The sequence below is a fragment of the Enoplosus armatus genome, chromosome 9 (assembly GCF_043641665.1).
Source record: "Enoplosus armatus isolate fEnoArm2 chromosome 9, fEnoArm2.hap1, whole genome shotgun sequence".
Classification (NCBI taxonomy): Eukaryota; Metazoa; Chordata; class Actinopteri; order Centrarchiformes; family Enoplosidae; genus Enoplosus; species Enoplosus armatus.
Window position 1 is genome coordinate 15,098,213 of NC_092188.1, and position 121,896 is coordinate 15,220,108.

The 121,896-nt window shown below is 41.7% G+C and overlaps 8 protein-coding genes and 2 non-coding genes across 10 annotated transcripts in view; 5 read left to right on the plus strand and 5 right to left on the minus strand.

Annotated features, from left to right (window-relative positions):
- ubxn11 (UBX domain protein 11) overlaps window positions 1–3,406 on the minus strand; it is a 3,624-nt gene extending 218 nt beyond the window's left edge. The window contains exons 1-13 of the mRNA XM_070911888.1: window positions 3,336–3,406; window positions 3,200–3,240; window positions 2,665–2,781; window positions 2,383–2,483; window positions 2,253–2,295; window positions 2,078–2,160; window positions 1,887–1,992; window positions 1,561–1,778; window positions 1,393–1,470; window positions 1,196–1,319; window positions 993–1,096; window positions 807–880; window positions 31–180 (exon numbers count right to left, since the gene is read on the minus strand). Coding sequence (XP_070767989.1) covers window positions 31–180; window positions 807–880; window positions 993–1,096; window positions 1,196–1,319; window positions 1,393–1,470; window positions 1,561–1,778; window positions 1,887–1,992; window positions 2,078–2,160; window positions 2,253–2,295; window positions 2,383–2,483; window positions 2,665–2,781; window positions 3,200–3,240; window positions 3,336–3,406 — 1,310 coding nt within the window. The remainder of the gene's footprint in view (window positions 1–30; window positions 181–806; window positions 881–992; window positions 1,097–1,195; window positions 1,320–1,392; window positions 1,471–1,560; window positions 1,779–1,886; window positions 1,993–2,077; window positions 2,161–2,252; window positions 2,296–2,382; window positions 2,484–2,664; window positions 2,782–3,199; window positions 3,241–3,335) is intronic.
- A 581-nt stretch (window positions 3,407–3,987) lies between these two features.
- fez2a (fasciculation and elongation protein zeta 2a) lies at window positions 3,988–8,617 on the plus strand. Its single transcript, XM_070911889.1, has 9 exons — window positions 3,988–4,334; window positions 5,194–5,302; window positions 5,483–5,599; window positions 5,765–5,897; window positions 6,782–7,047; window positions 7,283–7,363; window positions 7,600–7,675; window positions 7,759–7,824; window positions 8,607–8,617. The coding sequence occupies exons 1-9, from the start codon at window positions 3,991–3,993 to the stop codon at window positions 8,615–8,617; spliced, it is 1,203 nt and encodes a 400-aa protein (XP_070767990.1). The 5' UTR covers window positions 3,988–3,990.
- Window positions 8,618–11,849: 3,232 nt separating this feature from the next.
- Window positions 11,850–13,248, plus strand: clec3ba (C-type lectin domain family 3, member Ba). The gene is made up of 3 exons (XM_070912495.1): window positions 11,850–11,946; window positions 12,120–12,221; window positions 12,416–13,248. The coding sequence occupies exons 1-3, from the start codon at window positions 11,850–11,852 to the stop codon at window positions 12,814–12,816; spliced, it is 600 nt and encodes a 199-aa protein (XP_070768596.1). The 3' UTR covers window positions 12,817–13,248.
- Window positions 13,249–14,075: 827 nt separating this feature from the next.
- On the minus strand, window positions 14,076–21,846 carry LOC139290154 (CUB domain-containing protein 1-like). Its single transcript, XM_070911847.1, has 9 exons — window positions 21,679–21,846; window positions 20,708–20,917; window positions 20,212–20,574; window positions 19,734–20,102; window positions 18,154–18,345; window positions 17,234–17,590; window positions 16,790–17,146; window positions 16,172–16,259; window positions 14,076–15,917 (listed from the first exon to the last, which is right to left on the minus strand). The coding sequence occupies exons 1-9, from the start codon at window positions 21,740–21,742 to the stop codon at window positions 15,473–15,475; spliced, it is 2,445 nt and encodes an 814-aa protein (XP_070767948.1). The 5' UTR covers window positions 21,743–21,846; the 3' UTR covers window positions 14,076–15,472.
- A 1,807-nt stretch (window positions 21,847–23,653) lies between these two features.
- LOC139290155 (transmembrane protein 158) lies at window positions 23,654–24,409 on the minus strand. Its single transcript, XM_070911848.1, has one exon. The coding sequence runs from the start codon at window positions 24,407–24,409 to the stop codon at window positions 23,708–23,710; it is 702 nt and encodes a 233-aa protein (XP_070767949.1). The 3' UTR covers window positions 23,654–23,707.
- A 9,776-nt stretch (window positions 24,410–34,185) lies between these two features.
- On the plus strand, window positions 34,186–62,189 carry lars2 (leucyl-tRNA synthetase 2, mitochondrial). Its single transcript, XM_070912243.1, has 21 exons — window positions 34,186–34,254; window positions 37,909–38,150; window positions 39,597–39,728; window positions 44,459–44,550; window positions 44,634–44,694; window positions 44,785–44,874; window positions 45,179–45,322; window positions 48,205–48,312; window positions 49,339–49,498; window positions 49,936–50,040; window positions 50,564–50,679; window positions 50,791–51,074; window positions 53,912–54,010; window positions 56,078–56,215; window positions 56,296–56,399; window positions 56,932–57,111; window positions 57,306–57,475; window positions 58,450–58,527; window positions 58,623–58,734; window positions 59,931–60,058; window positions 61,821–62,189. Exons 2-21 carry the CDS (start codon window positions 37,920–37,922, stop codon window positions 61,998–62,000), a joined length of 2,712 nt encoding a protein of 903 aa, XP_070768344.1. The 5' UTR covers window positions 34,186–34,254; window positions 37,909–37,919; the 3' UTR covers window positions 62,001–62,189.
- Window positions 62,190–67,473: 5,284 nt separating this feature from the next.
- On the plus strand, window positions 67,474–86,363 carry limd1a (LIM domains containing 1a). The gene is made up of 8 exons (XM_070912272.1): window positions 67,474–68,713; window positions 74,510–74,611; window positions 78,976–79,043; window positions 80,090–80,152; window positions 80,973–81,103; window positions 82,103–82,154; window positions 83,882–83,950; window positions 84,954–86,363. Exons 1-8 carry the CDS (start codon window positions 67,474–67,476, stop codon window positions 85,089–85,091), a joined length of 1,863 nt encoding a protein of 620 aa, XP_070768373.1. The 3' UTR covers window positions 85,092–86,363.
- A 647-nt stretch (window positions 86,364–87,010) lies between these two features.
- On the minus strand, window positions 87,011–87,083 carry trnar-acg (transfer RNA arginine (anticodon ACG)). The gene has a single exon. It is a non-coding gene; the product is annotated as a tRNA-Arg (tRNA).
- Window positions 87,084–87,606: 523 nt separating this feature from the next.
- On the minus strand, window positions 87,607–87,679 carry trnar-acg (transfer RNA arginine (anticodon ACG)). The gene has a single exon. It is a non-coding gene; the product is annotated as a tRNA-Arg (tRNA).
- A 4,342-nt stretch (window positions 87,680–92,021) lies between these two features.
- Window positions 92,022–119,573, plus strand: deptor (DEP domain containing MTOR-interacting protein). Its single transcript, XM_070912309.1, has 10 exons — window positions 92,022–92,239; window positions 92,482–92,574; window positions 95,223–95,401; window positions 96,403–96,526; window positions 104,540–104,718; window positions 110,748–110,930; window positions 111,816–111,953; window positions 113,899–113,969; window positions 114,194–114,298; window positions 119,451–119,573. Exons 1-10 carry the CDS (start codon window positions 92,226–92,228, stop codon window positions 119,571–119,573), a joined length of 1,209 nt encoding a protein of 402 aa, XP_070768410.1. The 5' UTR covers window positions 92,022–92,225.
- Window positions 119,574–121,896: the final 2,323 nt, after the last annotated feature.

Here is a 121,896-nt window from a genome sequence, read left to right on the forward strand (position 1 = left end):
GATTGTCAGTGCAGGAGGATGTGGTCTCACCTGTGTTTGTCCAGATGCTGTCGCAGGCAGCCGATGGTCTCTGAGAAGCACATTTTCAATACGTAAGTATGATTCCCATCTTCTGACTTCACCTTGAGTGTGATAACATCACGGGTAGACGAGGGCCGGCCAGCGCTGGATGTCTGCAGTCTGTACGGCAACAATTCAAACACACATGACTTAATAATAAAGGCTCAGACTGGTCTGAGACTCCTTTAGGAGGTCACAGATCTAAATCCTAGACCCCGTCACAAGCTAACGAGTGCTGGCTGTCAGTGATGACCTGCCCTATTTTTCAGACCACTGCATAAAGTAATCTCCACAATCTTGACAATCCTAACCCACATCAGCATTTTAATCGGCCTTTACATCATGTACAGTGGTGTGTTCTTGGATCTAGTAATTCCTTTAACCCCATAAACCCTGTTTTTCCTTGTAGCTTCTACATAGTTGTAAAGCTACATAATGATGTGACAACATCATATATACAGTACATCTTGTATCTTACACTGACTGATTTATTAAACCCAAGATGCAACATTTTTTGAGGCCATACCTTTTCGTAGATATTGTAGATCTGTGCATCATTTTATAGTTTACCCAAAATTCATCCTGACATATTTAGTATCTTTAGAAATGTTGGAATATCCTCTACAAACACATTTCTATGGATTTGAACAAATGCTTGTCTGGGTGACAGTTTGTAATGGTAAACTGGTAAATCAGTTGATTGTGTATCAGTGTGCTCACATAATGGATGCCAACATTTTGAATACCTCTCTTTCATGGCTTGCAGTGCCGGTGTGTCGATGAGGATCACAGAGCTGCTGCTCTGGGCATCAGATGAACCCTAATGAAAGTACTTGTTAGATAATGAGCAAACTGTGGTGAGTGTACGTTCAGCATAAGCACAGACAGGCACTAATAGTGGAATAAAGTGGATCTTCTTTGCTTCTGCTCACCTGCAGGGTAGACCTCAGCGAGTCCCTGATATCAATCACACGACCAGCCTTTACTACCACCTTTGGTAACCTGTTCAGGAACTGGTCCATGCTCAGCTTCTTACCTGTGGACAGGAGAAAACATGACAACGACAGTGAACACTGAGGATTTCCGCCTCAGGTGCAGCCTTTGAGAGTGTCAGTGTGATGTTTGTGGGACAGACCAGGAAACAGAGAGCCAACAGCCTTTGATGATTCATCTTTCCCCCCACGTACGGCTTGTCCTTCGCCAGGAAATTTATCCCACGGTAGCCTGAAGATAAATTCCTCATCTCGCCTGTCATGAACCTGCACGAAAAAATTATGAAAAGTAGCAAAGTTGCACATTTACACATTCGCTCACAGACAAGCAGAAACAAACCTCAAAAGGAACACCATCTGGAAATCTGTCTTGAATCTCTGATGGAAAGTACCCTTCCATCAGATCTCGCATGCACTCCTGCAAAGACCCAAAAAAAGAGGATTTGAACCACCAAAGAATCCAGTTTAAAGTAGTAAATCATTTCCTGTGCATATTTACTAAGCTAACCTGGGTGCTGTGCTCCTCATAAGAGCGGAAAGGACCATCAAACATGACAATCCCGTTGCTGTAGAGACTCAGTTGAATGGGATCCTTTTTTGCCAACTGTGCCCCTGTGGCTGTGGATTGTACAAAACACTCTCCCTCGCCTGCGAGAACGTTCAGTTCCTTGATCCTCTGCAGCACGAGGTCAAAGTTCATGTGGAAGGTCCTGACCACCGAGGCGTCTGCACAGGAAAGATACCCAGCGTGTTGGGAATCACTTTAGGTGGAAGATACGGTTTTTAGGGAAAGCTTGAAGGCTGTAAAGAAGACAGATGGAAGATGGAAACTACCTGGCTGCCAGAGGCCTCTCTCGAAGTTACGTGGCTGCTCTCTTTCAGCTGAGTCGCCGCCCTCCCCGTCTCCCACCCAAATCAAACCATAGTCATTTAGAAAGATCTGCAAGATAGGGATCAGCAGCATTCAGCATGGTGTAAATCACAATATAAACACATGAATCTCAAGCATTATTAAATCAACTTACCTCCATTTCACACACTTGATTCTGCAGCTGTTGGCACCTTCTTTCAAGATTGTCTCTGCCTCTCAGATCATGGGTGCTCAGATCTAAATCCACACACAGGTAAGACATAGCCACAATCAAACCCCTTTATCTAGAAGTATATGGGGAATATCAAACTCAGGTCTGTAGATGTTACCTGATTCTTTCAGTTTTTCCTCCAAGACTGAAATCCTTTTATCCTATGGAATTTAAAGTGAGAGTTTGACATGTTTTGGTGTCTGTCACCACAATTTCTCTGTTCATTCGGAGGAGGTGTGTGTGTTCACCTTGTGCTCGATCTCCTGTGCTTGGCTCCTCACTGTTTTCTCCAGCAGGGTCACCCGCTGCATCATTGCAGACATTAGCTCAAAGTCGCTCGGTGCAGCACCTGAATATCAGAGTGTTTAAGAACGTAAAAACATCCTTGAAAAATCTAAGTAAAAAACAATCAATGCCTACAGTGTGATTACATTTAGGCTTAGATGTTCAGTGTGATAAACTATAGATAAACAACAGATAAAAGAAGACATAGTTGGCTTTGGAATAAAAAACTTTGTAGTAACTTATACCTTTCTTTAATGGGGCTTTTGACTTGGAAGTGGAGGCAGGATTGGCTGCAGTGTGAGAGGTCATGGAAGGATGTGGATCAGAGGATTCATCCTCATCAGCCAATGCTGCCTTAAATTCTGAAAACAAAAAAAAGACAAAACACAAAACTATGAAACACTATCAAAAACAGGGATTTAAAAAGAGAACATATTCACCTGATACGGGGAGCAAAAAATCATTAGTTGTAGCTTTACATGTTGTTAAAAATTACCTCCACCTCAACCAACAACTGTAAAATGCTGTTTACACTTAAAGCGTGAATAATAATAATCTAATGATATAATATATAACACAGGGGCCATTTTTCTACATTGAGTACTTTTACTTGTAATACTTCAAGTACATTTTCCTGATATACTTTCAATGCAGGACTTTTACTTGTAATGCAGTATTTTTACACTGTGGTATTAGTACTTTGACTTAAGTTAAGGATCTGAATACCTCAGTTCAGTGTCACACCTTTATGTTTAGTATAAGATTTGACAAGCAACATACCTTTCAACATATTCCTCCTGAAAGGCACTTTCTGTCTGCCCCTGCAGGTCAAACACAATTGAATGTGCAAGTTATGTTTCCTGCACAGTAAAGTTAGCACATATATTGGGATATTTCCCAGGGAGTGTGAACCTACCATCGCTCGCTCAGAGGGCCCTGCAGAGGAGCGCGCCTCGTTTTCTTCAGCATCGACAAAGGTGAGCTCATTTTACCTGAGCCAAAGATAAAGATAAATATCCCGTACCGGTGCGACTATAGGTCAGTTCAGAGGGACCTCCCGAGTTTCTTTCAGTTTGTTTGGAGTCTGTTGCCATTAGCAACGCAGGAGTGTTATGATACCTGGATGGTCCCTGTTTCATCCGCAGGAGGTCGCTGTTTCCGTCACTGTCTGTCTGTCACTTGGCATGTGTGTGTGTAAACTTCCCATTCTGCTTTTTCATGACTAACCTGTGACAAAAAATGGGACCAACTGATGAACTTAATATGGCTGTATGTTTTTATTGCTTTTGAAAAATTATATTGATATTCAAACCAACTAAGTCTAAATAGTTGTCACCATGCTGTTATGATCTAAGCTACTGGTTTCGTTACTTTGGAGCCTAATGTAATGCTACCGCATCCACTCAGTTGCAGCCACTAGTGGGCCCGGAGCGGGGCAGCCATACTGTCCGGCTCAGCCTGGCTCTCTGTGGGAAGTGAGCGGGCATTCAGAGAGGATGCTGAGGCCTGCCAGCCACACGACACATCCATCATTAACCCGGGGCTACTAGGCTGGTCCGGGACTCCGGGCTATGGCTGCACCTATCGCACATTTCGACGACGACTGGCCGATTCTGGGTGATTTGAGCATGGTTTCAGACCAGAGGCTGCTCCCGCAGAAAGGCCGCGCCGCCGCCGCGGAGGAAGCAGCAGCAGCGGCAGCAGCACCGCAGCTCCTCCCGGATGATGGTGATATCCTCGATCTGCACGACATCAGCTTCTCCCCGGGGGAAACCGGTGCTTTCAGGTCCATGGAGGACCTGGTGAACGATTTTGACGAGAAGTTATCCGTGTGCTTCCGACATTTTAACGCCAAGACGGAGAGCATCGCTCCTGTGAATGTGATCGCCGAGGACTCGCTGCTGGAGAAAGACGAGTGAGTGTTGTTGTTGTTGTTGTTGTTTGTGGCCTGTCCGCAGGCTGCTAGTGTTCAATAATATGTCAACTCACTGCTGCAGTGAGACATTTCATTTCCCAGATCAGGAAGCCAACATGTCTCAGTGTAAAGGGTTACACTGTGTTTAAGGATGTGGTGAGGCATTAGTGACAGCTACACACACACACACACACACACACACACACACACAGCCACCATCTTTTGTCATCAAAACTCAGAACAGAGGTCTGCTCTGCCACTGTGATAACAGACTCCGGAAATGTAAGCTAAATTATTTACGCATCCAACCAAGCAGGTGCTCTGATATCGGCATGCTATCGGTAACTGCCCTTAAATGGCTTTTAAAAACAGATATTAAACCGATATCATATTGTTATTTGTACAGCTGATACTTATTTGACATTGGCACTTGTGATTTCTTTCTAGGATCACTTTTAGTGTAGGCCCATATTTCAGTTCAGTTGTTTTATATTGTATCTTATCTTCATGAATATTATTATTGCACAAACACCCTGTATGATGAGTATTTCGTAGACTAAATGACTAATCGACGGTATATTTCCTGTTGCTATCGAATAATGGTGAATAATGGATGAGACTCAGATATCCTGACTGTTAGTAGGGGTCAAACTTCCAAAACACTGGATCCTACATTTCCCAAAATGCAATTCAACAGCACTTTTTGTTAGACTTCCTCTGGCTGGTAAATGCCCAACTTCTTGTCTCCTAACCCAAACTTAGATGACCACAACGACATCATCGGGGCTCTCTCTTAAATTTAAAGTCTGAGGGTTATTTTAGACTTTAGATTAAAGACTTTTATTTATTTTCTCCACAGAATCTGGAACACTTTGACCAGTAACTATGGGCGCGTGATGCCGGTGGATTGGAGACAATCTCGAACATGCTCCCTCCACATCCCCACATTCAACCTGGAGGAGAAACCCGTGAGTGATTTTGCCCCTCCCATCCCTTCTCTGTCCCACTTTCCCTTCAACCCCAGCCCCCCTCCCCTCCCTCCCTCACCAAATCTCTCTTTTCCGCTCATCTCACAAATCTCAAATGTTCATTGTGCCAGGGTTTAGCGCTTTGATTAAATTCCCTCCCCCTGTTGTGCTCCTGGCCAGAGGAAGACTGATGTCACGGCGGAGCTGTCGGACGATGAGGAGCTGAGGGAGCAGCTGGACATGCACTCCATCATCGTCTCCTGCCTCGCCGAGGAGCCGCTTTTCACAGCAGAGCAGGTAAGTCACATGATAACCTCCAGCAGAGTTTATCCTGGATGCTTCCGCTCTGTGTCGAGCCTGTAAATGCAGAGGTGTGTTTCCCACAGAGATTTAATAGCTGATGTTCACTGGCTTATTTTGAGTGCTGCCTCTCTGATGTGTGTGTGTTGGTGATCTGTGCAGGTTATTGAGGAGATAGAGGAGATGATGCAGGACTCTCCTGACAGGGAGGCAGAGCACAATCCCTCTCAGTCGGACCTCTCCATGCTCTCCCTGGACGTCCAGCGGTCCACCAGCAGCCCCAGCTACGAGAGGCGTGAGTGTCCGCTGACCAGGACTTGGGGTGGGACAAATAATCAGTAATATATGACATGTTCTCTTGTGACATGTTCTTGATAAATTATTTTAATGACTTTGAGAATGCATAAAAAGGGAGGTGCAGACCAGTGTGAGCTTCATTACAGGTTTGTCAAAATTAAAGGATAACTACTTATTCCTCTGTGGCATGACAACATTGAGCTCCCATTGTTGACCAAGAACCAAAAACACATTGTGAGCCGCACTGTTTCAGCGGGTGACATGTTCCTTCCTTATGATGAACATGGGCACTGTAATTTATTTGACAATCCCATGTACACCTTCCTGCTCACTAGAGCACCAACTGTGTATAAATCTGCTGCTGAAAATAGTCCCCATAAAATACACTATTTACTTCTGTTAAAGTAATGATTGCTAAAAACTACAGTGCCCAGCTGTTTTAGGACATTACTGAGCCTTTAAAAAAAAAATCATGTAAATATTCGTGGCCAGTGTCTTCAGTAAGAATGAACGGACTTAGGACTGAGAACCAAGTTATTCTTGAAAGAAATACTAACGCATTGTTGGTTTTGGTCTTTTCAAGGGATTTGTTGACAATTCTTGCATTTTGAATCATTTTACAGAGTAGCTGATTTTCTCAGTTAATGTGATTGTGTATTACCTATGTGACAAATCATATCTAATTTAAGCTCAAAGGTCCATATACTACCTGCATCTCACGGTCCTTATTCATGATGTCATCGTGATTATGGGCAATGGATTCATGAGGGTGTCATAAATTACCTTGTGACCCGTGATTGGTTCATGTGTAATAATAACTGATGAATGAAGGATCAAAAAGCATCAACAGCTGTGTTTTGTGTGTGTGTGTGTGTGGTTCAGGGGTGAGGACCCTGAGTGTCGCAGAGCTGAATGAACATCTGGAGCAGACGGAGACGAACATCAGGAGGTTCTCAGAGGAGCTGGTGCAGCAGCTGGCTCTCAGGGACGAGCTGGACTTTGAGAAAGAGGTGAAGAACAGCTTCATCTCGGCGCTCATCGACGTTCAAAACCGGCAGAAGGAGCACCGGGAGCTGCTGAAGAAGAAGAAGAAGCTTAAAGGTGGAGCTGGGACGTCGCAGGTCCATGCAGAGAAGACAGTTGGATCGGTGAGTACGTCATTCTTTGAGTTCTGTTTGAAGGACACATTTCCAGCCTGGTTACGAGATGTTGATTTACTTATCTTCTTGTTGATCTCTTGAAACGTCTGGATAGTGGATAGGATATCTTAAGATCTTTCTTTTCCACTGTTTGCTGCATTTCTTGCCGTATTTCTTGTTTAATTTTCCCATCTTTGGTCACCCCTCGTGGTATGTTTCTCTGCTTTACTTCCTTCCTCTTCAGCGCTTCAGCTTGGAGGGAATCTCCTCTGTCATTCAGCACAGCTTCCGGCAAACTTTTGGGAGCGGGTGCAGTGAAAGACAGGTTACTTTGAACTTCTCTCTCAGCTGCTGAACGGAATCCTTCTGGTTTCTGCACTGAAAATACACACTTTGATAGGGATGTCACCTTCATCTCAGCTATCTTCCTTTTCATAATATTTAACCAGATCTGCAATTAAAGTAAAGGACAAGTCTTTTTTCCTTTTTCCCAAACGTTCTTGCATTCTGCCTTTTTCATTTCTCTTCCTGTCTTCACCTCTGTTTTATGATGGTTTACAGTATTTGACCACAGTCATCCCTTATGAGAAAAAAGGACACCCTCCTTCGCTTGAGGACCTCCAGATCCTGACTAAGAGTAAGTTTGTTCATCTGTGACAAAGGTGCTTGAATGTTAGTGGCCATGATCGATCCATTCACTCTGTGTCTGCTGCCTCGCAGTTCTACAAGCTATGAGAGACGACAGCGACAAGGTGCCCAGCCTCTTAACAGACTATATTCTCAAAGGTGAGCTTTTCTCTTTTTTTGTGTTTACACATTGTTGACACGATGTGTTGGCAGTGTGTCTGGACTGTGAATCATGTTTCACAGAAACCAAAGGATCAATGACCACAACAGTGGTTTTGCATGTTACAACCCATTTACTATAAATCTTCTACAGTTAACATTACCTTTGGCCATTTTATCACACATTGTAGCTGTTTCCTACATCTCAGTTTTTGGTTTGAGGTCATTATAAAATCATCTTGAAACATGCTTGATATAGGCAATCTATCACTGTGAACATGTCATTGCCTTTAGTTTTTTAGTCAACTTACATTGCTGTTGCTTGTTATTCAAAACAAATCATTTCACAACAAGATGTGAAAATCGACAGTTGGCTCCTATGAAATATTGCTTTTATATGTTGTATTGTTGGAAAATCATTTGTAGATTGAAAAACAATAAGCAAATAGTCGTAGTGTAAAACACGTAATGTAAATCTGGTAGTTTAAAGGTTTGGTAGCTGACTAAATTAAGACTTAGTCAAAAAATGTTCATGTCAAGCAAGTTTCAACTGCAAACTGACCTTCACACAGTACTGAAATCAGCCTGAAGGCAAAAAAAATAAGCCTGTGCTGTAGAAAATGATAATGCAAAATATTGTACACATGATACAAACAACCAGTGTAGTCCTTCAGTGCCTCCTGTTTCATGTTCTTCCTGTCACACGTGTTCTCTTTTCATTCTTTCACGTTTTCTTTCTCTGCTTCTTACAATCTAATTTCTTGCTGCCTTGCGCTCGCTAGCTCTGGTGTGAGCGCTGGATGGAGAGGTTTGTGACACATTGACATGTGATGTGCACTGTTGTGGTGTTGCCGCTCACACTGGGAGAGCGCCCCCTCTCTGCCACCGAACTGTAGTGCAATCTGACCCTGATGTTCTCCTCACTTCTCCCCTCTCCCACGCGGTGACCGGCTGCAGCGTGGCTGATCCCTCTTAGTGTCAAGACTCACTGCCACACACACACATTAAAGCTCTGTTTACCCTCCGGTTTACATTGAAGGCTCAGTTTTATGATTAGTTATCTAGCACTGCATTTGGTCTCTAGCTGCATGCAAGTATTCATGCTCACCCACCCTCTTCAGAAATAGGTTCATGTTCTCATCTTCAGATATTGTAGCACTAACCGGCGTGATGAAATTATTTTCCGTTTGTTTTTCCTCTTCTTTGTCTCCCACTTTGTAATTTATACTGATCCCTTCATGCTGAAGCTTCATCCCTGGCCACTCGTAGCTCAGCTAATATTCTTTCTCTACTGTTTTTACAGTGCTTTGCCCAACGTAGACCAGAGGGACGGTGCTGAGCATTCTGCGGGGGCTCCAGATAGTTCACCATGGCAACAGGATGAAGAGGACACACTGTGTTTTTTGCAGACATGAAGCACACTTAATTTATTCCTGCATGTTTTTACCTCAAGATGTGTCTTTTTTGAGTTCTTTTCTTCATTTTGTTGTATTTATTTTGTGTTGAGCAATGTGATACCGGAAACCTCGTCTGTTCCTGTGCATTTTGACTTCTTTTCAGTGTTTTTGAATGTTCTTGCACTGTGAAAGAGTATCCTAAAAAATATAAATTATATAAGAAACATACCCAGATAGATATACCAGCATATGAGCTGCATTGTATGGAAACTGAGCTTAGCTGGTTGGTTGTACAAGCAGAGCTGCAGTACAAAGGGCTTTTTTATTTATGTGAAGTGCTCAACTATCCACTGAGCAATGACCAAATGCACAAACGTTGCAGTAAAAGAGAATTAAAGAGAGTTTTTGAAGCATCAAAACTGTAAAGCATAAACAGTAACGTATGATTAAAGAAGACGTTATTGATCCCCAGGAGGAAAAGTATTACAGCAGCACACGAGACAGATCAGAAACATATGTAAGAATAATAAATAAAGTGGTTAGTTACCTTAAACCAGTGTGCATAAACATAATGTAAGTGCAAAACCATCATATAATTCAACACAGCCTTCCATGTAGCAGAAGAAGTGCTTTCATCTCAGCAGAACACTACGTACATTATTATTATTAATCTATGGAAGACAAAGTGCTGATTGTCAAGGTGATGAAGTCTGGACTGAAATTAACTAAATAACTAACTATGCATTTGAGTGAATAGTGACCCATGTCTGTACCTTTGTGACGCTGACTGGAGCTCTGAATCAGAGCCGCAAGCGTCGGCGTGCCTGCCGTGCACAGGGCAGCGTATGCCATGACTGGGCATTGTTATTCTGTGTGTATTCATGTATATGAACAAGCTGCCTTTGCCTTTGCCTGAACTTTTTTGTACATTATAAATTACTTATTTTCAACGAATGTCAAATTGCTGGACTACTTGCAGAACCTGCTTCATTGTTAATTTATTTTGTAAATATTTTGTTTCAAATATATTGACAAAATCACACCCTCTTTGTCTCTATATATTTTATTAATTCATAGTAGACATGCAAACAATAAACACACAATAACAACAACAAAAACACGCCCAATCAGTGCCTTGTAACAGAAATGTTATCACATGCAAGACAAAACATAATAAAGTCACATGAAGTGCAAAATAAGGAGTGAGTAAAGAAATAAAGCCCCATTCTATAAATAAACAAAATAATTATGAAAATAATAATAATAACAATAATCCCTCCATATCATTTCATTTTCTATCACCCCTCCGACCTTCTTCCTGCATATGATTAAGAATCCGATAAACATAAATGAGAATTTGAGTAATTGGTCATTCGCACAAACAAGGTGTTGCTTGTCTTGTGCGATGTGATTTATATATAGAAATGATCCTAAATATGTTATTATATTACATGTAGAAATATACATTACATATACAGCAAAGCTTTCATGAAAGGTATAAATTCAGATGTATTAAGGTCCAATGACCCTTCATAAATATACAATACAATGTCTACAGGAGACAGTGTGTACACTGGAAAGACCTGGGAATTGGATTTGCTTAATATTGAAGACGTAATATGGAGTCTATGAAAAATACATTACTCCCTCTTTATAATCAAGCTGTTTGTCTTTGAATATAATAATGTGAAACGTGTTGTTATCCAGTTTTTATACAGTAAGTACAAGTACAAGCAATAGCCAAGCTACTCTGACTGTATTTACTCATGTTTGGAAGTGGAGCTTTTCATTGCATCACTTTAATGTTTCATTTGACTGTGAGATGTGTGTGTGTGCAGATTTCAGAGATGTGGGATCACTGACAGTCAGCTTCTTCGTTGTTGGCAGAGGTCACCGAAACTCAGAAAAGAGATGAGATGTAAACAAATATGAAATTTTATGAAAAAATGAGAGTGTTTCTTCATTATATAAGTTTCTGCCACGTGTTAACTGCACCCCGTCCAGCTCACTGAAGAGATCCAGATGTGGTGCTGTGGGACGAACCCCAAAACATCCAACCTCTGGCCTGTTGGAGCCCTCAGCAGAAACACAGTTCAGTTAGCAAGCAGCATGAAAAGGCACTTTGTGGCTTAATGTTTGCTGCTCCTAAGTGGCTCAGACAGTTGCAGAAAGATGCTACAGATGAATTATTCAAATTCTGTTTATGTAACAAACTCACGCACACACGCACACACACACACACAGGCACGCACACGCACACACACACGTACACACACACACACACACACACACACACACACACACACACACACACAGATAAGACTGTGATTTATTGGTAACCTACAAACATGTGGAACACTTCATGTCACACTTCTGCTCACAATCCTGCTCACCATCCGTCTCCCTTCAGCGTTTCAAAAAGCAACACAAACAGCTGTTAAACATCTGCAAAACATTTGTTCTGTATGATTTCCTCATTCAACTCTGTGCCGCCACTGTGGGTGTGTAAAACACAACAGTCTGTGTCTGGCCAGAGCTCAGAGCTGAGAGGAGCTTTTTCTGTGGTGCTGCTGCCTGTACCAAAACAGTTTCTTTACAGTGGATTTAAAGTATTTTTCCCAAAGTATTATGGATGCTAGAGTGGTTCTCTGGATGTTTTGCCTTCTCCTGCTGGCACACTGCACGCTCCAGCAGACCTCCTCGAAGAGAAGAAATGGCAAGAAAGGTAGGACTTGATTTTAACTTGACATTGGAAATGAAAACAAAGTCCTCACTTATTAAATCTATGAATAACTTTTACAGAATAACAATACTGAACTACTGTGTGAGAGTTCATCAGTAACACTGACTGAATGCATTATGCTTTAGAACACATTTTGCATTTGTTTGCCTCCACAGACTCTGCTGCAAATAACGCTGCAATTGAGGAGATGAAGAAACAGATTGATGACATTGTTCAAGAGCTGAATTTGCTGAAGGAGCAGCAAGCTTTACAGACAGGTATTTTATATCACAACAGCACCAACATGCTGTATGTAAAACAGAAAAGAGTGGCTGTATTGTATCTCATATTTCAAACACCAATTCAACAGCTTTCCAGTGATTGAGAGATTGAAAGATTGAGAAAACAGACAACAATAACACCTGAGCCACACTCACTTTCTCCTAATCCCCCCCCCCCCCCCCCCCCTCAGTTTGTCTGCGAGGCGCCAAGATCCTCGGCAAGTGTTTCCTGGCTGACCCAGTGAAGAAGACCTTCCACGCAGCCAGTGATGACTGCATCGCCAAAGGAGGCAGCCTGGGCACTCCTCTGACAGGAGACGAGAACGACCAGCTCTACAGTTATGTGCGCCAGAGCATCGGCCCAGAGGAGCACATCTGGCTGGGCATCAACGACCTGGTGACCGACGGCCACTGGGTGGACCAATCGGGCTCCAGCGTGCGCTTCAAGAACTGGGAGACGGAGATCACCCTGCAGCCGGACGGAGGGCGCGGCCAGAACTGCGCCATCCTCTCCACCACTGCCAACGGAAAGTGGTTTGATGAGAGCTGCCGGGCTGAAAAGGCTTCTGTGTGCGAGTTCAACATCGTCTGACTCTTTCTGTCCCACATCAGCATCACTCTGTGCAGATAAACACTCATATGAACATTACAAAAGAATGAAACATGTAGAGTATCAGGTATATTTATGCAATGCATTGAACGAATAACGTGCTGCATATTTCTAAAGCTCACATTTTCTTCACCAAGCCATTCAGTGTGACCTCACACAGTAGTCTGGGATGTCATTGTGTAAGCTAAACTCACAGAGGCGTGACATTTTACAGACATCCAATAAGCTTGTGCTCTCCAACACTCTATACACATATTTTATAGCATAATCATTAAGGTAAACACCACTGGATGGCTTGTCTTTGTTATGTGTACTTTTATGTCACCTGCTGATAAACGCAATAAAGTTCCTTTCTGGTTCTGAATGTCAAGTTATGCTGCTTATATATAATGATAATAAACATGTGTCTCCTCAGTTGAAATCTTCTCATTGTCTTCTTGCTAAAATCAAATATTCAGCAGATATAATGGGAATCTTTTGCTCATCAGAGGGAAAGAAAATGCTTATGTAACAACTCATAAACAAACTCTCTAGGTTTTCGGTTGCTGTCTTTTCACAGATTTTGCAAGACAAGCGAGGTCAAAAGTTTTCACAAGTTTTTCTTTCAAAATCAAATTTCATATCATATGTGTTTTCTCTGGGCTCTGACATAACAATCTCAATAAAGGCTCTGAGGAGAAAGTAAAAGTAAAAGTAAACATCAACAAAAAAGCCAGGAGTAAGATGAGCAGTACAATGAGGATGGTGTTTTTTTATTTCTCACGTGTCACCACTTCACATATTCCACGACCAAAGTCATGAAAATTTATATTAAAGGCAGAGAGGGGGATGTACAGGGGGAACGCTGTGCAGGAATTTAAAACCTTTTCAGATTTCCGAAGAATTTACTATCTAACCCCCTGGAGGTTTCCCTGTCCTACTTTCCTCTTGATGTCCACTTGAAGTACAATGACTTATCGTGTCTCCACCCACCCACACTTTATTCATCATGAAAACCTTAAGTTTCTGTATTGGCACTCTTTACTCACCCAAAGGAGGATTACATCAGATCAACATGTTTGGATGTCTCCATGGATATCCACTGATGTCAGCAGCAGAGGCAGCTTGTATGTAGAGAGCATGTCCTCATCTCAGTCCCTTTAACACTCAATGTCAGTTAATCAGACTATAAAGTGTTTATGGTCATATTTTATATGGCTCTTCATCAAATTAAATTAAAATTCAGAGAGTTCTTACACTGATTCATAGCGAGCAAAAGGACACTTTATTTCCTCAGGAACGCTGTCTCCCTCTGCAGTTCATTCCCTGAAGTGCAGGAGGCAACACGAGCTTTACAGCACAAACAACACACAATATATTCAGTCTTTTTCACAAGTCTGATTGTAAAACCTGAACCCCATTTATTCTGGCATCTTTTTGGTTAGATAAACGTTCAACATCAATACCCTAAGCAAAGATTATCATTTTTTATCCCAGTTAATGTACAAACTTCAATTTTACAAAACAAAAACTCTAACTTAGCTTCTTTGTCCTTTTGTTTTGTTTTGTTTGGTACAAAACAAGATCAGTTTATTGTTCAACTGAGTCTGTCTTCACAACAGCACATGACTGGTCTTGAACACTCATCACTCTGCTGTTAAATTATATGCCTCACAGCGTCACTCTTTTAAAAGCTACGTGTAATTAATAACAAAATGCCAACAAAGACACTGGCATTTCTTTGTGAGATCTAACTTTTTGCTCACAAGACTGCAATTAAGTGTGTATAAGGGTTTTAGTTTCACGTCATTACAGTCCAGCAGAAGGGGTCCATGGTCCTCAAAACAAACAGTATAATATTCATCAGGATGCACAAGTAGAAAACAAAAAAAGTCTCTGTATGACCAGAAAAACAGATCAGCAGCTAGCAGCAGATCAGTCTTTAGATTCCCAAGTGTATGAGTCCAAAAAAGAACAAAAGCACTCCTTTTTTATTCATCCCTGGACCCAAAAATGGCTGCAAACAACACTTGGATAAAAACTGCATTAGCAGGAGTGTATTGACCTCTCTGTAAGGCACAGTTATGGTGTAATGATGCTGTATGTAGAAGTCTCCACAGCAGGTGCAATAGCAGTGATAAATAATAGAAAGATAGTTCTCCGTGCACATACGCTGCTGCTGCAATCTCCTGCAATACAGGGCATCATGTTTTGATGATGCTATAAAAGTGTAGTGTATTGCAACAGCAGTGGAGCCTCTTTTCACCGGTTTCATGATAAAAATGAAAAACTAGTATGTAAACAGCATGTTTGCTCCTGTGTAAACAGCCTTAATATGTACAAAATATCTCAAAATCACACATTTGTTGTGTAAAAGCAACACAAGATCTCTTTATAGTGGCAAAAACTGGCAAAAAGGCTATGATTTTGTACTGCTTTCAAAACAAAACGCCTTCATCTGAGATAAAAGAAGGTAATAGCGACAGGCAGGTTTGAACAGGGTTATTTTGTGTGCCTGGCTCCTGTGCAAAACTACACTCAAGGAAAAAAACAAGGGCTTCTTGCATGGCTGAACATCAGGTAATCACACCAGAGAATGGATATCTCAAAAGTTCAAGTAGGTCAAGTGAAAAGCAGAAAGCAGAATCCAATCTCCTCCTCAGTTCCCTCCCTCTGGCTCCAGCCGCGGCCCCAGATTGGGAGAATGTTCCTCTACACTTTGGTCCTCTCCACTTTGGTAAATCTCATTGTCCACCATGGGTTGGACGTGGCTCGGAGGCCTGACGGGAAGCGGAGGCGCCTCTTGATATGAGACCCGAAACTGCTGGTTAACCTCGCCGTCGGCACCCGTGTCTTTAGAGACAAGTGGCTTTTGCGAGTCTGTGTGCCCTGTGAACGGCCGGTATGTGTCAAACTCTCCGTAGACGCCGATCTCTACCCCCTTCCTCAGCAGGTGTGTGTAGACCAGCGTGTCCTCGATGGAGGCGTACACATGGGACTCGTTGTCCTCACGTGTTTTTGGGAAGCCGTTGTGTCCTGGCAGGAAGATGGTGCCGCTTGGATTGTAGATGGACACTTGATGGTTCAGCTTCTTCTTCTTCTTCCTGTTTGGCAGGAGAGACAACACGATGAGAGTTTTATACACAGTTTCTCTTGCAACAATCTGACCAGTTATGTAAGAACGTTTTAAATGAAAATCTCTTGCAGACTGAGGCAGACATGAAGTTTAGCAAGATAGCGCCTTCTTTACTAAAATAATAACTCTTTCCACAAGGGAGCAATTTGAAAAGACAAAAATACTTATTTATAAAGTACAAAAAGTAAAATTAAGGATAAAACACAAAGCAGATGCACTCACCTAATCACCACACAGACCACTACCAGCACGATGGTGAAAATGACCAACAGAGCAGCCACCACACTCAGGATGATAGTCAGCAGAAGGTCTAAAAGAGAGGAAGCAACAACAAATACAATCTTTCATTAATACTTTATGTCATAAATGAAGTATACAATCCTTTTAATGACATTCTAAAAGAAACATCTGAATCCTGGAGACAAACTAATATATACATTAGTTATTATATATATTATATAGGTTCTGTTTCTTGGGAAAGTGTCTGCAGCCATGCAGTTGAGGCTCACAATGACAATGCTAACATGTTGATGTTTACCATGGTCATCATGTTAGCATTTGTTAATTAGCATTAAACACAGAGTACAACTGAGGCTGATGGGAATGCCGTTAGTTTCGTAGGTGTTTGTTCATAAACCAAGTGACAAATTGAAATGTTGACCTATTTCATGTCAATTCAACTATGGAGTCACGCTGACAGTGTGGCAAAAAAATACCATACCACCCTACTCTTAGAGATGATGCCTGTGTGATCCATTAAAACATCCAGTCCTAAATGGTTTTTAAAAAGTCTTATAAACTCTGATGTAGACCAAGTGACCCTGCTAAATGTCCTCTTACTCTTGCTCTTCTGCAGGGTGATCTTGGTGATGACGCTGAAGTCTCCACTTTCAGGCATGCAGTTGGACATGTTGAGGTAGAAGCTCTCGGAGACGGTGATCTCGCTCTTGGCCATCTCATCCTCCCTGCGGCTGTAGTCCTCCTCCGGGCGGCCGACTCTCTGCACCCTGATGTTGGTGTGGCGGTTGCTGCACTTGGGCTGGCTGAGGTTGGCAAACATCAGGTGAGCGTCCATCCTCGCGGGAACACTGACGATCCAGGAGACGGTGGAGTAGGACTTCATTCCTACTGGCCAACCAGGAGTGGCCAGAAGGACAGGAGTGTCTCTCTTTGGAGACACTGTGAATATGTATCTTTCTGAATAGGATTTAGAAAGAAAAATGATTAAATATCTCTGATAAACAATCTCTTTCATTCATTCAGTCAATCGAAGCTTATTGTTACCTGATATCTCCTCTTTCAGCGTGGCATTCAGCACATCCAGTGCTTTACCCCCCATGCCGGACACAGTGACAGACACATTGGTGTGGATTTGAACCTTTTGTATGGATCCCTGAGGGCAGAAGAGGCCAACCGGGGTGCCATCGTCTTCGGCCACTTTGATAATGAAGCTGTCATTGCATGGCTGCCCAGGTAGGGAATGCTTGAGGGGCCGAGCGGGAGAGGTCAGCTCCACAGTGCCGTGCTGAGGAGGACGAAGAGTCCAGGTCACGCTGCTCAGATGGACGGGCAGGCAGGTCGGCAGCCGAGGCACCGACAGCCTGGCCAGAGTCTTCGGACAGTCTTTGAGTCGACTACACTCTGACGTGAAAGCACAGGTGATTTAAATCAAGAGTGGTTCAGAAATGAGACTGAATTTCTACCTTCAGAAGTTACGGCAATGAAAGGGAATTATAAATAGTTTATACACACAAAATCTACACTATGAGGTTAACTACTTGGTGAAAGTCAGGGTTCCAATATTCACTTGGACAACAGATCCAAAGACTTTTCAATAACCTTCAAGGTTTGTCTGAGTTAAGGACACAAAATGTATGGAGTAAGACAAGATATTATTCAGCCAATGGGAGGTTGTTTTCAGTGCAGAAATCAAGTTAAATAATGTCATAGTTCATTCAAGGTTGCAATGAAATGGTATTTTAAAATCCTGCATGCATGACACACCACATTCTTTCCAAGGAGAAAACAGCTTTGAGATGAATATATGTATGTTTCAAGTGATTACTGATGTTATATCAATGGAAATCTGCACCACAAAATGCTCCTTTGTTAGGATGTGATATATTAATCCAAGTGAATTAGTTTCAAGGCTTATTTTCCAGGCCCAGGGAAGCCTCCGCTGAACAACTCAAATCTGGATTTACCGATGACTCTCGCGGCAGTGACTTGTATGTCCTCAGGAAGGCAGTCCTGGAAAGTCAGGTCACTGTTTGACGTAACAGTGATCTTCTCCTTCGACACAGAGTTCATCTTCATCTCGCAGTCGGAGGCCGGCCTCAACTTCTGGATGTGAAGAGATAGGCCCTCCATTTTGCTCACGTCCACTTTACACGACACTGCAGAGAGACAGTACAATAAGATATGAGCATGTCTTCTGTTTCCTTTTTCCTCTCTCGGTCTCACACACAAATGCAAACGAGTGAGCTGGTGCATTTCAGCTGAAACCCTCATTCATCACAACCTCGCCCAACAGGAATTTGAATTTTGATTTGACTGATGGAGCAGAATGTGATAACGTGATTCTCCTGATTGCCCCGGGCGCCGAAGGAAGTGTTTCCTGGTGAGTGCCTCCGCTGTCATTCATGACTCAGCGATGAGGCAATCCGAGAGCCCCCCTAAACTCAGACGCGAGGCCCACTCTCCACATCATGGTTTCATTACTCATCCACGCCAATGCTGCCTCAAAAAACAGGGAAAATTGTGTCACACCTGACTGATGAAACTGAACCCTTGTTGTAACATGATATCAAAATGAGTTATTTATATTTAGCAATCACACGCCTGCCGCAACATGCAGAGGAGACATCATTCATCCTCTAAACCACCAACTCTTAGCAAGTCTCCATGTTGCTCCTGTGCTCAAAGGCAAAACTGCTTTCATTTATAAACTGAGAAATCAAATAGTTGATCGACACAAGTATTATCTAATATACTTCTGAGGTGTGATTTTTTCTTAGTCCACAGGTAAAATTTTTTACATTTGCCAAATAAAAGTGCCATAATTTGGCACTTTATGTCTGCTGATCAGGCTTAGTCAGACATTTCAAGATCTCAAGCACCAGTAACTTATCAGTATTTCTAAAAGACTAAACCATTTCGGAAATTGAATTGTAGCTGGTACCTAATACTTATTTGAAGTAAAACTTTAAAGCATTTGATTTTTTGACCACTTGGTGACGGCAGGACAAGCTGTAAACCCTGACATTAACACCTTATATAGTTGATATGGCATGTTAGCAAACAGTTGCCTGTTTACATACATCCAGCTGACACAAAGCAATCCATTTCTAGTTGTGCTTGTGGCCACTTGATGAATGTAAGTCCAATATTCACTCTCTTTTAACTCTCTTTTTTAACACTGATGAGAGCTGTGAGAGTGAACCAAAACAGCAAAGTTGTGGGCTGGAAAACCAAAACAACGAGCTGAAAGATGTTAAAACGCTCTCTAGAGATAAGAAGTTCACAGAATCATCCCTAGAAATAAGCCTACATCTCAGTTTGTGTCATTGGTATAGTATGGATAAAAACAACCCCCTATGAGATCAAGATCAACCGCAAAATCTAAACTTTGGCTCAAGGTCTATCTGACCACTTTATTTCATAAATATTTGAGGTGTTTATAACATCCCATCTTCAGAGGGCCAAATACATAACCATCTTGGCAGAAGTGAAAAGTTAAAACTTAAAGCTAATCGGCAGCATCAAGTGCATATGATGTACAAACCTGGTGAACTTTTACTTGAAGAAGACACCTTGAGATTTAGGGACAGCCCAGGAGAACCAGCACGTCTTCTGTCCATCTCGCAGTTCCTCAGCGTGAGGGAGAAGTTCCCCTGACTCTGGTCCGGCTGGGGGTCCGTCAGCCCCAGCACCAACGCCCCTCTCCCTTTGCTGTGGTACTCCACTGCTGTGTCCTTCTTCAGACATATCGGCTGTGTGACCTTTAAGAGCTGAACAGCTGTCTTGTGTTTGTCCGGGACCTGAAAGTACCACTCCATCACGTCGTCATCAGGAAAACTGTCCGGGTAGTTTGGAGACAGCAACTCTGAGGACGAGGCCCCTTTTGGTAGCATCAGTGTAATTTTGGCAAGGGCTTTGAGAGAAAAAAAGACACATACGACCGTCAAATAATGTGATGTCTGACACACGAGACGTGAGACAGAGAAGAAGTTATTCAGGCACAAAAATTAAAACTAACTCACATTTAATTTCCTCCCCAACAGACACATCAAACTGGCCATTTTGCAGCTTCTGCCCTGCTGGGACTTCCACAGAAAAGCTGCCTTGAGTCAGTATCTGAGCACTCCGGATAGTTCCCATCCTGCAATATTTCCCTATGGCCACGCTCCCTGTAGTCTGGAGGGCCTCGAGGGTGTAGCTGTGTCTGTCTGGACAACTCTCAGACGGATTAATCTGTCTTAGACCCGTGTTGCTGAAGTCTATTTTGAACGCTTTCGGCGCAGAGGCCCTCAGGTTCCAGGTGAACTTGCGTTTAAAACCCAGCAAAGGAAGCGAGCCGGAGTCGGCCTGGATGATGTGGCTATTGCACGACTTTGTGGTACACTCTGAGAAGAGATATTAACAGAAGACCTTTACAACAAATGAATCCACCGTACTGTGTTAGTTCAGCAAGATAATTAGATTTCTTTATAAGACAACACTTTTTGTTTTCTCTCACAGAGGCTGCAGTGTTCTTACCTATATTTCGCACAATTTCCACGCTGAACACATCCTGAGGCCTGGAGCAGTCAAACTCCACCATGGCAGGCGTGTTGTCTTTCAACAGAGCGTTTGTTTTACATTGTTGTGAGCGTCCTGCCCTGGTGCACACTGTGCAACCTTTGGCCTGACCACTACTGATGGTGAGGGTGGTGCCTCTGTCAGGGGTGACGGTCACCTCCTGGAACCCTGGAAAAAACACAAAGCACGGAAATTTGATTAAGAGAAAAGGGAGAAAACGTGGGGGTGAAACACCATATATCCAGTCCTGAACAATCCTGAAAATCACAATGTAAAGAAGTCTTGCTACGCATTAAATATATGCTTTTATTCACTGTTAACAAAGTCACAATGACTAACTGCACTGAGAGATGAGGCCAACAGCTTGTCTCCTCTCCTTCTATGACTAACCAGGCCTGTACTGAGCAAACACAGCCTTGTTCACACACCTAATGTCGTCTCTCTGTTGGCCTCTCACATATCCTGGTTCACACTGTGTTATTTCACTTTCTACATATAAATACTCGTGTACGTTTCTGAAGGGGACAAAACAGACACAACCTATCATCTGACACATGACACATCAGATTAGCTCTGTTCTGTTGATCAAACAGAAAACCGCCGCGTTCAGTCACGTACAACAACAGAAACTCCACACTGAGACGACAAGGTTCAGTTTTGTCCTTAGCCTGATCTGCCTTGCAACTTCATTTACTCTGACAAAACGAATCAATACACTCATTAAAGTCATTCAGGTCCCAGCAATTCATCCACAGCCACATAAGCACAATAATAACAGCTTAGAAATTCTAAACAGCACAATAATAATGATAATAAAGTCCTATAATCTGAGGAGTAATCAGTGTCCATATTAAAAGAGCAGATCTTCTACCTCAGCAACACTTGAGAGTAAATCTGTCCTGCTGGTTAATAATTAAGCTTGAACTTACCTGAAACAGTGAAGACGATGACTGTGAGGAGTACAGTCTGAAGAGAGGCTCTTGATGAGGACATGCTGTCCCACAGTGTAGCTCTAGAACTTTGATCCTGAGGGAAACCAGTGGAGATCTGCACATATTTCACAGCTTCTCCTCCAGAGCTGCGACCTTCCTGCGCCACATTTTCCTCTCGTTTACGTGAAGCTCAGCTCGTCGTTGTTAACACACAAAACTCCTCCACTTCCTGTGTGTGCGTGAGTATGTGTCAGCAGCAGCAGCAGCAGCAGCGGAGTGTTAGAGCACCAGGTAATGTAAAGGCGTGGCCATGTCGGCCATTTTGGCAGGTACAGAGTTCATTAGTGCGCTGAAACAAACCCTGATGTAAGAAATAAAAAATACAAAACGACTAAAAAAATCACTGCAGTTCAGTTATCTCTGCAAATAACACCAACAAACATTTATTTACAATAAAAAAAAACACCATTAACATTTGAAAAGGTCAAACAAAGTATAAACTATCACTGTAATTATAGCCTATAAACATGCAGTGATACCGTATCATTATTATCATTACGACATTATAACACAAGTCAACATGAACTTAGCTGAATAGATTCCCAGTGCAGAAACATATATTTAAAAAAAGGTTTCTGTAATGTTTATTTGTCTTTATTTAGATTATGCACTAATTGTTGACTAATGCAGTCTAATACAACAATGTTCTGCTTGTGTTGAAACTGTTTTAGAGAGGTGTAATATGCAGAGAGAGGTTTCTGTTATTTTGTCCACCCCTCATGAAGGGAGGATTCATTGCAGGGCAGCTGAGTTAGACAGCATTCATATACTGGCAGCTCAGTGTATATTTATTCTCATAGGAGTTAAACGATCGATAGGCTGCGTGTTAGGAGCTTATTTTTACACTTAAACATCCACTCTGATTGCTTTTTGCTGAGTCAGTCTGAAGGTGTCCTCATCACAAACTGGTTTGTCAGCTCGACGGGACACACACCGAGTTGTTGACAGATCAGGCTGATAAAGTCTCTGTGGACAGGACAAGCCGCACTACATGCGCTGATACACACTGAGGCTGGTATGTCCTACTCATACATTTAAGAAAGGGCAGGTTGTATGTTGTCCACGTGTCTGTTAATATTACAGCGATAAAACCAATCTTTATCTACACTGAGCATAAAATAGAGAGGAGTCCAGTATTACTGTAATACACACAAACTGCAACACATCTCTAAAACAGTTTCTAAAAACTGAACATCCGCTCCTTCATGAAGGGAGGATTTATAGCAGGAATGTTGTTTTAGACTGCATTAGTTTTAACTTTGGATCCCATGCTTTGTTCACCTGAAAAAGGTCTGAAGTCATTTGATTTAGGCTACAGAGAACAGGTCAGACAGAATCTGAGGTATTGCCTATAACCAATTTTATTTTTATTTAAACCGTTGGAACATTAATACAAATAAGCACGCATATTGAACTTGACATTATAAATCTAACAATATAAATATTGAAACCCTCTCTCAGTCAGTCATAAACAACATCTATGTTTTCAGAGTGTATTGGAAAAGAAAAACTATTACATTGACTTTGAACATATAGGTTATATATATATCTATATATATGATATTTGTGACGGCACACTTTAAAGTTCAGTTGTCAGTGCAAAAGTCCTACACATGGGATAAGGCAAAAAACTTTCTAGAAAGATTAAAAACTATACAAACACTGTTTAAAGAGAAAAGTTTGCACAGTTTACGCAGACATAATCTATAGGAAGGCCTACAAGGGTATACAAAACACATTGGTGTTGGTCCCAATATAGATCACTATTGGCTAGTATAATCCGTCATACTTTACCTTGGTTGTCCTAACGAGGAGGAGGTCTAATAAGGGTTAAAGAACACCCCAAACTAAAGCATTTGATCAAAAAGTTCCCCAAAGCTCCGCAATCATTCACTCAGGTGAACAGTTGAATGGCTACAATTATAGTATAGGCAGCGCAGGCTAATTATAATAAAGATTATTTCAATTATCTCGGTCTCCTCTGCTCCATCCCATTGGGCAGAAATCCTGCAATGATCGGGACTGGCCATATGAGAGCAGCAACACTCCACACGATGATGACCAGAGTCATGAAACAAGCCACAAGTGTCGACTCGATTGGCTTCCTGTTCAGCCTCCAACTTTTGTCCCCCTTCAGCTCGTCGAGGCTGAAATCCACGCAGCAGAAAGTGACCTGATCCCCGGTCTGCTGGCCCCTCGACCTGCCCTGGCCGAACCTCCGGTAGCGGGACATCCCGCAGCCCACGCACAGCCGCAGCTCCTGCTGACCCCCGGTGACCCCGAGGTGCTCGATGACGACAGGCGAGATCGCCCTGTTGAAAGACGCGGAGAAAAAAGCCCTTCCGTGGTTGTTGGTGGTGTAGATGAGCACATCACACTGGAAGCCGAAGCTGCTGTCCCAGCGGGCCACCAGCGAGGTGGGCAGGAGTCTCTGGACGCTCACGTTGCACTGGGACAGGGTCTGCAGGGAGGAGGCGTCGGGCGAGGCGTCGCTCTCCTCCACAGACCTCTTGGAGAAGCGCACGTCCACCTCCAGGTTAGCCAGGAACCTGTTGGAGGAGTTGATGGGCGGCAGGAGGAGGTCTTCGTCGCTCCAGCCTTGGCATCGCTGGAGAAGTCCGGCCACCGCTGTGAGAGCCAGCAGGAGAGTCGGGGAGTCGTTCAGCATGGCACAGGGCGCGTCTCTCCTGCTCGCATGGTGCTGTGACGATCCGCAGGCGACGGACGAGGCGTGCAATGTTTGAAAATGCCAGTCGCAGGTGATTTAAAAAAAACCCCGCAGCTCCCGGTGGAGAGATTCAATCCCCTTGCCCGAATGGTCTAAATGGAAACGTCCAAAGCCTGTCACATGCGCGCATCCCCCCTCCCTTTAGATGTTTTCCTTCTGACTGGTTCTCCAAATGTGCCCTGCAATCGCTGTTCAGGAGCAGCAGGCTGAGCAGCACTGTGCGCTCGGAGCTCCACTCCGCCTCTGTCACTTCAGGTGTGAGCACGAAAACACAGAGGAGTGGTGAGGGGAGAGCCTCCACTGCGCAGGGACAGACGCGCCGAGTTCAACACACATCTCCCATTCAACAATCCTAACATGCACGCGCTCAATACAACTTTATCAGTTAATGAATTGTTTGAAAACAAAATCCAGTCTTATTCCATCTATTATGCTGATCTGACCCCTCTCTACTTGTGTTCAAAAATAAGTGGCACACTGTATTCAGACAGCCTGCAGAGAACAACCTGTGGCACCATGGTGGGCATGTTTATCAAGTGCCCTCACACCATTGCACACACCATAGAGTAGGCCTATATATAGAAATACTGAGGTCTTAAGTCCCCTCTTCTCCTCTCAGGAAATTCTGACAAGACACCAGACACTAAGATTTCTTAATCATTAGTATTTTTCATATTTCTGTATCCAACTGCTCAGTTATAGTCCCTGTAAATAAATTCTACCATCTACACTGCCAGAAACAGACTAAGCAGTGAACCCTTTATCTATATGTTTGTTTTGTAGTCAAATTTAAATATGCTGACACAAAAAATATTGGAATCACCCCATAAAATACCCACAATGTTTACTTTCGTGCTAAAACTCCCAATGTTGCAGGAAAAAGTGCTCATGGATATGAGCCATGATGAAAAGAGATATAAAGTATTTTCATGCTGCTGAAATTAAAACTCAAAATGTGTATTTCTAAAATCCTATTTAAATGTAATTGGGCTTTGAGGTCCCTGAAGGCCACGGTAAGCAGAGAAATATGACGGGATTTCAAGTGACAAAGGTCACATCAGTGACTTTGGATGTTTGTTTCATTTGAGTGATTGTGCTAAAAGATCACAAGTTAATCTACATTGCATGGAGGGAAGATTAACTTTTTAACCTTTATGTAACCAGAGTACATTCACAGAGCTCTGCATGAACAATGGCTACGGAGTAAGCAGCCACGCTGGACCAGCAGGGGCTTAAAGTGCCTTGCTCAAGAGCAGCAGTGGTGACGAGGTGCTGCTCTCTCCCTTCCCCTCTAATATCTGTCCTACTTGTCCAAACTCTGACTAAATCATAAGACCCTGTGTATGTAGTTATAGTATGCCAGTAGTCTCAAAATGTAGTCATTCAGTGGCAAAACATCCAGATCAGGACCTCATGTTGTCACATCTTACAGTCACACATACGCTTTCTGTGCTCCATCTGCAATAATGCAGGAATGCAAGGACATGTATTCATACAAAATCAGAAAAAATACTGTCATTCATTATTATTATTATTTTTAATTCAGTCAAGAAATCAACTCTTCTGTGTGCTGTATACACGGCTGTTACCATGGTTACCTATAGTGACGTATATTGTAGGTAAACAGACTGTGTGTTAGGTTTACCGTCATTTTGCATAATTAAATGTCAGAGCTTATAATTCAACACACTCAAAAGCCTTATGCGTTTGTGATGAATTCAAATGATTCTCAACTCATATCTCTAATTTCTTTTCTTTACACTAAAAATCACTGGGTTAAAAATTGATCAAACACCAATGGGTTGTTTTGACCCAGTTAGTTAGTTATTTTTTCACACTACTGTTGGGTCGCTGGATTAAAACAACCCATGTGTTGGGTGGTTTTCTACCCATGGGTACTGGGTAAAGTTAACCCATACTATTTTGTATGTGTTTTCATTTCTTATGAGCTGGCACATATGGTGAAAACATCTCTGAGAGGTAAACCCAACAGTCCCTAATCTGTGTGCTTGTTTGTTCATCTGTTCTCTGCTCTGAGAGCTTTCTGTACGTCGCTGTTTGTTTCTCTCGGCTATATTGTGCACTCTGGGGCAGCCAGACACATCAATAAACATGTGCCTCCATGGTGCTGCAGCAGCAGGGGGTTTTGTACGCAGTGTGTATCACCTGGCTGCTGTATCTGATGCTGAAGCGGATACCCCCCCACCCCCCCCACCCCCTTTGTGTTTTGGATCCAACACTTTATCACGCACAACAAATCTGATTACAGCTCAGGACACAGCTGCAGTTAATCTCAATTTTGTGGCGTTCTAATAAAAGTTTAAATATTAGGACTAGTGGTCGAACATCTGGTCTGGTTTTGGCAAGGAGGGTTTTCAAGCTGCGGTCACTGCGAGCCAATGTCCACCCTGAGCTCAGAGTCAACTGTCTGTCTCCTGAAAAAACGTTTATGTAACTCAGGGATAAACTGGACAGAACCTGATGATAGAAACCTGACTGAGAGGCCGGGACTGCACAATGTTGCTGCATTTGTTCAACCATACTTAAATCTATTACTGGAGACGCAGTCTCTAAATATATCTTGTAAATGTATCTTTGCCTGTAAGCGGTGTGTGGTTGAACTGCAGCCTTACAGTTGATATTTCGCTTTTTACTGCCTTTTTCAAACATAACAATGTTTGCGACATTTGCACAAAATGTACTCTTGACCTCACCTTGTGCACAACATTAGGTATGCCTTGTAATATGGTACAATTTAAACAAAAAAGAGGTAGCATTTACTGTAAGGATATTATACGTCTTTTACATTTTACAGATGTTGCTCTCATGGTATCCAGCTAACCTTCCCTCACAGAAAAGATAAATCATCCTCACTTGGCAATCACTTAACTGTCCACACATTTTGCTTCTGGTAACCACTTTTCAAAGGTTGATATGGCCTTTAATGAGGAAATAATTATGCCTTTTACCAGAATACTCCTCCTAACAATGTATACATAATGCATCGGAAAACATAATAAGCTATTGACAGAACTGGGTCATTGACCAGAGGCAAAATCGTGATGAATTATTCTCTTTCATCTTTGCAGGCTGGGAAATATGAATGCCACTTGTATGAATTGGTTTCTTCTGCGCTGTTTAAATGGCGTAATCTGCTCTACAGGCCTGCCTCCATGTATTTGATGTGAGGGCCAACTGAAGTGAAAGACGCTTTGGCCTCAATTTGCACCTGAAAGCCCTCGTTCGCTTACCTCCGTTTGATTAGGACAGTGTGTTCTGCTCAACATTTTTTGCTTTAAAACAATCGTGTAGTTGTTTGGTTCTCTTTCTGCAAACTCAGACATCTCTCTGGTGCTCACAAACACTCCCACACGTTTCTAAATGCTGGTCCCTCCGCATCAGATATGCTCTAGACAATGTAGTGGTGAACAGAGCAAGGAAATGTAAATTACTTTTTTGTTCATTAATTATGCTATAAAAATGTAAATTGCTTTGGTGACAAAAATGCAAATGGGACTAAGATAAAAGTCTCTTGTGCCGAAGGAGAATGTATGAAAGATTTATTTTGTCGAAATGTGGCTCTTTATTCAGGAAACTAAAAGGAGGACCTGTTAGTGGCTCTTGGCTGGCCTTCAGCAGCTCTGTGCTGGATCAGACACCATTAGTCTGAACCACTGGCTCACACAGACAACCGGCTTAATTGGAAGTTGAAGATTGGGTACGTGCATCCTCGTAGCCACAAAGTCCAGGCGCCTCTTTTACGTCTGAGCCTGGTGAATCCCCTGTCTGCCTCCAGTAGGCCTGTCATACCTCCAATCACTGCCAGGACTCATCACTACGGCAACATAACGACGGTTTCCCTACAAGCGGGGTCTGTTTAGTTGATAATAACAATAAGACTAATAACATCATCATCGTTATTATTGTGGTGTTTGGAGTCAGTGCCAGGAATATTGCTGGAGAACAGAATATTCATAACAATGTTGTGTTCAGGTGAGAGTGTATCACACAGCTACAGCAGAGTTTCTTCCTCTCTCATTTCTCCTCTGAAGAAATAATATGACCCGCTCGGGTGGCAAAAGCCTGGTGGTCTGCAGAGAGTTGGAGGCAAACTGTAAAATCCCGGCAGCACAGAGTCATCATAAGACATAACAGAAATGGAGGTGATTTATCTGTTAAATTCAGGCTTTGAAACTAAATATGCCAAACTTAGCTTGTTAAGGCTGAATGGCAGATCAAATGATGTTAGGTCTACTTCAATATCACAATGTAAAACTACTTAATTAAAATGTACTTAGTAACAAAAAATTTACGTCGTAAAAATACAGTCTTAACAGCATAATGTACCTTAGTATTAAAAAGTGAAACATCATTATGCAGAATTCGTCTTCAGAGTGATAAATTACTGGATTATCATTACTGATGTTTTAACATGTAAGCAGCATTTAAATGCTTCAGTTGCTCACTCTGGAGCTAAAGTGACCTACTTATATAAGACAGAATAGTTTCATTCATAACAGTGCATTGAAGTTCATAAGATGTTTTGAATGAATTTTAATCTGAAAAGTAACGACTAAACTTGACTATTTTTAATGTATACACGTACACAGGACTCCCTGGAAAGCAGTACTGATACTGTGTGGATTATTCTTGTGAAATAAAGTAAATTGTATGAAATTGAACGAGCTGTCAAATAAAAGGAGTGGATTAAACACCACAGCGTTGACTCTCGAGTTAAGTGGAAGTACCTCAACATTGTGCTTTAGTACTACTGTGTTCAACCACTGCTTGTACTTACACTGTATATTGTTTTGTCTTCCTGTGATTTAACACACCCCAAATACTGCTATACTATAACGTTAGCCTCTCTATCTCATTGTTAACCTTTAAGTGAGAGCAATTAAAATACTCATGAACACATGTGGAAACATTTTTGCTTGAGCATGTAACAAGATGACAATGTAGAAATCAGTGTATTTGTATCTTAATAGCCACCCGAGCCTCTCTTACAGCTGGTTTGAGTTGTACACTAATTAGAAACATTAATTGCAGAGGAGATGCTCTGAAATCAGGCGAAGTGGATGGGCAGCGAGAGAGAAGACGTAACAAATGTGTGTATTTGTAGAGACAGCCTGCCTGTTGCAGAATCAGCATTTTTCATCTCAAATAAGTGACGGTGATGCAGCAGTGATCAGGATGGAGAAGGATGCTACACTTCACAGATTCTTTAAGATCTTGTTCCACATCCAAACCTCCTCATCTCCTCTGTGCCTCCGTGTTTCTCTCTGAGGCCTTTGTCTTCCACGAGAACAGATAAGTGAAGGACACAAGGGGCTGTCAATGTGAAATAGGCCCCGGAAATAACATCACACTTATTCGACCCTCTGAACCAGTCAGAGGTGTGCAGAGACCCATCAGCCTGCTCCTCACCGGTCTCGGGGAGCTGAGATGGTGTGAGATTGCTTCTCTGTGGCACCACCAGCCTACTGCTCATTGAAGAAGATGTGGATTGTGAATCACACACCAGTTCCACAGAAAGGTCACCTTGGACAGGTGAAGACAAGTCAGCCCCCCTCCACACTCCCCTCATCTGCTTTCTACCTAAGGCATTACTGCTCCGGCTGCTCTGCGCGGTCGTTTGTCATCTGGTTCTCTGCTGGTGAAATGCAATCGTCCTGCGAAAACAGGGAGAGAAGGGGTGATTACCATGGGTTGTTTGTCATGGTGGGAACGGGAAGGCGGATGTGGGTGGAAAAGGAGGATGATTGGTTGCTTTCAAAAGTGATTTGTTTGAAAAACAACACAGGCTGCTTGTACCTGAGACTCAAAGGCAATGTGGCTGTCCAAAAATGCACAACTTTAATGCAACTAAAAATAACTGATTAAAAGACTTTATGCCATTATGATGCCATGCGTTTTTTTTTACTGTTAATTAGAGTAAAATATAAAGAAGTGGAACACTGAGACAAAGCTGGCAACTGGAAAGAGAACGAGACTTTCACAGAACTGATTCCATGTTTCATTTCAGTGTGTTATGTCTCCACAGATTTCCAGCACTAAATTGGCTTTGCTCACTCAGATGCTCCCTGAGGACATCGAGTCTCCATCTGCTCCTGTTACATGATACCCATAATTCTTCCTTATATGTGACGTTGTTAGAAGACCATTATTTAAAAAAAACATTGACCTGGAGCAGCCAAATATCATCGTGTACAGAGCTCACATCATCTGATGAGGAGGGAACTTTTATGTTCATGAGTTGATTACTTAAGGACCCTGAAAACATCTTTTCAGCTGCTTAGGAAGAGTGATGGGTCCCTGTATGCACACAGAAAGATCTGCTAAAGTTAGAAAAGTTTTGCTTATTTCATGTGAGAGATTTCTGTGTTCGTGTTCTCAGTTGGAGATGACACATTTTTTTCTGTTATTTTTTTCTCATATTGCTTTTTCATTTGAAAGCGACAGCAGAGATACAGACCGGAAGTGCAAGGAGAGAAAGGGGCACAACATGCAACAAAGGAATCAAACTCACAATCCTGATTAATCAGATTATCTGAGATGTGAATGTCAGGGGTCCCCGGTCAGAATCAAACCAGGGATGTTGCAGTTATGTGGCCTGTAACCATTATCTGAGTTACAGTTACACTGAAATGTAAACTTGACAAGCTGTGGTTTCACGTGGGGGTTGGTGGCACTATTTCTTGGCAGGGTGCAGTAGCGTATTTCCAGACAATGTAAAAATCAGTGTATTCGTATTCTAAGTGCCACCGAGTCTCTCGTACAGCTGGTTTGAGTGCGTCCAGGGAACTGCAGAGGGATCTGCAGAACTGAGGAGTTGTACACTAATTAGTAACATTAATTGCAGTGGAGCTGCTCTGAAATCAGGCGAAGTGGATGGCAGCGAGGGAAGAAGAACACATGCGTATTTTTGTGATCAGAAAGGAGAGCGATGCTGTCAGACACTTCTTCGCAGATTCTTAAAGATCTTGTTCCAGACCCAAACCTCCTCGTCTCCTCTGTGCCACCATGTTTCTGTCTAAGGCCTTTGTATTTCATGAGAACAGATACGAGAAGGACACAAAGGGGCTGTCAATGTGAAATAGGCTGTGGAAATAAAATCACGCTTTCATCACACGCTCTCTGAAGCAGTCAGAGGTCAGAGGCGTGCAGAGACGCATCAGCACTAGTGGCACTATTTCTTGGCAGGGTAGAGTGGACAAATTGTAATTTTTACACTTTGTGTTTGTGTACAGATTAAACAAAGGGGATATTGCTTATTAATTAGTGAGCTTTAGAGGTGCTGAAAGGTGGATATTTTAAACTAATTTACTAATTTTTCTATGCTAAACTAAGGTAACCGGTTCCTGGGTCTCAAATTTAGCGTATTTCACAAAATGTTGAACTATTCCTTTAAAAAATGAATGCCCTCAGATGTTTTTTGCAAACTTTAATTTTGATTGTTTCCTATGAAGTCATAAATATTTAAGAAGTTGAGAAAAACTTAACATTCAAAACTACTTTTTCAGGGGCATTAATTCCCAAGATTGATTTCTTTTTCTTTACCAAGTGTTTTTCATTTAGCCTTTTTCTCCATGAAATTGTGAAAAAAATGAAATCTCATTCCCAAAGAGACTGAAAGTATTTAGCACCAGAACACATGCTATAAATGATACAGTTTGAATCCGTAAACTTTGAAATGTGTCTGTGTTATCAAATGAGTACAGATAACGTCAGTCATATTCACAGTGTCTTCCACACTCCACTGCTTTAGATTTGCTCTAGTTCAAACAGTTATATTGACTTTGAACATGAAAGCCCTTCAATGCAGGCTGACCAGAAAAAATGACCTTCAAGCTCACCACCCTCTGCCCTTTGTACCCCCTTTTTCATCTATCATGGGGGTATTCTTTGGTGTTCCTTGCTTTTTAAAACAGAGTAGTTATTAATACATTATTAATACATTTTAGAGTGGGGCATCATAATGAAATTGAGCTGGAATTAGCATATTTTCCAAATTTCACCAGCACCTGCAGTCCTCTGTGAAATACTGTAACGATGAGGAAGTGAGTATCAGATTCATTCATCAGGGAGCCTTCCTCTGTATCTGGAGACAGATCTCTGGCTGTATGTGGAGAGTTAGTGTCTCAACTGTGTCAAAAACCCATTTCCCGCTCTCATTCCTCCTCTTCAGCCACATCCTGTTGTGCCCTGAGCGGAGGCGCCCATTTAACTCTGATATACGACGGCAGGCCGGAGCAGAGCCCCAGGTTTAGCTCTCTGACGTCAGGCTGAGGAACTCTCTCAATCTCCTGCTAATGATACCCCACCCTCCTTCGTCTCTTCCCTTCACTAACTTCCTCCCTCCTTCACTGCTTCTGTCTGCACGTCAGATCAAAGGTGAGAGCCACAGGGAGAGCTTGTAGAAAAGGAGCTATGATGAGACACTGCCTCCTCCTCCTCATCTCCCTCCTCAGAGCCTCTGAGCTCTGTGATGAAGATGAGAGCGAGTGGAGGTGCTCTCTCAGTCAGCAATCACTTTACGCTGGAAGTTGGCATCAAAGAAATCTCAGAAATCACGCATAATGAAAGCCCCTCCTGAGGATGCTTGAAGTGCTGCTGGCATTAAATTTATGTCATGGAATTGCTTCAGTCATGTTTTATGGCAATTCTCTTTATGTGGGATTATGATTTGAGTTAATTTATGTTGGTAAATACAAAAATCAATGATGTGCATTTGACCCCAGAAGATAAAATGAACTTTGAAACTTTGAGTTTTAAACAAGAAAGTTACACTTAAAAAATTGCAGAGGTAAAACAGAAAACTGCAGTAACACTAGTGTTTTTAAAATAATATTAAACATGTAACACTTTCTTATAAAGCACCCTTTATAATGGTTTGTAAAGTGTAAACAAACTACTTTATTAATGATTAATAAGTCATATACTAATGCTTTAAATTTCATTACTAAGAACATTTTGGCTTTCAGGTTGAAACCTGGTCTCTCACCCCGTATTACATTTTATATTTTTACAGCCAACCCCCCCAAATGGACTGTTTGGCAACCCCAATGTTGTTGTTATTAATACCTGATCTATATCATCAGTAAATCATGTATTTACCATTAATAAAGGCAATAGTTAAAACCTATACACTTTTTTATCAAGGTTTCCTTTAAGTGCTACCGTTAAACAGAATTACAAATAAAACTGAGACTCTTGACAATGATTGTTATTTGTTGTGTCAAATTTGCATATTCAGGTTATTTCAGCTGTAGAAAACAATTTTCTGTATCTGGGGGCAGTAATTTTACTAAATTAAAAAAAAACATTTAATTGGATTTTCTAATGAAAAATGACAAATAATAAGAGGAGGAGATTACAGGGTTGCTAAGGTAACAAGCAGAGTCATCACTCACTGAATTAACTGAAATCAACGACGAAACTCTGGCACTCAGACATGTATGCACGCGGGCGCGCGCGCGCACACACACACACACACACACACACACACACACACACACACACACACACACACACACAGAGAGAGAGAGAGAGAGAGCGAGACACAGATGTGCTTTTAACGACGAGTTTGTTAGTGTCGGCGTACGCCGTGTTGATAAAGGTTATTGAATTCCAAGATGGCGGCGCCTATGGTGAAGTCGTGATCCAGGGAAACAGGTCATTTGAAGCGTATTTAAAAGCTGCGTATGACATATATAACATGGACTATTGGATTTATGTCACTACGACTATAACGCAGAAATAAAGGACCTGGAAATAAAACAGTAAGAACCTTCAAACTGAAGATTTTTGTAAGATGTAGCTCATCTGTTTCATTATCCACTGTGTGTATAACCAGCAGACAGACTGAACAGTCAACCAGGAAACAAGAAATAAACTTAAACTTAGACTTAAACTAGTCATGTCAGAATGAGCAGGTGTAACAGGGGTTTGGAGAGACTTTTATTTGTAACTAACAGAGGAACGGCTGCTCTGCTGTGCGGAGAGACCAGAAGGATACATTTGTAATGTAAATCAATGTCGTGTTAGTCATGCTAGGATAAAGGATATTTTAAAAGTATTGCTGCCATGCATATCAGCAAAGCGTGTTGAAGACATACGCTAAGTTAAATGTGCGTTGCTTTTAATTGATGGTTATGTGTGTTTGAACGAAACGTGATTTCCCCTTGAATGCTCGACAACACCTGCATTTAAAATAAAAAAGACCTGATATCAAATTTCTCCATCATTGGCATCATTGAGAGGTAAATTGATTATCAATAAACAATTACATAAATTTAGTGATCAGTCCTTATTTTACATTATTTAAGAGGTGCTGGGCTATATTGGAAAAAACAAGTATACCCATATATTTGACCAAATATGTCAATGTTGATGACCACTTAGGGCTGCAACTACTTATTTTCATTGTGTATTAATCTGTCGATTACTTTTTGATTATCAAATCATCATCTGGTCTTTAAAATGTCATAAAATAGTAGTAAACTATGAATATTGTCAGCGTACACTTATTTAAAAGAGACTAGAGCAGCAAATCTACTCGTTTGAGAAACTAGGTAATATCTCTTGAATAATTAAGCAATCAGTTTATCAAAGTTGTTGCTGATTCATTTTCTGTCAATTATTTAATCAACTTTTTGTGCCTGCTTAATGATTTATTCACAGCACATTTTTTACACTGATTTCACTGAAACTGAAACTGTCCAAAAAAACGTAACTAATTTGGCCTTTAAGACCAGAAAGAGCAACATTTAAGCTCTTTTACGATATTAAAATAACCAAAATCCCGGACAAAATGTAATCACATATGATGATATTGATATTACAACACCAAAGAATTTGACCAAACTTAGATGCCATTTGGTTTGGTCTCAAAAAGTATTGAAGTTGGATACCAGGCACTAGACATGGCCAATAACTACACATCCTCAGATGAAACATTGCCTTCCTCTGCTGTATCTGCTCACACGGCCGAGCCAGCTTGCTATTTGCAGAAGTTTGCAGTCACTCTTTACAGGAGACACCCGAATGGATGAGCCCAGTCACCATAGAAACATTTTCTCAGTCTCTCGCCTCAGCCCACTCACTTGCACCTTCAGAGATGCACACAACCTTGAGTGCTCGGCTCTCCCAGCCTCAGCCTGAGGGAGGAGCGTTGGCTGCTGCGATGCTTAGGTTATACTCGAGAGAATTTAGTGAAAAACACATTCCCACAAGCAGGTGGGTGGTGGAGAGGGAGGAGAGGGGAGGAGAGAGCTGGCTTTACACTCATTTGGTGGAAAAAGCTCATAGTTATCCCCAAAAGATCTGTTCACTCGAGTCAGTAAATCCTTCAGGCTGGACAGATTCTTACTAAATGATGTTGAGACTTGAAGTTTGACACTGTTTTCATTCACAAACTCTTTTCTTAAAGTCTAAGCTAAAAAATGTGCTGTTTAGTTGCTGAAATCCTCTTTCATCATGTGTCTGCTAGTGAAAATGATTCAGTCTTTTACTGATTTAACTTACAACAACCACGCGGGTCACTCTCCTACTGATCTACATTTGTTTCCCCACGTCAGCACTGAGCTCAACATCATAGAATATATAGAACAACCTTTTTAGATGAGTTCTCCACGGCTTTAGGTAAACAGTCATAATTTTTATTCATCTCAGCCTGGTGTCAGGGCGTGCAGATTATCACTTCTTCCACTCAGCAGCCATAAATGTCTCGCTGTCTGAGATCCAGATGCGTCACTGCTGTGAAAATATTCTCTTGACAGGTCAGGTTAGCAGCAGTTGTCCTCCAAGGAGGCAGAGACTGTACGAATATCTCAGGTTACCTTGGAAACTGTGTTTATATACATGTCTGTCTGTCTGTCTGTCTGTGTGTGTGTGTGTGTGTGTGTGTGTGTGTGTGTGTGTGAGTGTGAGTGAGAGAGAGAGAGAGAGAGTGTGTGTTGTGTAGAAGACAAATTTAGGTCAATTTGTTTTTTCTTACATGCAGTTGACTGTCTGACCTACATTAAGCCACAGGGAACTCTAGCCTGATTGCTGTGTTCATGCAAAAGAGAGTAGAAGATTTTGAAGTAGCCCGATCTTCTGAATGAGCCTGTTTTCGACATTCTTATAATACAGCATTGATCACAAAACTGGGAATTTCCATCCATGTGATGTCCTGAGGCTGTTAAGAGTAGCTAACGTACTGTAATGCAAAGAGAAACATATAAGACTGCGGGGAGATTCGAAGCAGAGAAATAATTGCAAATCACTTGATTGAAAATGTCGTTACACCTTACATCTGAGCGGGCAGGCGGGTTTGATAAGAACAGTGTGTTCAGAGCCTCTCAGTGAGGCAGAGCACAATCACATCACGCTGAATAAACCTCTTATTTCACGAAATCATGCTGTAGTGTGAGTGACATGGTGCAAAGAACACAGACTGTGGAACAGCAGTGGTGGAAGGAAAACCACATGCAGAGCTGCAGAGCCGAGTCCGTCCGTCACTCTGTCCTCAACAAGTGGACTCGCGTGTGCTGTTCAGTCCGGAAGACTCAAAATGTCTGAACCCGTATGTGCAGACTCCTAGTTATCTCCTAGTTACATTTTTAGGGGATGCAAAAGCCATCGTGAATGATTGTTATCACCATATGGGGAAGCATTTCTGTGGATAAGATGTTGTGACTGGGATGAACTTTTCCACACATGTACTAAGAACAGACCACGTCTGGCATTAGAAGCTACCCTGTGTGCTCTCCTGAGCATTAAGCTTGAACAAGCGCTGTTTTCTTTAGGTGGAGACACTTGTGGAAGCATGAATCCAGAATGTATTTTGCAAGTTTAAAGATTCTGAAAAGAAACTTGAAAGTAATAATGGTGAGTCAGAGCGGTGATTAGTTGTGGACTATAATTCGGTATTATTTACTTTTAGTGGAATTGTATCATGGTGATATGATCAAATTTGAGAAAATTCTGTTGTGTACATGAATGATTCCCACAAAATTTTAATTTAAAACTGACTAATTGAGTTGTTTTTGAGTAATACATGTAAAAAGTGTTTTCTGATGTATAACAGTGGATCACAGGTCATTGCTGCCACAAACATTTATTTTCATTGTCAATCAATCCGCTGAATATTGATTGATTTTTAATTTATAAAATGTGAGCAAAGAGAAAGCACAATTTCCCAAAGAGTCGTCCAAAGTGATAAAATTACTTGCTTTACTGGACCAACAGCCAAAAATCCAAACATAAAATTGATTATCAAAACAGTTGGCAATTTATTTTCTGTCGATCGACTAATCATTAAACTTTAGATCATTTTACATGTGATTGTACCTGAATTTTTTTGGGAAAAAATCTGATGGTCCCTGTCTTTTTTGTAGTTAACTGGCCTCTACATGACAAACCCCAGTACTTCCCATCTGTCTCTGTTTTAGGTGACAGAACCATGCAGGTGTCAGTGAGGCTGGCTCTGTATCCACTGGGTGTGGCCTGGTCTGCCCAAATCAGGGGTGCTTTCCTGAGCCCAGTACCCCGTCTCCTGTTCCCCAGCACCCGCACCCTGTTCAGTGAGACAGGAGTGTGGGAGAAGGACTATCGAACAGATACTCGACGCAGAGTGGAAGAATGTTGGCACCCGCGAATTATGGCCCAGTGGCGGAAGGATGCGCTGGAGGAGGTAAGATGACCTTCACTTTTCATACAGTTTCCTACAGTCTTTATTCTGGTGAATATATATATATATATATACATATACATATATATGTATATATATATATCAATTCACGATAATCCAATTGGTCAAGTAAACCTGTAAATGCATTCACATGTATACTAGCATCTTGGTCATGTGTGTGTAAACGTCATGTACTGGTTTCAGAAATCTGGATAAGGTCTTATTCCGGTTTTAGACCAGGATAAGCTAACTTGAGGACTCCAATAGAAACCAGGATACTGTGGTGTGTAAACACATTATTCAGGTACATGATGGCTCTCTGCCGTGCTCGCAGGTCCACAACTCAAGTTACGAAGTGATTAGTTAGTAAAAGAAAAAATCGACTAAGCATATGGTCTATTAGATGTAAGCCAAAATGAAAAATTCCCATCACAAACTTACAGAGCTCAAGATAAAGTCTTGTTTTGAACAGCTGTTCAAAAACAAAATATATTCGGTTCACACTGATATGAAACAGAGAAAAGTGACAAATATGCATATCTGAGAAGCTGGAATCACCAAATGTTTCACATTTCTGCCAAAAAAAGGTAACTTGGTACAGATACTGTTATACAGGGATACGTATCACCAGGTTTCTCATGTTCCATGAAAATGTCCCAAATATGATGAAAACCAATATCCTAGTATGCATGTAAATGATCTCTTTGAGTCTTGTAAGTTTTCAGAAGTGGCATTTTGATCTGCCTGTTTTTGACAGTTAGCATCTGTCAATACTGTTGAATGAGTCAAAATAAATATTGAACTCCATAAACCCAAGGTTGCGCCAGCCAAGTGCACTCTTCTGTCTAGACAAATCTGTATATGTATACACCTTTATCCCTTTTTCTTTATGATTAATTGATTAATAGGTCATTAAGCACCCTTCCACATGTGTCCCAGCTATAACTGGCTCAGGCCCTTATAGCTCATCTCAGACCCGGAGCTGATTATATATCCTAATGTTCTGACCGTGCGGCCGTCTGGGACAGGCTGACAGTGATTAAGTGCCTTCGTGACAGCCCTGGTCCTAATTAATTTATTGAAAAATTCATGACTCGGGTTTCCTGTAATCATGTATATAGCTGGGTGTAACCAGTACTTACTGTGTTGCCGTGGTAACAGTGTTGTGACTGTAAACCATCCATAATCAGCGATGCTGCAGTTCAGACTCTGACACTGTAATCAGGCAGTGTTTGAGCCTCATACAGTAATATAGAAGTCAGTCAGTGCTCTCGCTCTGTATGTGATGAGTTATTATTATTACTGACCGCATCAGATTCATGCAGCGTCTTTCATACGAGACTCATTCAAAAGCCAGACTGATAATGGAGAAAATAATTTCTGCACTGTTATTGTAGTCTATCAGCATTTAAATCAAGTTTTATGGTCTGTTGTTTTTTTTTCCCCCAGGGTTCCAACAGGAAGAAGTTTTATGTCCTCTCCATGTTTCCATACCCGTCGGGGCGACTGCACATGGGCCACGTGCGAGTATACACCATCAGTGACACTATCGGACACTTCCAGAGAATGAGAGGCCATCAGGTTTGTCTGCTTTTAGTGAATGTCTTTTTATTATTTCCTCCTATCCTCCCTGAAACAATCAAGGTCACTGCAGTCTCAATACGCATTCAACGTAAAATAAACCACCAATGTTTTTATTTTGAGTGCTTAGAAAGGAAAGTACACTAGTAAAAGTCCTTTTTCACTGAAGACACGTTGACATGTCACAGTAGAAAAAAGCACAGGTGTAAATGAAATGAATGATGGCTGAATTACATTTAGCTGCTTCAGTTTCAGGGTCCTGGTATTGTGCATGCTGGCTCACTGTCACACTGTTGTGGCTTTCCAGGACACATGAATAGAAAAAAAACATTGTTAATGTTATTAGTAAGACGTGCTTTTCCTGCTATGACAAGTCAAAATGTCTGCTGTGCAAAAGGCCCATTAGGCTTTAGGCTACTGTAAATATTCATCAAGGTATCAATGGCCTCCTCCCATAAGAACAGAGATTAAACAGATATGTTATGGATCAACAAAATCAACTTCCCATTCATCGTCCATGGAGAGTTTTCATCAGGGACATGACGGGTTTAAGTGATCTCTCCCGTTTCTAAATTAAAAAGTAGAAGAGAGTCAAAAGAGTTATGTGTGCTCACAAATATTGACTCAACTATTCTTGGGAAAAACCTTTAAGAATAATTATTAAAGCTTTTAACTTTGAATTTATGCTGAGGTTTGCTTTATTGCTCCATATCTGCCCCTCACCACAAATCCTTTTCTGTGGCTTAACTGTCCCTCTTTGTTCAGACATACAGTGTACTATACTGACTTTTCTTCCCAAAATCACAAAGGATTTCAACCTCAGAGGCACTTTGAGAAGCATATTTTATTGTAGTGAACTGCTATAATTGTGAGATATCTGCCTTCTTGTCTGGGTTTAATTGATTTTGGCTGTTCCCATAATAATGCTGGTGAACCACCATTCTGTACTGGGACAGTGAGTCGTTCATTCAGAGCTAATGGAGCTAATTGATACATAACATTGTGCAGTATTGACTATCTGATTTATGTTATCTGCTTTCACTCTTTTTGCTTAAGAAGTCTCATTGCACTGTCAACTCAATATTATCTGTTTATCTCTGCTCTACATCACTCAACGTACGCAACGGTTTATTAAGAATATCATTAATATGTTTGCACAGCTGGAGCCTCTGTTTACACTTGCACTGAACTGAGATGCTGCGTATCTCTTAATTCTGTTCTGCTGTGTACTAACAATAGCATTAATATAAGTACCATTCGTAGCATAATACCAAAGTTTCCACTATCCTGGGAGCATGTAATTAGATTTTTCTGTGTTTGTTGTACTTGATTTCCACTGTACTGTATTGATTTCTGCCAATACAGTGTACATTTGCACATCATATACATTGCTTTAGTGAAGTGTGTAATTTGTAAATTGATTAGTTTGGAATAATTGTTTTTATACAGCTGATGCTCCATGTGTCTGTTGTCCTCTTATGAATATGTTTTCAGCTACAATGACCTAATTATTAAATGTGTCATCTTTTCATGTTGTTGTGTAAAACATTGAAATCACTGATGTTTGGTGTTTTTACTCAGATTGAATGAGTCCATGATTCTCTGTGAGCTAAGACATTTTTATGACAAGTAGGACCTATTTAACTTTTTCAAAATATATTTGTCCTTTATAGTCTGCTTAAAAGCATGAAAATGTTTTCCTAGTTCTTATAAACTGCCAATTGGGGAAAATAGAAGGTTTTAAACCTGCTGCGATTATTTTTGAAAGTCCTTTTCTGGTTAAAATCAGCTGTAAATAAGGTAAGTTAAAATCCATACTCTCGATCTCAAGAGCTCTAGTGTGTTATTGACTGGACTCTGTTTCAGATCAAAGCGTTGCAGTCGATATTCAGCACTGTGTTTGAGTCCCGTAAATGAAGCTGTGACCAGTGTCTGTCAGACGGATCGGGCTCCTGACAACCTGCGTTCAGTTCTTTGGTTGGTCGTTGGTTGGACACCATGCGTCCCTGCCTTTACCCTGACGGAAAGTTGGTGCATGACAAACCTCTCCTTTTTCTTTTCCTGCTGGATTTCACACTAGGTTTTGTGTATCTCCCTTGCCTGCAGAGAGAATCCCTTCTGCTTCTGTCTGGTCTCTCTGGGCGCCGAACAGAAACATGGTTTCACATGACTGGCAACTTCTTCCTGCCCAGGAGCGTACTTTCTCTCAGCATCTGTCAGAGAGCGAACCTTGTTCCGCTGAATGCACACAGTCTACTCACTAGTTAATTAAGGAAGGTACACTCTGTCGATTGTCACACCCTAAAGCTATTTTCTGGCTTTTAAGGGGTATTTCATGTGTGAGATTCTGCTTTTTTTTAAATCAGAAAATATAACAATTTTATACCTAGACTCAATGTTCTTGTTGCTCTACATAATTGTGACCATGTTGCTGTTGACAAGTAATTTTGATTGAAGCAATGCTCTTCTTCTTTTTCTTCTTGCCCTCCTATGCTCTGTAGTTGCTTGTGCACATGGGCTCCTATGTAAAATTGTGCAACTATAATGGCATAAAAACAACAACACGACATAAGACTTGCATATTGAAGCAACTACCAGAGTTTGGTCAGAATCAAGTAGTGTGATGCGAAAACAGACAAACGCTGGAGTTGCATTTCAATGCCGCCACAGATGGAGAGACGCCTCTAGCTGGAGCTGTGTGGGTGGACACTTGCTTGTAGCTGAGTGGCTTCACATTGACAAAATCAGTCACCCAACACTCCTGTCCTTCTTGTCGTCAGTGTGACGAGCCTGGAGCTCTGTATCTGTCTCAAGTTCGCACTGACTTGCTCCACATTACAGTGGACAGATTGTCATAAAATGTGCCTACGTTGACTCCCACGTCCATCTTCCACTGCCTCTTGTCACTCATGCTCTGAAATGAAATGTCAGTCTCCGTGATAACAGGTTGGTAAAGAGTGGGACTAGTATTCTCGCTCTGTGTGGACATGAGGATAAGTGGAGCTGAAGCTATTAGCAGTGAAAAGATAATTTGCCTCTGCCGCTGTCTTTGAACTTTGGGAATTGAGCTCACTAACGCAGCCTGTCCATCACAGCCGGTCCCTGTAACATCCCCTCATGAATACCATCTCACTTTAATGGAATATTTACACTGAATAAACAATGTAGTAGCGTATCCATTCTAATGAGGCGCATGTATTTTTTTCTGCTTTGTTATTTTCACAGGCTATCTTTGGCTTGTGCCTTGCTCTCGGTGCGCCTGTATTCCTCCTGAGCAGTCACAGTGGTCCGCGCTGCTGAGCGCTCTTAGCCTAATACCATCCAGCACTCGGCTTTACAAATGAGGCCCATGCAGTTACCAAGGATACCAATTCGTCTGAAACATCAGACCTGTTGGAGTCCGTGCAATGATCCTCTCCAGTCCTCGACTCCTTGTCACTCTGCTTCTCCTCTACTTTACTCACGCCTTCCACTCCTGTGCTTTCATCTCACTTCTCTCTCAGAGAGCTGAAAAACACGGCCGAAGAGCTGAAGGGAAAAAGAGATGAGTCGTCTGGAGGCGACAGTGATTTGTGTCAAGGAGGGTGTGTGTTAGACGGGGGCACTGAAAATGGTCGTGGATGCAAAGTACAGAGGGATCGAGGGAGGAAGCAGACAAACGTGACAGTAGATTGTGATGTTGTTTCAGGAAATTGTGTGTAAAACAACAAAGTATTTTGCATCAGGCCGGCTGGTGTACAGCTGTCACATCTATTCAGCTTAACCTTTTCTTTTTACATTATATAACAGCTGCAGTTACACTACTTTCTGTTAGTTTGGATGCATTAACCACAATGTGTAATGGAGTTGAGATCACAGCAGGGAGCAACAAATGATCATATAGGGGTCAACATGTGCTGCAGTTAGGGAACCTAATGCTGTTTTGCTGAATGAATTTACTCCTACAATGAAATAGTTTAGATTTTACTGTGACTGTTTGTATACATCCTCACACATGTTTTGCTTATTGTTACGTCGCTTGGCTTTTTTCACATTCATCTGCTGAAGGGGGAAAGTTTCTCTGTCTTAAATCTGAGTTTACCACGTGAGTGATTAAGGATTTTGTGGCTAGTTTGGAAGCCAGTCATGATCCAACAGGCAACTTGTAGCCTCAAGTGAACAAACACTGAGAACTTTTCAGTGAAGTAGGAGAAGTCTTGTGTCCAACAGGTAAACTTCTGAAAAGAAAATTATTTCCATATTCATAAATTCTGGATTTTTCAATGAGGGAGAAGGAGTAGATGTAGTTTTATGAATCTTTAACAAGAACTGTTGTTGTGGAAAAACCATATCAGAGTATTTTCATGTCTTGAAGCACATCTGGAGAGGACTTGTAAACATAATTGTGAACTTCAAATGGACTTGATACAGTGTTGGACTGCTACTATCGATTGTTTCAGTTATTGATGAATCTTTCAATTATTTTTCTGTTTGATCATTTAGTTGAACGTCCGTCAGAATTTCCCAGAGCCTGAGGTGACGTCTTGAAAAACGTATTTAATTTGCAATGAGAAAAAACTGAAAAGCAGCAAATCTTCACATTTAAGAAGCTGAAAACAGGCAACGTTTGGCATTTCTTTGCATGACAAGTTACTTAAAATGAATTAATTATCAACATTGTTGTTGATTAATTTACTGTTGAGCCATGGATGATGTCACCACTGATACAGAGCTCCTGACTGCGTCCACAGGTGTTGAATCCGATGGGTTGGGATGCTTTTGGACTTCCAGCAGAAAACGCAGCCATCGAGAGAGGCCTCGACCCAGAGGAGTGGACTAAACGGTACATGAAAAATCACATCTGTTCTTCTGAGCGTTGATTGTTTATATATACCTTAACATTGCTGCTCTGTGTCGTCTCCTCAGTAATATCAAGTCCATGCGGGAGCAGCTGGACAGCCTCGGCCTTTGCTTCAACTGGGACCGGGTGAGTAGAGCAGAGAGTCAGGCGGCTTTTAGATCTGGTTTGCTCTCTTGTGCGTGCGTGCGTGCGACTGACTCTGGCTTTCCCTGACAGGAAGTGACCACGTGTCTTCCAGACTACTACAGGTGGACGCAGTATCTGTTTATCAAGCTCTTTGAAGCAGGACTGGCATATCAGAAAGAGGTAGGAATGGCCTTTGCTAAAGTGCTTATCCTGGTTTAATAATATGATTGGTTTAGGTATGACAGTTACAGAAATGATTGAGGCAGCTCACCCGTTACTCTTGGAAGAAAATGAATGAATTGAAAAGACGAGCGCTTGATAGAAGCCCTTTGATTATGTTTAATGAAATGGGACGACCTTGAAATAAGCCATTGGTCTGTCTATTAAATCCAAGCTACTTCCTAAGCTCTACTTTTTCATTTCAACTGTGTGTGTGTTCATTTGCATGTGTGTGCTCATTTGTGTGTGTGTCTGTGTTATCCAGGCTGTGGTGAACTGGGACCCTGTTGATCAGACAGTGCTGGCTGATGAGCAGGTGGATGAAAGTGGTCGCTCCTGGAGGTCTGGTGCCCTGGTGGAGCAGAAGCTGCTCACACAATGGTTCATCAAGACTACAGACTATGCCAAGGTATGGCTCTTTTGTGTGTGTGTGTGTGTGTGTGTGTGTGTGTGTGTGTGTGTGTGTGTGTGTGTGTGAGTGTGAGTGTGAGTGTGAGTGTGTGTGAGTGTGAGTGAGTGTGTGTGTGAGAGCCTTGTATATATGTGTGTACGTGACAAGTGGCGTCTGAGCGGCTGGCCAACAGCTACATGCGGGCCAAAATGAGCAGCGGACCGCTCTGATAACAATCATGGAGGACACTTCAGTAGCAGCAGCTGCAGCCCTGCCTCTCCAGTTCTGCAATCAGACCCCTGGACACGGTCATTTGTAGCCTGGCGTCTCCCGACCAAGGAGAAAGAGACCAGCAGGAGTCCAGGAGATACCACCGGGCGGCCTGGCCGGCTGATGAGAGCACAGGGCACAGTGCAGGCCTGCTTCAGGGCTATATTACCCCCTCTGGACTTATATGACTCACCCACAGGACGGATGGTTCATGCATTATACATGCAGCACATGCATGTGCATTGTGGTCCTTGAGGAGAAAAGAGCTTTTGTTTCATGTGGATGTGGAAAGCACTTAACTAGTTTTCTCAGACCCTTGACTTGCAGACAACGGACAGAAAACAAATGCTCATCACAGTTTCCTAAAGCCCAAGGTGACATGTTCAGATGTCTTGTTTTGTCTAACCAACAGTCCAAAACCCAAAAGACATTCAGTTCACAATGATATAAAACATAGAAAAGCAGCACACTAAAAGATACTAAAACCAGAGGGGAAAAAATTACATTTCTGCTTGAAAAATTACTTGGATGGATTATCAATATAGTTGCAGATCATTTTCTGATCGATTCATTGACTAATTGTTTCAGCTCTGCTAGTTTTGAGTTTCTGTGAGTGGATTTTTATACAGTACTGAAATAAAATAGACACCAAAGCCTGCCAGGAAGATGTGTAAAAATGTCTTCTGTGCTTTTAAAAATGGTTGACAACAATGGAAAATACATGTGTTTTCTAATAAATGGGCTAGAACTTGCAAACACACTAGATTGTCCTTTGAGGGTTTGTTAATTCCTTTGGCAATTCTGCCATTTTGATTAAGAAATCAGTTGGTCCACAGTCAGGCGTCACTCGGTTTTAGCCGCAGCGGCGAAGTCGCCCATGCTTGTCCGTGTCAGAGGTGTGAGCGGAGGTGGAAGCAGCCTACTGTGACAATGTGTTCCTGCATTTCTAATTTTTCTCTGACGAATTGAGAAGTGGGAAGGAAGGAAGAGGAAGGTGTTAAGGAAAAGAAGTGAGAAAGACAGATGGAGAGAAAGGAGAGGACCGTGTCAAACCGGAGCGTGCCAAATAGAAAGTAATGCTGTGATTGGACTGTGATTTCCTGCATGTGCGTTCCTCTGCTCGGGTCTGTTAGACAACATTAACCTCAGACAATATTTATTCAGCGGTCATCAGTTTAGCTGTCAGGTTGTTCGACGCTGCACCGAAAGAGTTCTCGTGACCATATTGTTTCTTCCAGGACACAGATGACTGCATATTATTACTAAGATGGATTTTTTTTGGAGCGTGCAGGATGCAAAATGATCACATGGCAACGGAGTTTTCAATTTCATGCATAATCACACTTGTTGCACTCAGGCACACTATTACACTGCACTGACATGTAAATGATTCACGAACTGAGAGCTCAGTGTATTGTTCAACTATAATATTGCTTGAATATCAGCGTTGCTTCCAGAGGTGTTTTGTGTCATTTAGGTACATTAACCACAAACAACTGTGACTTGGAGGTTGCTGGTTTAAATCCCTGAACCAGCTTGGACAATGCATGGATTTATGTTGCTGCATTATGTAATATTTTTGTCAGATGTGTGGTTGATGTCTATTTCTCACACACACACACATACAATCCTTGGTTATTGCTATACCATGCTTTTTCCATGCTCTCTCAAGCTTTTCTTAGTTGCCATGGAGACTCCTGTCCTTGCTGTACATCTTTCAGCTTCTGTGCCAAACTATGTTTTCTAGTCCAGGAAAGTGAAAAGCATTTACTGCCTCTCTCTCTCTCTTTAAAGCCATCATCAGTCGTCCGTCATTGCTTTCCTCGTTGCTGGCAACATCTTTTGTTTTGCTGCATCTCCTCCGAACAGCACACTGTGCCTCCACCTGGAATGAAATGTGCTGTATAAATAAAGTTGTGCTTGCTCGCTCCAAGAGTCCCTCCGTCACGCTGACACAGATTCACTGGGATTTTATGTCTCTTTTCTGGCACTCTGGAGCAAATCCATAGCTGACACACTCCGCAGTCATGCTAGTGATGACTATAGCCGGTGTTTACGTTTGTATTGATATTGCAGTGATGAGGTACCGCATGCTCAGCAGCACAGTCAGGGGGATTGTGGGTAATAGATTGTGACAGACTGAAAAGGAAATGGAGAGTTAAAACATCTCTGGCCTCGGCCCAGCTGTGGCTTTTTGGCCTGAGTCTCGTTGATATGCATAGCTTCCTTTAATCATGCAGAATAACATTTGTTGTGTGTGTGTGTGTGTGTGAGAGGGAGAGAGAGGGAGAGAGGGAGAGAGAGAGAGAGAGTAGTGTGCACTTTATTGGCGATTGCTTTGTGATATCAAGGAAAGTAGGGCAAGTGGAGGTCAGGATTTTTGAAAATCCCTCTTTGTCTGCATAATGTGACCTGGTCGGCTCTGCTGCTTTGTCAAAATAAATTGGCTAGGCTATGAAAGAGACCACACTGAGTTGGAGTCAATTGCATTATCCTAGACAGCCACATACTTATGAGGAACCGACTGCCCCCTTACAAAAAATATCTATTTTCCATAGTGAAGTGGAAAATTAGCTCTTTCCAAACTTAAGTAGTAAACTTGTGTCTTTGTTTCTGTCTCCCTCCTCCAGCCTCTCCTGGACGCCCTGGCAGACCTTCCAGAGTGGTATGGGGTCAAAGCCATGCAGGCAAACTGGATTGGCGAGTGCACCGGCTGCTACTTCAATTTCAAACTTAAGGTGAATCTCAGCTCCCTTCCCCCTGCTCACTTTTTTATTCATTCATCAATCTCGCTTTCTTTCAAGTGTTTCCCTGTTGCTCCCCCTTCCCAGCCCCTGTTTTTCATCTCTTTCTCCACAAGCACTGATTGCTTGCTTTATTTTGGATTCTCTGTTTATTCATGTATTTCTATTAAAAATCATGTACCAAAACGTAAAAATCTTCACTTTGTTGTTCGCATTCAGCGGGTGCATCCATCTGCAAGTGGCAATTTACCCAAACAGATGATGTCACAGATTAGTTTCTATTGAGTTTTCTGAGAGCCGTATTTACAGGTCTTCACATGTCGTCGTTTCAAACGGAGGGGCCGCAGAAAGCCCACGGAGAGCCCTATGAGCACTCTTATTAAATCGCTCTCCTTGAAAAAGAATCAGAAAAATTGTTACTCAAGTCAGTCCCTTAATCTTCATACTTCTAGAGGAAAGAGGGTAAGGTAATGTGAGAGTGATTTTGTGTTTTTTGTCTCGTTCTTCGTGTGTATGGCAGAATGCATAATTCAAGTTAAAACCAGAGGTTGTTAATTGAATTGAATGGCCTCTTGTCTGATATTACATCATCACACCAAATTATCTGATATGTCTTCTATAACATGACATATACTAATTACCCTAGAACCCCTCTAGAATGAGTATGTCATCTATAAATAATTATTAAAGACATTGCAGCCTCATTATGTATCAAAGAGCTACACACAGCACAAGTTGCACAGTCCCAAAATTCTTTCTATTGAATTGAGGCTCAAACTAACAATTTATCAGTTTATTTGTTAATCATTTATTCTACAACATTTTTAAAATGAAATACCCTTCACAAGGTACCGGATCCAATCACCGGATTGATGTCTTAAAACAGCTTTACTTTGTCTAGACAAAGCCACAGCCATGTCACACCAGGAGCCCGCAGGTCCTCCTCATTAACCCAGCTCCAGTACTGCTGTTGACATGGACGCTGAGAGGTTCCCACATGCTTCTTCCCTTCTCTCCCAGATGAACGGGGAGGAGACGGGGGAGACCCTTTCAGCCTACAGCTCCTCCCCAGAGACGGTGTTCGGAGCAGCTTACCTGGCCATCCTGCCCTCTCACAGACTGCTGCACGGTAGCAGCTCAGTCCGCTCCGCCCTGGAGAAAGCCTTTCAGCCGGGCAGAGGTGAGCATCTCTACACTGATCTCAGTCTGTGTTTGTCAGGCTCAAGTGCCTGATAAGTGTGAATGCTGATTCACTGAAACAAGGAAGGAAGGAAACAAGGCAACAAGGTAGGAAGGGAAGGAAGAAAGAAGAAAGGAAGGAAGGAAAGAAACAAAGAAAGAAGGAAGGAAGGAAGGAAAGATGGACAGAGGGAAGGAATGACATGTTTTTTTTGCAGTTCAGTAAAGATTTGTATTGTATTTGTCTACATGTATTCCATGTCACCAGTATGGGTGCATGTTTGTCAATGTCAAGGTATGGATGTAGGAGCTGCAGTGGACCGAGTGTATGTTAATGGGGATCCCTCCAGGTTTTCTCAGTGGTAAATGAGTGTAGATAATGAGCTACCAGGGGAAGCAGTGCTGCTTCTCTCACACCTCCTGCCCTCTGCTCTCCAGACTCCTTGACAGAGGTCACCGCTCGCAACCTGTTCACCGGCCGCGAGGTTCCCCTGGTCATCTCACACAAGGAGGCGTTTGATGGCTATCTGGATACTGTAATTGGTGAGTTATTGGTGTGTTTGTGGGTGGGTTTCACAATCACCTAGCTGGTTAATAAGAAATTGATTTGAATGCATCAGAGCTGGAATTATAGACAGAGCCTGAATATATGAACAACCAGGAACACTTGTCCTCTTCACAAGGTCCCCTGATGAGGTGAATAATCATTTATCCCTTTTTCATTTTTCTGTATTGAATCTGTATCAAACATAAATGTGATGTAAATAAAGATGAGAACCAGAAACATTTGGAAATGGATCCTTTACTGTATGTCTTTGCCATGCAGTATTGTGGATGCCAGTATGGTGTGAAACGAGTGGGTGTTTGTCTCACAGAGAGGTGGAGGTGGGGAGCCCAAGAGACTGTTAACGATTAGTCAAATCACAATATGCTTAACACCACCTCAGGGAAGTTTTTTTTTTACTTTCTCAAGAGATTGGACATGTGTGTGTCTTTGAAAGTCCAGTTTGTGTTTGTTTTCTTTGTACTGTGTTACATGTTCATGCTGCACTTGTGTGTCTGACAGGTGTCCCAGACTGCAGTGAGGAGGATCTGTCTGTGGCCAGAGCTCTAAACCTGAGCTGGACGACAGTGCTGAAAAGCGACGAAGATGGGACACAAACTCTGATGAACTCTGATGAGGTTGATAAAATGCAAATGGCTTATGATTATTCAACTATAAGTCTAGAACCCCCTCTCTCGATAGAAAATTGAATGCTCTTGTCCCTCTCTTTTGTCCTCTTCATTCTGTAGTTCTCAAGCCTCACCAGGGAGCAGGCATTTGACTGCATTACCCAGAAGGCCAGAGAGCGGAAGGTTGGCGGCCACCTTACCAGCTCCAAGCTAAGGGACTGGTTGATATCAAGACAGCGGTACTGGGGCACACCCATCCCAGTGGTGCACTGTGGGTCTTGTGGTCCAGTTGCTGTCCCTGAGGAGGATTTACCAGTTACGTTACCAAAGCTGCCGTCTCTGACAGGAAAGGGTGCGTCGCCGCTGGAGGCTGCTCATGACTGGGTCAACTGCAAGTGTCCCAGGTGAGACCGCTGAGATGCTTTATTTAAAGTCGTTTTATTGGAACATCACACACAAAATGAGCTATGCACTTCACCTACATGGTCCTCTCTTGTATTATCACATATTACATCCAGAGGAAAACTCCCACTGTTGGTCCTTATGGTTATCATATGAAAATGTTTTTTTTTCTGTTTTCCATCTTTTTTTATTGGCACTTGTGTAGTGGCTAATTGTGACTGTGAATTATATGTCTCAAAGGACTCACAACAAGCCCACATTGTCTGTTCTTCTCTCTTAATCATTGTCCAAGTGATTGCGGGAATAACTTAAATAAATTCTCTTACTCATAATCATGAAGTCCTTGTTCAGTTGTAGATCTTGGATCCCGTTTGTACAGTAAGCAAACCTCCCTGCTGAAGTACCCTTGAGTAAGTCTCACCACCTCCTGTAGCACGACAGCATTAGCAGATCAGTAGCCCCATCCAGCTGTGCGATGTTGTATATAGGATGCAGGAAGGGTGGAGGATGTGTTGTTTCTTTTTGGCACAACATAAGCGTTTGTGGAGTGAGAATTATGTGTAAACCCTCCGCAATGACAGCCTCTCCTCTGTACTTCCTGTATTTCCTCAGGAGACCAGCACTGACAAAATGAGCCCGCTGTCAGGCAGGCTGAGAGGACTGACGGCTTTACAAGAACACACAGCGTCGAGAGCGAGCTGTGAAGTGCGTGATTAATGCTTTAATTCTGATGGGGTTATGTAATGAGTGGCATCTGTGACAGGAGCAGCATGAGACGATGATGGAGGTTACATAAGCCAGCTGTGCTTCCAGAGACACACACAAATACTGTACATGCAGGCACACACACATGTACCTTTTGTACACAGGAGTAATTACTCACACACACGGCAGTCACTAGCGAGTCATCTCGGTGAATGTATTTGAAAATGCCTGAGAATGCAGAATGCCTACTCAGCCAGCGTCTCCAGAGTCCCTCGCTGACATGGGAATTCCTCTCTGAATAAGACTAATCACCGTCACGGCACCATGTTGATTAAGACAATGGCCCACTCACTCGCAGATGGCACAAGTCATCAGATTGTGTTCACTCACTTCCACAAAGCTGCTATAATTCCTCCCATCAGCAGTGATTGATGGCCATAATCGCCAAGAGGCCGTTATCTCCTCTCTTACCATCTCCCCTCCCTTGTTAAGTGTCTGTGGAAATTTGTTCCCTTCACTCGTCGACCATGTCCAATTAAAGTTTGAGAGGAACACAGACGAGCAGGGTGATGACTCATGAGAGATGGTTTTATTTGTCCTTGAGGAAGTCATTTCCTGTGTGCTCATCTCGTCTCCGACCCTCTGCAGCACTGTAAATTGTCCTGCCAACTGAACCCTGCCTCGGCTTAGCCTGGTCAGGAAGGTGCGCGTGCAAGTCCACCAAGTGTGAGTTGTTCCACCGATTCACAGGTAAAGAGAGAGACCACCTAGTTAGCATGGCACACACACACACATTCGCAGGCAGTCACGCAGACACACAGCAGATGGAGGGCTATTTTCCATGGGAAGAGAGCCTTCGTGGAGTGGGCAGCTGCCTCTCCTGCCTCATCTGTTTGAGAGCCTTTTGGCTCTCTCTGGCTCATCCTGCAAACACACGCTCACTCTTTACACACTCGTGCGTACAGGTTGCTTCAGATTTAGGTACCTACTTTTGTTGTTAGGCTCCTTTCATGGCTTAGAGAAGGTCCATCTCCAGAGAGAGTACGTCTGTGTGTTGTCTAATCTGATCCTCAGTAGCCGGTACCTGCCAATCTGTCTGTCAAATGACCACAATCTGGCCTCTGATTGGCCAGTCTGGTGTGAGAGAGGAGGTGAGAAATCTCACTTGCTCAAGCTGAATTTATTTCTAATAATTTTCTTTCTCCATTTTGTCGCGTTTATATTTCTGGACTCTTTTGTGATGGAATGGGCTTTGTTATACTGCTGGCTTTTCATCATATGAAATAACACCTGGCTTCCAAATATTAACCTTGCTACACCTTAGCCTTGTTGCTAGGCAACCTTCAGCTCTTACCTCATCATCACAGCCTTATTATAGACCGATAGGGTAGGTGGTCGAGGGGTTTTGCCTCGCGATGTGTGTCTGCGTTAGTGAGTGTGTGATTAAAACATTTTGATTGTGAGATGAATGTTTGTGTGAGTTGTAGACAGAAAGAGACGGTTCGACTGAACAAAGACATCCCATAAGGTCCAGGAAACTCTTTCTGTTGCACGTAGTAAAGCTCAGAGCTGTGCTTATGTTTATCTTTCTGGGACACTGATTTTAACTCCATTGAGACTCATTATAAAGTAAAAGGCAGACGCTTTCGCCGTTCCATTAAGTGCTTTAAATCCGAACACAAAACTCTTTTCAAAAGCTCTCTTTTTTCCCGTGTCTTTGCGGATGTCCTCTCCTCCACTGTGAAAGTGATGTTGGCAGATTCGCATCACGTACCCAAGTGCTGTTTGGCTTGGATAGAAAGGGGCACGAGGTGGCATTTCCAACACAAACACATGATCATGTGTTCGGGCCTGCCAGTTCGTTCCCTGTTAGCACAGCCTGTTAGTCAGGGCACAGGAACAGAGCTCCGGTGCCAGTCTGGCTTCAGCTGTGCTTCTCTACAGGGACATGACCCCCACAGCCAGATGGAGCCAGCTTTACACACACTCACGCACACACATAAATCACATAATGTGCCATTTCACTAAGCATACAAACAAGGATCGTTCATTTGTTCACTTTCTAATTTGTAAGCCTAATATTGATTTTTGTGCTGCCTCTGCCAACCCTCTTTGTCTCTCTCTCTTCTGTTAGATGTAAGGGCCCAGCGAGGAGGGAGACTGACACCATGGACACATTTGTGGACTCAGCCTGGTATTACTTCAGATACACAGACCCTCATAACCCCAACAGGTATGAACAGCCTCCTCTTGAGACTTCTACTTTGCTGCTTTTCAACCATTTTTGAGCCACCAAATTCAAGCTCTATTATTTACTTTTCCTTGTGCATCTTTTTCTTTTCGCGTTGTGACAGATTTTTTGCACAAACTGCACAGGTCTTACTTACACTCTGTTCAAATGAAAATGAAATGAAAAGAGAAGAAAGCTGCACAAGTGTCTCAAGCAGTGGGTGGATAAGCATATCTGTCTGTTTTTAGATATTTAAAAAAAAAAAAGGCATTTTTCTCTATGTAATCTCTGCTATGTAAATAGAAACTTGATTTTCTCTCTTGCCTCACACACACACTTTGTACTATATATGCGCTGTTGGAAAGTCATACTCAAACACATAATTATGCTCAGTGTAAGATCACCCACTCTCTCCCACTTACCCATTTCAAACATGCATATACTGCCTGTGTGCACTTTACACACCGTCACACACTCTCACTCTCACACACACTTTCCTGGAAGTTGCATTCCCTGCCAATAGAGATTATGGAGCCATGGCTGTCACCTGCTGGGATGGTGGTGATACCCTGAGCTTAACAAAAGAGATTAATTTCCCAGTGCCCTGACCTAGCTGTAAAGCTGCTTTAAAAGGGAGGGGGACTGCTCTCCCCATCACTTTTCTTAGCGGGACAGATTATGGCACAACAGAAAAAGCAATTACACTATTTGTGCATTTCAGTTAGCCTGCTGAGCCTCATGCGCACAAGGGGAAACGATGAAAATAGGACGCAAGAGATGTTGAAAGTAGCAAGTAAGAGGAAGGAAATAGGAAGAGGGTGTTATATGGAGGTGTGTGTGTGTGGTTATGTATTAGAGCTCCCTGGCTTGATGCCAATAAACAGGCTAAATTATTTTCAGCCTTGTGAGTTCATAACTTTTTTTCCCCAGTTCAATTATCCGGAGACACCATCAGCCAGAGAGGCAGAGAGGTGTGCAGGAGAGTAACGACTGATGTAAAAAGGTGACACACAGAGATAGCAGACTGCCCTAAAAAGCATCATTAGGTGGAATCCCTGCCTCTGCTGACCACCATGCCAGTCAGGCTAAACACAGGCAGCTCTCCTGTTGAAATCTAAAAAGAAACAGTCTCAGTTCATCTCAGATAGATTTTTCTCTACAGTCACTTAACTGTAAACATAAGATGCTGACTTTAGATGAAGTCTTCAGAGCCAAATTTGAAACATGTATTACTTCAGTATGCTTTAGTTTGTGTGTGTGTGTGTGTGTGTGTGTGTCTGTGTGTGTGTGTGTGTGTGTGTGTGTGTGTGTGTGTGTGTGTGTGTGTGTGAGAGAGAGAGAGAGACTTCTTTGCATCAGATTCAGACTGCCCCCTAGAGGAAGTGATTGTGCATATTTACAATGCACATAACAACCAGTACTATGTTGTAAAAATCTATTGTAAGATTTTACATAGACAAAAGTCTGCTTTATTTATACAACATTTTTCAAAGCAAAGTTTCAAAGAGCTTTACATGGGAAAATTCATATGAAACTTTTCAGCACCACAATTAGAAGACGTCAGGCAAATAAAAGTCCAGATAATGAAATAGAATAAAATGCACCACGTAAGATTAAGAAACAAATAGTGCACTGAACAAATAAATACATTGTAGAACTGGAAAAATAAAACTACATTTATAAAAGGCTTTTAACACAACATAAAGAAAGCTTATATCAAGGTCACCAAAGCTCTTACGTTTGCGGTTCTAAACATGTAAACATGTGTCTGGGTCTCCTGGAGAGAAAAAAATCCTCTGTGGAACAGAAAGTCATGCATTCGATATTTAGTTGGAGTAGCTGGCATTAGCAGTGAAAGCCTCCATGGCTCAATTAAAAAAGAGAAAACAGTATCTACATAAACAGAACAGAAAATCTAACGAGGGAAAGAAGATGTCACAGTATTTTACACAGTGTTTGAACTACAGAAATGACTACTTAAACTAAGCTTTAAATATCTTGTAGTCTCCCACAAAGACCTTAGACCCATGAATTCAGAGACAATCCACCAAACTTTCCCTTCCTCTCCAGGCCTTTTGAGCGCCACCTGGTGGATCACTGGCTGCCTGTGGACGTGTACATCGGAGGGAAGGAGCACGCTGTCATGCACTTGTACTATGCTCGCTTCCTCTGTCACTTCTGCAAGGATCAGGGTCTCGTCGCTCACAGGTGCAGTACTCAGTGCTTTGTCTGCTTTTGCTGCACATGTACATGTGTGTATGATAATTAACCCTCTTTCTGTCTTTCAGGGAGCCTTTTCGGAAGCTGCTGGTCCAGGGTCTGATCAAGGGCCAGACTTTCAAACGGGCAGATAGTGGCCAGTACTTAAAGAGAGAAGAAATAGACTTCACAGGTACGCATTACCTGAATCTGCAGGGTTTTTGTCAGCGTGACACATCGATAACAGATGGGAGGAGAGAGGGCTTCCCTCCATGTGTCTCTGTCAGATAAAACAGCAAGTAAAGAGTCATGACAACGTTTTTTTTTTGTGTTGCTAATAGCAATCCGTCTCTGTTTTGTGCTTTAAAGCTATTCCCAATTGAATGACAAGTTAACTAGCTACTCTTGACAAAAGTCAAATCAAAAGAAATCCTTTGAAGAGATCTAAGAGATCTCTTACAATTGGCTCCACACCCAAGGATTTTCAGCTCTTCTCTATTGCTCGGAGAGTAGGAGATACTGGTGGCTTACAGAGAGAGGGAAGCCTCTTGATCCTGGTGCTATAGACTCAGATTGACTAGGCCTTACATATTCTCCTTACTTCTTCCTTTTTCGAATTGTGATCAAACAGGAGCCGTTCGGAAACAATACTTGGAGACGACTGTATGAGTATGCCTCTTTGTCCAGCTATCTTTGACCTCTGACTCCCAACCTGCCTCTTGTAGATAAAGAGCCGGTTGTATCCGGTGGTGGTCATATTGAGGTGACGTGGGAGAAGATGAGCAAGTCAAAACACAATGGTCTGGACCCCCAAGAGGTGGTGCAGCAGTATGGCTTGGACACAGTTCGACTCTACATCCTTTACGCCGCCCCACCTGAACAGGACATCCTCTGGAATGTCAAGAGTGAGTCGAGACACCACTGCATAATCACACTGACACCTTAATTTTTGCATTACAAATTCAGAATGTTTTGTTTGGGATTAAGCTTTATCTATATGCCATGAAGTGTTTCCTCGGTTGTTTTCAAATTAAGTAAATATAATTTTTCGTGTCAAAATATCCTTTTCTTCTGTGTCTGTGTGTGTCCGCCACCTCAGCGGACGCCCTCCCTGGGGTTCTGCGGTGGCAGTCTCGGCTGTGGCAGCTGGTGACCAAGCTGAGGGGGGCTCGGCAACTCGGAGATGTCCCCAACCCCTCCCTGCTGAAAAAGAAGGAGCTAGCAGAGACCAAGAAGATGTGGGAGAACAAGAACTACGTGATTCAAGAGGTAGCGACTCCATAGCCTCAGACTGTGATCTTGAATAAAGGGCCGAAATTGTCTCATGGTGACATTATTTAAAAGTTAGATATTACCAGTAGGGGTCATTAATGAGCCCATATTCAAAATCCCAATTTTTCACAGCAACTTAGTGTTCTTCCTTCAGTAATATAGGTGAATCACACCATTGCATTTGTCAACTTGGTCTATTTTGAATTTAATTTCTCTACTAGTGCCTATTATCTGTGGTTTTTGTTTTTAATGTGCAGTTTTGAATAATTAATTTCCTTTAGCCTTTTTACACTGCAGTAGATTGTACTGTTGGAAGGCATGAGATAATGCACTTTCTCAGTTAAAAGGTACTGTATGATAGCATGGTCCAAGGTGCCACTCATTACGCAGGCCAACAGTACATAGTCCTGAGATCTAGCCTTTCCATCCCGTGCTGAACATCCATGGTAACCTGAAACCCCCAGAGTAAAGAGTAAAAGAAGAAGGGGATGGAAATTGATTTTAAATCCACTCCATCTCCTTTCACACTTTATAAATAGCCTCCTTTGGCTGCCAGGTTTGATTCTCTCTCTCCACCCCTCAGGGCTGGTGCTTTTAAAGGACCTCAGGCTGTTTGCCATAAGCCCCCAAAGCCGAGGCTGTCCTTTGATCCGTCCCTCAGAAAAGCCTCAGTGATCGACCACCTCCTCCCTAAGGCCCTTCCCAAATGGGTTCTTCTTCCCAGAAGGCTAAACAGGAGAATGTTGACACGCTGTTTGCCTTCAGCTGGTACACATGGGGATAACAGGCTGCTCTTTTGGGCCGGTCATTGTTTTGTAATAGTTCTTCAGAGGCAGACTCAAAAATATTCCATGACACAGTCAATCCATCTGGAAGCATCCGCAAGTTCGTCAACCAAAACAGAATGTGAGGCCTCACACTTTATAATTTTTACTAACCGACTGTGTCGTTTTTTTATTGTTTATTTTCAGGTGACAACTCACTTCACAGAGGACTTCCTTTTCAATGCAGCCATTTCTCGTCTGATGGGACTTACCAACACACTGAGTGTGAGCGTGCCCTCCGCTAGCTTGAAATAAAGATGTCACATTTAACGTTTGTTACTTTGGAAATCACTTTTTTTTACCACTGTGTGTGTGTTCAGAGTGCAACAGTCAGGGTGGTGCAGCACAGTGTGGAGTTTGAGGAAGCTCTGGCTGCGCTGGTTATGATGACAGCACCCATGGCCCCTCATCTGGCATCTGAACTTTGGGCAGGTTGGTGACATGCAAATTATTCAAAAATAATAAATCATGTACTCAAACAGTTGTAAGGAAAAAAAATCAAATGGCAAACCTGGAGATGGCACTAAATGTACATATGCATCTAATATGTTTTATTTATTTATTTATTTTATCAATGGGGTCACCTCATGGTGGATGACATTTTAGACTGATACAGTGTCAAAAGTATGTGCAGATTGTGGTACAATTAGGTTATTTATAATGTCAGTAAGAGGAAGTTGCCTCAGATAAACGTAATGTTGACACTGCTGCTCCTCTAATACCAGTGAACGCCCAACAGTGATGTAATCAACAGCCATTAAGTCAGTGATTTTTTTCCCCCTTTTTATTACTGTTATACATCCTGGACAAGCCAAAGAACAGTTCACCTGAAATATACTTGCTGACCATCTAACGAAACTGAAAGCGGCGCTGAGAGCTCTTGGCCAAGTGTAGAAAACAAACAATACAAGGGAAGATCTAGCATCACTTTTCCTGCCTCTCGTGAAAGCTGCACTGCCCGGAGGACATCCCCTTATTGTCGATGACACACGTACACAAGCTTTCTGCACACAGCTGAGAGAAAAGAGGTTCTGGAAAAAACACTATTGTCCAGCTGATAGCCGCAGTCAGGAAAACCTGACAGATGATCACTGAGAAGAAGAGGTGTGTGTGTGGTTTTAATGAGTGGCTGTGTGTATTTTGTGTTTGTTCTCAAATATGTAGTTTTATAAACAGGACATACAAGTGAGGACCATGTGACCTCTGTTGCACTCATTGTACTTTTCACTCTTGCACGTTGTTTGTAATTCACACACTAAGCTCAGGATAGAGGAAGTTCACATCCTTCCCTTGTGCCTCCAGGGGGATGCACACTTGCTGGTCAGGAGAGCGGGTGGTGGGGTGTTGTTTGACCCTTCATCAAGATACTTTTCTCTACAAAAAGGAAAGCAAATTTGGTAAAAAAGCAACGTAAAAGTCATCCCCAGCTATTTATCTGGCCTGCCTTACTAAAAGACAACCCATTTACTTCATTCTGTCCTTTTTTCCCTTAATATTTTATCCCCTACCCTTGGCTGCGTTGGTGTAATGTAGTTTGAGAGAACCTCAGCACAAGAGACCATCTCCTCAGTGTGACAGCAGGTATTTTCAATGTTGTTCTCCTGCTTTTACTCCTGGGTCTCTCCCAGGTCTTTGCCAGGTGAAAAACCCCCTCAGCCCTTTCCTCCAGTGCGGAGGAGACGTCCTGCAACAGGTCTGGCCAACTGTGGACCCCGAGTACCTGGATGTCCCTGACTTTGTGGAGCTGTCTGTCCTGGTAGGATCACACACACTTTTTTTCTTTCATTGTGTGGAGTTTCACAGAAGTTCTGCCGCAGTTGTTCTAATGAAACTCTTTTAACCAGACTGGATGAACAAAAAAGAAAAATAAACATGGTTGTCAAGCTAAAAACAAAGCTGTTATTTTTGGCTTTGAACATAAAGGATTTGCACTCAGCGACAGCCCTTTGCTCATTATTTAAACATAAGTTATGTATAAATAATGTGCAAGAATGAGCTTTATTAAGGTATATGCACACACATTTGCTCTCACATGCACTAGCATTTTCACTCAATCTCTCCACTCTAAAACCCAAAGTCTTAGGTCCATGATTACATTCATAGTCTGTAATTTTCAAGAGAGCCTATGATTACCCTGTGTGTGTGTCCATGTCTGCATGTGTGTGTGTATGTTTATGCGTCTGCATGTCAAGTGGTGCGCTTTAAGCAAAATAGACAAGTGGGTCAATAATTAAAAGCCAGGAACAGAACACACCATGTTATTCCTGACTCACTGTTACTCTCTCACCTCATTTCTCTCATTGCCTGTTTTCTGCTCGTGAGCTCAGTCACTCAAATAGCGAAAGCCTTCGGTTTGGCAGTGTATGTCATCATCAGGAATGACAGGGTGTGTGTGAGTGAGTGTGTGTGTGTGTGCACACTTTTAAAGGCATACAGACAATCAGAGAAAATATCCAGCTGTGATGGGAAGGTTCAGAAAATCAATTTGGATCAGATCCAAGCATGCACACATGCTAACACTGCCACATGGATGAACACATAAGCACACACACACACACACACACACGTGTCAGTCTTCACAGTGTCCTGAATATCAACGCCGAAAGTGCTTTAATCTGACCGTTTTCTTTATAGAGGGTTGCATCCCCAGAGAGAACCTGCTAATCCCCTTTCTCACACACACACACACCCTCATGTGATGACAGCAAACGCAGTCAGCTGACTAACAGCACCTGTCTTCTGCTGGTTGGATTCTCCCTCTGTACTCTGACAGAGACAAGAAACCACAAGAAGGATATGACAGAAACCTGGAGTATGGTGTGTGTGTGTGTGTGTGTGTACAACTCCGTTCTCTCCATACTCATATTTGCTCTGTCTGGGAATAAAAATAATCCTCACACATTTTGTTTTCTTCTTGTTCGTCTCTCATACACAAAAGTCAAAAATCACACACACACACACACACACACACACACACACACACACACACACACATACATACATATCTGAGCTCCCAGTGCTCGATGATGATGATGATGATGATGATGATGATGATGATGATGATATTGGTTTTACTTCAGACTGAGCTCTCTGTTGTGGGCTTCCTCAGCCATGTGGAGGCAACCTCACTCTCTGTCCTCTAATCACGTACTTGGGTTTGTCCCAGAAGGGAGGCCAAGGCTGAGTGGCCTCACACACACGCACACACACACACTAATTTTCAACCACTTCCAGAGACATGATCACGTTCACCGTGTGCACACATACACTTGCTTCTAAACATTACAAGACTGAGTGCCCTACCCATACCTACCACTAACGATTAGTTCACTGTATATGTGGAAGGAGAGGCGGAGTCTGTTATTTTGGGACTTTCATGCCGGGAGGGAAGAGTTTGGGTACAGCCTGACAGGGCAGATCTTCATTCAGATGGAGATTTGTTGAAAGGGGAACATTTGACAGACCAGATTAGTAATTCATCCCATCTTTTTATCTATATCTATAATTCTTATCCTCAGATAAACAACAAGGCCTGTGGCACAGTGACTGTGCCTCTGCAGGCGTCCAAAGATTTGGAGCGGGTGCAGCAGCTCATTCTGGAGAGCCCCCTCGGACAGAAGCTTCTCGGAGAGCGCAGCATCAAGAGAGCCATCCTGTCCCCCAGGACCGCCCTCATCAACTTCCTCATGGATGAGTGATGTTTGGGCGGTCGCCACTACTTGGTTGTGAATGCCTGCCTGTCAGTCAGTGAGTCAGCATGGAGAAACAGACAAAAGAGGTGGACTTTTATGTGTCATAAATTAAGACAAAGCGAAAGGATGAAAGTCTGTTTATATTAACTGTCATATCTTCTATGTAAATATGTCTAAAGATATTTTATGTACATTTTCCTGTTTTTAATAAAAGCTTCAAGAAGCAGTGTGTCTCTGGTCTCTTTAAAACCTTGGGGCCGAGGGAGATTTAGCACCTCATCCTCCCATTTAGTCAGACCCTCTTGACAATCACACATGAGCCCAAACACCACTTTAGGTTCCAGTCATCGTTCACATTCCCCCTTTCTCCCGTAACACCACTTTCAGCATCGTACCCAGGACCACAACTTCACACCTCTCCGCCTGCCATATGCTTGGCGTCTCGGCTGAGTCACGCAGTCATGATCTGCCTTATCAGTGTTTGTCTATACCTCTGTTGTTGCTTTTAGCCGCAGATCTCTTCTGAGCACCATACATGGGCCGCTGTCTGGCTGTGCCACTGTGCTCTGTGAACCCTGGTGTCACCAGAAGGTCTGCTTGAAGTCACTGAAGAGCCCGATGTGGTTGGGGGTTTTTAAGCTCGCCACCATATCTTGGTTGTCCAATGCTGCACTGTGCCTATTCATCTGCACGGTGTCTCTGTCTCAGCTTTGGGTCAACATGACTCAGCCATTAGCCCTGTCCTTGCAGAGCAGACAGCAGCACTGAAATGTATCCTTGTGCACGCCCACTGGCCTATCTTTAAAGGCCTGGTGAGTAAGCAGTTACTTGATATGTAGAAGTCCTTGCAGTGCCTACGTCGGCTATAAACAGGATTTTCGGTAACTGCATAAGAAAAGTGTAACATTTTGTCTGGTATGAGTGTGTAAATGAACAAGAAGGAATGGAATCTCTTTGAGAAGTGAGATACTTGTGTAAGTTTTGCAAGGTCAGCTTCCATTTGAGGAAGTGCTTTTATTTGTATAGTATACGATGATCAGCTTGCGATAAAATCATGCTGCATGTTGTTATGTAAGTAATAGAAGGTTTGCTTTTCATTAAAACATGATGGATAAAAAAATGTGCGGACAGAAGGCAAAACAGAACATTCCTCAATGATCCCCCTTAACCTCTTTTTCCATATTTCTATGCTCTATCTTTGACCATCAGGTGACAGGAAAAGGCTCACAGGAGACACAGAATAACAGGAAGAGAAACCAGGAATAAGAGGAGGGGAGCAAAGGGCCAGAACTGTGTTAGTTATTCTGTGTATTGCCTCAGATTCTGTGAATTTGATCTCAACCAGATGCTGTCACAGCACAAAAGAGAAAGTGGGTCTGAGAGTGTCAGACACAGGTAGAGGGACATTTTATCTTCTGTCAACTCGATCTTGGTGTGCCATGTTTTCTTTGACACTCTCAAACTGGCTGAATGAAATATGAATTAGATTCATATGAGGTAGTTTTTAACACCTGATGTCTTCGTCTTGTGTTATTGCTGCAGTTCTTTTCACACCCTCCTTTTCACTGTCCTTGCTAGATAACCAGCTAATAAACAGGTCTGAACTTGAACTGGGCTGAACAATAAGCTGAAGCTGTGTTGTTCAAAGTGGCAACACTGTAGTCATTTTAGATTGGTGAGAAATTCCAGGAAACACTTCCCAGACTGTTTGATTAAGTAGATAAGTCGGATATTTCTGACCAGTGTTTTCAGTAAAATGAGGTCTGAGCTGTACTGATGCATTTCCTCTAATAATTAATTTTGTCACTAACAGCCCCTGCAGTCATTTAGCACTTTTCGTCTGCTCTGCAGTTTCCATGACAACTAGGATTATTGAATAGGAAACAGTATTCCGCTGTGATTCACTTTCTCTCCAGACCACAGTCGTAGTCTTTCTCACACATGAGATGTACAGCATGAATTGTCTCTGATGAGTTAAAGAAAATCACTCCCCTTCCTCTTGAGAAACTCTGCTGGTGGAAGAGAAAACGGGTGGAGTGCACAGCCGTGCAGTCCCAGTTGCCCTCCATTGCACCAGTTGAGTCCCTGAACAGAAGTGTGTATCCTCACAGGGAGACGCAGTAATGCCACAGCTCATTATCTTGGAGGCTGGCCTCAAGGCTGGTAATTTTGTCGTCCGTGGATATTTTTTGCGTGAGATCATAATGCAAACAGATTTTTACTAGTCCTTTTTATTGTTTTGAGGATAAAGCTAAACTCTTGGCATGTATGTGAATGCACCACACTTGCCAAAGTTATTCATCTATTTACTTTACATCTCCATAGTAACAGTCTTTTAGTCATTTTGGCCTTTTGTGAATGTGGAATAGGCCATGTCCAATACTGTGCACAAGAACACTTACACAGGTGTGACATGGTTTGGATTCAAAGGGATCTATGTATATATTTTTGATTGCATACACTGTATATAGTCCTTACTGTATATAAAGTTGTGTTAAAGTATCATATAGGTGTGGGCAATTATTTACTTTCTCGTCCACTCTTTTAATCTTCCAGAGCTTTATTGCAATTTTTCAAACATCTGTTAAATCCGCCCGTTTCCATCCATCCAGAACTGTTGCCATGCGCTTAGCACACGGTGGCTGTATCTTACTCAGTACTGCAGCTGCTTCAAAGTAGAACAGCCTTATAAAGTAAAAGCCAATCATTTCTGCTCTGTTTGAATTAGACTCAATTTTGCAATTGCGTATGCTTTTATGCAAATCCCCTACAGTACAACAAACTAGTTCCTAATCAACAGCCTAAGCATAGAAGGTGCTATATGTTGTGCAGATTTTAAAAGCCCTCTGGATAAAGTGATTTAATAAATAAATACTTGACTTGTTTTTCCTACTTGACAGATATGAAACTGTGAGAATAAGGTTTACAGAAAATATTACTTCAAAACTGACTGAATTGATTCAGAAAATTGTGAACGTTTTTGCCCATATTGCATACCCCCTAAGATCTTTTAGTAAAAAATGAATGTTTGTAGTGTTTGAATACTTGGAAACAAAGTGCTAATCCAAATCGTTCTATTTTTTCTCCTTTAATGAGGCTCTAATGACACAAATGGGCCAATTAACATAATTGGTGAAACCAAATGATCTCAAGTTTTCCAAAACCCCTGTTAATACCACATATTTGAATTAACCTTACTAGGAGATATTACAGGAAGTAATTGCAAAACACACAAGCACTTTATTGTTGAAGGTGACACTCAAACTTTTTTCATACAATTTGAAATCCTTAAATATAATAGAGACTGCTTTATGATACTTGCTCAAATGTATCTTGTGGTCAATATTGACTGACACATTTGATAACCTTCTCTGTGAATAACACCAGCTTGCATGTGAACAAGGTCTCTGTGGATTTTGCTACAATAGCTGAGGGTATAGCTGTTTTTAGTGTGAGAAAGAAGTAAAAGGAAGTTAAGCCTGTTGCTTGAAGGGAATGCTGCATTATGGTTTCCCAAGCATACAGATGGTCATGCGTTTATAAACCTTCTGTTTTAATTACACCGCCAGCAGCAGCCTAGAGGGCCCCCTCAGCAGTGCTGGCTCCATATTTTTTTTCACATTAACTGGGGCTGTCAGACTATATATGCACACTTAGGCTCACCCAGCACACAAATAAAATGCGCTCCTGTGTGTGTTTTCTGGGAGTTGGAAAACACATGGAGCCCCCCCCCCATATGCATTATGAGTTCATCCTATTGTACCCCCAACTCTGTCTCAAATATTCCAGCCAGGATCAGGACACAATGTGGGGGGGTCACAGTGTGTGTGTGTGTGTGTGTCATGTGCAGGAATGTGTGATGTCATTCAACCAAAACAGAGGGGGCACAGGCACTGTAAATAGCCGCCCTCAACCACAAGAAAAACACACCCATACAGTAGTTATAGTATAGTTATATGGGTGTACCTCACTAGATTGTTTATGAGATGGGGAAATTTTAAAAAGTTGCGTCAGAGTGCCACAGGTTACATTTATATGCTGGTTAAACAAAATCAGACGTATGGATCTTGTGTCAAAATACGTTTTCAAAGCGAGATTATGAACATTTCAGGTGCCAGTTTAAATATGTTCGCCTTCCTAAATGTATCCCAAAAAAATTACCCATCCCCCACTTGTTTCACTTTATTTTCCCTCCTCTCTTACTATTACTGAACCCATAAGCAGTGGTAGAAGAAGTATTCAGATCCTTTTACTGAAGTAAGAATAGCAATATCACACTGTAAAAACACTGCATTGAAAGTGTTAGTTGAGTAAAAGTATATGTAAGTTGGCCTATTATTAGCACAATGTACTTAGACTAGAGAAAAGTGTTACACTATTATATATAATATTATATAAAAGTTTGTGGAGGTGGAGCCAATTTTAAGTGTATGTTGTTGGTAAATGCGTTGTTGGATACGTAAAATCTTAATAAAGTAGCTTACTAGAAACTGTAACTGTCAAACACATGAAGCAGAGTAAAAAGTACAATAGTTCCTTCTGAACTGTAAAGTAGGCCTAGTTATATTCAGTAGGCTACTTAATAAATGTAGCCTTCTTAGTTATATTAGTTATAACCTCCTAATAATCCCAGTCCAGCCCTTTAATTTTATGGAGCAGAAAGAAAGTGCTGAAGTGTTTTGCTGACTCAAAGAGAAGCAGCTGAGTCAACTAGCTCTCGATATTTTTAAAAATGACACAGGATGTAGGCTAAGGGCCAGTTTTGGGTTGAACAAGCGGAGGAATATCTGCCCCCAGGTTCCGCTATTTTAAGGCAGGACATAAACTGGCGTTACTGTGTGCTTAATGATAACCGGCGCTGGTTTCAACTCAACTCTTCCTTGTGTCTCTATTTGAGCACTGCACCTTTAAAAACAAACTGTTCCCAGTCGACCGGTGGCCACGTACGGCTCCGTGCTCCAACGGTTATCCCACGGTCTGCTCGTCAGCGGTAGACTAGTTTTTGTTTTTCTTAATCACTTAACTACACATCAGCTATTTTAAGTACCCTGGAGTGCTGTTTTTTCTCGACAGAGGTGCGGATAAAGTTTTGAATGAAGGTTCCCCGCTGGGACTGTAAAGCGGGAGGAGGGGGCAGTTTGTGGGGTCGTCCAGGCTATCGGATCTGGGATCTGCTCACATTTATAACCAGACAGACGGCGACTTGTTCGGGGCAGAGCTAAGCTGGACGGACGGACAGTTTCACCGAGGAGGACGCGGAGCTTTAAACTTTTAGTTCTTCACCCCGGACGATAAAACGAAGGGGGAAAGTTTGGAATAACAGAAAAGTTTCACCCTGCGTCTGAACTCCTGTCTGCTGTCAAGACTACGACCTGCTGGACTGTAAGCTAATAATTCAGTCTGGAAAAATCACCCTTTTACAAACTTGTGATTTAGTTGACTTTACTTTATTGAAGCAGACACTCAAAGTATCTTCAAAATGGATAAATACGAGGATTTAGGACTCGAGGCGAGTAAGTTTATCGAGGACCTAAACATGTATGAAGCATCCAGAGATGGTTTATTTCGCACGAGGAGGGATGCAGGAAATAACCCCGACTTTGAAGAGACAAGAAAAGTTTTTGCCTCTAAAATGACTAAAATACACATGCAGAAACACCAAGAGGAGATGGCAAAAAACAACCAGGCCATAAAAATGAATGGGGGCCACAACAGCACGTATTACACCAAAGACAGACCGCCCATCAATAGTTACAGACAGCCGGGTGAAGCGGCGGCGAAGCCCCCGATACTCTCTGGCCCTGTGCCGGGCACCACGGCTGGCAGTCAGAACGCACAGTTTGACGGCCAGAAACACCACGCAGGCATTCAGTCTGAACTTCCAGTCGGCAGGGCATATGGGTACGGAAACAATTACGATAATAAGGAGCGCTTAGAGCCACATTCATACCAGCTCAACACCCCTACTCCCCCCAGCCCAGGAAACGCGTCTCTCAGCGCGCCCACACATGCGCGTCACCTTGCCAGCCAGCCGGCTGCCTGGGCCACATCCACAGAGAGCCAGCTTTCCCCATCTTTGTCTGGGTCTGGGATCAGCAGTTCATCTCAGCAGCAGCCCCTGCGCCAGTCTGCACCTCCCACCGCCAACAGTCTTCCATCCCAGCAGACTCAGGCTCTCGCCCCGTCTGTAAACCGGAGTCCACCCTCCTCTGCTGGGCCAGCCAGGGGATGGGCTGGAGAGCCCTCTGGCTCAGTAAAACCAGACCTCATCCCCGCCCTGCCTCTGAGTGCCTTCACAGGAGGAGCTGACTTCCACATTCAGCATCACTCCACACCGTCTGCAGCCTATTACGCATCGCCTTCGCCAACTTCGACACCCTCTGCCAGCCATAATGGTACTGTGGCAGCTTCCTCGCTCCTACCTGCACCTTCTGAAACACCTCAATCCAAAGCTCAGGTGACATCTGCTGCCTTGATCCCTGGCAATGTCTCCAAAAGCAGCAGCCAGGATCAAGGTCAGAGCCAAATACTCAGCGGTGGACAGGCCACCAGCGCTGAAGCTGAAGTCCTGTGCTCCACCAAGCCTGTCCAACTACTCTGCCAGCCTCTCCTCACGCAGCACCCTGAACAGGGGCCTTCAGCAGCTGAAATAAAATTAGAAGCCCTCACTAAGCGGCTGGAAAAAGAGATGGATGCCCAACCAAAGGCTGACTACTTTGGTAAGACAGTTTAGACTACCCAGCAAACAAGGGGCTTCTGTCAGTTAGGCCACTGCTGTAAAACCCATTGAACGACAGAACCGCCCACCCACAGTTTAGAACATAAATCCACTTGTTTTTGACTTCATATTTACACATGCACAGGCACACACTGTCACCCGTTGTCGTCCTTCTTCTGTGTTTCCCTTACATGCCTTGTGTGTGTGTGTTTCTGTGGCTTGATCAGTAGTGCAACCCAGTTGTCTTATGTCTTTGTTTGGTGGCAGTATTGTGGGTTTTTGCTGATAAAATAGCTGGACTTATTAGGCAGACGCTGTGGGAGGCCTCTCCTTTTCTTCTGTGGAATGCAGACAGAATAATTTTCTAATTTGTTTTATGTCTTCTGTTAAATGATTCATTGTCTGCCCTCTTGGCAGCTGAAACAAACCCTTTTGCAGTAGAAGGTGGGGCCAAGGCCAGAGAGAAGAATGTTGCCCTCTTATCTCTTCCCAGAGATTTAATGGATTACTATTGAGGAAACATTGATAACAAAACTCATTAGTTAGAACTTGATCACTTCCGTCAGATCTGTGCTCCATTAAGTTATTGTTTTAAGATTTCCATCCCATGTGATTTTGCTTGACTGACAGTGGCACTCATTTTTTTCTCAATGATGTCATTACTACAGACCTGTGCTTGCACATTTCTCATGACTCTTTTTGTGAGAATGCCATGCATGCTTGAGCATGTGATGAACACATGCTTACAGGAAAATTGATGATGAAAAACAGCACCTGTGACTGTTAGTTCAGGCGTTTATGGCACATTTTTAAATATATCTAAAAGCTGCTGCTTTTAGATATATTTTAAATCTAGACTATTATAGCCAATACATGAGATTATAATCAATATATAAAGTCTGACTGAGAATCAGAGTTAGGCAGGGTTGCTGAATAATGCCCATCATCAGCAGAATACTCTTGTTTCTATTCCTCATTTCACCGCCTGTAGCACTTCAGCTGCTCTCTCTATCGGTACTGTAAGAGTGCCATCAGGAAATTATTGCAACATTGAAAAAAACCACATGCTTTGCTGTGAGGTCAGCTGACAGGCTCTGGTCACATATGCAGATACAGTAAATAGGTGCGATATACTGCTTGTTGCTGGAGGGGCTGTTTGTTGCAGAGAGAACTCATGCTTATGTGGTGGCCCCGTGTTTGGAGCCAAGGCCATTCATGAAAATGGGACATCCCACTAGACAGTGAGGGAAAGAGAGCGTGAGATGGGTGATGTTGTGTTTGAAGCCACAGAGCACCCCCATCACACACACACACACACACACACACACACACACACACACACACAGCCCACCCTTGCCCCCTTGTTGAAGGAATTTCCTGCTGGAATGTTAAGATTGTAATTCACAGCGTTTTCGGTGTGTAAGAGAAGATGATCTGGCGTACGTCACTGTCACGACAAGGCTCATAAATAGCACATTACGGATGTGTGGGAGTGCGCAGTGTGCAATCAGCGGAAGTGTAGGTCTGAAAGTAATACAGTATATGTCTTTTTTTTCACACACACGTTCCCACATAGCCCACACACGGTTCCTGTATGGAGTTTCCCACTAGGCCATGGATCATCCTCTGAGTCATGCTTTTATGCCAGAGAAAATTTTGTGTAGGCTAGTTTTCTTCACAAAACTTAGAGGGGTATTTCACTGCTGGAAAGATGGTCTTTTCATAAAACTGGGCTGTCTATGCAGTAGAATGACACAAATATTTTTGAAATTTGTCCTACATGACCAGAGAAAACAGAAGAAAAAGGGCTGTGATATTACCTTTTGCTCAAAAGGTAGAAAACCTACAACAACCAGAATGCACTGGGCCCGTTGACTCTTACCTCATTCACTAATTTACCGCTGCAGCACCACCAGTTGTCCCTGGCACTGGGCAGCTTTGCGCCGCTATCCTCCTCGGCTGTGGCGGCCTCTTCCTCCTCCCCACTGTATTGTCTCATTCCAGCATTACACTATTAAAATTGTTTTCTTCTATATCTACGAGATCCCAACTGTGTTTGAAGATTGTTAGGTTAAAGCTAATGTTTCTTTGAGCCTGACGGGACTGAATGTTCTTTTAAAAGTCTCTGCCAGTGCCATGGCGGTGTTTAACTGATCCAGTGGGCTGTGTCCATGCACAGGGCTGCGATCCATCAGAGTTCCCAACCGTACACCGAGTGCTGACTGGCATAACTGCAGCTGGAGGATCTGGGAAAATGAGTCCGGTGCCAAATGGCTGCACTGGGGGAACACTGAGGAATGTCTGAAGGAAGAGAGCAAGGAATTTTTTTAAATGAGGTCTTAAGATACAAAGGGGAGGGGAGTCCCAGACGAGTTTAGAGTTGCCCCGTGGTGCTGTTGAATGGATGAGTAGACAAACAGAGAGATTTAGGGACAAGTTCGTGGATGCTCCTTTGTCCTTGGCCACAAGAGCCTTGAGAGGACGTGAGATTTATAGACAAGCTCATCCAAGAGGGGAGAAGTGGTGGGATATCCCAGTGTTCTGCCTCCCCTCTTCCTCTGACTTTTATACACACACACACACACACACACACACACACACACACACACACTGAGTTGAACGTTTAGTGTTGTGTTAAGATGGAGGATTAATTTATCCCATCTGGCTGTTGAGTGGAAAGCTTCGTCTTTAACTCTTCCCAGGGATTCTTGGCTTCTGCTCTGGCAGGCTTTTGGAGGCTGACTTTTGTGTGTGTGTATGTGATATCCTCTCATGCATGTCTATGTGTCTGTTTGTCTATGAATATATGGCCTTCTGTATTTGACTCAACTTAATGTGCTTTGTCACTTCTGGGTGTGGTGTCTGTGCGCGCTGTGGTAAAAGTTAGAAAAGGATGCCGTAGGTGACACAGCATTCAGTACATTTCAGTGAATGAGAGTGCGATGTACATACTTTTGCTGCTTTTAAAGTTAAATTTATATCATATGGTGGATGTGTTTATAGATGGATTTTAGTCTAACTATCTTTCGTTGCTCTGTCCTTTAAAGTTATACTTAAACATCTGAATATTTGTGGCTTATTGGAGAAGTGATAACACTACTAGCACTACTACGCTAAGCTACCAGCTACAATAGGCAGACTGCACAGTACACACCTTCCACCAACCTGAGTCAGTGGTAACACCTTAATTCTGCCATAGAGATTGCATGAAAACTAGTTAACAAGCAAGCAGAGAAGTCAAAATAGTTAAATAGTCTACTCCACTACAATTCAGAGACAATTATTGTACTTTTTACTCCTCTACTATTTATTTATTAACAAATGTGATGTATTATTATAGGTTAAGAAAAGACTTTATTGATCCACAGGGGGAAATTAATGAACACATGAATGCATCAATAATAATACAATAATATAATGCATATTATTCTGAGATGGACCAGTCTGCATAATGGGTACTTTTACTTTTGGCACTTTAAGTATATCTTGATGCTAATACTTTTGTACTTTTACTTAAGTAAAAGTACTTCTTCCACCACTGGCTAGAAGAAATTAAAGAAATGAAAATAGTTACCTAAAATGAATGGATAAACTGTTAATAAATAGTTAGCCAAAAGTAAACAGTTGAAAGAATTAGCTAAAAGTAATGGATAAACATTTGAACTTATCTGATAGGGAGGTGGGAGTACAGATAACCACTGCTGTAGGAGACACAACACAACTCCATCTATTAAATGTTCAATAGATACGTTTCAGTGAATGAGATGTTGACGTACATACATTTGCTGCTTTTAAAGTAAATGTTTTATCATGTTGTGGATGTTTTATAAATGAATCTCAATCCTTGGGGCCAACTGTTGAAGTGATAACGCTCAATAGCTGCGACAATGTGTAGCAAGGGTCTCGTTTTCAGTCAGTGGCATATTGGCCAGCAAGAAGCCATCTACTGGGAGTTTTGACAGCTGGGAAAGGTGTGTGTGTGTGTGTGTGGGGGGTGGGGGGGGGGGGGGGGGGCTACATGTTTTTCTTCCCCTCCCCCCACTTGAAGCAAGCAGTCAGTCCACTGGATAATCACACTGTTTTGGAACATGGGACTCTGGCCAAAAGCTGATTTTTTTAGTTGCCCAACTGGCGAGGAGGAAATAAGGAATTTTTGGTCCCAAACAGGAAAAGAAAGGAGAGAATAGATTTTTACTGCATTTTTGTTCTCATGGGACAGACAAATATAAATCAAAGCCATAAAAAAATTTAAGCAAAAATGTCCTTGGCTCAGTGTCAGATCTTCCTGTGTGCTTTACTGTATGTGTGCTGTATTGTTTGCATTCTGACATGAATTGTTTGTAGTAGCAGAGAATGTGATTTAAAAGCCGTTCACTCGTTCATTTCAGTAGTTTGAGGGCATGACTACTTTATTGTGTTTTCATGTAAACAAAGTAGCTTACATAAGAGCAACATTCTTCTGCTTTCTAATAATATCCCTCTTATTATCTCTAAATCTTCTTTCCAGCCGTTGGGGCCCCTGATGATGTGTCCTCTGTCGTAGCATTAGGAGAGGCTTTAGTTGAATTATATATAGCCCAGTTGTGTATTATATTACTGGAAGTCTATGAAGAGAAACATTTGAAGAAGGTTATTAAATGTAACAGTGTGTTTTTGGAGGAGGCAGCCGCGTGATGTGTGTTGGATACAGTGGAAACAGAAGTTTCTTTGTCAGTGCGCGAGGGGGACCAGGACTGGGCTGGGCTGGACTGGGCTGGGCCAGGCTGGGCCTCACTCTTCTGCTGAGTTCTATTTCTCTGTCTCCAGGGAGTGTTTCTATAAAAACATACACACACACAAATAACCACATGGACACACACACTCACACTAAAAGAGAAGCTCGAGGTCTTGCTTTCACCTTCCATCAGTGCCATCGCCCCTCCTGTTAGTGTTACTTTAACTTAATGCTTCATGATTGGATGATCAAACCATTCTGTATCTGATTGATTTAGCAGCTAGCTGACAGCCCATCAGGGTCAGCAGTGATGGGGGTTGTCACTTGTCACAGTCCATAATGTCAGTTGTCATATCACACCGTGTCATATAGTGCGTGATTGGCAGTGAAGTGGAACGATGAAAGATAATATCTTTCTCAGGAAAGTAGTTAAAAGTGTTATATATTGATCACACGGAAACCCTGTGTTGTTCATGAGCTATCCAAAGTCAAAGGAGAGATTATGTAACATTGCCAGACATTCTTTCATGTGATTTGCTTTTTTTAAAGGCCTGAACTGGTATTCCTCGCCTGACACACAGGAGAGAAAACTCTTACTTTCATGTGTTTTGGGGTTTTATCTCTTTTTGACATTTTTCATTTTCTCTGCACATACTTTGCAAATCTCCTTGGCTTGGATGAGTGGATGGATTAATATTAAGTAGACTGCAGTGTCTTGGAACATTATGATTTTTATCTAACACTATAGTAACAGGCCTCTCAGTCTCTGAGCCAAGTCAAATAAGCAAATAGGGATATATTTCCCCCTTCAATGATACAGCCTGCTAACCAGCTTCCTGACTTTTGTGAAGGGATTTTCTCCATTGTTTTTGTCTGGTTTAATCTGGATCATAGCCTCCACAGCTCCTTACTCCCATTTATCTTGATACAATAAACTAACAGGGTCTTAATTTATATCTCAGATTTAGTATTTGATTAAGTATGAATTGACTACATCAGTATGTGTGTTGTATTGATCTAACTGTATAAGTGACATAAATGTAGGACTTTTCTGACTTGCTCATATGCTGTGTTGTGTTTCAGGAGTCTGCGTTAAGTGCAGCAAGGCGGTGTATGGAGCCACCCAGGCCTGCCAAGCTATGGGCAACCTCTACCACGACAGCTGCTTCACCTGCAGCGCCTGCAGTAAGTACATACACATACACAGCACACCTTCACTAAGTCCTTTGCTCCCATTCCAACACTTTCACCTTCTCTCCTCGGTAGATTCACGCGCCAAACTCATGTCACCTCCAGACTAATAGGCTGCCACAGACCTCTGTTCTCTTGAATCTGGCCTGAGCAAAAACACACAATTATTTGGGGATTACTGTCCTGTACTGCTGGTGTTTGGTTTCTGGGTGTGCCAGTCACTCCTACAGCCCACACAACGACACACAGAGCAAGACTTTTTTTGCTGACCTAATTCACTCATCAGTCAATAAAATAACTTTTAGTATAGATGAACACTCATCTATCTATCTATTTATGTGCAGACCATGCTTGAGAAAGGTGGGGATTATAAGTATCCATGTGTACTTTGTGGCACTTGTAATGAAGCAATAATGGCTTGTAGCACCTTGTACTGGTTATCTACAGGGCTCCTGTACTTCAAAGACAATATCTGTTATTCGTTTGTGTTCTTTTGGCCTTGTGTAATTAAAACAAGGCAGATGCAGTTTTAACTTTTAAAGGCAACATGAGATGTGTGTTGGAACAGCTTACCATTACATGTCCAATGATTCAATGTAACCTGTGTATTGTGTTTCAGTGGACTACTCATTCAACGCCGCACTAGTCAGGTTTTTGGTTTTACTTTGTCACTTTAGACAGTTTACCTGACAGCCAGGTGTCAGTTGAGGTTCATCACCCTGCCTACACTGTCCCATGTATGTGTGACCCGTAGTGGTGCACTTCCCTAGCTGACGTATGACCCGGTTCTCTGCTCCAACCAATTAATATCTCTGTCCCAATTATCAGATGGTGGGTATGTGGAGTATTTGTGGCACTGCTGTGACCTCTACTCAGGCCTTTTATCCTGCAGCACCTTTGACCTTGCTGGTTACGCCCCCAAATGTATGATTAACATCTCTGTGTTTTCTTAAACCTGTGTGTTTATACGTGTGTGTGTGTGTGTGTGTGTGAGCATGGAGACACTCGGTGGCTCAGAGTGAAGCTGATGTCTGAAGCGGAGGGAAGAGGAGAGGAGTTTACAAACCACATACCTCTCATAGCTTGCTCCATGTGAGGGCATAAGGGTTATGCTCGCTGTGAGCGGCCCCAGGGAAAAGCATCTCAGCTGGGGAGGAATGCAGGCATAGGGGCCCTCTGTAGGTCTGGCTCCAGGAGGACACTGGGTGCTGTTATGTCAGCTGGGCGCAACAAAATGGGAGTACAGTGCGGGACAGGGAGACCATTCAGTGGGAACACACCACCCACCACACAGCAGCCAGCATGCAGGGGCACACTGATACATATACATGCTGCATGTACCCACACAGTAAACAGCACGATGTCAAATAACCCAGGCTGATAATTCACTGCTTCATATTAGGCATGTCCTCTTATCTTCCTCCAGAATCTGTATGTCAAGACAACTGTTGCATAACAAGTCTTTATGACTATGAACTTCCTCCCATTCCCTCACTCCACCAGTTCCCCCAAGGTGCCTGAGAGGCAGCATAACATTCCTGGTGGCTAGCAGAGCTCAGGCTGCATGTCTGGGATTCAGTACTTCGCTGCAGGGGGGCTTTTCCTCCAGGCTAATAATTGACTGTTTACAAACAGTTAACGGTACAACCCAATTCCAGTTGGAGATTAAGCTCAAGTTTGTAATCAGGGGAACTGGTTTACACAGTAGCCAACTCAAATATTCTGTGGAAATCACTTCCCTCTCCTTATGTGAGATTCTCTCAATTTTTCCCAGTACATTTATATGTAAAATGAAGTGCAGGTAGAAATGACTTTACAGCTACATGCGCCTTCCTGATGACCACATTAAGTGTCTTTTTGGAGGGGGATAATTTCATAACAGAACAGAAGTGCAAGGTGTGACTTTAGTTTATAGAGAACAGTGGTACACAGATTTCCTCTCAGATTCGGCTTTCATAATATAAGCCCCTTATCCCAGCCACTCGGCAGGCTTTTGAGAATACAAACAAAAGAATTGTCCTGAATCCACTGGTTTGTTAACATCTGGAGGGTAGATTGTCAGGACGTCCACGGTGCTGTTCACAGTCAGAAAAATGCATTCAGACTGCCAGAAAGACTTCCTGTAAATGCAGGAAAGTTATTCTGTGTCAATTGAACATATGTAGATATGTTTAGCAGGACAGGAAATTACTTTAGGTGAGACTGAATCTCAGAGCAAACATTCTACAAATGTGAAATTGGTATGACGTCTCACTTGAGTAATTTACGAACAGGGTTGAAGCTCGATTAGGAAGTCATGGCAGGGTCATTGTAAATTTCTTATTTTCTGAATGGGATTACGTAAGGGAATTCATAAAATGTTTTAATTAGAAGATGGCCTTGTGTTTTGTTCCGTCCCTCAGGTATTTTACATTTTTATGAAAGAGCAATAGTCACGGTTCTTTCTGGTGCTTTTCAAATAGTCAGGCCTGACTCCTGACTTTAATTAAGCTCTTATCTTTCTGCAAAGCTCAGAGCCTTCCCTCTCTGACTCACTGGGGGAAAAAAGACAGGAATGTGAAGAAGAGGAATGGCCCATATCTCACTTTCATCCCCTTCATCCCTCCCTCCTTCCTTAAGGGACCAAGACTGTCTGTCAGTAATTACCCAAGGCCAGTTCCACACCTTGGCCTGATCGAAATGACTGGTCTCCTCTTAAGTTAGTTATTGTGCCAGACCTGGGCTGCTGTGTGACCATTATTACTCTGTTAAAGTAAGATAATGTAATTATAAATAACAGGCTCAGAGAATTTCACGTGCCATTGATATAAAAAGATGAATCACAAGGTTTCTCGCTGTGTTCGACTTGAAATTCAGGCTCATTGTCAAAGAACACCAGAGGTTATTGCTTTCTTTGTCCCTTCCAGACAGTCAAATTATGACTTTCAATCAATTCTACTGATTTTAAGACAACAGTAGTGGCTTCTCCCATACTAGGCTAAAAAAGTAATTTTCTTCAGTTTGTAGGTTGATTGCATTGATCTATGAATATATAGGGATTAAATAAAGACCTCTATCAGGAAACATGCATTGATGACAATATGATTTAGGGATAAAATAACCAGGCAGGAATGAGCAAATTAAATACCATATCTGACAAATCAGAGTGCTTCACCACGTGGAAGCAAAAATCATCATAAGTAATTTGCAACATGGCCCTTAATGGCCTAATATTCCCAGAGATATTAAAGGGATTGCTACCACGAGACAAAAAGGTGGACAATATATTATTTCACGGTAAATACTGTCATCATATTGCCTAACCCTACTATGTCCGTTATAGGGATGTGCCAAAATAACTTTTTTCAATGCTGACTTGACTTGTTGTCCATGTCCTCCTGAAATGAATCTGTGACTGCATCTCTTCTCTGTCTTAAGAATGAAACTGTGCAATTGCTAGTGGCTAAATGACTGCGCGAGACTGTCTGGATACAAGTAATCAGGTAAACAGAGCATGAGATGGAGCATGGGAGATAAAAAAGGCTCCTGTTCACCAAGGTTAACCCCTCCTCTCCCCTGCTGTCCCCTCCCTCACCTCCCCACTCAGAAAATGTGAGGAATGTTCCCTCTTCCTGTGGGACCTGAGCAAGAATAGCTATGCGAAGTGAGCAAAGACGTTTTGGTGTGTGTGTGTGTGTGTGCGTGTGCGTGTGTGTGTGTGTGTGTGTGTGTGTGTGTGTGTGTGTGTGTGTGTGTGTGTGCTGCTATAAGAAGCCAGATCCAGACCACGGAACTATTAAAACACACAGACAAACAGGAAACACACGCAGCATGTGGAAAGGAACAGAGAAGAAGAATAGCAGGTTGTTGGCCTGTGGTTGTCATGAAACCCCATAGAGCAGAGTGTTTAATCTGTTGCACCTGTCTAGTAATTGGATTTGATCAGCATTTATTGCACATGTGTTTGATCCAGATGTGTTCCTTGTCCTACTGCAGCCTGCTCTGTGTCCCAGCAATATTAGACACCAGCACACCATAGATCCGTTTGTTTGATTTATCTGCCTGGGATTCAGCAGGATATAATGAATATTGCAAGAGGGTCCATTACCTTCAAATGGATGTAATTAATCACCACGGTCTTTATGCATTAGTGCTGTAACTATTTTCTGAGACCGGGCTCATGGCTTTGCAAGATTTTCCACCATGACATTTCAGCATTCTATCATTGGATTGCCTTTACCTTTCCGTTTTGGCTTTACCTTATTACCTACATATTGTGTTTTGACAATAAGAAAATGTTGGCAGTTTTTGAGAGCCCTGCTGTATATTGCTCGAGTAAAATGATCTAAATTGACTTTTCTGTCTGTCTATTTCTGCAGGTCGAAGGCTGCGAGGGAAGGCGTTCTACTATGTTGGAGGGAAGGTTTTCTGTGAAGAGGACTTTCTGGTGAGCGGTCAATACACAATCAATATTTAGTATGCCTCAAGTGAGGTATGTGGTCTTGCAACCTTTGTAGTGACTTCAAAAATGCTTTAGACTGAGATAACACACTGTACCTTTCTCCCACTGAGCAGCATTCACTTTCACCCAGTCCACATCTCCATTTTCTCAAGGTTTACAAATCTCTCTGAACAAGGGGTCACCACTTTTTCCTTAAATCATCATTCATCAGATGTACCATACATGCTTAAATGCAACCTCTAATCTGTCAGCCTTCAATTTAAATACAAAATATCGGTTGGAGACTTTGACCTTGTGGCCCAGTTTTTATCATCCAGTGCAGCCGATTCATATCAGTTTTCTCCCTTGGGTGGACTGGAAGGAGGTCAGTAATTGGAGAAGCTGCTTTGCTATGGTTTATAGGGTGGAGGGCGGGCAGGCCGTTCACACCAGTGCAGAATGACTGCGTGTACTTTGCAAAAATGGAACAGTACGCATAATCATAGAATGCATTTTGTGTGTTAACGTGTTTTTTTGGGTTAGGGGTAGGGTAAGGGTTGCTGCAAGTATTTTCCCAACTCAACCTTTCACACTGTCAGTAACTCTGTGCATGTTTACCCACGGAGCCCTCTCTGTATAAAACCTCATCTAATTGCCTTTCCACCAAAAGCTCTTAGTTGCTCATTAAATATCAACTAATTTATGCTGAATTAAATTTGCTCTGGCTCTGCTCCCTCTATGTGCTGTTAATTACGTCTGCTCCTCTGCCAGGCCTCCTCACTGACACTACTCACACAGAATAACACATAATAAAGCTGAGCTGACTGATTCAAACACTGGATCAGTTAAATGCCAATCTCAAAGAAAGAAAGTGATTTTAAGTATTTAGCACAACTACACATGCTAAACCTTAGAGGCTACTTTGGATTATGCTTGGGAGACATTGTGGAGTTGCTTAGCGCTCAGTCTGAAACAGAGTCAGAGATTTCAGTCATCCATTAAATAACCAAATTCCAATGACATCATTGTCGTCTTTTCTCCGTCTGTTGAAGTACTCCGGTTTCCAGCAGTCTGCAGACAAGTGCAACGCATGTGGACATCTGATCATGGACATGGTGAGTGTCTGTTATTTCTCCTCAATTGTGTGTACTGTTGTGTGTTTTGTCTGCATTTGTGTGTGTGGGTCATAGCCAGGTGATCTCATCAGAAAGCAGTTACTTCATCCTAAATGAGCTTTCTGCGGGCACATCTGGATTAAGACTCGGGAGTAAGCATTGGCTCTGCATGTGCATCTCTCTCTTTCTCACACACACACACACACACACACACACAAACAGTCTCAGGGGTAAAAAGAAAACACACACAAAGCATATGATCAAGTCAGGAAGTGTTGCAGCATATGAAGGATTTTTCTAGACATGAGTCTACACATGTTCTCCATTCAGCACACAGAGATAGAGGAGATGCTTCAAATGTGCTGCCTTATCTTCACATCCGCACATTTAACATGCTGTGTCTCACAGCAGAAATCTGTTGAGACTGTATTTTGTATGTAATGTGCATGTTTCTGTAAGTACAACATGTCCTCTGTCTTAAATTTGCCAGAGAAGAGAAGTATGTTTATTTAATTGCTGTGTTATTCTTTTAGCTTTATTTAATAGGTGTGATTACTAGTTACATTGTTTTGATTGTTATATAAGTAGTTATATTAGTGTCTGAGTGGGCTTGTTCTTAGCTTTGTCCTATTCTCAGCTACTGTTACGACCCACTAAACCCACAGGGATCATTAAAAAATCGTCTAATATAAAGGCAAAGATTTTTTAAGAACAATGACAATTTTAATAGATACAAATAATTGGGAAATATGAAATAGCAGTAGCAGAATGAAAGTAGTATTGATGTCCTGATTTTCTTCACTAATTTCTCTCTTTATAGATCCTGCAGGCCCTCGGGAAGTCGTACCACCCCGGCTGTTTCCGCTGTGTCATCTGTAATGAGAGCCTTGACGGAGTGCCCTTCACCGTGGACACTGAAAATAAGATCTACTGTCTCAAAGACTACCACAGGTGAGCGTCACTTGTTACACAGTATTTCAAAGGAACACGAGTGCATGACCTGGATTTATCTGTGTTAAATTAGTTGAGCGTGACAATGGAAAAAAAATGTCTAGGTGTCATATTCCAAGTTAAATGACAGCACAGCCCTTCAACTTTGCCTTGTTACTGCTGGATGTGTTGGAGAAGGGCCGACTGAATTTCTCTCTGCCACGTGTGGCGGACACATGAGAAGTGTAGTCAGGGATGAAAGGAGAAGGAGGGTCCAGTCAGAGGTGTGAAAAGTGGTGTGTGGCCATGGCTCTTCTTGTCCAAACTCAATAGTAACACGCCCTGTAAGGACAGAACAGACCCTCTAATGTTTAAGTTAAAACTCAAGCTTGTGTGTGTGAGAGAAAAATTGATAGAGCATTAGAAGTTATCAACAGTAGCACCTGTAGTGCCTCAACCTCAACAGTTACAGCCTTTCCTCTCCCTGCTAGGACAGCATGTACAGCCACAGCCAGGCACATGGCCGATCACTGTCTGGCAGCTCTCACATGTTCTCGACGCTGATTAAATCAGACAAACCTTTTTGTGTATACACTATGTGTTTGACTTTTAGCCACAGTCATGCCCATCCACACTGAGAGGCCCTTTGTTATTCCCTCAGACATCCAGGTGCCAGCCATGTGTGTGGAAATAATGAATTCATTTTGCTTTTTGTTTTTCTACTCCTTTTTGGATCTGGGGAATCACGTGCGTGAGGGAAAGCCAGCACATCTGCAAACCTGGCGTCTCCTTAGTCGGATCAGGATCTTGAATCTAGTCAGAGTCAGGAGGGAAAGAGGGGGAACTCAGCTGGTTTAAAGGTTGGGGGAGGGATATCAAGTATGAACTGTGACCTCTATAGTCTTTGGATAGAGTGAATTTGAATTCGGGTCATTAATGTACTGAATTCAGTTCACAAATTTGAGTGCAGTTCAAACCGATCTATGAAAACCTGTTTCTCTTTGCATCTCTTTCTCCCAGGGTCCTGGCGCCTAAATGTGCAGCCTGTAACCAGCCCATCCTGCCCTCAGAGGTAAGCTAACACTCTCACCTCTAACACAAAGATTAAATATTATCATATATTGTCTCTCCATAGTATCATATTTGACAAAATTGGCAAATTTGACAAAATTCTCATATCATGATACAGTATGTGTTAGTTAAAAGTAGTTTTTCTAATATTTTTTGGGGGCATGTCATGTCTTTATTAACAAGCTGATAGTAGAGAGATGATGGGAAAGATGGGGAATGACATGCAACAAAGGGCCCAAGCCGGACTCAAACTGTGGGCGTTGTGGTTCATGGTCAGCACCTTAACCGCTAGCACAGGGCACCCCTGTGTTACTTAAAAACAATGTTGACAGTTTTAATTTCAGTGCATTTTATCCAGCCACAGATTCCTTACTTTTCAGTTTACAAGTGGCTGTGATAACTTCAAATATTAAGTGACATACCAGTATAGCCTTTACACTCAGTGGTTGCTATTGACTAAGGCATAGATTGTATGTTTGGGAGATGAATGCCAGGTTTGCAATATGTAACTGAAATTAACCTAGATGCACATAACAATATGATCATAAATTCATGGATTTTTAACTTGACTCTGGAGAATGGTTATGGTGAACTTGAAAAAAACAGATGTGGGCAACTATGTCCCTGGTGGCATATCAGTGTAGTGTTTTAGGATCAAGCGTTGTCAAAGCCCCTGAGACAAGTTTCATTGTAGAGGGAGTGCAACGTGAAATCCAGCATGGTGTGAATAATTAGCTTCATTACATCTAGAAGTTGTTCAACTTTACCTGTGGACCTTCAACCAGCAGGAGCCCAGCAGATTATAAATCCTTATCTCTTCATGTTTACTCAGTTACGACCCAAACACAGAACTTAGCTGTGCAAGTAGCAGATAGTTCAATATAGCCATATTTCCCACTAGACCATGGGTCAAAACAATGTGAGGCCTAATGTCTCTGGGCTTTGATTTGATGTTTTGTTAAGAGCGGATGGACAGTAGGGAGAAGTATGATTCACACACTGGCAGGATGTGCTGGCAAATGCAAAGAAATGTCCAAAATTAGCGTTGACTTTGCTGGAATGCCCCCTGCCCTCCCCTTTGAGTAAGCAGTGAGGCCGGTATTTAGAGGAGAGGTAGTGTGTGTGTGTGTGTGTGTGTGTGTGTGTGTGTGTGTGTGTGTGTGTGTGTGTGTATTTGGGGAAGGGGCTTAGTCTGTCTTGTGCATTTATGTAAGCTGTTGTACGGATGTTCAGGGGAGTTCGCTCTCAGGCTGACATTGTAACCAGAGAAAGATGACTGAAAAAGAAAGAGCTCCTGTCTCTGTGGACATTAATAATCAGGAGGACAAAGAACACACACAATCTGAGATACAGAATTACAGATTTATAAATGATTTGCTACACTTTGGCTCCTTGCAGCCATGTTTTGTGTCTATATCTATGCATGCCAGTATGATGTGCAAGTCCTGTTTTGTTACCAAGAGTTTTTCAATAGTAAATTCAGAAAATATAATAGAGCTTCACTGAGAGTGTAGCTTAAAGGAACAATTGACAAACCTTTAAGCTCCAAGGTTGTAATGCAGAGGAGTAGTTTAAAGCACAGACATTTCAGCTCTTGGCTGACATCAGTGTGCGCACGCTTTTTATCGATCTTTTGAGGCTTTTGTCAGACTGAACAGAATAAGACGGTGGAGTGTCTTCTGGCGAGATCGGCTTCAGTTGCGTTTGTCTGTCTGAATTTCTTTCCAGGGGTCTGATGAAACCATTCGAGTTGTATCCATGGACAAAGATTATCATGTGGAATGCTATCACTGTGAGGTGGGTTTAAAATGTGGCACATTTCTCTGTTGCAAAACTGCAAATGAAGCTTTGCATTTGAAAACATGCATGTTTAGTGGCTCTGAGCCAGGGACCCTCTGAATGGCTCATTAAGAGAAATCATAATGAGTAGATCCCCGATCTTAATTACAGTCTTGGTGGTAATTACATACTGCTCAGGAGAGCAGGTATGCAACACCTCATCATCCCTATCTCATCATTTTACTTAAGTGCCTCTTCTTTTTTTTGCCAAAGGCTGATTGACAGCTGCTGTTCTCTCACTTCATAAAAATAAAAATCTGTGGGCTGTGAGGAGCAGCTCCCTGTTCAAGTAATGTTTAACTATTGAGTGGCTGTGTCCTTCTTGTGTGTTTTTGTTAATCTTTCACGTAGCTCAGTCACGAGCATCTGGACATTAGAATTTTGTCTTTGTAAACAGATTTCCAGATTTTCTTGAAACTGTAAGCCATGAGGCAGATAAAGGAATCCTGAAAGGATGATTCCGGTATTTTTAAACCTGAGAGAGAGATAGACCTTTTTGTTAAACAGTTAGATCCTTGTTTTAAAACCAGACACAAAGTCTCGCTCTGAAATTGCATTAGAGGTGAGTTGTTGCAGGAAGACGACGGTGGAAACGTGAGTCAGTAAGTCGTCATACTCTTTAACAAAAAGGTCTATCTCTGTGGCGATTTACTGGACCAGTTCCAAAACTTTTTGTACCTATTAGTCATTTAGACCCCAAAATATATTAAAATAAACAGGGTCCAGGTTAAAAAAATACCAAAATTACCTTTTAATTCTTTTGTAAATTTTTGTTAACCTGTTCTAAATGCTGAATTTCTACACTTATAATATAATTATTGCTGTCCAATCTTCAAGTGGCTGGAAATGAGGTCAATACAGAGCAGAGATCACACCAATTATCCTCTATTCTTCATATTCATGCTCATGTGATCCTTCATGTGGAGGTGTCTCATCCTTGTTCCTCCTTTGTGTTGTTCAGGAATGTAAGATGGAGCTTAACGACGAGGAGGGTCACCGCTGCTACCCTCTGAACGGCCACCTTCTCTGCCACTCCTGCCACCTGAAGAACATCGAGCCGGGCTGCTCCTCTGCCGTCGCCACCGCTTCCTCCTACTAACACTGCTGTAGGTGGAGGGAGACACCTGGTGGATATGTGGAGGAACTGCCAAAGAGCGACTGACAGCAGGAGTGGATATGTACAATTCTTGTTGTAGAGGATTGATTAATGCAATGCATCAGATCACACTGTGGTTTGATGTAGAGTCACAGGAATGTTTATGAAGTTTCCATTATGCCTAATAAGGTTTTAACCCAATAATGAAGTATTGTAACACACTAAAGCCCTACTTTGAATGCAGTGACGCCTTGCGTTATACCTGCTGCATACAGAAGTGTTGCCATATCATTTCTTTTAAATGTAAATATCAGTTGCATTGGCTGTGTATATTTTTGATAGTCCAACTCATTTTAGATACAGTGTACCTTCAACTTCGCATTCAGACTTCTGCTGTGAAATTACTGTTTCAGTCAGAGAGAAAACATCATCAACATAAGTTTCTACATGCAATGATAACAGTTGGTGTGTATTTACATATGAGAAACATACAAAAAAGTAACATTATTTGAACATTATTTTAAAAAGTCATAGCTTAACAATAATTTTTTCAGAGTTTCCACTGTATAGAAAGTGTTCGTTTTCCTCTCAAAATGGTTACCAGTGGTAACCAGAGCCATCATTGTTGTTCAATTTTCATATGCAAATTCCAGTATGCAATAAAATTATATCAAATGATATTTTATTAACACAACCATTCCATGGAAATGTTAAACAATGCCATTATCCTCGAGGTTGCTATTCCTTTGAGTGCTTAGGGCTTAAAACATTTTGCATCAGTTTGTTAAGTCTGAGCAAGAATGCTTCGGAGAGCCAGGTTATACTGTTCTGGAGTAAATAAACAGCCATTATCTGTCATATGCAGTCTGCTATAAGCACTTGGAGATAGATTTGTGAGTTCTCTATGCACCTATGAAGAGGTTGGTATTAGGCCTGTAGATCTCTGTATTTTGTTACATTTGCAAACATTGTATATTTAAAAAGATATATATTGTAGGCCTATACTCATTTACTTTTCTTTCATTTTGACTTTTGTGCAAACCCCCTTTAAATACTAATTTGATTTGCAGTGGGAAGTACAGTTTTGATTGCTTACTTTATTGCCATCCATATGTTATTCGTGTCTTTGAGTCTACTAACTTAATACGTAAGTTGCTTGTCATTTGAGGTCCTTATTTCATAGCCAACTGTAGTTACGATGAAGAGCAAACATACATATGTGTTGTATGATTGTTGTAAAGAAAATATTTAATAAATGCATTGCAATAGGCCAAACTTTACATGTTGATGTGGCTCTTTTTTTACATTAGGAAAAGGTTGATTCATTATCAAATTATATGATGTCTTGCTTTCGGTGAGGACAATTTAATATCTATTTAGTGGTACTTTTACAAATAGATCTGCTTAATATTTATCAACATTTATGCATTATTTGATCAGAGTGTAATTCATGCATCAACTCTGTCCATTTCCATTCAGTAGTGGACAGCCATCACGTCACATGGGACACTGCAGGCACGCTGACACTCTGTACATTGCAAGCAAATAAAAAAGTGCTCAACTTGCAGAATTTGGCTGATAGCACACAGTTTTGTAACTTTCCAAGATGGTCATATTTGTCTGCAGACTATCCTCTGTGATTCAGGAATGGCTGCTGAAGTGATATGCTGTTTGGAGGTTGAGCTCTGGCTCTGGTAAAGTACTATCGCGAAACAAACTCTCGATATCTACTGAGCAAAACCAGGTAAAGGTTATATGTTCAAAATGTTGTTTGCATCAAACAATAGAAAAGCCAAGAAATTCACAATTCTTCGTAGTACGGCGACATCTGACTAGTCAAATCTTGGTAGAATTTTTGGTAGTGAAAGGTAACACGATTGGCTCTGACATCACACATTTGCTCTACACACAGGGAAAAGTTTCGAGCCAGCCAGGAGTCGAACCTAGAATCTTCTGATCCGTAGTCAGACGCGTTATCCATTGCGCCACTGGCCCGATGAGGATACACTTAAAGTAATAATTTGATAAAATAATATTGCAATAAAGGTACATCTGAGTGTTTAGAGGTGGTCCTTTTCCTGGATAAAATCAAAAACATTTAATGAAAAGGGAACGTGTTATTGCACCATTGGCACAAAGAGAGATACTCAACGTCATAAACGGTACAGAAGTGTACTGTACATAATAGATGATATAGAAAAAATTTCCCCGCTGTGGGATGAATAAAGTCTAAGTCTAAGTCAGAGTAAAACAGATTAGTTGAACCAGTGGTAGGCATTAGCCCTAAATCAACTGAACATAGTTCACACTAATTTCAAGAGTTTCGAAAAAAGACACGGACCCGCCCGGAGTCGAACCTGCTATCTTCTGATCCGTAGTCAGAGGAAGGAAAATAAAATACAAATGTTGGTAGTGGAGCGCGATCTGATTGGTCAAATCTTGGTAGAATTTTTGGTAGTGAAAGGTAACGCGATTGGCTCTGACATCATTCATTTGCTCTACGCACAGGGAAAAATTACGAGCTAGCCAGGAGTCGAACCTAGAATCTTCTGATCCGTAGTCAGACGCGTTATCCATTGCGCCACTAGCCCGATTATTATAGGGCGGATTCATGTATATCTTAAACACAACTGTACATGTTTGTACAATTTCTGAATCATGGGGAGTGGTATCTGTCTGCCAAAACACGTCGCCTATTAGATGTTATTTAGACACTGGTGTATTCTTAAAGTTAATAATATGAAAACAACAGAACATTGATCATTAAAATACAAAACGGACATACACAATCGACCTCGTTGCCCGCAATGCCTTTTTTAGCCAGATGTCGCTGTCGGACGTTGGTGTCCACTATTGGCTAGGAAAGACCTTGTGTCAACTAACTCATTCTAAAACGCAGTCTGTCTATCTGGCAGTTAGTAACAACAGATTGTAAAGCTAATCAGTGGAGGACTCAGGCTGCCTGAAGGACAGGGGTGAAGAAAAATAAAAAGAAGCTTCAGCTGCATCGTGAGTTATGATGGATAAGATAAATATTGTTTTATTATCACATAACTTCCGCACTATTATACATACCATATGTTCTTCAATAAACCACAAAAAAGTTTGTTTCTGAGTGAAAGTATCTACTCACCTACACAGGACATAAAAGCTGGACAAATACATCAGTTTTGATTATCAGATGGATCTTACATTTGTCCACAAACTACATTATTGTTACCCAGTGTTTTATCATTTTAAAGACATACACTATTTCATAGCCAGAGCTATAAAGGTACACCCTTCTTCCCATGCTTAGCCAAATGTTTTGTTCCCAAGCAGCAGTGATGTATACCCTATTGATAAAAATAAGAACAATACATTTAAAACTTTTTTGGAATGTAATTTCTAAAGTATATCATAATCTTAAAATACATAGGTACCCAGTGAGTATTTTATTGATACTCCATAATACTAGATAATTACACTGTAATTTACTACCTGTAATCTTAAGCATCACCGTTGTTTCTAATATTTTGTCCATCCAATTTACATAGGGTGGCAGAATCCTGCAAACATATTTCAACATAATGCAGTCCATTTGAATACCTACTTTTCTTGTTTTGTAGCATTCAGCAGTGGATAAAGGCTGTGAGGGATTTCTTTTGTGTGTGAAAGTGAGATGATTCCACAGAAGGAGCACTGTAGTTGCAAAATTTAGTAAACAAAACAAAAAACGACTTTAAAGTGTGATTTGAGTCTATCTAAGTCTAAGTCGTGGATAGTAAGACTACTACCATGAAAAGAGGGACTGTTTTTACAAAGATATTATAAATCAGACACAAGGTAACAATTGGCTTTGACAAGAACTTTTGTTATGTTACTTAAAATAGCATTGTGGTAATGTTTAAACATTGAATTGGAGAAAATAGTAAAGAACTCATAACCATTCATTGTAGCTCTAGCAAGGCCCATAGTTATAGCGCAGCTGGTGTAAAGGAAAACAGAAAACATATATAATATAGGCTATAGAGGCTATTATTGTGTTATTTGAAAGAATGAAAGTTTTCACCATCCAAATTAAATCCGACCTTCAAATCAGAATATCCATGTGGACACTCAATTCAGTTTGCTGACAAAATATCTCAGCACGTTTGCATCTAAGTTTACACACGTGTGAAAATATAAGCTATTTCATCTATACAGAAAAAAAATTTTTAGAAGACAAATTAAATTTACAGACACATGTAATGCACAATGAAACCAAGCTGAATTTGACAATGATTACCTGAACATGTTGGTAGATCAATGCGAGCGCTCTGTGAGTTTCCCTCTGACAGTCAGCAGTGAGGTACAGATTGGGATGGTATTTAAAGTAAAGGCGATGCACAGGATGTCTCTGGGGGTAATTTTGCCCTGAACTCAGCCAATCAGATAGTCACTACAGCAATACTACCACCTCAACAAGTTCTGTACAGCAGCAGCAGCAGCAGCAGCAGCAGCAGCAAGGCTCTGAGCTCTGTCCTGCTGGTGGACTGCCTGATGATGTCTCTGCTTGTGATCAACCAACAATGACAAACCATAAACTCACTAGAAAATCAGTCTTAATACAGCACTGTTCTTATAAAGCATAGTCAGTGGCGGACTCAGGCTGTCTGAGGGGCAGGGGTGAAAAAAAATAAAAAGGGCACCAGCTTCACGTGGTGAAAGTCTGCAGAAAGTCATGATGCATTTAAACCCTGGTTAAGATTAAAATCGTTTTATCGTGGGACTCAGACTTAAAGTACAACTACTATGTCTCTATAAAACACACATTTCGACCACCATTTAGAGGCATGTAGAGGCCAACTCATTTTCTGACATGCAGTGCAGCCTATATGGCACTGCATTGCATTTTCTCCACTGGAAGGGAATCCTAGAGTGCACACCTAATACTAATATCTTTGGCAATAATTATATACCCAGCGTTCTAGTGGTTCATCCCTGACAGATATTAAATCAATTAATAATAAGAACCTCATTTGAAAAAATGAACAAACAAAAACTAAGCTATCACCATTAGAGATAGAGAGTGTGATAAAATCATCAGCAGGTAAGATATGAATGCAGCACAAGAAATATACTACATAGAGAGAGTAGATAGAGACCATTACTCTGCAGAATACACACACACACACACACACACACACACACACACACACATATACATGCTTACCAATGTAGCCAATGAACAGCCAGATGACTTCATCTGTCTTGGGAGGAAGCGTTGGTTTTATGTTCACTTCAGAGACAGAAACTTGTCTGTTTCTCATGTTGTGAATAGCAGGATAATGTGCAACCAGTTACTTTATTAAGATACATGCTTCCTGTATATAATATTTGTGACACTTTAAAAACACATCTGTCTCAAAGATTGAAGTCCTGTAATGTTTCTGCTTCTTTAAAAAAATCTAAATATCCTCCTTTGTGATTGTTAGAGTTCAAAAGGAAAATCAATGAGAAAATGGATTTTACCTGGATTAACCTAAACCTGAATGATGTAAGACAATATTTTTTTCTAAATCATCTAATCAGGTACAACAACAACAACAACAACAACAACAACACACATCACCTCACTCTCGACATGTTTCAACTCATGTCGTTACATCTTTGATAAATTGAGCAACACATGTAGGTGGTCTCATTTCTGTATTCTTGTTTAGCTCTACAGTCTGCCCACATGTCATCAGGACATTTCAATAACCTATGATTATATTTTCTTGAGCTTTGTTGAATAGGCCAGAGAGCCATTATGTTTGTGGAGATCAATATATGGGATTTATACTATATGATTAAGACAATTTATAACATAACTGTAAAGGACTTTGAGAGTTCAACTGTAAAAAGTATGTTTGGGTCAAGAAGTCAATGCAGTTGTGATAGAAATTACATTAGCCTTTAGTTTCACAACATGTGGCCAGCATTGTTTTCTTATATTGACTTTTGTTTTGTATGATTTGTATATTGTTTTGTATGCTGTATATTGTATTGCTACAATGAACACGTTTATAGCATGTTCATTTCCATCTTATTTTATTATTGGGTTTATAAAATTTGCATGTTAGGCGGGAGATAACATTCAGGCAGGTGAACTCTCACTGACATCACGATGAAATACAATCTCATTTGGCTGATGCTGGCTCACTGGAGATACTCCGGGGATTCCGTGATTAAATGTTCAAAATTCAGATTTCTGGTGCACTTGTCATAAATCTCAAAGCTATTCAGAGTGATCCTGTTCACATTTTTTTGCACTTTTGCAAAACCTCACCAAGAAACCACTGGGTAGAGGAGTGCTCTCATATTGAGCTAAAAGGATGGAAAGGTGTGAGAAAGAGTGGGAAGGAGGAAAGATGATGAACTGTCTCACATCTCAAGTTAAAGAGCTAAATAAAAAAGTGGAACGTGATGCAAACAACCACGATTATTAACAAAAAGAGTAAGCTAATTTCATTCATTTGTGTGGGTTTTTGCTATTACATTAGTTACATATTACACTGCAGGGTCTACGTTTTACATAATAATAACGCATGTAAAGTAGAAAGGTGTACAACCTCTATCTCATAAGAATAAAATGCTAAAATTACATCCACTGCTCCACCCATGCCACCCCTGTAATTCTTTACAGGACTGGGCGGTGCATGAATCGAGCGCACTCACACGCCTCTGTAACCCCGCCCCCCGGTCAACTCCCCCAGTGACGACAGCAGAGTCCTCCCAATGCGGGCGCTTTGTGGATGGGCACTGGCTGCACCGTGGAGGAAAACGTGCATCCATCCCGTGTTGTGTGTCAGTGACAAACAAACCAACCCAGCGCGCGGAGAAGCACTCGACCGTTTTCATTTGTTTGCATCCAAACACCACCGGACCAGTAGAGGGAATCATGGAGGGAGTGTGGCGTGCGTGTGTGCATTAATGTGTGCGTGCGGGTATTTGGAGGTGTTGAAGGTTTTCGAGGAATTAAAAGCGGACTGCCGCTGATGGAGCTGCTCCTGCACACTGAGGCTGGGCTGTGACTTGTGACTGCCTGCATTGTTGCATGTGTTTCCTGGGATGGAATAATTCTCCTCCTCACTGATCGAAGGAACAATTGAAAAACTCTTCTTTTCGCTCTCCATGGTGCATAAAGGGTAAGTAAAAAAAACCGGGGTGCATTGTTTATTCTCTGAAAAATCACCGCGTGGATGCTTGCATGGCTTTGTTTTTCAATCCATTTCTGTATATTTGTCAGCTAGAAAGCTGCGCGTTTTGCTGCACAGCATTTCTACTAATTTACAAGAATGCAAGTCTGGTGCTTTTTCTCAGTGCAGAATGATGTCTTTTTTTGTGTGTGTGTGGCTGTTTGGCAACAAAAACACCCTGGCTGTGTTAGCAGGGAGATGGACGGGATCGGGAACACCATGCAGAAGAAGGCTGCGGAGCTGGAGCGGCTGGCCGAAGTGCTCGTCACCGGAGAACAGCTGAGGTAGGGCGGTCGGTCCCGCTCAGGACTCCCCGCTGTCACACATTGAGGGAAGCTGTGGGATTATTTGTCAGGATCATCTAAAAACGGACCTCTACACTTGCAGTCATAAATGAACACACTTAATAAGTCCTTTATTAATATGTAAACAATCTTTCTTTAGTTAGTTTTCATGCTCAATATTGCATGTTTTTTGATGTGTGCGGCCCGGATCGGGATGAACAAGGACATGACAGAACAGGACACTTTAGATAAAGAAAAGCGTGTATTGTAAGCATGTTTGACAGCAGTGATAATCATGTATGTAGCTTCTCCCTCCCTGCAAACTGCACAGCCAAACAAAAGCATCCACACATGCACTACCCTCCCCATGCACACTGCTGCTCCTCACCTATATATACTGTAACATGCACATTTCAGCCCGAGGCATTGTAACCTCCAGAGTCTGCAGGATCCTGTTTTTGATATTGAACACATGAGTCATTTTTCCTGCTCCAGCAGTGCCCTTTGAGCTGCACAGGCAATGATCAACCTACTGAACCTACACCATTATCATGCCCTGCCCATTCATCCTGTGAGGGAATTGTACTGCTAACACTGGCAGTGTTGTTGACATGCTGTACCCTTTGACCTACAGTACGTAAAGAAAGGCTCCATGACCCTGGTGGCGTTCTCTGGCTCACGCTGCCAGTAATGAATAGAGGCTCAGTAGGTAAAGCATGGCATCAATGCCTGGAATTTCAGCCCCCCACTGAACTATGAGGAAAATACGCTGCTGAATTGTGTTTTTCCAGCTGGGTGGGATGAACTCGGTTAGAGCTTTTGCTGTTTCTGAAGAAGCACACGCTGGAACATTGTTCTGTTCTGAAGAACCATAAAAAGTAACAGTCATCACCTCGAGATTAATGGTTTGTGTCTGGACATACTCCTCGATGTGCTCTTGCTTAGCACCAGTGTGTGTTTGTCATTGTGTACTGCGTGTGTGTCAGTGTCTTTGGCACAGCTGTATACTGAGGCTGCCAGCTGGCAGTGAGGCTGGTGTCAGTGAACGACAGGTTGCTCGGGGTGGCTGTCCCAGAGTCCTCTGCCCCTGAGACGTAGCTGTTCTGGGGGAAAGGACTCGAGGTTGTGACATACAAGGCTCACTCTCTCTGTCTCTAAATATTGTCCTTTCTGCCTGTTCTACAGACATAGCAGTCAGCCTGAGAGCTGGGCCTGAGTAGAGTCTCACAGAGCCGCTAGCACGGCTGTCGGCTATTAGTCTTGTTATTGTGTGGTACGAACACACACTGGACAGATGATTGATGTTCTCCCTCAGTGTTTTACCTTGACTCCCTGCTTTAGCTTTGTTGAATTGATTTGATAGTTCAGACCAAATGATGACATGAGGGAGTGAGAAAGTCAAAGTCAATTTGGGAAGAGCAGAATTCATGAAAATAAGTTTAGACCTGATATGAAACACTGTTATAAAATCAAAGAGTGGACCCAACTCACACCTTTGTTTGATCATTTCATCATGAGTCAAGCTCATGGAACATGAGTGACATTGTTCCTGGTACTGATAACGGCACACTGGCTGTTTTTTAAATGTCTTATCACACATTTGTGTGCCACCATGTCGACAGCTCGTAGCAGATGTGCTTCAGGGCTGAAAACCAGACAGAAAGATGGATACCATGGAACACTGACACATGCAGCTGCTGTAGTAAGTCCTGTGACCAGTTCATAGTTGTGAATAGACCATTTGTTGCACCATGGCAGACTGCGATAGAGAGTCAGGCTTGGTGAATGTTTTCAGTCTGGGACTCAGAATCATTATTGTCCTACTGGGAGCCAGAGACTCATTCAGAAACGCTCCCACTTTTCATTGTTTGATCCAGCACAACTTTCAGAAATGCTTTCAGAGAGGAACCCACAGAGTGAGAACACCTACCACAGCAAGTAGTCTGACACCTGAGTCTCCTACAAGGACTCAGCAAGATGGATGACTTTGCTTCCGGCTCTATTTGAGATGATTTATGGGTAGATTAGACTGGAAGGAGAGGATGAGGCTAGACCTAGTTGGAAGTCTGCAACTTGTTTGCCCATCTCAAGTCTTGGCAGAACAGTGTGGGGGTGCTTACTGGGCAGGCTTGGACCAGGGCTGTCATTGCCAATCCAGAGTGATGCTAGCCAGCTGCACACAGGCTCAGCATGGAGTGGAACTAGCTAGCTGCAGGAAGCTTGGCTGAGGCTGTGGTGGGCTGTTTCGTAATACTCAGGTTCAGCAAGAGGTCACGTGATGATGTGAAAGCAGCATCGATGCCGTCTATAGAAAGGGTTGTCATGTCATCATGCGTGTTTGAATAGCATGCATTCACCTCGAGCGCAGAGGACTGATTTGCTCTGTTTAATTTTATAAACATAGATTTGACCTTGTATGACTGTTCAGCTTGTTCTTAGATACTACTCCACTACTTATCTTATCGACTAAATTATGGTTTGCAGCTCACATAGTTAAGTAAAACAGGGCATGACTGCCACCTTTTTGGAATCATTTGTCATTATTCTAATTCTTACTACCGTCAGGATGAATTGTTACTATTATTGACATTTTAAATGGCCACAGTTTATGTCATGTCGAATTCGGCCTCTTGTTTACTGCCCTGCAGGCTGCGTCTCCATGAGGGGAAGGTGATCAAGGATCGGCGGCACCACCTGCGAACGTACCCAAACTGCTTTGTGGCCAAGGAGCTCATTGATTGGCTGATTGAACACAAGGAGGCCTCAGACCGAGACACTGCCATCAAGATCATGCAGAAACTTTTGGACCAGAGCATCATTCACCACGGTGAGGTTGAGCTGTGCGTGTTTGTGTGTGGGGTTACTCTTGTATGTGTTTTCTATTTTCTATAATGGCAAGAGTCTCTCTCTCTCTGTCTTTCTCTCTCTCTCTCTCTCTCTCTCTCTCTCTCTCTCTGTCTTTCTCTCTCTCTCTCTGTCTTTCTCTCTCTCTCTCTCTCTCTCTGTCTTTCTCTCTCTCTCTCTCTCTCTCTCTCTCTCTCTCTGTCTTTCTCTCTCTCTCTCTCTCTCTCTCTCTCTCTCTGTCTTTCTCTCTCTCTCTCTGTCTTTCTTTCTTGACATTTTCTGGGAACATTCTGTGTCTCTTAACGGATGACTCTTCGTGTCTCCCAGCCAATTCGGCTCCAACGCAGCGTCTCACTACCTGTTTCACATTTGACCAGACACTGAAAACAGAGACAGAGAGAGCGGGCTGCCTCTCTTTTTAGTTGAAGTTTAGACAGAGCCAACACAATATTAACTCGTCCCAGCTGTAGATCAATGATTTAATGATGTTTAGATTTTAGTGACAGCTTTATATAAACAGAATTAAAAACCCCATGATCCCATTATGTTACAAAACCCCATGATCCCATTTTGTTACACTATTGCTTGTGCTTGTGTCTACCATTATTAATTACACCCAACTCTTACTGGTTGTAAACTAAAATGGCCTCTGTAGCTGACAGTTGGATGAAATGAAAGTAAATGTGCAATTTGTCAGAGTTATCTGAGTGAAGTCTGGATTTTATCACAGGATTTCATGTTTTTTTGGGTCTTGTAATTTAAGTGCCTTGTATGCTGGTTATGAAATATCAAGATGCAGTCTAAGAGGAAACATAGAAGCTGCATGTATATCTATCATCTGCTTTGTGTGTCTACAGTGTATTAAACGCTGTGGTTCTTGTTAGTCAGTTAGTAAAAACCTCTTGTTCTGGCTCTTTGTCATTGATAATCCATTTCTGCCCGTAAAACTAAAACCTCTATGCATGCGTGTGTGTGTGTTTTCAGTGTGTGACGAGCACCGGGATTTCAAAGACTTGAAGCTGTTTTACCGCTTCCGGAAAGACGATGGCACGTTCCCATTGGACAGTGAAGCCAAAGTCTTCATGAGGGGACAGAGGATCTATGAGAAGTAAGAACACAATATAACACACATATAACACAAACACAACCACATGTTCCTCGTAGTGAAACATATGAGAGGGATTGAAGGAAATGGCTGTTCACACTGTTGTGTAATGGAAACAGAAATTCTCCAGACATTTACCTCTTTATCTCTTAGCATTTCTGATTTTCACTGTTATCTTTTTAGCGTGTAGCTTTAAAGGAATAGCTCATAGTAGTTTTCTTTCCAAGGGTTAGATGAGAAGATTGGTGTCACTTTTCTATCTGTACGTTAAATAGGAAGTCACAGCCAGCAGCTAGTTAGCTTAGCTTAGCTTAGCTTAGCGTAAAGACTGGAAACGGGGAAACAGCTAGCCTGGCTCCGTCCAAAGGTAACAAAATCTTCCCAACAGCACCTCTAAAATTACTAATGAACATGTTATGTCTTGTTTGTCTAACCCAAATGCCTAGTAAAGTGTAAAAATTCCAGCCAAGCTAGCTATTTCCCCCGTTTCCAGTTTTTATGCTAAGCTAAGCTAACCAGCTGCGGACTACAGTTACATGTTTACCGTGTGGACATGAGAGAATCTTGTCATCTGACTCTCGACAAGAAAGCAAATTTCACAAAATGTTGTTCTATCCCTTTGAAATAATGCGTAAACTGCTCCGGTGTAGTGAGAATATTAGTAGCTAGAATAGCATAGCTAGCATAGCTTAACTAGCGTGCTTCAATAGTTAAACATACTTACTTATACTTATGTACACTCTTAAAGTGTATTGTGGAATCGTTTTAACTCCTGCACTCCACACTCCTGCAGGTGTGTCCCTCCATTACTTTACTCCTCTATCTGGGTTTTACTGTGACACAGTGATATTGATACTGATTGTTTTTAAGATATAAGGCTTACCTCCTCAAATGGTACTGATGAAGCTTGTTGATATGATGAACAGTGGACTATCTGATGCTGTTTAAACTTTTGGGACAAGGCCACTTGGCAAGCAGTGGCACGCCATGCATGAATTTCCTGCCTTCCTCTTTGTGAGTCATTCTCCACGACATGCTGACTGAGAAAGTCCAAAATGCCACCACCATTAACTTTTAGTAAATTAGTTTGTTTTGCTGGTAAATTGGATTCCATTAGATCAGAAAGCATAGTATTGAGCCTAACTGGTTTTAACCACGGTAAAAGCCTGCAGGGGAAAATCAGAGGATATTATAAGCATCTTAACAAGAGGTGACTCACAGCATTTGTCCAGAGATGGGCTGGATTTAGAGGAGGGCAGAGGACACCACCCTTGGGACTGTTTTTGTTTGTCATCGGGCTTGCACCCATGATGCTGCTGTTCAAATAGTGATGAGACAAATTGTTTCCATAGTGACCCCAAAGTCTCCACTCCTCTCTATAGTTGTCAGTGGCATTTTCAGATTTTGATTTACGCACACACTCTGTGTTTGCGTTTACACACGTTTTTTTTGGACTAAACACACACGCCTCCTCTTCCACACATCCTGCCCCCTCTTTGTCACATGAGTGAGCTGTATTTCTGTGCCTCTCTTAACACATACACTGTTACACTCTTATAAACAGAGACCTATTTTTCACACACACGCACACACAGCAGTTGCATAAGAGGAAGAAATAGTCCAAGGGGAGACATCTGTCGTCTCAGTTCTGAAAGCTGTGTGTTTATGTAATCACCATGGTGCAGCCCAGGACACACACACACACACACACACACACACACACACACACACACACACACACATATATAAAAACCACAAACACCCCCCAAGCTTGCTCTTGTGGTTGCTTCATGATTACACTTATGGCACAATTAACAGTCCTGCAACATAAAAAAACCCGACCATCTCCATGAGTGCAAAGTGCAAATATCTCCCATCCAGGAAGGATCATTGTTCCCATTGTTTGTTTTCATAATTATACACCAAGGGATGCTTTGGTTCCTCTCTGGAAAGAGGTTTCAATTAAATTTCAGTACTTCTTAAATGAATGAGATGTTTCAGGATACCCCGAACCAAAAACCACAAACATTAATTTTGGCAAAATGAATTAGATTTATATCCTAATGCAAGCTGTTAGTCTTGAACAGGAATTTGGCTTCATTAGATGTCTGCCACAACATACTCATACAGCAGATCATAACCATATACATTTGCTACTTTTTGTACATTCCAACATTAGGCGATTTGTTTGTTATATAAATACTAATTTTCTTGATTTGTCCCTGATATTCACCAAAGATGCTGACTTTGGCCTGAATGTATGTTGGTGCAAACCAAAAAGCTCTTTTTTTAATTTTTGATTTTTACAGAATTTAGTCTGGGCGATGGACATGTGCCTCAACTCTTTTTCTTTCTGTGATTTGTTTTGATCATGTTGTTTAGCTGTTTTAGTTCTTGAATTTAATATAAAATCATTGCTTGCCAACAAAAGTGGATTTGAAAGTTTGAGTTAAAGTTTTTCACGTACAATATCTAAAAAGGGGTTTGAAATAGTAAATAAACTTCCATAAGGTTGTAGAAAAGTGATTTGCTGTAATAGATGATAATATATGATTATATATATATATATATATATATATATATATATATATATATATATATATATAAATAATCTATAATCATATATGTCTATAATCATATATATATATGTGTATATATATATATATATATATATATATATATATATATATATATATATATATATATATGCGTATAAGCCCTACAGTACATACCGTTCAAACTCCATGACCATATGGTATGTTACATCAAGTACTCTTCCCTACAGCCAGTTTCACATCTAGTTTTTCCATTGGAAAAATAAACAGCGCTCCTCGCACATTGATCTCTGATGCTGTCAATTGTCTCATCAACATACACAAACCACAGGAAAGCATTTCAAGCAGTTGTTATGACAGCATTTCCTAGGCGACAGGGTTAGTCAGAGAGGACAATGTTTTACAGACCTTTTAAAGCATTGTTCACCATGTGGACTGTTCACATGTGTGTACTATAGATTGTGGGTGAATTGCATAATTAAAGAAGATTCAGCCATGCTCGTATTGAACGATCAAATAAAAGAAAATAACCTTTTGAATAAGTTACTTAATCTAGCCTTTATTCATTTGGGGTAGATTCACTGAGCATGAAAGCCCTGCTCCATGCTCACACACATTCACAGCTACAGTAGATGCTCAATAAAGTAGAACCAACGTCTTTTCTGTTGGCGTCACTGGGGCAGCTGGGTTATGTGCATTGCTGAAGGGCACCACAGTAGTAGCTATTAGGAAGGTTCAAGCTTTGCTCTTCCACACCCAGATTTATCCTGCCAGTGTACAATAGGTATCAATCCACCAACCTTGTCGGCAAAAGCTTATTTTTGTAGTCCAATTCATTAATAAGGAGTCAAACATTTACCCACAGTAAAATTTGTTTTCTCCAATTTAATCTTAGTTTACTTAAGTCACTTCAGTCACAGAGAACTCTCATCACTATCTCTTTATCCAATATTTGAGCTTCTCTCTTGTCATGTGCACACATGTCTTTATTTTGTGTTTGTGCACCAGAGTGTACTTAAGTGTGCGTGAGAGAGCGTGAAAGAGACAAGACAATGCTGCTTATCTGTTCCATGTGTCTTTTCAAGGCTAAAAAACACCTCAGTTTAAAACAATAATCTCTCTTTTCTCAGGCACCACTGGGCCACCATACTGGTAGCTTTGCATGTTTTCATCACATACACCTACATTATTGGTGACCATTTTCTTTGCATTCCAGTCATCTTGCACACTGACCATCTATTTTGCATTTTTCTGCAAGATACATACATACAATATACATGCTGCTAAATCAAGGGGGAGCAACACAACCTTTCATTTCTAAACATACCACTGGAACTAAAAAAGATGTCTGTGTTACTGCACGGCTGAGGCTGATTTACAGCTGATGATGGTTGGCTAATTACATTAGCTGCTCCCTCTGCTTGAGAGTAGATCCTAACGTTTCCACATGACTAACTGATGACTGGAGGAATGTCTTTGGTTATTACAGTAGGAAGTCCAACATATGTGTTTATTGACAAAGGAAGTTTTGCTATAAAGGCATTTAAACATTTCATGTTGCAACTAGGCTAGATTTGTTAAAGTAATGCTAATCTGGACTGAAAGTCGTGATAAGTACAATAAGTAACGTTATCATTCATTTGTTGTTCCATAAGGTCACCGTTAGGAGCCTTTGGAGACTGTAACTGAGATTAAGGGCTGTATAAATAAAAGAGATTTGACATGAGAAGGTTATATGACATTAAAGATTCAGAACTGGTTGTGTTTACAGTACATGTATGCTGAACCGTTTGTGTAACAGAAGTACATACAGCAAGAATTATTTAGCTGTCAAGTGGCCACAACGCAGCTGAAATGGGGTCATGAAGTGGGAAAATATGTTTGCATATATAAACATTCTCAGATGTTGTTCATGTAGGAAACAGCAACAAATATAATGCTTATTTCTAAATAAGGGTTCTGAATTAGGTATAGTATTGTTTTTCTTACATTTTCCCCAGAGACTTTAATAACAACTGAGACCAAGCCTACAGGCAAATTAACCTAAACAAGAAAAAAAACTTGTAATCATGTAGACGAGTAGCGCCTTTGCTCTTATTTTGAAAAATGTAACTTGCTAATAGATAGTGACAGTATAAGCACACACTTTGCCACTTAAAATTTAATTGTTTCATTGTTTACATTTCATTTTTGGCTCTTAGTGATAGTCCAGTCACTAAATAAAGTCATTTAGAGGAAGGCCATCACAACTTGATTTCCTCCACTTCAGCTCTACTTCAAATCAGCTATATTTAGAAATTACTTAGGTTCTGCGTTAAATATTTAAAGGTAAGGTAAAAAACCCATATTCAGCTTCCTCCATATCAACCTCCTGGTCAGATGATTCTAAGTCTGATGTTTTTGTTTATTTATTTACTTCTATCTGACATACACGTCTTCTGATCGCCTTTAACATTATTCATTTCATTCAGATAGTTTGGAGCTTATTTCTCTAAATTCCCTTTGCCTGCTCTGTGATACTGTGAAGTGCTTACTGTATCGTGCTCTCACATGCCCCTTAAAGTCATATATTTGTTTTTAAAAGTTGTTGTATGGCCCTAGAGAGCCATCAATGCCCCACTTTTATGCAAGAGCAAATCTGAGAGCAGGGAAAAGCCTGGTGGTCCTGCTGACTGAACAACTACATTGCATATCCAGGTCATGGCAGCTGGCCTCGTCCCACTTTATATAATACTCAAGATGCTATTATTCTAAGCACTGTGTTTTACTCTGAGTAGAGTACTTTGAATCAGTCCCTTTGAGCTATCTGTTGACTTAACATGTTTACATGGATTAAATGGCATTGTGCACACAGCCACGTCTCATGGAACATTATGTCCAGGTCTTTCAACATTTGTATTGTGGTGTTGGCTGCTAATGTGGGCTATAACAGTTGTCTCACTAAATCTCCTAATCCATCAATATTTTGACATCTGAACAAGTTTTGTTCTCTGTAGTGTGTTGACTTTACATGAGTAAAGGACTTAAGCAGTCCTGGGTGTGCACCTCAGACCATTTTCTTTAATGCATTTAAACTTCAGTTTAATGTGGGCCTGCAGCTCTGGATCACCAGTCGTAGTTGAATGAACCACACTGAGAGGATGGTATTAGCAGAAAGAGCCCAAGGCCTTTTACAGCCTGCACATGATTTAGGTTTAATTTAGTTTAGATTCATAAATTAGGATCCTCATTTAGTTTCATTAAAGCAGAAGCTGTTTTTCTTGGTTATAAACAATAGACATACTGATTGCTTGTCCATGCCAGACCAACCTTGCCTGCTCCAAACACTGCCATAATCAGTTAAAACATAGAGGGGATTACCTATACAGGCAAGGCTGTTAAAGGATAGTAACTCATACGAGAGTTAGATGAGAAGGTTGATACCACTTTCATGTTTGTACAGTAAATATATTGTTAGACCCAGGAGTCCATTAGCTTAGCTTAGCATAAAGACTGAAAACAACTAGCCTGGCTCTGTCCAAAGGTAACAGAGTCCGCCTACAAGCATCTCTAAAGCTCGCTAATAACACGTTATATCTGGTTTGTTTAATCAGTACAAAAACAAAAGTGTAAAAACGAACGGCCGCTATATCCTGGACTACTTCTTGGCAAGGACCAGTTACCAGGCAACCAACAGAGACTCCAGGAAGTTAGTGGTCCCTACAGGTGCTGATGGGTGGATTTTGTTACCTTCATGTCTTTATGCTAATCTAGGTTAACTGTGTCATGGCTGTCGCCTCATATTTAGCATACAGACAAGAGAGTGGTATAAATCTTCTCATATAAGTCTCCGCAAAAACCTGAATGAGCACATTTCCCTTGTCTAACTATTAACTATTCCATCATCCATCAACCTTTTCAGCGTCATATTTAATCTCTTGACTAATCTGGTATGAAGTTGTGAAAATAAGTCATGTCCAAGGTTAAGTTAATACAGCTTTAAAGATTATCTGTTCACTGACAGATCGGCAGGCAGCACTGGTGCTTCTATCCAGTTTGGACCGGTCTAATTAGGTTGGCGGTTGTTAAAGTTTCCTAGCCTGGAGCCTAAATTCTTCAGCTATAGGATGTGTCTGGTGTCTGGTGGTACAAATATACAGTTCGGTTTCTAGTTCATCAGATGTTCTAAGCTTTCTACAAATCTCCAAGCTGCTATTATATCCATAAATGACAGTTTAGTGAATGATTAATATGACTATGATTGACTTGTGGCAGCAAAACACAGCCAACAAAGATGCACAAAGTTTGGTGTCTCTATCCCTTTTGATGGTACAGTTCGTTGCTAGTGCGTGTTTGGACATGCACAGGTGTATCACAGACAGCTTATTGTTTCTCATGAGCCCTGTCTGGCTGATTTATACTGTTTGAATGCTCAGGCGACAGTGTTTGAGTGCGAGTGACGGGCGTGAATGTGTGTTTAAGAGAGCGGCATTGGGAGGGAGTCAGCAATTCTGTTCTGTGCATGAATGTACTTGTGTTTGTTTGTTTTGAGTGTGTATGTGTCATCGGGTGTCATCCAGAAGAGATCACACCACCCCGCTTCATGTAGTCCTTTGATAAGGACTATCGCTATCACACATCTATAAAGAAAACTGTAAAACACCAGCTATGAAACAGACTCAATTATGATATTTAGCATTTTTTAGTAGAAATCTTATCCACTGCTGTGAAACAGATATTTATTTCAGACTTTACACCCGACTAAGTTGAGTCCGCAAAGTCAAACCTCCATTGATTGTCAGTGAAGCGATCTCAAAGGTTTTTCTCAATATAATTACCTCGTCATCATGCTAAGCTGATCTGTGGTTTTGGTGAATGAGGCTCTAGGAATAACATAACAATTTAATTTTAAGATTCATTCCCAATGCTTGCACTTATGTGGTTGAAGTGCTAATCCGGAGACAGTTACAGTGCAGTGTTTTTTTTTCACTGTGCAGATTACAGAGTGGAGAAATGGGCAGGGCTGCTGGTTTGGAAGATTTTTCACTGCTGGAAATTCCCACTGAACAATAACCCCTGTATTTTTACTGAACACATCTCTTGGATAATAACACAGTTCTATAGTCATATTATGGCCATTGGTTATAAATGTTGTAACATTTCTGAGAACTCACATTTTTTCCCCCATCAGCTAAACGAAAGTAAATGTCAGCTGTTGCTATGTAGACATTAGCCAGTGTTCTTGCATATTCACATTGCTTCCTGTCCTGTAGATGATTCAAATTGATTCAAAATCCCAAACTAAATTGATTCTAGTTGCTGAATTTATTGCTGAATTTATACCAGACCTCTAACTTCAAACTGCCATTAGTGGAGTGGGCTGCTTAATTTTAAGCTCAGTATTTGGATTAAATTGCCTTTTGAATGCAATGACTTCCTAACCAAATCAACTAACAAATGTTTGTTTTATTTCTCTTCACAGGTTGATGAACACAGAAAACAACCTATTACAAACCAGGGAGGAGGAGGGCGGCACATTCGAACGGACGCTGGTGGCCTCTGAGTTCATCGACTGGCTGCTGCAGGAAGGCGAGATGGCAACCAGGGAGGAGGCAGAGCAGCTGGGACGGAGGCTCCTTGAACATGGCATCATCCAGCACGGTGAGGACGATGGGGCAACTGTTGCTAGTGTGTGCAACCTGCGCGCTGTAAATGCTATTTTATGTGCTTTATGTGACAGCCTTTTAACAGTATCAAGCAACACCTGCATCATTCAATTAGTATATACAAAATTGTGATCACAATTTAGTTAATTTAATTTTTTTACATAATCAAAATGTTTAAAATGTACCTTTTGTCATGTCTGCTTGAACCCGCTTCAACTGAGGGGCACACAGTCTGGCTGCAGGTCTTGCTATTGACAGATTGGTGAGCTGTGAATGACTCTTGCTGACAGTAAAGATCGGACTACTTCACGGCTCCTCCTTAACCTGGGGACCTTGCCATTTATAACTCTGTGCTACCTTTGCTTTTCTCTTTTTGGTCATGCAATTTGAAGTGTTGTAGCTCTATCTGGACAACCTGTTGCCTCTTTTTGTCAAAGTCAAAAGGCTGTTTTAAGAAACTTCAAGCCTTCACATCTAAACAAAAATAGGTTAACATAGCCTCAACTGGGAAACTGGAAACTTTAAAATGGAAACTGTGTAAGTTCAGCACCCATTCTCGTCCACTCCTAAAACTCATTACAGCTTATTTTGGGCTCCCAGCCGTTCTGGACTGACCCACATTTATATGTCACACTGGCTTGGATTGTATTTCACTAGTCTTGATTCTCTATGTCCTATTCTTGACCTGACCTGGCTGACTCAAGAGTGAATAGAGTTACAGAATGTTATTGAGTTATAAACACGAGGAAAATATCACAGGTATCAGGAGGTCAACAAGTTCTACTGGCCAGAGACCAGAACCAGGGCGGTCATGTTGTCATCTGTGAATATATATCTATATACAGTTGCAATCAGAAATATTCAACCCCCTCACCTCAAAAGACATTGTAGTGATGTGGATGAAAGATAATGACAATAAATGACAAAAAACCTCATTAAACAACGAAAAATATTTATTGATACATATTTGAGTTATTTTGACAACAGAAGTTGACTTAACTCCGAAGTTCAAATGAAAAATGTAACTCTTTTAACACATGTGCATGTGCAGTATTATTCAACCCCCAGCTTCAGTACTTTGTGGAGCATCCTTTAGCTTTTATAACTTCTAACAAACGTTTCCGGTAAGTGCTGACAAGCTTCTTACACCTCTTGATCGGAATCTTTGCCCATTCTTCACGTGCAAAAGCCTCTAGCTCAGTGATGTTTGATGGCTTCCGTGCTGCTACTGCCTTCTTTAAATCCCACCAAAGATTTTCAATGGGATTTAAATCTGGTGACTGAGAAGGCCACTCCAGGACGTTCCAGGATGTTTTTCTCAACCAAGCTTTGGTTGACTTGGAGGTGTGCTTGGGATCATTGTCTTGCTGGAAAGTCCAATGATCACCAAGGTTTAATTTGTCAACAGAAGGCATCACATTCCTCTTTAAAATGGCCTGGTATTTCTGGGAATCCATGATGCCAGGTACATGATCACGATTGCCAGTTCCTGCCGCAGAAAAGCAGCCCCACATCATCAATGACCCACCTCCATGCTTGACCGTGGGGATGGTATTCTTCTGGTCATAGGCCTCACCTTTCGCACGCCAGACATACCGCTGATCCATATGTCCAAACAGTTGCAGTTTGGTTTCATCAGTCCATAGAACTGTCTCCCAAAACTCTGTAGTCTTATCCAAATTCCTCCTGGCATATTCTAGTCAACTTTTGTGTTGATGTTCCTTGTGGAAGAGTGGAGTGCGTCTTGGAGTCCGGCCATGACGCCCTTGTTTATTTAGTGCATGTCTAATAGTTGCCACTGAAGCACTTGTACCAGCCTTCATCACGTCATCCTGTAGGTGTCTTGCAGTCACACGGGGGTTTTTCTTAGTTATCCTGACTAAGTTGCTAAGGGCCCTTGATGAAATTTTGGGCTTTCTTCCACGGCCAGGCAGGTTTGCAGCTGTTCCATAAGTTTTAAACTTCCTTATAATACTCCCAATGGTGTCTCTTGGAATGTTAAATTTTTTGGAATTGTTCTTATACCCATGGCCCTTCAGGTGTGATGAAATAATCTCCTCTGTCAGCTTTTGTGGAAGCTCCTTTGTCTTTCCCATGATTTCAACTCACCTTGAATACCTTCATGGGTGGGGTTTATATATGCATCACAGCTGAAGCAAATGAAGGATCATGATAGTGTTCCCAAAGGCTTAATTATGTTTCAACTCCACTTTAGGCCATAAAAACTGTCAGAAAGCTTTAAAAACAACAATATTATATAGGGGTTGAATAATTGTGACATGGCTATCTTAACAAGATATACTGTTACACACAAATACTACATCATGCATTTTCTGTGTTGATTTTATGTATCACTCAACTCATAAAGAAGTCATCCAAAGCAGAATCTTGCTCTTTGAAAAAACTTTAATTGATAAATCCTTAAAATCTTTGGGGGGTTGAATATTTCTTATTGCAACTGTATATGTATATATATATATATATATATATATATATATATATATATATATATATATATATAGTTGTTTTATGTGATTGGTTCAGCTTGGACAAAGTACTCAGACCCTTTTTTAAAGTAAAAATACTAGTACCACTTACTCTCTTACCTGTTACTAACTGTATGAAAATAGAAAAGTCTTAATAATGACAATAAGAATAATAACTTGATTACAGAGAAGGAGCAAGAGAAATGTCTATTAATTTATGACATTATGATTTATTCAATATCCTGAAATGTTTATCAACTTAAAACAATAAAATCATCAGCAAATATGTCCCGTGTAAACAAAGGGAGCCATCAGAAAACAGGTAGAGACAGATTTTCTGCATTTGTGCATATTTCACACTGCACGTCGTCACTCCAGTAGTTTTATTGGCGAATTTGAGAGGAACTGAAAACCAGTGTTTTTCTCTGTTTTGGAAGAGCATTAATGCTTCTGCTTTGTGTGCTCTTTAATCAAACATGTCACTCCCAGGTGTGAATGTGTGTTTGCAGCCCCTCGTTAAATCAAGCCAATTAAAGGCATAATTAGCGCCAGCTGCACTGACAGGCCATAACATTGTTGATGTCTTGTTGCTAAAAACGTTTCAAAGGTATTTTCAAAATGTGGAAATATTAGAACACAGAGTGAATGCTGACCCACACAAGGTTATAGTTATGTGTGCATTTGTGTATTTCACTTGTGGTTTATATGTCCTACAATAGTTCTCCCCTGTACGACCTCGACAGTTTGCGTTTGAGATTTTGTTTAACAATGAACGTGGATCCTGAGTGAGTTTCTGTCGGGTCACCACATGACATGAAATTCGATTTGACACTGATGTCTGTGGCTCACACCCGTGTCTGATTAAATTAGGATGTGTATTACTGCAGAGGAGTCACATGGCCTCAGTGTTTCATTTGAACATACAGTATTATGCAGATTTCACCGTATGACAAATGGTGAAAATAAATACATTCACGATAGAATAAATCATAATATGTTGAGGCATTGAACGTGTACAATATAATCTTCAACACAGCCAGGGGTTGGCATGTGGAAGTGCTCTGGTGTGGATTGCAGACTGTATATGGCCATAAGGAACAATACTTCATAAAAATACCACTGCCACTTCACTTAGTTAATGCAATACAGAGCCTGATCTGCTTCCTGCCGGCCTCATAGAGCCTTCATAGTGTCATCCTCCCTGTGGAAATAACTGCACCAGCGCTACACGGATGATATGTGGACTCTGCACTGTACATATCATTATACGCCCTTTTGTTACAGTAAGAAGAGTGAATGAAACTAATTTAGCTTTATAGATAATGTGCTTACAGTCTTCAGTTGCCATTAGAAACACATTATAAACATGGTGGAGAGGAACAGTTAACTAGCTTATCTGCATTCCTGCTCTCTGCTGTGCCGGGCAGAGGTCATGTTCTCTCATTCATACATGTAATGTATAGAAGGCAAGTCTGGATGGATCCACATTGTGTCTGGTTATCATTGTTTACTGTGGGACAATATGCAAGCTGGTTTTATACGCTATGCATCTGAGCAGCTGAGATGAGGGATCCCACACAAAGAGCCAGCTTTAGAACAGGCCGACAGTAAAAGTAAGTAAGTATGTTGCAGATAATGTACAAAAGCAACTTGAGAATATAAATCACAGGAGTGGTCAGAGTTGAGTTGCTGTGTCACTGTGCCAAAGACAGCAGGCTGTAATCTGTAACCATGCTTTATAAATCTTAAACCGAGACTGTTTCTGCCACAAGGTCTTCCTAAATCAGTTTCACAAGAGTGTGAGGCAGTGTTTCAGTTCCACAGTAGTTCAGTCAGTGTCTTTTTGTCTTTTGTCACATTTGATATTTTCAGTTTATTGTCCTCACTTCCTATGTGCTCATGTCCTTTTTATCTGCCTTGTCTGGTTTTATTTCCTTTTGTAAAGCACTTTGTAACATTGTTAAGAAAAGTGCTATATAAAGTTTATTATCATTATTATTATATGGTAAAAGGATTGTGTTAGGTTGACAATAGCTTTGCACCCACAAAAGGACATGTGAACTAACCACAAGCCCAATGTGTGTTTCTTATTGCACTGATAACTAAATGTCTACATAGAAGAAATACACCAGATTAGCATGGCTGTAGCTGTATCAGTTAAGGATGTCAGACATACAGTAACAGTTTTGTTTTTTACTACTTTTATTTATTTATCTTCTTCGTCCTTCTGTGCTGATAATTGCTTGCTTACCTTACTTCTTGCATTATTTGTGCTTTATTTGTCTCTTATTTTGGATTCCAGCCAGTCAAATAAATGGTGATAAATGGTCCAATAGGTGGACTAAAGCCCCAATGGATTATTTTCAACCATAGAGGAAGAGTACTAAGAATTACCAACATGATATATGACTTCAGTGTGGATATATGGACGAAATTATTGTCTGTATTTCTAACAGATTTGATGCTTACTAGTGCAGTCAGGGCCAGGGTTGGTCTTTAGATCTGCAAATCCTAGTGAAGGAGGTTTGATAAGAGGACCTGCTGCTGTAGAGGGCAAACTCGGATCAAGAAACATTAATGAGCACTACATTAGATGGGTGGTTTTATTTTTTGGGGGAAGCGTGCAGATTTAAATTGTATTACTTATCCTGTGTGAAAGGCCTTGATGAGTCATTCAAAATGACATTACAGCACTGATACAGCTGATGAAAGTTAACCAGTTTGAATACAGCTTATTAAACTTGCATAACCACACACAGGCAGTTGGGCGTCAGTTTCTAAGCAGGTTACTGATGTATGTAGCCAGGTGGTTTATGTTTTTTTTATTTATTTTTTTATTCATGTAGCCTATCATTTTGAACTTTTTTTCAAAGACACGAACAAACAAAGACAAGAAACAATATCAAAGCAGATGAAAATGGGAAAATAACACCGCAAGGACCATAAAAGGAGGTTCACAACAAACAAAAAAATGGGCCTTCTGTAAACTGAAGCAATGTTAACATTAAAGCAGGGCTTGAACATTGACGGTGAATTGACAGTTGCTTATTAATTTAAATGATATTGTGTTCTGGTAGCTCCTCAGTTCAGCTGCTCTTATCATGGCCGAAGTCGATGCTCTCTGAGGTCAGTTTGTGTTTGTTCAGCTCAGGTGATCTCAGCTCAGTGGACAGTTTGTTTAGTGCTGCTCAGTTGAGTTCAGAGTTTCAGGCTCGGCTGAGCTCAGTTCAGGTGAGAAACGTGAATCTGTGAGATTTTCAGCCAAGCTGGCCTGTGGAAAAGATGATTACACAGTCACTTCACTAAAATGATTTGACTTGGGTGTGAGGCGTTAGATTCACAGTGCTCATGCTTTATATCTCTACCTTCTTCATACTTAATCCTAAAGAATAGATAGATATAAATTAGGGTATTATGGTTGACTATCAGTGAATATCCATCAAAGCATGTGGTGAAGTTTCAAAAGCTTTCTACCTTCTCTTATTTCTCTCTCTTTCTCTTTCACAAAGCTCATTTATCCATTTTTCTTTGTCTCCAGTCACCAACAAGCATCACTTTGTCGACGGGCCCCTCCTCTACCAGTTCAGGATGAATTTCAGACGACGGCGGCGATTGATCGAACTTCTTCACGAGCGCGGACGCAGCATCCCAGAGAGTCACGACAGTCCCTTCTGTCTCCGCAAACAGAACTCGGATGGAGGCAACACAAGCTTCCTCTCAGGTAGACACTGTACCACACACACACACACACACACACACAGTAACTGTATGTACAGTGGTCATGTCCAGTTTTATATAACGTAGTATATCAGTTTGTGATTGACAGAGAAGCTGAGGTCAAAACATAAACCTGACAGAAAACGCCTCTGTTGTCATTATATAATATAAATACTTCCTTCAGTTATTGGATTCTGTCTTCTATGAAAACAAACACAGTTACATATTATCCTCTGTTGACACACGCATACGCACGATAACTAGTGTCCTTGGTGGTGTCTGCCATGTTAAGATAATGGAGTGGAGCTATTTGTGTTGCCAAGCAGAAGAATATTGTGTTGAAAGTGCTGAGTCCTGTTGTTCGATCACATTGTCCAGCTGACTTGGCACCTGAAAAATAAGTCGGAGATTTGCAACTTCAGCTCAGCTCCAGATTTCATATGGGTTATTCAGCTCATACTGAGTGAAATGTCAAATATCGGCACTCTGCAGCAGTGGATACCGCCCCCCCCCCCCTCCCTGAATGTGATAAATAGCACTCACAAGAAGTAGCATAAAGTGCTTGTTTTTAGCAAACAATGGTAGACAGAGAGAGAGAGAGGTCCCAGGGGAATGTTTTTGACTTAACTGAAGTGGGCAACCATATCAGGAAAGAGGAAGTAACGGGAAACAGGGTTTACATGGGTAATATTTCTATATTTTTGGAAAATTCTGAAAATTATAACCCACTCTTTTCAAATATATGTGCTAGGTTATACTAATTGAGAGGGATTAAATGAGGCATGCAGATCAGCTGTCTCCATCTCATAATAAATGTGAAAAAAGTTTTTCTCTTCTTTGCAGCTTTCTCTCATCTGTCTCCAGCCTAACGTCTCTCTCTCTGTCTCAGTGAGTCCCACTAAAGAGATAAAGGTGGTGGTCGGAGTTCGGCGGAGCAGCATGAGCAGCAGCTGTGGCAGCAGTGGTTATTACAGCAGCAGTCCTACGCTCAGCAGCAGTCCACCTGTCCTCTGCAACCCCAAGTCAGGTGAGATGACATGGACACATGCCCATGCATAGTCTAGTTTGTGAAGGGCCTCACTGTGCAGTTCTTCACATGAAATACTAGAGGTGTTATTTGTTATTTCATTTTGTTTTCAGGTACTGTGTCTTAGTTTGTGTTAGCTTGTGGTTTTCTTTTTATTTACTTTTATTGTTATTATTAATCATCTGCGATAGACGATGGCAACATGACAAGTCGTGGTCCTGGTTTTCCTGATGCAGATCAGCTGTACCCATCTCATAATGAATGTGAATAAATTATTTAGAGGTGGAAGTGAACTTGTGAAGAAATGTTAAAAAAAAGAAGCCTAAATGACCTCATGTTAACTACAGAGGAAGATACATTTGTGCTGCTTGTGGCAAGTGATACACATGCACATCATTTGAAGATGGACTGCTTTAACGTCTGAGTGGAGTTTTGAATGAAGAAGGGATGCCTTTGAGCTGTGTGTGTGTGTGTGTTTTCTGCTTTGTGTGTCTTTACTACTCTGAGGTTTCCTTTGATGGGTCTAATCCAAGCAGAGTCCTTGACAGAGTCTCTTTGTAGCCGCAGAGCCCCCTCAACATGAGCACTCTCACACACGATACACAATGAACAGGAAAAGGAAGGCACAAATACACACACGCACAGAATTCCCCTCTGCTTCACATTACCCTTAGTAATTGTGTGTTTCACACGATGGGAAGATAAGAAGTCCAAAAATATAAAACATTCATGTAGACGATACAAAAGTTGCCCAATGAATGAGAGGATCTGTTCTGGTATACAGATAAAAAAAAAAGATGTTGGCCTCTGATATGAAGTAGAAGTAGAAGTGACAGATGTTGAGGTACTAAAAACATGCTGTCCTGATCAGATCAGGATTTCCACAGAGAGATTATGGAAATGTCCAGATCTAGAGGATAAAAGGTAGTAAAAGAAGTAAATGCAAGTCAAGTCATTTTAGCACTTAAAGGTTTATTCGACATACTTTTGCACACATCTTCTTAATTTATAGCTGTTTTCTGTCTTTGTGAAATAAAAAACCCAAATGTCTATAAAGCAGTGCATACGATTTGGTTTTGGTTTATAAATCTTTGGACATACAAACTTTTACCAAATATCTGTGGTATCTGTGTGTTCAGTGTAGTGTCACTCATTAATTCATCACACTTTTGCCTGATAAATCATAATAATCAGTGACGCTTCGATCATCAAACATCAGTAGAGTCATCAGTAATGATTTAGTTAACAAAGTGCCTCCTTTTAAAGGATTAATAATGAACAGAACATAAGAACAGAGAAATAAAAGAAATAAAATGAAATAAAAGTACACTGAATGGCAAAAATAAAGAATTTGAGCAGTTATTTAGAAGTTTATAATTGTCATATTATAAATCAGTGTGAAGAAATGCATACACACACACTTTTCATATGATCACATTTGCTCTAGAAAACCAAACTTTGATTTGAAGCATGTGAGAAGATGTGTGTATATTCTTCTTTAATGTGACCATGTGTGACGTGTGTGTTTATGTGATTCTTTATACATCTGCCTCCTTGTTGCTGACCAGTCAGCTACGTTTTCCCAGCTCTCTGTTTTGTCACATTTTCTATCATTTGTGCTTAATCTAGTGAATTTAAAATTAAATTAAAATCATTTTTTGACACAAAAAAGTCCAGTAAAGTCAGTGGAGAGTTATGTTGAAGTGAGTAATAGTTAGGGGAAGTTGGAGGAGAGGAAGGGGAGCGATATTGTTTCAGGAAGCAGCGAGCCTCCAGGCCCTGTTAGCATGTGACTGACATTAGGACTTTCTACACAAACATACATACACACTTTTTAACAGGCAGTATCGTGTGTTTCAGTGTGTGTGCGCAGTAACCATGCACATGTATGGTCGTGCCTGATTATCACGAGTAACATTTTGTGTGTGTGTGTTTCTCTCAACAGTTCTGAAAAGACAAGTGAGTCCAGAGGAGCTGCAGACACCAGGAGGACCTTTTCTAAAGAAGACATTCACTGTAGGACACTCACTCACACACACACTCACACACTCACACACACACACTCTCACACACACACACACACACACACACACACACACACACACACACACACACAGCTAGCTTAGCTACAACCAGACATCTATAACAGATGAACATTTTGGCTCAGGTTAAACACTAACCGTGCATTAAAAACAGTGAGATGTCATATTGTGTCAACATGTGTGCTTGTTGTTCCTCAGATCGTAGGTGATGCTGTGGGCTGGGGCTTCGTGGTGCGAGGCAGCCAACCCTGCCACATCCAGGCTGTGGACCCCGGTGGACCTGCAGCTGCTGCTGGCATGAAGGTGAGGACAGGAGAAATGTATGATCGCAATAGACTGAAGGTTAGATGAAGTGAGGTAAGGAGGTGTTGCAGCTTTTGATTTGATGTGTAGAAGAGTTACTGTATGTTATCTGTTGAGGCTGCAGTACTACTGGAGAAATGTGCATGCCTTTGTCTTCTGTGGTTTTATTACTCTCTTCATGACCCACAATGCAATATGATGATTGGAGAAGGGAGCCCTTGTTATTTTATTCTGAGAGATTAAAATAAAAACTGGATGTTTGCCTTTGATATTTGAGATAGCTTCCTCTGTTTGTTTGTTGTTTATAGAAATGCAAAGTACATTGTCAGTAGTTGTCTGAGCAGTGTTTTACTTTTTAGAGTGGGTCGTTAAGTCTGCACTTAAATATATACTGTTATATTTAAGTGCAGACTGTGTTAGACAAGTGTTCGGGAAGGAATAGAAAGAAGAGTGCAGGGACGCTTCCTGTAACCTCAGCCTGCAGGAGGAGGATGGTCGGGACAGGAGCAGAGGCTAGCTGTGCAAGCAGGAAAAGTGTTGAGGGAAGAAGGGAAACAGGGTAATGGTGGCTCTGCTGCCACAGCTGGCATGAAGGTATGTAAACAGAGTGGCAGCAAGGAATCCTGGGAATGCAGAGCACGGCGACTTGAACCGCAGCATGGAGAGGGAGGAGAGAGCAAGGACTGAATGGAAAAAGGCAGCAGGAGCCAGAAAGAGGAGCAGAGAAACACATGACCTAGGAGAGGAAACATGAAGTTATGAAGCACATAATGACCTATTGGTTGTGTCTTGTTTCGTGTTTGAATAATTAATAAAGCAATGCTAATGTCCAGTGGACACTTTTTTAAATTAAGTGAACATTGTGTCCTTTTATGGAAACCCAAAGGTGACAACTCTTTAAAAGAAACATGAAAATCTGGGGTTTTACGTATGCAGTGATTTGTTTTCAATTCAAGCTGCAAAGCTGCTGCTGTTTTCTGCACATGATGGCAGCAAAATGAAACTTTGCCGACTAAGCAAAGGAAAGGATGTTAACTCAGAGTGACGTCAGGGTGAAGACGCATGAGCTGAAGAGTGAAGAGTGTGGAGGATGAGGAAGGAGGCAGAGGGAGAGGATCTTAAGTATTAGCACTGAAAGCGGAAACGGTCAGTGGAAATAATATCACTTCTGCTTTGATTACTGTCAACGGTCATATTTTATCCCCATGGAAACACGTGTCATGGTTCACAGTGGGTTGTAAAAGAGTCCTCATAAAAATGTGTGTTTATGTCTTTGTCTGTGTGTGTGATTAGCTCCGGACCGATTGTGTGACCTGTGCATACTGTACCTTTTTGTGTGTTTTAGTTTTTTAGTCTGAAGGGTAGGATTATCTTTTATGTACTGAGGGCAAAAAAACCAAAACCAGAATATGAGACTTTCACTAGTTGTCGATCAAATTCCTAGTGTGCAGCAGTGTGTGTGTGCTACAGCATCACCAGTTGATTTGTGAGTCGTTCACTGCACTCCCTGCGGTTCCTAGAAGGTTAGCCCTGTTTCTCTTCACCTGAGTAGTTTTTATTGATGTGTAATTAAGCAGTAACACAATCCGGGAGAGGGAGTGCCTTGCTGTGAGGTGTTGGCACTGCGGTCCAGGCAACAGGCCAAATGAGATACTTACACCCATTGACCTCGGTGGGGTGGGGTGGGCTAGTAAAAAGCATCATGAGGCTTTTCTCATTTCTCATCATACACACAGACACACACTTTCAAGCGCTGCTGTCTGTTTGTCTCTTTTTCCACCACACACAGACACACACATCAGCATTGTCCTGGCCATAATGGATCCGAGCACTTATGTAACAGTCAGAGTCACTTCTAATGAACTTCTGTAAGGCTGCAGGTAGAGCAGGATGTGTGTTTGTCTCACTGTGTGCCCATTTGTGCGTCCTGTACTGTACTTCTTGTTTGAACACCATTACGTGTCTGTACTGAACAATATGTTCTATACCTCATGGATGTAATCATCAGAGTTTCTTAACCTCCATTTTAAACATTTTGAACCCCAAAATTGAAAAACATTTTCCATTCACAATTTGCCTCAAGGGGTTTTACAGTCTGTACTTAGACCCTTGATTCTATGAGGAAAAACTCCCCAAAAGAACCTTTTTAACAGAGAAAAAATGGAGGAAACCTCAGGAAGATCAACAGAGGAGGGATCCCTCTCCCAGGACAGGCAGACATGCAATAGATGTCGTCTGTACAGAATAGATTCACAACAGAAAATCATAGTATTTACAATTATGATGACAAAATGTAGATTGTAAAACATAAGTGAAGAGGATGGTTCCAGGATAGACAATTTAGCAGCTTCAGGTGTTGCCCACTAAGTACAATCTGAGCCACACCCTCTCCACCATAGAGACCTGGAAAGATGACAGACCACACGAACACAGAGGAGGACAACAGCATTCACACAGAGGAGAGGAGAAACAAACCAACACATAGAGGGAGGGAGAGCCATGATAACATGCAAAACTAGGAGAGAGAAGGGGAGAGGCTGAATCTCCTGGGGGACGAAGATCCCATGAGATCAGCGACTGGATGAGGCACCGACAGCCAGGAGAGAGAGAGAGAGAGGTCCAGATCCTATCTAGTCCAGTACAGAGAAGCCTGAGTGGAGGAGAGGAGGAGGAGAAGGGGAGGAAGGGAGGGGAGTGCATGCAAAGGCTTGGCAGCTTTTAGGGCACAGAAACAAAACCATTGAGGGTTAGGGAAATGCAGTCGATATCAAAAAGTTTGCAGTCTGTTAGTTGAATTCTTGTTGGCAGGATAGACGTGGACTATAAGTACTAATGTTAATAGACTGAGACTGAGACTGAGACCGACCCGCTGGTGGTTTCAATTTATTGTTTCTCTGGCTTTCTGACTCATCAGGGGACATAAATTCAAATATGGCCTGAGGTCATCCATCAGTGTTTTTGTAAAGAGCGACTATTCTCTCCATTGCATACAGCTGTTATCGCTGCATCATGCGAGTTGAATATCTCGGCTTGGCCTCCTAACATGTGTTGTCTATTCTCTCTCCACGTCTTCTCTGTATGCCCCTTTCTGTCTCTTTCCTTTCTCTTTTGTAAGAGTGAGTTTAACCCTCTGAGTGCAAGGAGCCATTCAGTCCAGCTGGGCCCCAGCCAAGACTAACAACCCCACAGCCTGAAAGGAGAGGAGTGTCAGTGGGAGAGAAAAGCGGGGGGGGGGGGGGGGGTTGTTGGAGGAGAGTACAAGAGGTTGAAAGGAAAGGTGGAACGGAGAGAGAAATGAATAGAAGTGGAGAAAGAGAGAGTGTGTCCAGAGTACTTTGACTTTGCAAGTAGTGTGATATAGGCTGCAGAGGTTTAGATGTGATTACAGTGAGAGTCTGAAATTCCTCTGCAGCACAGGATTAACAGGCTGGGCTTTTTTTTTCCTTCCCTCCATCACTTTTAATCTCTCTTTCTCCTTATTCTCCCTCCGCCTCTTCTGATCTCTCCTTTCCTGAAACATTTACGAAGGCTGGCAAAAACATTTAGCAGCAATTGCTGTGAAAATAACTCAAAATAGTAACATCTATCTGCATGTGTTCACTACTCTCAGTTCCGCTTGTAACAGTTTGTGTAAGGAACAGGCAGGGTTTAAATGGCTGCTCCCTATAACATGTTTCCTGAGTCAAGCACCAATGAAACACATCTGAAAAGGTTTTTCTTCCGTCGTCCCCCAGCAGTCTGTGTCTGCACCTAAGTGATTTATAGGCAGTATAAATGTCCCAATGATTGTGTGCTTTTGTTCTCTCTGACATACACTTTTTTTTTTATCCATCTTGCCGAGCTTTTGGAAAACTTTTGAGAGCCAATGAATTGGGGTGTGCTTGCGTGTGTGCGCCTGTAATAGCTGGCAAAGAAAACCAAACCGCAGCAGCAGCAGCAGCAGCAGAAACGGCAGCATCATGTTGCAAGAGCAGCAGCTAGAAGGTTCAGACAACAAGCCTTATCTCTATCAGAGCTGCCGAGTTGGCACAGCAGTTAAATAATGATAAGGGAGGCGGGTCCAGGCATGACAGGAGAGTGATTCGAGCATGGCTGTCATGTTGTGCCTGGTGTCATTTATGTCAGGCAACACTGTCACTATTTACCCGTTTCTCTCTACTGTTGGAGCTTTGAGTATGTTGTAATTAATATGTTGTCTTACTTGCTGCACTGCCAGTGGACAAATGTTTTTTGAAGGAATGACTCAAAAAAAGAGTCATTGAAACATTCACCCTCTGCACACTTGTGTTTCTGAAATGTCTGTAGCTTGACAACAGCATAGCTAGATTAACCTGTTCAGGGGCTTCAGGGCAAAACGTGCTGCTGGGCCCCTAAAAACAAGATATAACGTGTAAATTAGTGAGCTTTAGAGGTGCTTGTTGATGGATTTTGTTACCATTGGACAGAACCAGGCTAGCTGTTTCCAGTGGTTGTGCTAAGCTAAGCTAACTCGTAGGATCCAACTACATATTTACCGCACAGACATGAGAGTGGTATTAATCCTCTTATCGAACTCTTAGCAAGAAAGCTATATATCTGCCCTCATAGGCCCTCTTTATGTCAGTTGATATGTGCTGTAATTTAGCATGTTCCCAAAGAAATTCCAACTACTTTAAATGAGCAAAAAGCTGTTGACGCACAGTAAGCCTGGGGCTCTCCAGGCCCTTGAAGCTTGGGGCCTCGGGACAGTTGTAGTCCATTTTAGATTCACAGCAGTTACAATGGATTCCAATGGAGAGCTAGAATCACAGGAGAAAAGCACTAAAATATCCATAGAAACTTCTCCACCACAGATCCAAATGTTGATTATGTTCCAAATACCACATAACAGTGCAGAATACACTATTTCCATGCCATGCTATCGTCTTCCCAAAGCTCCAGAGCAAAGGAATGATTGACTTTTCTAAACCACCTTCAGGAGGTGAGTATTTTATTCCCCAAAGACAGATTCTCTGTGTAGTGTTCAGTCCCTTATTTCTCTCTGTACTCCCTCCATCACTTTCACTTCCAACCCCGTTTCACTCCATTTTAACTTGTTCGATTGGTGTGAAAGTTGAGGGCATTACAGCCAAAGCGTCACTCATGTCTCCTCTCATGGTCCGTCTTTCTTCAGGTGTGCCAGTTTGTGGTGTCGGTGAACGGACTGAATGTCCTCTCTCAGGACTACCGTGCCGTCAGCAACCTGATCCTGACTGGACCCAGAACGATCGTCATGGAGGTGATGGAGGAGGCGTAAGTTTGAGGAGAGCGATCCCTCATAGAAGAGTAGTGCAGTAATAACGTGGAGACTAGAAGGTTGACCTCAAAACCACAGCGACGACTTGAAACACAACTCACACTCTCTCTGTTCCAACGTTGTTTGGACAAGATGAATGACTGCGAGACAGTGTGTGATTAAGAATGTGGGTATTCAAGTCAAGTAAATGATTCAACCTGTAGACAAAACAGGTTGCACTTGGTTTCTTTCAAGTTCAAGAGCCACCCTGTCTTCAGATGTGCCCACAAAGACCCTCAGTCTTAATGAAGAGGCCCCAGACTTTGTGTGGAACAGGACAAGGCATATTCCCTGTTTTTGTTTTGAGTTTCGAACGAGAACTGTATCATGAATCTGTTGCTGAACATGGTGAGTGTTTAAGGATGAGAGAGGAAGTTTGTCATTAGAAACAAGGAGATGAAACAAGTAAAAGCTGAAACTATAATGAGGAAGAATTTTTCATGTTGAGACATTCAGTGACCTCTCCCCCATTTAGTTTCTGACCGTGGACTGAAGCTCAACACTGCCCTCTGCTGGGAGAGACAGGAAGACACAGCGAGGCAGCATTTATACTACAACTACATAAATCATAAGTCTTTGGTTTCAGGGTGTTTTCCTTGCTTGAGGAACCACCATGTGTTAAATAGAAACTATTTCTTCCCTTGATGTGTGAAAATGATTAACAACTAAATTGATGCCCAGGTAGATGTATGTGTAGCTGCTAGGAATTAGTTAGTTTACATAGTAAAAATGCAGTGATGAACTGTATGTGACATTAACAGGCACAATGTATATAGAAAAGTTACGAAATACTTAACGCACAAACACAGTGAAGAAGTCCTTCTTTAGAAAAATGGTGTTTATTAGATGAAGCTACAGCACTGAGAACATCTTGGCGACTTTATGAGTAATTGTTTTTAAAGGGATTAATTACCTCTGATCTCTATTAGTACCTTTTTACTTTTTAGTTTTTTTTGAAGATGACATGTGATATGCAGACCAGAAACTTCCACAATGACATAAGATGTCATTATTTTTAAGAGTTTGTTGAACTCAGAGAGTAAATCTTCTCTGTTATACTTACTGTTGAGGTGTTCTCAGCTCTAAAATACCATTAGGAAATATTTGTATTTGAAATAAGTGTTGCATATATTGCCTAAAAGACAAAAGAGTCATGTTACACCAACCGGATTTAATTTGGAAACTTAAAAGATTTTCTTGTAGTGAACAGTGGATTCAAAAATTGTATTTATATATATTCTTTGATGGTCGAAGAATATTAAAGGCTAGAGTGACTGCTTTAATTGACAAAAGCTTTCTTTTTTGGAATTAAATGTAGAATTTGAATATGTAAAGTATATTTACATATATACACTCAGCGGCCTCTTTATCAGGTACACCTGTACAATCCAGTGCCATACAATACATACATGTCTGCCATAAAGTCTACTTCTGTGATGCCTATAATGTTTTCTGTTTACACTGTCATAGAAGTGTTAATTAAATCATATGTTTTAGCATCAAGTTAGTGGTGGTCTTGTACTGGACTGCGTTATAGCCGGAGGTGTTTCTCATATTCTGCACTTTTAACTATGACCTCAATAATAAACATAATTTACACATTTTCAACAATATCAGCAAAAACTGAACATTGTAAACTTTGCAAAGGTAGATTTATGACAGAACAGTTGTATTGAATTGCATTAGATTGTATAGGTACCTAATAAAGTATTATATATATGTATATATGTATGCATGTATATATATATATATGTGTGTGTGTATATATATACACACACATATATGTATGTATATATACATATATGTATATGTATATGTGTGCGTATGGGTCCACAAACAAAATTTAACTGGCCTCCAATGTTCTGGCTTGGCAGCAGAAAACCTGCATAGCTTACTGATTTATTTTTTTTATTTGGTTGAAACGACCCTTAAAAGGAAATCCCCTCTGGAGTTAACTGAAGGTTGACTGCATTAAAGCAGGCTTGACGTTTAGATTCATGGATTTCCACTGTTAACTGTATGTTTATAGACTGTGCCATTGTGTGCTTGGACATACTAGCATGAGAAGATCACATTTAAGACAATATGATAACAAAAAGAAGAGCATGGATAAGTGATGCTCATATTGCTCATACAGTATGTGTCTGTAATCCATGGTGGACTTCTGAGTAAACACTTGTTTACTTGTTTGTTTTAGACTCAACAACACTGCCTGGTTTATTGGATGTGTACTTAGTGTAGTCCTGAAGTGACATTATTACTAAATGCAGTAAACTGAACTTTT

Excerpts from the sequence above, each read along its gene's own strand:
- clec3ba (XM_070912495.1), top strand. The coding sequence starts at position 11,850 with ATGGATGCTAGAGTGGTTCTCTGGATGTTTTGCCTTCTCCTGCTGGCA. Across the intron at positions 11,947-12,119 it reads GAGAAGAAATGGCAAGAAAG|ACTCTGCTGCAAATAACGCT; the intron begins GTAGGACTTGAT and ends TTGCCTCCACAG. Across the intron at positions 12,222-12,415 it reads GCAGCAAGCTTTACAGACAG|TTTGTCTGCGAGGCGCCAAG; the intron begins GTATTTTATATC and ends CCCCCCCCTCAG.
- fez2a (XM_070911889.1), top strand. The coding sequence starts at position 3,991 with ATGGCTGCACCTATCGCACATTTCGACGACGACTGGCCGATTCTGGGT. Across the intron at positions 5,898-6,781 it reads CAGCCCCAGCTACGAGAGGC|GGGTGAGGACCCTGAGTGTC; the intron begins GTGAGTGTCCGC and ends TGTGTGGTTCAG. Across the intron at positions 7,364-7,599 it reads GCGGGTGCAGTGAAAGACAG|TATTTGACCACAGTCATCCC; the intron begins GTTACTTTGAAC and ends GATGGTTTACAG.
- LOC139290154 (XM_070911847.1), bottom strand. The coding sequence starts at position 21,742 with ATGTCCTCATCAAGAGCCTCTCTTCAGACTGTACTCCTCACAGTCATC. Across the intron at positions 17,591-18,153 it reads CACTGCCGCGAGAGTCATCG|AGTGTAGTCGACTCAAAGAC; the intron begins GTAAATCCAGAT and ends CTTTCACGTCAG. Across the intron at positions 17,147-17,233 it reads GCTGAAAGAGGAGATATCAG|AAAGATACATATTCACAGTG; the intron begins GTAACAATAAGC and ends AATCCTATTCAG.
- LOC139290155 (XM_070911848.1), bottom strand. The coding sequence starts at position 24,409 with ATGCTGAACGACTCCCCGACTCTCCTGCTGGCTCTCACAGCGGTGGCC.
- deptor (XM_070912309.1), top strand. Across the intron at positions 92,575-95,222 it reads GTCACCGGAGAACAGCTGAG|GCTGCGTCTCCATGAGGGGA; the intron begins GTAGGGCGGTCG and ends ACTGCCCTGCAG. Across the intron at positions 114,299-119,450 it reads CAGCTGCTGCTGGCATGAAG|GTGTGCCAGTTTGTGGTGTC; the intron begins GTGAGGACAGGA and ends GTCTTTCTTCAG.
- limd1a (XM_070912272.1), top strand. The coding sequence starts at position 67,474 with ATGGATAAATACGAGGATTTAGGACTCGAGGCGAGTAAGTTTATCGAG. Across the intron at positions 80,153-80,972 it reads GACATCTGATCATGGACATG|ATCCTGCAGGCCCTCGGGAA; the intron begins GTGAGTGTCTGT and ends CTCTCTTTATAG. Across the intron at positions 83,951-84,953 it reads TGGAATGCTATCACTGTGAG|GAATGTAAGATGGAGCTTAA; the intron begins GTGGGTTTAAAA and ends TGTGTTGTTCAG.
- lars2 (XM_070912243.1), top strand. The coding sequence starts at position 37,920 with ATGCAGGTGTCAGTGAGGCTGGCTCTGTATCCACTGGGTGTGGCCTGG. Across the intron at positions 48,313-49,338 it reads ACTTCAATTTCAAACTTAAG|ATGAACGGGGAGGAGACGGG; the intron begins GTGAATCTCAGC and ends CTTCTCTCCCAG. Across the intron at positions 56,400-56,931 it reads AGAAGAAATAGACTTCACAG|ATAAAGAGCCGGTTGTATCC; the intron begins GTACGCATTACC and ends TGCCTCTTGTAG.